This window comes from Fimicolochytrium jonesii, assembly GCF_025526975.1.
Source record: "Fimicolochytrium jonesii strain JEL569 chromosome Unknown EV422scaffold_25, whole genome shotgun sequence".
Lineage (NCBI taxonomy): Eukaryota > Fungi > Chytridiomycota > Chytridiomycetes > Spizellomycetales > Powellomycetaceae > Fimicolochytrium > Fimicolochytrium jonesii.
The window spans coordinates 229723-337945 of record NW_026515692.1 but is presented as its reverse complement, the minus strand read 5'-3'; the positions used below and the strand labels follow the sequence as shown (position 1 = coordinate 337945).

The window sequence follows — 108223 nt, the reverse complement described above, 5'->3', positions numbered from 1 at the left end:
TGCTGATAAAGCTCGGCAGACGGCGCCAATGGCGGTCGGATGGGTCCGGGTGCCGGTAGTTCATTTGACGGTGCAATCACCCGGTGTGCTGGCAACCTCTGGGCAACTAGTCTGAAAGCATCTCGGCCGTTACGCTGTTGAAATACGGCACATTGGTAGATCTAGATTTCTTGTTGCTTCATTCCCTTGAGGACTTCCTCAGAATGGGACGATATGCAAGTCATGTGGAAGGGGTCACGGAAAATGGCGGTCAGGGGTGAAACTGTCTCATTGTACATGTAGTGCAGCGGTGCTGCGGCATGCAGTTCGGCCTTCCTCGTTTGTACGGTCTTCGCCATGTTGCTTCCCTGCATCCCCCGAATAGTGAGGAGGCGTGCTGGACATTCCTTTCTGTGCGACCTGCTGTTCCGTATGATCGTTGGGCCCAACCGTAAAACTCGCCTCCACACGGAGACATTTAACAGGAGAGGTAAAGGAAGGCTCTCATAAAGCCCGGCCCACATGGCCAGGATCGTCGGCTCGGCATCTACACATCCACCCATAGCTGACCACTTCACGGTTCACATGACTTCGAATGAACGTAAAACTCTCGGGGGGTCAGCTCTCGGTCCTGTTTTTGAAAGAGGTAGGCAAAGTGAACAGAACCCCCATGGCGTACCTCGCATATCCACGACCGTTTGTCCAATGCGCCGGACGATTCCAATGTGTCGAAATTGAGCTGGATGAGCTGTTGCATCTGGCGCGCGAGACCGCGGAGAGGAAGGACGGCGAGGACGAAGATCCCGGCGACCGCGATGCTCATTCCTACGCTGATACCGGCGGCGATGGCTCGGCTGCGGCGGGTGGCGGCTGTAAATCTGGGGAAAACATTCGTGCACGTGCTGGGTTCAGTGACCGTCCCCTCGCGGAAACGCCCGATTTATGAGGGGCTGGGGAAGAAGATCATGGCTGACCTCGGTCCGCGGAACCCCAACGACCACGAGGTATGTGTCGATGGTGCTGATCGGCGTCCCGCCCATGTTGATAATCTGTGTGTGGGGTGACAATCTGGTCAACAACTTCCAGCAGCCTTTTCAGTTCGCGCTTCGTCGGAATGCTCACCCATCGCTGTCCAGCAAGGTCAAGCTCAAACTGCCGTGAGTGCGGCCGGCACCGTCCCGAATTTCTCCACCAGCTTCGCACGCAGATCGACGGTCCGCGGATCCTCGGTGGTACTCGCCCACTAGCATGCCCGTCGAGGGGTCCACGGTGCTGTTTACGAGGATGGTGCTGCTGCTGCCCAGGGTAACGAATTGGCCTGGCTTGGGTTGGATCGTTCGAGAACATTGCAACGACTGCAATCCACACTAAACTAGTAAACACTTGATCTCGATTCGTTATCCACACAGCCGAACGTCGTGTGCCACCCACCGCTGTCGGAAGTCGGTTTGGCGGATATCAAGATGTGGATCCATGAGGTGTCCACCCCGGAAACCTGCCCAAGCAAGCGAAGATCGGCGTGGTGTTGGCGCCGTCGAACTTGGCCAATGTCGTGTATCCTGTGCTTTGCGTTCCCTGTGTATTCACTACCGGAGTTCAAAGACGTCACTTGATACCCCGCTTTGCCCGTGTATATCCGTGATACGACACTCACCACCAAAAGCAACGCCGCGCGGAATCAGCTCAGGTGGGTACTATCCCATGGATTGCTGGGCCCCCCCTCGGAACGCGGCCGTCGAAGGGTTGGGGGATCGGTGAGCTCACGGGTTCTCGTGCTACATATGCAATCCGTTTAACCAACGGAACAATGACCCCTGTGCGTTTCTTGGGTAGGCGATTGGAACTGAACTCACTGTTGGGGGTCCAACACGTGCATCCGCGCCCTGGTCTGATCTACAGCACATATACAGTCGCAAAGGTGGGGTGGTATCACCACTCGCATATAATAACGCCGTTCGACGAGAAAGAGACATGTGGCTTGCTGTTGAGGTCTAGGATGGAGGCCAGATGGTAACCTTTTGTCTTGTCATAGAAAGCGGAGATCTAACAGCGAGGTGGAATCCATAGGGAAGCTGTTGGATCCTGCGAGGCGAGGACGTGGTTGGGGAAGATAAGCCTCGCATAGACCATGGTGGCGATATGGGTGTTTGGGCTCGTCATGTTGGGCGGGAGGGTGGTGCTACGACAGCAGTCGGAATGCCGATCGTTGCGACCAATCACATGCGTTAATGGGAAATCAGTAGGAACTCACTATCCCGGTTTGAATTTTGCGGCCAGACAGACGAGGGAGTCGAGCTTGAACGACTCTCGGACCATGGACAATGTGGGGATGCCGGCGGATTGGTGGAGGTTGGTCCAGTCTACGGCCCCCCTCAACAAGTGTAAGCCGAGAGAGAACGTTGGTCAACAGAGGTGTGTGATAGCATACTTCCGACAAACGCCGCTTTGATATCGGGATTGTTGGTCGTCAGACTAATGCCGGATCGACCGCTCTCACAGAGGATACGATGGAGGCATTGGTCTGCAAAATGATGAAACTCTACATCAATCGCATGCATCTTTTTTGAGATCACCCGTCACCGTGATCACCGCACCTTAGACAAGACAGTCTCCATGAATCTAGTCGACACGTACGCGGTCGAATCTCGGCTCGCATCGTTCAGAACAGATGTGTTCTTATCCAGCCCGGTCAGTCAGAACAGATGCTGGGGCTTGCATTATCCGGAAGGCGGTTGGGTGGGGGCTTACCGGTAGCAATACGCCCGTGAGTGCGAGTGCAACTAACAGTGGGGCCAACAGCGTCAACGGAGTCCGGGGAACCCAACGCCCTTAATCCTCAGGGCTGACTCCTTGGCGAGCTCCTTGATGTTGGGACCTGCATCTGCATTCTCCATGGCGTTCGAAATCAACGTAACGCGACGTGGACGGCCACTGTATGGCAGAAGGGAGGAGCGATGAGACGGGCGGCTCGTACGGGTCGCGGTTTGTACGGGGAACGATTTCTGTCGGGCGCGGATCAACTCACGAAACTGCGGAGGACGTTTCCTCCGTGAAGTTCGATGGGATCGGAGCTCGTTAACTGCCGGACGGTATGGTGTACGACCGTAGCCGGAGGCAGTGGAGCCGATGGAGGGAGGCCATGCACCCGAGCATTTGAATGAAAAAGCGCACGGCGGATGTGCCGTGTATGCGATGGCCGTGCCTTTTGCCATATCGCTTCCTCTGAATCCATTTGCAACAAAGTTGATTTAGCACAGAGCTTTTGCTTTATCGATTAGAGACACCAACTGTTAGCCCCATTGTTCTCGATTAGAGCCACCAAATGAGGAGCGATTCCCACGCTCGCCAAATGATCTGGGCATCAGCCATCGTCGCTGCAAAGACGTACGCGTCCACGACAGATTTTGACAGAGATCGGTAGTGCGGAGTTGCTTACGTAACGCAGGTGCAGCAACCTGCCAGCCTTCTGGCAAAGTGATCCTGTTGTCGGGGTGTGGTCGGCGTGATATGGAGCCCTCGGGGAAGGCGGCCGTGAGCACCCCTTCTGATAAATTATTATATCAAAGTTGACAACATCCAGCGGAATGGGGGAGATCAAACTCGGCACAGTCTGATCTATAATCCGGTCTCGATGATCTAGAATACCGTAACGGTTTCCACGGCGACCCTTGACGTACATGCCCAATCCACAGCCGTCTTACGGACATTCAGCGGTCGCCTTTGATGGGAAGATCTTCCCTGGGCCGGGTTGGATGAGGGTGCGGCTGAAGGGGGATGACAACATAGTGCTACCCTCTCATGCCAGAAAAGAAGCTTCGAAGTCCGTCAAGTGCCGAACCTAAACCGCTTCCGTGCGAATACCTCTTCCTCGGGAGCTGATCTCCTCTTCCTCGAAATCACCCCCCCGTTCGAACAAAAAAAAGAGGGTTGGCGATGCAGGTGCAAGGGTTCCTTTCACAATGCCATCGCAACACGGACGTATGTAACTTGGTATTAGAGAAGCAGGAGATCTCCTCCCAACAACCTGATGGCGAAGACATCGGATGGCTGCGGAAGCAGGCAGGTGTGCGTGTACACTCCGCCGACAAGAAGGGCGGTGAGGATGCACACAGGATCAACCTATTTCGGGATGAGTTTTTTGTGACAATGGAGAAACAATTTGTGGCGGGAGATGCGCGTCAGTTCCAGTAGAGTGTGGGTTGTTGCAAAAGCGTTGGTTGGTTGGTCGAACCGATACCCTGCTCGTCCCGCTCGCTGACGTGAAGGTAACATTTTGTGAGGGTATGCCAACCCTGTCAATGATCGGCGTACCCACTTCCCGGCGCACGGCGCTCACACGTGGGGTGGATTGAGCGACGATGATGCAATGGTGAAGCTGGAGTCTGGAGACGCGTTCGCCTTGGAATTGCCATGAATATGATCTCTGATGAATTTGCCGATTCACGGGAGGGATGAATGAGGCTTGCGCTCCACGATTATCACAATGCCCCATGAGGGAGCTCCAATGAGTCACGCTGAGCAATACACTGTGAGACAATGCGCCCCCCCCCCCTATTGTCTGATAAGGGGAAAGAACGAACACGCACAATGAATGGGGAACAAGAAGAACAAGAAGAACAAGCACAGCAAGCACAGCAAGCACAGCAAGGACAAGGGCAAGGACAACCCTCCCCAAAGAATAATAACAAACACTGGGAAAACCCCCACAGAGCAACTCACAACCAACGCAATCTCACTCGCAACCCACCAGTGCACGTCTATCTATCTACGGAAGGGGACTGTGAGAACAGACAGAGCAGCCAGCTATTTGTACTGTACAGAGAAAGGGACCTCCGGAACCGCAGGCTCGTCTCCCTTTTTTTTGCCCACCCGCCACCCACCTGCCCTCCCACGCCCCCATCACTCTTCTCCGCGGCCTTCAAATACTTATTCGTACGCCCACCCACGCCCCTCCCTCCCCTCGGACTTCTTCAACCCCTCTACCCTCGGAGTTCTTACAATACGTAGTATTCCCACGCCACCCCTACTTTACATTCAGCTCACACAATTCAAAACTTCCACGATGTCGCCTATGCGTGCACACAACCACCCCCCTCCAACCTCCGATAACTTCCGTCCAAATAACGACACCGATGCTACCACTCAAGCACTGTACTGTCCGCCGCCGCCAGTACTGGATATTATTGATTCCCATCAATTGCTGATCAGAGCTCAACGGACAGCACCGCAGGACATTCAACTGTTTCCGTCACAGCCTATTCAGTTTTTGACCGATGGCGGTGTGAGGATTTATACGAACAACGCGGCGGGATCGGGAGACCAGCAGCAGCATCAAGTTTTGCTCTCCCAACAGGTAAGCACCGCGACCGTTGGAGCGATGGATGTGGATGCGAGCCATGCGAGGCCGTGAGCGAAGCGAGCGATGCTGGCTGTCTGCGGGGGTGAGCAAAGCGAGGCACCTGCGGGGTTTCTGGTTCGTGAGCGACAGGGAGCAGTAAACCTGAGCGGCAGCGAACGATCGTCCTTATTGCATATACGCTTCGTTCAAACATCATTCAACCAATTATCCGCCCCACCTTCGCTTCGCTTTCGCTTCGCTTTCGCTCATTCGTCGCTTAGCTCACCGCGGCACTTTGAAACTTGAAGGCGGCACATCCTTGTGTTTCTTTCGTTTCAATCTCACGTCCTTTCTCTCTCTCCCAAACAGGAACCACACCCACACCGCCACACCTCCCTCTACGCTAACCAAGACTACGTCAATTTCGTCGGGCACGGTCTACCCAGTTTCACTCAATCCCACACCCACGTCCCCTCCCATGACATAAAAATGCACGGCTTATCCACCGCCGATATCCACCATCGGGAATCGATCCCCCAACACCAACAACAGCAACAACAACAGTCGTCGTTTTTAAATATGCTATACAGCGAGGCAGCGGGGCCTGGTGCGACTGGGACGAGTGCGGATTTGGTGGGGACTTTATCTGGCGTTGGGATCGCGGGATCGAATGGTGGAGGGAATGAATGGATCGTGGGTGAGGACGCCGTCATTGCGACGGAGGCGAGCTGGAATGCGTGGCAAGCCTCCAACACCACCACCAACGCCAACAACAGTCCGGGAAACTTTCACTTTGAGAATGCGTTTTATGAGACGCCACATATGCCCTTCACCCCACTACCCACCGCTGGATCGTATCATCAGCCACATTCTCACACTCAGCAACAACAGCAACAACAACAACAACATTACACACACCCCACACCATCATCCTACCACTCTTCCGATTGCGCCTCGAGTTCGAGATCGCATTCACCACCTAGCAAAATACCTGTGCGGAGTGAACCACAACCGCATCAACAACAACAGAAGCCGCGTGCCGCAACGACTCCAGTCACAAACACGCAGCAGCAAAGAACGGGTAAAGCGAACGGACGCCGAACTGCATGTGGTACGTAAAAGAAAGCGCCCCCCCAACATAAACGAGGTGAGATAACATCTACTGATATACTGGTTTACGCTTTGTATTTTTGTGATTAGATCAATGCCGCCGCCGAAAACACCGCTGCGACGGCGGCCGGCCGCAGTGTGTACCTTGTTCGATTTCGACGGCGGGGAGGTGTACTTACGATGGGGAGGTGTTACCTGGACCTGCTAATCCACAACAACAAGCACAGAAAGGGACAGGAGAAGGCCAACAGGGGAGTGTGATGGATAAAGAGAGGGAGGAGAGGGAACGGGGAGAGAGGGAGCGGGAGTTGGAGGAACGGGTGAGAACGCTGGAAAAGATGTTGGGGGATGCGCGGAGGGGGATGGGTGGGGGCGGGGGTGAAGCGAACGGAGGGAACGATGGTGGAGCGAACGAAACGAGTGCCGGTCTGGATACTGCACCACCTGCTACGAAACCGAGAAGTCAAAGCCAACCCACCCTCGGAAATCCGAACGCCATGGACACGGCCCTACCCATCAACGCACCAGGTAAAAAGTCTAGCAAGTCCCAGCATATCACTCACCCAGCCCTAATCTCCCACAACTCTCTCAATGTGATCGACAGCCCTCGCCCCCGACACCCTCCCCCTCCTCCGGATCCACTACTCCACCTTCGAAGAAGCCGACCAAGTGATCCACAACCTCCACCTCCATGCATCCTCACCCGCGTCATCATCACCACCGCCTGCAACTGAAAAACCCGACCCGACACCAAGCAAAGTCGTCGAACAGTTCTGCAGGGAGTACAAGCAGCGGTACGCGAATACGGGCCCGACGCCGGATATCTATTTTGTGGACGATATCACGCGGTTGACGGAGGAGATGAGGGTTGACGACGACGACGAGGAATCGACCGCGGCGACTGAGAGGTCGAGTCCCGGGGCCGCGGGGACGGGGGCGGGACAAGGGGAAGTGGCGGTGGTGTTGCCGGAGGATATCAACGAGCCGTATGTGAATATGGAGCTTTTGGAGTTACATTTCAAGTAAGTCCCATCCCATCGTCTCCGTGTCTCGCTACATCCTGTCCTATGCATCGTCGCCTCCCGCTTCCCATCCCTTCACCCCATCTTCAACCCGCACAAAAAATTAACCAGTCCCCCTTTTAAACAGACACGCAACCTCCCTGATCCCCTACCCCCTCCTCCACCGCTCCACCGTCCTCTCCCGTCCGTCTTCCCTCCCCCCACTAACCCTGTACGCCCTCTACGCCAACATCTGCACCCTCCACCCCTCGCCCTCCATCCGCGCCCTTCAAAACCAATTCTACACCCGCGCACGCAATCTGGTCGTGAGGAGCATGGAGAATCCGAGCGTGGGTGTGCTGCAGGGTCTGCATCTGCTGACGATCGCCACGTTGATGCGGAGGAGCATGAGGGCCGCGGGCGTCGTGGGCGGGCTGGCGGTCAGGATGGCGGGGTGGTTGGGGGTTGGGAGGGAGGAGGAGGAGGAGGAGGGGGACGAAGGAGTTGGGGCGAATATCATGGGAGCGCGGGAGGGTGGAGGCGGCGGGGATGAGGAGGGGGAAGGTGGAGGCGGATGGAACGAAAGGGAGGATGGGGATGGAGGCGAGTGGAATGGAGGGGAAGGGGTTACGGTTATGGGGCAGGGGGTGAGGAGGGGACGGAAGAAGAAGATGGGGTGGGTGGAAATCGAAACGAGGCGGAGGATTTGGTGGGCGTTGTATATTTCCGATATGTAAGTTCCCATCCCTGTCCTCCACATCCATTTTATACATTTGAAATTCCCCCCCCCCCCCCCCCCCCCCCCCCTTCGCTCACTCACATCTATATCCCCATCTTAGATTAAAATCAGCCATCCAAAACCAACCAACCTTCTTCGAACGCCCGCACCACTACAACGTGCCCCTCCCCTGCGACGACGCCCTGTGGGAGCTCTCCGACACCACCGGCCGTCTACCTCTCCGATACCTCCACCTGAAATCCGAGAGTTATTGCGCGTTGGGGACGTCCTTCATGTCCGTCTGCGCTCGTGTACGTTAAAAACAAAAAATTCATTGGATCATGTGGAGTTTTTACTAACATACTGTGAATATGTTTACAGGCGGTGGCGTATAATCGCACGGCATTGGCGCAAGGGGTGGATCTGACGCGGTTCGATCCGGTGTATGCGGGCCTGGAGGCCGAGGTGCAGCACTGGTACATGCGGTGTCCCGGGACGGTGTGGCGGGCGGAGGGGGCGCGGAGGTTTACGATGAACCCGTTCGGTGATTCGGATCCACAAGACGGCAGCAGCTCAACTCACGATTCGCCCAACGCCAACGACGATGGGGAGGAAGTGGTACCCTACCACGCAGTCGATCTGTGTCTCCAGCGACTCGCGACGCTGTGCTTGCTGCGACGGCCACGCATGGTGGCGGCGGTTGGGGAGGGGAGGGGGACGCGGGAGGCGAGGGAGTGTGTGGAGGAGGCGGTGCGGATCGCGAGGGTGTTTGTGGGGGTTACTGAGCGGTTGGTGGGTGGAGGCGGTGCACCCGACTCGGGGGTTGGGGACGCCACGCCGAGTGGGGAATCACAACCCACTTCGACGACCGCAACACAGACACGAGGACCGAGCGACGCCACGGCATCAACCGAGACCAAGCATATCCATGTCCCCCCAGTGACACTCATGACCTGCCTCGGCATCCGCGAAGCCGGGTTCATCCACATCATGGCGAGCTGCCACGCCCTCGTCTCCACCCCCTCCATCACCGCCTCCACCTCCACCTCCCCGCCGCCGTCCTCTTCACCACACAGCAAGGAAAGCCTGGCAGCCTTCGACCAAGCCCAGAATGATTTCAAGAAAGTGCTGAGGTTTTTGAACGCAGTCACCAGACGCTACCCCCCGATCCTGTGGATCACGCAGCAGCTGATGCTGGTCAATGAACGCGTCGTCGGCGGGGTAAAGATCGGCAAGGGGATGCTGGGCAACACTACGGGCCCGGAGCCGTGATCGTAGGAGGGGAGGTCAGGGAGGAGACCTAGCCCTCCTTGTATGCGAGATGAGAACCATTTTTCTGGCATTTTTGTATATATGTAATTTTTTTCTCGGGATTGGGAATGGGGATGGTGAATGGTATTTTTTTTTGGGGATTGACCGCGGTACTTTCTTTTCCTTTTTTTTTTTGAGGAGCCGGATGGATGGCGGCTTGTGGGTGAGGGACGTCTCGAGGTGGGCGGGCTTGGGAATTGGGGACGAGATGTATAAAGAATGGAGCATGTGCGATCGTCTTTTAGAAAATCCGCCGTATGCGATGTTGGGGTCCCGCCCCCCGCCGCCGCCGCTCCTCAGCGAGCGAGCGAGCGAGTGGATGTGCGGGGCATTTGAATGGATTCGGGGCGGTCGTTCGATTCGGGATGTAGATTCTCCCCCCACGACGATATAGGGTTGCCCTTATGTTTTCGTGCTCTGGAGGTTTGGGATTCCATTTTTCCGCAGGGAGGACAACTGCGGTATGCATTGCGTCGCAGGGCGGGGACGTAACGTAGTCTCCTACCCATGCGTTTCTGTCCGAAAGTGTGCAGTGTGGTTGATGTATATACAGTTGTCCGGTGGTAAGAAGGGAGGGATGTTCGTTGTGATATGGGGAACTGGAAAACGTTCTCCCTTCCCGAGCAGCGCTGCAAGGGATGAAACTGATGGGGTGTCTCTTATCGTAGGAGTGGGGTTTGCGGTACGCAGATGTGGGTGTGGGTGGGTATATATGTACATGTTCTTCTTGTAGGGTCATGTGAACAGGTCGGCGTAGAAGCTGTGGATGGGGGTGTGTGATTAGCACGGGCTTCTTTTCACCTCTGGCCTACGGTAGACTCCGCCACCGAGAGCGCAAATACGCATTGAAGGGGGCAAACTTACCGGCCCAGTGATAAGCTCGCCTTGTGCTTGTTGCACAGCCCTTCGATGTCGTGGCGGCGGATCAGTGTTCTGTCGAGAAAAAGTCGGTCAATCGCAAACATCCCGTCGAACTACTGTAGCGGTTACTCACGGCCGACGGTAATTCATCTTGAGCGCCTTGCAATGCTTATGCGCCCGTTGCGCCGTGGCGCGGACCAGCGTGCCGAGCGTGTGCCGGCTGATGATCATGCCGTCCATCAATGGTCCGATTTTCTGAAATGCCAGAAACACGGGTTGAGCAAGGTAATATCGATACAGAAAGTGTTCAGAAGGCATCCGCGTCCGACCTCGCTCACGGTCGGTCAGTCAATCCGCAACTCACCGTCAAATCCTCACTCCCGGCCTGTCCCACGCCCTGCAAGCTCGCCAACGCCGGATGCTGATGATGGTGATGCCCGCCGACCGACCCGGGCGTCGGATGCACGCCTCCCACCGGCAGGATGCGAATCCAGTACAACCCGGGGGCGTGCGGGAGCGGATGCACAAAGATGTAGATCTGCGCGAGGGAGCCGGCGCGCACGAGCCGCTGCTGGATGCGCGAGAGGCGGTAGATGTCTTCGATCCAGATGAGCGTGACGACGTCGTCGTGGGTGAGGTGGGTGAGGAAGTCGTGCGGGTGGGTGGGGTTGGATGCGTGGGATGTGGTGGGTGGTTTTGATGCCGATGATGATGAGGGTGACACCTCGGATGTAGCAGAAGTGGGGATGTTACGCATCGACATGGAGACCGAGGATGCAAGTGAGACGTGGCTCGCTGACGTCGCGTGTTCTTTCGTAAGGGTCGGGTCCAGCTCCGGTACGAGTCCAGCGGCGGCTGGGGTGCCCTTTACGACCGCCGAAGATGCAGCCGAGATGCGAGCCGGGGGATGCGAGATGGGGCGTTCGCGGGGCACGCCTAGCGGCCGCGGGACGGTTCGTTGGGGCGATGTAGAGCGGGCTTTCTGTGGAGAAGAGGTTTGAATTGAAGTATGTGATAAAGCGGGCGCGGCTGGTGATGACGAGGACTGCGATCCTGGCAACGGTTTCGCTCGTCGGATGTAGTACGGACAATGAAAGACCATCTCGACATGTTTGCTTGCAAAGTAAGGCGCAGTATCGGCGATAGACGAAGACAGTGCGCCTTTGAACCCGACGTGCGTCGCCAGATCGACAGGCCAGCCCAAGCAGTGCATGAACTCATCAAAGTCATTACTGACCGTAGCCCGATGCAAGATCTCGTCAACCGAGTCGTTACTCGATCTGCAGAACAGCACCGAAATACTCATACAATCGCGTTCGGGTAGCTTGTCCACTCGCTTCAGCTCCTCCAGCAGCGCGTCGGTCATCGTCAGCGGCCAGAGTCGCGACTGCAGGTCGGGTTTCAGGAGTCCGAACTGGGAGAGGAAGATCCGGAACGCGTTGGGGGTCTTGGTGTGGGGATCCGTGAGATCCACGGGTGCTGGCGGGATGGCGGCCGTGGTTTGCGGGAGGTGAGCACCACTTTTGTCGACGTTGTCCGCCCACTCCTGCTCCATCTGGATCTGGTTCTGCGTTACCTTCTTGATCACTTCATGTCCTTTACGATCCGTGTCGCCGTCGCCTAGTACGTCGTCCAGGGCCGGGATACTCGTCTCGTTCACGCATTTGTAGTGCACGACCGATGCACCTTTGGGGGTGTAGGGATAGGCTGCCGGGACGAAATGGCGAGACCGAGATGTTGATGTTTGCACCGTGACCCCTGTTTGTTGTTGCGGGGATACGGGAGATGCAGGCGCGTTGGAGGCATTGATGAAGGGAATAATCGACTGGTCAGGTGAGGTGATATCGCCAGCCGATGCATGGTGGACGTCGTCAGTGCTGCTGGAACTGCATGTGCCCAATTCGGCAGAGCCGTGACGAGAGTCAGACGAGATGGTGATCTTGGGAGGCTGAGGCGACCCGGGAGTCTCACTTGGTGCGTCGGTCTGCGCGGGGAGAGATGCCACGGAGGTATCCGCTGTTGTTTCGGCCGCTGAGGGTGGTTGATCCATGGTCGTGTCCGGCGTACGGTAGTCCTCCTCGACGTACCGGAGCGAACTCATCCAAGTGTACTTTCCAGTCGCGTCACGTAGGACGAGGGTCATGTACGGTGTGAGGCGTTTTGGGCCACCCAATCGCGAGACTTGTCCTGCGGAAGGCCGTGAGAGGGACGAGGTTCGACCACTTTCCGGCAGTCTGCCCGTCACCGACGCTGTCTCCTTCCGCGCCTCTGCTGGGTCGTCAAGTACCGCCCAATGTGGCGTCTCGACAATTCCAATGATGATCCGTTTCTCGTACGCATAGAACCGCATATACTTGCGATAATCCGCCAGCGTGACTTTAGGAGTGGGTAACGCAGCCACCTCCTCCGCGGTCAACGAACTCGCGTTCCCATCCTCGTCCCCGTCTTCATCACTACTCCCATCCCTTGCACCAAACTCATCCGCCCACATCTGCCTGCGCCGTCTCTTCCCCAACGCCTCCCTCACCGCTACAATCCTCCCAACCTCCCCCTCCTCATCCCACATACTACTAACCTTCGCGACGCCCGTAACCTCTCCATACGGCGGAAAATGCCCGAGATGATTCACCATATGCGCCAACGCCATCTCCGCGGCCCCTTTGATCGTCAACTCGGCCGTCAGGTTCGCAAACGTCGGTAACCCCAAACCGGCATCTTTCGTCCCCGTGCTCACTGACCCCGCCGCGCTCGGCGCCGCGGACCCGCGGAGTTTGGGGATAAGTTTCGACGCCGCGATGGTATGCCGCTGCCCTTTCTTCTTATCCCCTCCCCCCGTTTCCACGCCATACGCCGCGATCCCAATCCCAACCCCGCCGCTGGCGAGCTGGCTCAGATTGCCGACGGTCGAGCTTGCGGTCAGCGAGGAGGAGTGCTGTGGGGACAACCCGGAGTAGGTGTTGGGCGGGCTGACGGCTGCAAACTCGTCTTCGCGGTCCAGCAGCCCGATCCCGCGGCAGAGGGTCGCGATGACGGCCCGGTGGCATTCTTTGTCGTCCGTGATCCAGTCGCCCGCGGTTACCCAGCGGACGAGGCAGTCGTAGGCGGCGATGATGAGGGGTTGCGCTGCCTGTGTATATCGGGGTTTAGATTTTGAATCACAGCTTGTTGTTTGTGGGGTGGGCGGGCGCTTACCACTAAGTTATCCTCCAGCAAACTCTGGTCGACATACCGACATAAACTCAAAACCAGCTCGCGGGGACAATTCTTATTATCCCGCCAGATATACTGATAGAAATGCGACAACGTGTTGAGCGTCTGGAACGCCGTGCGGGCGACATCTGGGGGCCAGCCTCTTATCGGCTAAACGAGAAATTCCAATATCAGAAAACGATATCGCAGAAGCCACATTGCAGAACGATAGATGAAAATGAAGCGCAGACTAAATATACAAACCTTCTCCTGCACAACCCGAATAACCAAAGCCGGCAACCCCGGACAGAACGCCACATCCTCCGCGACGAAATTGTTGACGAGGTGCAGGATGTAGCGCGCGTTGGGCGGGGAGTGTTCGGTGGTGAGGGAGGCGATGAGCATTTCTGCGAGGTGGGCTTTGAGCTAACGAAAAATAAATCAGCATGGGTCTCAGAATGCCTATTGCGACGGGGGAATGAAACACACCTTTTTGAACAGCGGCACGTCCTCTCCCCCAACCTGCGGGTCCTCGCTATTCGCATACATTGCCTTAATCTACACCAAAACATCGTCAACGTCCCATCTCCCGCTCTCCATGCTCAGGTCATCTCCAAAACTCACCGTCCGCAAAAGCAACGCATCCTCCCCTCCTTTCCCCACCCCCATCCCCGCCGCGGCCCCAACATACTTATCATACCCCATCCACGCCTGGCTCAACGGGACACTCTCGAAATGATTGGGCAGTGCGATGATGCATCCGATCACCGTATATGCCGCGCGCCGGAGGATTCCGTCGTTTACTGCTGTCGCGGTTGATTTCTGTTGTTGGGGATGGGGGGCATTTTGATGGGCAGGGGTATTATGGGAGGCAGGACGGGGTAAGATACGACGTAAGGCGATGACGAAATCGGGGACGAGGATGCGGGAGCCGGAGAGGTCGCGCGCAAAGAGGGTGCCGCTGTTGAGGAGGATGGAGGTTATGGCGCGGGTGTCGTTGCGGAGACCCTAAGAACAATCCATCGTAAAAAAGAGATTGTAGATTTGAGTATGCTTCCATGCTTCCCGGGGAGGAGGGGGAAACGAGGCGAAAGGGGCAGAACGGTTGTATGCGATGTGAAAACGATTACACAACAATACCTCTTTCACTGCCGTGTAGAAGCGTTCCAGATACGTCCGCTCAAACCGCCGTCGCCGCTGCGGTTGGCAGAAGATGCGGCAAAGGATGCCGAGGGCTTCTGCCCTTCCCGCCGAGTAACTATCGCATAACCAATGACCTCTCTTTTAGCTTCCCTCACCGCGACAACGATAATCCACATGAAACGAGCAACGTACTCGGACCCCGTCTTGGTCGTCGCCTCAAACAACCACGTCCCAAACATATGCAGCAAGGTGCTGCCGTCAGGCACGCCGGGGGTGTGGCGGTCCTGTTACCGAAACCCATCAGTTATCCTTCAACACAGAGCACGAATCCCGCATGTATGTGTTGACTCACGGCAGGCTCTTCATCACCCCCAATCCGATGCCATACGTGCACGACAGCGCCAATGCCCTGCGAATGCGGTCAACACAAACAAGAATTATTCATGAGCCATCACGCTTCTCCGGTCTATGCCACGCGATAGAGCAACGTGGATTTCTCCCCTGCGCATACCTTAACAGCAACCTCGAAATTCGCCGCTAGCAGCGCATTAGGGTCTCCTATCAGATCTGCAAATGGAGCAGACTCCGGGTCAGTGGCAGAGTTCCCAATAGCTTTCCACCGTCTCTGTTTGCGAGCGTAAATGAGGCCTTACAGATCGTGCGATGCCACGCGTAATACACGAATTCGGTGTCGAGTACGAGCGTCACGTTGTAGTTCTCGTCGCTGCAAAAAGACATGGGCCCGAAAATGGAAATCAGTACCGCATTTCCGCAACCGCCAGGTAAGCCCCCTTCCCACCCCACCCCCCGCCGCCAACTGTCTCCGTGAAACCAGTACCCACACATCAATAACAACCCTCTCAGCCCCCTCATTCGTCCCATACAACAGCCCAACAACCCGTTTGGTGAGCCCGAGGATGGTCGCGTTCCATTGGTGCAGGATGGGGAGGCGGTGTGTCCATGTTGTGAAGTATTTCTGTAAACACACCATCAGCTTTTGCTTCCCTCTTCCATGGGCTGTCTGTTCTGACGCACCTTGAGACAATCCCACATGTAGACTCGTCGGACTCCAGCACGTAACCATAACTCGATGAGCACGCGGATGAGGTGCTGGCAGAGAGCATCGGCCATCCTCGGTCCATAGGTTCCCAAATCCGTCGCTTCCCTCTTCTCCCGTTCCCTCTCATTCCCCCTCCCCGTCTCGCCATGCTGATGAGATGGCTGTTGGCTCCCCACCGGCAAGCCCAACAAACAATCCGCAACCCCCAACATAACCTTCAACAGCACAATCCACGTCTCCTCCGAGAACTCTTCCCCAAGCTGTCGGGCCGCGGTGGAGATTATGGAGAGGGCCGTGTGGCAGAGGTCGACGTGAATGCTGAGCAGGTCGGTGGGGTCTGTTGCGGAGCCGAGATTGGGTGGGGGAGCCAGTGGCGCGGGGAAGCTTGGTGGGGGCGACGTTGCTGCGGCTGTTGTGGGGAGGGTGGGGGAGCGTGGTTGGAAGAGGAGGGAGAGTTGTTCGAAGATTGTCTGCCAGAGAGAAGAAAAGGGTCAGTAACAATTGGACATGCTGATATGAACTGAATGAAGCGAAGCGACGTCTGGATGGATGGTTGGATGGGTGTTGGTTGATTGAACAACACCCTGGTCGCTCCGCGCCGACAAGGATGTTGGGCTGCGGTGGGGGAACGTAGCTCGCTTCGCTCGCAAAAGATCTGACGCACTCCGGAGTTCGCTAAGGCCGTGATTAGGGGTATTTGGGCCTTTCGCGCAAGGAACTCGCTCGCGAAAGCACGCCCTGGTCGACCTCGCTACGCTCGGCCTCCCAGACCGGCTTCAAACCCTGCACCTCGCTTTGCTCGCCGCAAACAACTGCAGTCACTCGCTCCCCTCTCGCTCTCCCTCACTCCTCTCGCATGAAACGCACCTGCCAAAACCTCTGCTCAACCTCCGTCCCCGTCAATTCCCCAATCGCCACGGGAGCACCCCCGACCTCCCCATTCCCACCCCCCAGCCAACTCGCATAAACCCCCAAACACGCCCTAATAACCCCCCACTCCTCAATCGGCAACGCAAACCCCTGCCCCACAACCTCCATAGCCCACCGCACATGCGCGGCGGACGTGAGCAGCGCCGGTGGGGCCGCGACGAGCGTGGAGTTGGGCAGCAGGCAGGAGGTCACGGAGGAGATGAGGGTGAGGCGGGTCGGGAGCGGGAAGGCGGATAGGATGTTTGTGTCTGGGTGGTGTGGGAGGTCGCGTAGTTAGACCGACGACGGCGGGATCATGTGAACCAAACCCCACACGCTTACCGATGGCATGCTCGAGAAGGCCCAGCTCAGCGACCCGTTCGATGAACATCTCGTGTGGGTTTCAATTCCTCCTTTTGGTGTGTTGTCTTGCCTTTCACACTTTTCAACGTTTCGGGACAGTATACCTTCCCCTCTGCGTATGACTTGGCTAGCACCCACTCCTGAATCCGCGACTATCCCAACACGAATTCGGCGAACACGGGCCGCGAGACCAAAGCCAGCCAATATCGTCTTTTTAGTTCGTGACAAAGATGAATGTGACAGCCGGGCGGGCGTTCGCCTGTTACGCTGTGCATTTGTGTCGTGCTGCCTGTTGAGTATCTGCCCCCCCTTCCGACCCCCTGTTCGCGTTACTTAGTGCCATGTAGACGGTGACTCCGAAAGTTCGACAGCGCGTTTTAATTGATTCATGCGGCGCACGTGACTTCTTTTTCTTCTTCTCAACCTATCATACAGTATCCGCTCCTCCCAACCGACCGTCCAACTAAAGTGTATGACGGGATATGCATTGCAACATTTTCTACCATGAAAAAAAGAGCTTGGAAAACAAACAAAAACTCTCTGTTTTTCTACATGGGGGACACAACCCCCAACTACTAAAAACCTAATTACGCAAAAAAAGAAACCCCACAGAAAAAAGAAAAAAATCACTACAGTACGCCCAGCGCATTCGAGAAACAAGCAAAAACCAAAGGAGAATCAGAAAACAACCGAAAAATAAAACTACATGGGGGGTGATGGATGGAATGGGTACGCCGCTGTAGGGGGCGCATGATATGTCCATGAAGGGGGATGTCGCAAACCGGATGTGTGATGAATGAATGAACGCGGGATGAACGAATGGGTTACGAAAGTGGGTTGAGAACCAATGTTCCCAGGCGCCCGCTGGAGCGTCGGGGGTGTGAATGCGTGTGAGGGGATGCGTGGTGGCCATCAGCAGCTGATAGTTCGATTCGGGGATCCGTTCGAGCCGGGGGCTGGGCTATACCCATCATCTACCGGCCATATCCATACCCGCCCTGTCCATACCCCTGCCCCTGCTGGCTGTACCCGCCCTGTCCATACGCACCGTCCTCACTCTCCCTCGCAACCCCGTACTGCGCCCTGCCTCCGCGTTCACTCCCGCCTCGTTCGCTGCCATACCCTCCTCCCCGCTCACTGCCGCCCCTCGCGCTCTGGGATACACTCGTCGGCGACGTGTACCCGTACGCGGGTCCGGTGGTCATGTACGCGAGCTCGGACGCATTCCCGGTGTTGGAGCGCACGGGGGTGGGTGAGCGGATGGAGCGGTTGGATGGGTTCGGTGTGGGATTGTGGAACGCTGTGGTGGACTGGGAGTCGTACACATCATCGTAGTACGATACATTGGTCGCGTTGGTGGTCGTCGCGGGAGTCGTCGCGCGCGTGAGATGCTGTTGGGATCCGTTGTTGGTGTAGCGGGGGTAGTCGTTGTACCCGTCCTGGTGCGGGGAAGCCACCTGAGAAGGGGCGTAGTACTCCTGCTCATCGTTGGTGTAATCATACACGGGGTACTGCCGAGCGGCCGCGACGGCCGGGTAACTCAACCCGTCCTGCTCACGGGTAACGCCATACGTCTCTCTTGCTGCACCGCCGGATTTCGCGGACTGGTCGAGGTAGTACGCGCGCATGTCGTAGCCGTCGTTCTCGACCGCTTTGGTGTTGACGCGGGTGTTGTGGATAGTGGAGGATGTGGGGTTGTAGGAGGAGGTGGAGAAGTTGGAGGGGCGGCGGCCGGAGGTTGTTGAGGAGCGCGAGGAACGGTTGGTGAAGTGCTTGTAGATCGCGTAGGGCGTGGAGGCCATGAAGGCGGCGCGGCCGGTGCCGAAGACGAGGTAGGCGGCGAGGCCGAGGATGGCGCCTGGGTCATAATTTTAGATTCACATTCGGGAGCAAACTGAAAGGGAATATGATGTGACAGAAACTCACCAGCATAAAACGTAACCGGAATATGTCTCGGGTCCGCAGTCATAAACTTATTATTCGCCACCGCCTCCACATACTTCCAGTTCGCAATCACAACCACCACCAAGAAAACAACCACCCACACTCCAAACCTGACACACATCGCTTTACTGATCGTCGCGCTGGAGTTCGGGGACGTGCCGCCGCGGCTGCTCTTGCCAACACCTCCGCTCGTGCTCTCATTGTTCGTGCTCATCTGACTACGGTACACGATGAGTTTTCCGCCGGCGTGGAGGATCATCGCCACACACGCGAGCGTGGAGAGGCCATTGTACCACATGGGGCCGTAGATAAAGGATTTGACGGGATAGACGGGCTGGCAATAACTTCCCAAGAAGGCGAAACCGGGCTCGGGGATTATGGGCATCATGACGGTGGTGCCCGCGGGGGCGCCGGGGACGGGCACGGGCACCATCACGGGTACCGCGGAATTCATTTTCTGGATGTTGAAGTAGGCGACGACGGCGGTGGGGATGGCCGCGACGATGAGTGAGCTGGTGAGGTAGATTGGGAAACGACGGGATTCACGGTCCCGGAATTTGGTCGAGCAGACGGCGGACCAGACGTTGAAGGTGATGAAGAAGTTGAGCGCGTATCTAAGGATTCATAGGGGGGAAAACATGATGTTGGTGAGTGAATGAATGAATGTCGTCAACCCATCGACGCTAAGTGTTGATTGGCGGGAGCTGCTCGCTTCGCTCGCAAAAGATCTGACGCTCGCTGAGTCTCGCTAAGAGCCGTGGTTAGGTGTATTGCGCCTTTGGCGTAAGGAACTCGCGAAGCGTTTGCGATGTTCGCCCTCTCGGTCTCCCAGACCGAATCAACCCTGCACGTCGCTTCGCTCGTTGCAGAGAGCCATCCTCACTCGCTTGGCTCGGACTCTAGCGCAATTGGACTCGCTGGCTGTCGATTTCTCTTCGCTTCGCTCCGAACCTCAAGCATTTCCCCTCGCTATCGCCGGCCCCACTCCGCTCTCTCACTACTCACATAACACTAATCAAATAAAGGATGACCAACGCCTGCCCTGCACAAACCCCATCACTCAAGGCCTTCTTGCTCCCCGGCACATTGCCCTCCCCACCCGTCGCAATATTGCCCGCAAAAACGATCAAAGCATAGAGGATAGTGAACCCTGCCCACACGCGGAGGGTGAGGTTGCGTTTGACACGGGTGAAGATGGCGATCAGCTCCAGGGCGAGGAGGACCGAGATGCCGAAGGTTATGAGGAGGATTAGGAGGGGGGTGTCCATGTTGGGCGAGGTGTGAAATGGGGGGAGGTGTGAAGTGGGAGGTGAAGGCGATCCCGTTGTCCAGTGCCGACGCTACGTCCAAGCTATAGAACAGACACCGAAACTAGCACCGCACTTTCGGGGGAGGTGAAAGCTCGCAATGGACCAGCCGGGCGTGAAAAAAAAGGGAGGCGAGAAAATGGATTGAGGCGAGAAGCGCTCGTTTTCTGCCCGTGCAAAGCCTTTCTTGCGAGCTCCGTTCGCGGAGATATTCGAAGAGAATAGTAGTCGGCCAGCCGCTATCCTATCCTCGGGAACACCTTTGGGAGTTGTTGTAAGGTGAGGGTTGAAACTGGCTGTACGAGTCTCGAGTCGAGGTGTGTGAGCTTGGGGAAGGAGGGCAGCGGCAAGGCTGCGGGCGTTCGGCTGAGACGAGGTGAGGCTTCACTACCTTGCAATAACGAGAGAGAGCGAGAGACCTGGTCCGAGGATTTGGGGTGAAGGACAAGGATGATCGGTGGGTGCTTTTACCAATTGGACGGCCGCAAGACGTTGTTCAACACCAACGTTCAAGTTACTTGAGAGGAGTTGATGCAGCGGGCGGCGGAAGCGGGGGACAAGAACGACAGACCTTGCACCACCTGGTATGGGAATATTTTCGCAGTTGGAGCGGTAATATGATAAGAGAGGAAAGTCTTTCTCCGGTCTGCGGTAAAAATGTTGCCTGAATTTGAAGGACGGCGAAAGATGCAATATGCGGTATGCAGGGAGACGCAAAAGCTTCTCACGCTTGTGCCGCTATGGCGAAATCACGGAGTCGGGACAGAGAGAGAAGGGAGACTGCCGCCGCAAGCTGCATATCCGCAAGCTGCATACTAGTAGATACTACTGTTCCTGCTCAATCCTGATGCTTGCATTCCTTGGATAGTTGTTAAATGCCCCCCCTCATGACCCTGCACCCAGATTCAGAAGCCACCCACCCACCCCTCATGTGGCCTGCTGCCCATGCGGGTTTGGAGTTGTTCCCATGCTGGCGATGATTTAAAAGTTGGCGACGGTGATACCGGTGCGAAACAACCAGTATTCGCTGGTACGGGTACAAAAGGGCATGGAATAAGGTCGCTGACGATGATGGCCGTGGTTGGACAGAAGGACTCCGAGGACGCACGGAGAGGCGGAAAGGAAAGAGAAAAGAAATCGGACACACGGAGTCACGTGTCCACTTCGATTAAAAACGCGCTGTCGGCGAAGGAAGGAAAAGACACTCTCGTATGGAAATCATATAGGTGACAACTCCTTACTCTCACTAGAGCTGAGGGCCAGACCCCCCCCGTGCACCAAAAGTTCATGCCGATGTATACTGTAGGTCGTCGATCAGTCTCGTCGCACGTTTGGCAACGAACTTGACGTTCCGATCAGGTTGTGCATCTATACTGTCTCCTTTTTCAAGCCTACAGCTCGACCTTTGTTTCCGACGGAGAGGTATCAGCCGCACTGGTTTTTGGTGTTCAAGGGAGATTACAGTCATAATCAAGCAAAGTTTTTCCTACTGTACGGACGAAAATCCTGGAGGAATATGAACACACTGACAGGGCTGGCGCGCTGTGAATTTTCGGGAGTTCTGCCCCGGCAGGCAAGGCGCTCCTGGTAAATGCGCAAGGAATGGGATGCCGATTCAATATCGCCCATGGGTCAAGTTTCTTGGTACAGTACAACACAGCGTGGCGACGTTGAGTCTCTTCACTGTTTTAGCGGGGAGCGCATCCTCATCAAGCCTCGCCCCGTTCGTTTCGTTGGTGTCCGGTTCGGTTTTGTTCTCGGCGCCGTTCCTTCTCTAGCCCAATAGCTGAATGTCAAGTGAGGAGAAGCGATGGTTCATTCTGCTTTGCCTGCGGTCACGGAAGAGCCGAGCAAATGCATTGACAGTTTACGCGGACGGAGACGCGCTGTCGAACTTTGCAAGAGAGTTCATTGTCGGGAAGGCACATTGGGTTAAGATAGGGCCGACAGATCCACCGACTTGAGCGACATTGCAATCTGAACCGTGGTCAGACGCCGGCAGGTTTCCCCTGGTAATTGCTGATTCCCCGGCCCTTTCGCCTTTTTGCCATTCTCCAGCCGCACGTGCGCCAACAGAAGCGGCATGTCTCCGGTGCAGGGAACGGGGGATAGCTCGTCGTCCATTTAACTGTGGAGAGCAAAGTGATGCGTCCCGTCAAATTGGGGATATGCTGGAACCCCATTATCCATATGAGGATGCCACGGCATTGGCTTCTCGGGAGTAGAATTGGGGGGGGGGGGGGGCGGTCGGGCCATAGCGATAATGTCAACGGGGAAATTTCGAATCCGTAACTGACACTATTGACAGCACGCAAGTGAGTCAGGAATAGACCGGCGGCGATGTTCCCATCATTCCCCACCAGCCAAGATATGGGAATCCATGGCTTCCTCGGCCCCATTTCCATAAGTCTTATCATTCGGTTCGTCAGAACAGGATCTGCAAAGAGATGGGGAGGTGTTCTAGCTGAGTGCCGTTTGTCCCGACAACCCAGTCTTCCTCCTGCCGTTTCTCTGCGTCGTGCGATTGATACACATATTCAAACTGTTTCTCAACGGAGTAGCGCTCAGAGGCAGAGGCAGAATTTTCGGTAAGCCGCTAAGACAGTCAGGACGATGGGAAGGGATGCATGGATTTCTGTTGGCGTGGTTCTACTTCCAGTCTCCCCGTCATACAATCTGCCAAAGATCGATTGTAAGCCTCTCCACACCCACGTTGACGAACTAGTGGAGATTATGGTGTCTTGATGGTTTTACGAAGTTGACGAACACACTGCCTCTCCACTCCTCACGGCATGGTCAGATATATCATGGGGGAGGCTCCGCAAAATCATCCCCTTTCTCCAAACTCCTTGATTCGCGCCTTTTCTCCCTTTCCATTGAATCCGCACCTCACCATAATCGTTCCCATCCCTTTTCTCGTTTTCGACCGTCATACCCAGGCTTCCGTTCGGATTATCACTCATCCCATTCGCAATCCTTCGAGCCCTTCCCATCACGACAGGGAAGAGTCTCAGCTACCGGACCGAGACTCCGCAGGATTGTTCCACAACCTCCGATCCCGGACCCCATCCACCGGGCGATTGATCTACCAGGGTCTGATCTTCAGCAAGGTACGCTGTGGGGTAATGTTGGGGTGGGGTGAGCACGGATAGGCGGTAGCGGGAAGGAAGGAAGGAAGGGACATGCCCCGATCCTCTACGCGAGATGTGGCTTTCTTTCAAAGCCTTTCCATCTCTTCGCCATCCGCCGGTCGGAGATGAATGGGAGATTTTTCGAAAACCCTAATTGTTTTTTCGAAAAGGATGGGATGGGATGGGATGGGATGTGAGATGAGGCTTAGGCTGCGCAGCTCCGTTTCTCCGGAGAAGTACTCCTTCTCAGAACCATGGCCGGCGGCCCGGCACCTGAGTAGGATTGGTGAAAGTTAGGCGCAGGCCGGGTCCAAGAATTCTTCGCCTACCAGGGATGGTAGTCGGGCATTACGGACACCAGGGGTGCGCTTCTCAACCCCGCGACCGATCCTCCATCGACGGCATTTAAGTGCGGCCTATCGTGCGCAGTGCCGGCGGAGGCTCCGTGATGAAAGCGTGCGATGCGGAGACATCGATACTTGCGCTTGTTCGACAGCATCGGCTCTAACACTCGCCTTTGTTCTCGTTCACCTTCCTCTCTGCGAACAGATCTGCTGTCATCTGAAACCGGCATACATTCTGAATCTCTTCTTTCTTAGTTTCGAGGTGAGTCAAGAACCGGCGCCCGTGGGAGACATCCACCCACTCGTGTTTGCTAATCCCCATCCCACAGCAAATCGAAAATTTCAAAGAAAAACTTCGGAACAGATGGGAAAACGCAAAACGCACCCCGGCCGTGCACACGACGTATCCAATCCGCCATTACCGTCCGAAGCACAAGCATCCGCGTCTTCCCACCACACCCGGCGCAAACGCGGCAAGGCCATCAAAGCGGGCGAACAACCGTCACCGATGCCGGACCCACACGCGCAGGACTACGAGATGCCCACGTCGTCAAAACAATTTGACTTCATCAATACTAGCTCCGTTGGGGAATCTGAGACATCGTTGCCGAGCGCGGAGGATGTGCAGGCGAGTGAGACGGAGCTGGAAATGGACCGGGAAATGGACGTACCTTTGGCGCGGGACCCTCGCTGCGCTGGACATGCGAGCGGCATCGGTGTTGCCAGTGCGTATGCGGGAGTAGACGAGCAGAGCGGTGTGCACGGAATGCACCCGGATCTTGATGAAGATGAGGTACATGGTGCCAGAACGATGAGCCATGCCCCACCGGCTTCTGAGAGGATAGGTGAGGTTTTGCGACCAGGCGGGATATCGGTGCCTATGGCAATGGATGTGATGCCAACGTATCCGCGCAACCTCGCCGCTGCATCGCATTTCGATGATGATGGGTACGCACTGCTCCACACGACCGGGTGGGATTACAATGACGAGACACCAACGCCCATGTCGTCCTACCCGAGCACACTGGGCCACACGCCGTTGGCTCCCGGGATGCACTTCCCGTTCCCTCCCATGGATCCGGGTGCTGTGGTGCGGTCGCAACCACCCTTGACGTCCGGGGAACTCCATGCACTCCTCGGTGGCGACGATAGAGCACCTAGTCCTCTTACGCATGCGGGGATACGCATGGGTGAATTCGATTTCATCGAGACTAGTCAGCCGGGCGGATATACTCCTGCTGATGGCACGTTTTTGTTCACGGCGCCTGGATCTGTGAACGTACCTGTGCCCGTGCAGATGCAGTACCACACTCAAGCGGATGTGTTCGACACAATGAGGTTGCATCCGGGCTCGCCTACGAACATCAACGATTTGTCGAGCGCTGGACCGGTGTCAACCGTCCCCCCGCTTTTCACAGCACCCGTAGATCATGCCGCCACAAACGGGATCAGTAGTCCCGCCGTGCTGCCGCTTACGACACCACATCCACCTACACTTCCATTGTCACTGCCCCTGCCGCTTCCACGCGATCTGGACCAGGATGGAACGACACCCGTGCCCACACCGATTTTTGGCTCGCATGCGATGATTATGGAACGGCCCAGCGGCGTTGATCCCCTGCCACGCTTTCCTGCGCCGCATACCATACCTCCGACTGTACCACCGGTGCTGGAAGAATATGCGCCGCCAACTGTGGTAGCGCCATTTGGGGTGTCGGGTGCATCCGTCGGTAGCATCCCGATACCCTCATCAGCCACCCTACCATCAAAGACACCAATCCCGCCACCGTACGTCCCACCGTCTACAACGCATTTGATGCAGATTTCCGTGATACCTTCGCCCATCCAGCCACACACCCATCCGTACCACAATCTCTTAATGGACCCGGTTCCCCTTCCCTCATCGGCGCCTGCCCGACCATTTGAGCAGCGGAAGGGCTCGAGTGTGAATATACCGCCACGACCACCTGACGCTAGATTTGGGGGAACATTCGGCTTGCGTAATCCACCGCAGATAGTGCCCGATGCAGTGGAGACCCCCCTGGTGGTCTTCCCGGTCGATGTGCATGCTACCTCTGTCCCAGCACACGGCATGCCGATGATGCCCACGTCTTCAAGCATGCCGCCCCCAAACGTCAATCCGGACGAGATCCAGCCCTACGACGATGATCCAATCCCAAGCACATCGACATCGACAACGGCGGCGGGGTTGTTCACTGCATCGACCACACATCAGTCTCCGCCTATCCCCGCGACTCGCGGACGCGGCCGGAAACCCAAGACCCCAACCGGCACGGCAGCCCCGAAGGCCGTCTCCGACCCGATGACTCCACAGACCGCTCAGCGACGCCGCGGCCGTGGTGGCGGACACCCTGCAAACGTGTTTTCGACGCCGCATACGCAGATGTCAAACCGGTACCATACGCGCGCGGTGTCGGCGCGTGAGCTCGAGCTTGAGAAAACTGGGATGGATGATGAGGAGTTCCTTTCTCAAACGACGCCGACGCCGGCACCTGGAGCGCGGAAGCGGGGTGTATTGCCCGCAACTACGACAACACCTCCGCCGACATCGGGCATCGCACCTCTCATCGCTACTTCTGCCAACCCACCTACCAGTACGGTCTCAACCACCACAGGCCGGCGGACAACTGCCAAACGCGTGCGGGTAGCGTCTCCTTTGCATATATCCATACCCATAACGCAACCCATAACCCCAACAATACCGATGTTCAAGGCAAAAGCCCGGGGCGGTCACACAAGATCCACGGTGAGCGAGTCGCCATGGGCAGAAGAAGATGAAGATAGCGATGAAGAAGATGGGGAAGAGGAGATGAAGGCCGGTGACGATGCAGTTGGGGAGCCGAGGGAGAAAGTTGGAGGCGGGAACGCAGATGACGTGAAAGCGCCTTCAGGGTCGGATGATATGCAGAAACGACGGGCGAAGAATACAGAGGTATGTGCTGGGAATGGATTGTGCGGTTCCGTCCTTGGTGTGGTGTGGAATGCGGGCTGTGTGGGGGAGTAGCCATGGGTCCTCTTTCAGGGATGCGGATGGGTAGGACCTCTGTTCTCCCTCCGTCACATCCTCGCCTGACTCCGTATGTGCCGACTCTGCAACTCCTCCCTGCTCATGCACCACGAACATAGGCCGCCCGCCGCTCCCGTCAGAAGAAAGCGTCCAAGATCCATACGCTCGAAGCGCACGCCTACACTCTCGAACATCAGACAGCGCATCTCACGCGCCAGTCTGAATCGCAGACGACTATGTTAGCCGAGACCTTGAAGCGGGAGGCTGATCTGCGGGTGCGCGTTGCGGGGTTGGAGAGGCTGCTCGTGGAGAGCCAGAGGGTCGTGCTGGACCTTGTGAGGCGAGTTGAGGGGGTGGTTAGCGACGTGCAACAGCGTGGACATCCGGGGATGGGCATGGTGAATGCGCCTGTGCAGATAGCTGGCGGGTTGCCAATCCAACAACAGCCGCCACTGCCACTGGAGCAGAACCAGCAGATGCGACCTCTGAGACCTTTCCAGATTCCGATGCCGGCCAATCCATTGCAAGCAACCGCAATGCACGCGATGGCCCCATTGCACACAACGACGACCGTAGCGCCGCGTCGTCAATCACACCCGGGGCCTCTACGAATGCCACCGAACACATTCGCATCACATTCCCACCGTCACTCATTCGCGTTACCCGGGGCGGGGCCTGTGGGGCACCCCTACGACCATCATATGCCGATCGGGCCCCAATCACCGTTGTCGGGAGGGCTGAACCAGACCAATCGGATTGATACAGCGTCGTATATGGTGCCGCCTCGCCCGATGATGCTCAACGCGATGGGACTGGAGGTACCCTCGCCGTCGTCGGTTGCCATGGGTGGTATCACAAACTTCTTGGATGGCATGGACATGAGGAATATTGGGCGTACGTCTCGCGATGGGGGGGACACAATGATGGGGGACGAGGTCAGGATCGCATCCGGCGTCGACCCTCCTGCCCCTCCGGAGGTTGGTATGTCGATACATGACATGCGGCGGTCTTCCAGCGATGACCATGAAGAGACGCGGAATCTATGCACAGACCGTATGATGGGAGGTGGTGAATACATTGCGCCACCACACAGCGATTCCGACATCGCGGCGTCTCCTCCCGTGGACGCCGATGTAAAGATGGAGGGTCAAGGCGGTCATCAGCTTTTCGGGGACTCGACAGCATTTTTCGCGTTCCGACCGGCCTCGATCACGCCATCGTCGTCACTCTCCGTATTTTCGGACGATCACAACGTGTATGGCGACCCGCTTTTCCCCCCCACGGAGGGAATGGATATGGACGGCGATGGGTCCGTTGAGCCGGGAGATGATATGAGAGGAATGAGGACTGAAGAGACGGAAGAAGGTAGACGTGAGCTGACGGTGGTGTGGAGGGGCGACCCGTTGGGGTCTGCCTCGCCGCGAGCGGTCCTCAACGAAGGGATATCACATTCGCAGGTTCCGGATAGTACTGCCGACGATGCTGGAGATGCCACGCAGCGCACAGCAGACAATGAGGAAGCTTGGATGGACCTAAATGCGGGTGTCAGTACAATCAACATTCGCACGCAGGCCGCATCTAGCTCGTCAAATGCCGACATGTATTCAGCGCTTCCGGCCTTCCACGACAATGACACCACCGATCCGAGTCAAATGCATTCCGTCTTGGCAAAGACTGACGATGAGGACATGGGCGATGAGACGACCGGACCGAGCGCATCATCATCCGCCGCGGAGAGATACGTGCGCGAACACGAGCGTGAATCCGATCGCAGTGGTGCGGTGGATGCGCTGTATGCGCTCGCGGCAGTGGCGACGGCAGAGATGCGGGGGGAGGAGCCGCGGTAGATGGTTTGGGGGATTGCTTCTGTTAATTAGGGGCGCGAAGGAGGGATGTAGGGTGGATATGTATGATAGCACTCATGTCCTATTACAAGCGTAAAACCTGCAGTGTACTTTTAGGGTAGAGATCTGCGTTCCAGGGAATCGCATATGATTTGTCTGGGTCTTGAAAGTCCTGGATGTTTGTGAAAAGGATTCGATTAAGGGTAGACTTGACGCCCTCAGGGTGTGCATCCGTTTTGGCTGCGTCCTGACAACGGGGAGAAGAATCAATGTTCACCACCAAGCTTCGAGAACGGCTCGTAGGGCCGCGGTAAGGCATTTGCGGAGAGTCACAAGGACGATGAGTAGGAAGGTTGCCAAATTCGTTCCCTTGTCATGCAACGAAACGGGCTTGCCGTCCGAGTTGAACCTGACGCTCCAACTTTGGTCTGTGTTGCGTTCTGTGCCTGACGCCGCCAGAAGGCCGATACCGCCGAAGTTGGCGCTCAAATCGACCCGACTGCTGAAAAGGAACTTGTTCTATGCCGAGTCGATCCCATTCGCTCGGGAATTCTCCGCCGTCCTGCCCACTCATTTCGACAGCGCGTATCCCCCGTTCTCACGTCGTCGTACTGTACTGCCGCACGCTGGCTGGGGTCTTTCTTTCCACCAGCCAATGGTGGAAGGCTGGCCAATGGGAAGCGTGGCCGATGGGAAGGAACGTTAGGCTGGCGTCGGCGGCGTTGCTGGCCAATGGAAAGGCCACGTATGTAGGGTTCCCATGGGCCAATGGGAAGCCTAGAGGCGGCAACGCCGCCGACGCCAGCCCTTGCGTACAGTTAGGGTTACATGGCGAGTAACAACCCGTGCGAAATAACGGCCCTCCCCGCAAAATAACTTAAAGTTAGGGTTATATCCGCGAGTAACAAGTCCACGAATCTAGAGTCCTTTCTGGAGGCGGCAACGCCGCCGTGGCCCGCCTCGTGTATTCAATCAAGCAACAAAATCAAAATCGTACAGGAAAGGGCGGTCGTGTTATTAACGGGAGACGGTGAGATTAGCCTCCGTTACAGAGTCAAGTGTGCAAAGGCACATGTGGGTTGCTTTTGTACCGTTTGGGACACAAAGGACAATGTGATTTGACTGGTCGTTCACGTATGCTCTCCTTTTTCCATCTCATGGTTCAATTGATGTTTCCGCCTATCCCCCCTGCCTTGCTATATAATCCCCACGCCCCCTTCAAACCCACACGCCGATAATTGGATAGTCGCACCGACGAAAGTTCAAAACAGTCTTCATACAGGCGTGATTGACCCGCCTTCCGTTCCGCCGGATGTCGCAGGAAATAGGAGCTTTCCATTGTTCGGCACGACAATCTCCCCGTTGCCAGGGCCGATCGTGATTGCACCAGCTACGGTAGTGATAATTAAATTCGTCCCTGTCCCATCCTTCGCCGTACTGGGGCCGACGCTTCCGGTGTTACCAAAATGTATCCCCGACCCAGACATCCTCCTTGCCCCGCGTGGAATGAATGTATTCACATCCGTCAACAAGACGTCCCATGTCAGAGTCGTCCCTCAGGTCATCATATCGTCATCTGAATCATTGTCGTTGTCGTTTGTGATTTGTCGGTCGGGGATGTCGGCGGCTTGGGAGAGGTCGCCTTCTTTTTGGAGGCGTGCGCCTATGAATGTGAGGGTTATGCGAGTTAGGTTTTGAGACTACGAAGTGTAACATTCCCATCCACATCCGCAATGCAGACATCACGAGTTCGATCCCAAACCCCTCCCAAAAACCCAGCAACGCAACACCTACGTATCGCATTCGCCACACAAGCCTCCGTCCTCCTCTCCAACCTCTTCAATTTCGCCTCCAGATCCCTCTTCAAGTCGAAATTCGGCTTCTTGGGCGCCAGATCAGCCATCTCCAGCTCCCCGTTCTTGGCCGTGCGCTCTTTATCTAGCTCCAGGGCTTCCTTGGCGATTTGCGCGGCTGTCGCTTCGAGGGTGGCGGGGTTGGACGGTTTGGAGAGGCCGATTTTGGTTGTCGTTGTTGTTGTGGTGGTGGTGGGGTCGGATGACGGAGTTGAGTCTTCTGATGGTGGGTGCCCGTTTTCAACGTCGGGACGGTAGCGTATTGAGGGTCTACGTAAGGAGGAGTAGGAGGTTAGCACGTTTGGCGGTGGTCCTCGATTGGGTTCAAATTGGACCACCTCAGCTAGTCCTCCCGAATCCCACAACACCTCAACCGAAAGCTGCATTGCCCCAACACCTCTCCCACAAAGGCCGTGTCCGAGGCCCGTCCCCTCTGGTAACAGTCCTTCAGATCACCCTTCTATGCAACATACTTTGGTGCAGTTCCGCCGTTCTCCTTCGCGTCCTTGTTGTTGGCTCCTCCTATCTTTGCCTGCTCGCGGGCAGCCCTGAGTGCCGCGAGCCGCTCTTTCCGCTTGTTGGCTTCTGATTGTAGGTCCATGGCGTCTCGTGAGTGTGTTGTGCTGGGGCGTTGGATGCAGTTGCCACCGGTGTGAACCTCTGGAGAACCTTCCCTAATTCCCACAGTCCTCAGCAAACGCCTCAAACGCGCCTGTTTCGCTCGTTTCGCTGTTTCCCAGACGTTGAACTCGGAGGTTGCAAACGGAAGAAACCCCAAGGCAACGAAGGCCAACATATACCTACGTATACATGCATACGTACCAACCACGATGCTCGCCCGTCGTATAGTATCACCGGTCTGCAGACGGTCCCTCACTCCGCTGGTAGCCCACCCAACCGCCTCCGTCCGACCCCCATCCCGGTCCTTCCGCTCAACCACCCCGAACTCTAGACCAATCAGGCCATCCGCGACCACGCAACAACAAACACCGACCTCCGAAAACTCGCCCCTCCGAACTTACAACCTCTTTCCGTCAACCTCCGAAGCATCCGCCTCCCTCCAACTCTTCCGCTCAGTAGGCAACAAATCCTTCACGATCGGCGAAACCCGCGTGCAAGGGCCGGTGATTGTAGCGAACGGCCATATTTTCTTGTGGGATGTGCCACAGTTTGGCGTAGGGAGTCCGGAGGTGGAGGTGAATGATGAGGGAACAGGGACGGTTGCGAAGGACCTGGGAGACCCTGCGAGCCCGTTTTATGGATGGACGGAGGATTGTTTGCGGATATTTGAGGTTATGGAGAATGCACCAGGTTCGTTTACTTTGAGGGATGTTCGCACTTTCATTGGCATCATGAAAACGTTTGCGGGAAGTGCAGTCACTCACCATTGCATTTCCATGTATCACGTAGAAATCATCGTAATAGGCACCGGCGCCCAAGTTCATCCGCTACCCCCACACCTCAAACGTTACCTACACAGCCTCGGCATGCAAACTGAGGTGCTAGCGTCCCGACAAGCTGCATCGACGTACAACATCCTTGTGCAGGAAGGCAGAAGACCTGCAGCGGCGTTGCTACCTCCTGTGCCAACATCCGCAAGGACGGGACAGGTGCTGGTGAAGTTCGAGCGGGGCCCGGATAGGAGGGAGGAGTAGAATAGTTTGCAAGCCATTTTTCAAAGAGCGCACGAAGCAGAGCAAATAGTATAGTTCAAAAGTAGTTTTTTTTGAAAGCAGTATTATGATATATAGTACTGTACAAGAGAGATATACGAGTCGTCATTGTCCACAGAGTCGCCCCAGCGATCCTTCCATGGCCACCGAGTCTCACGGTCGCTTCGGTGGATTCAAACCTTCCAGAGCCTTTGAACGCGGTTGCCCAGCACGAGCACACCTTGTTTCAATTCAAGCCACGACGTCAAACACCACATTCGAGGACACGACTCGGAACGGGGGATAAGGCCGGCCTCCACTCACATACGGGGATATACGGGGATACATTGCAGCCGGGACACTCGCAGAGAGCAGGAGACAATGGAAACCATGGAGGACCTCTTGGCGAGACACCGGAAGGAACTCAAGGACTTGAATGGGAAGATAACTGCCTTAAAGAAGTCAGTTGGAGGCAACAAGCAGAAGGTACTCCCGTCCAGTGTTTTGAGAGAATAAAGAATGGGTGTCAATCGTTCATTCCAACAGAAAAAGGAAGTTCAGGTGCAAGTGGCACTACTTGAAAAGGAGTTGGACGATAGACATACAAACGAGAAAAAGGAACTCGAACAGAAGGCGGCACAGGCCGGCGTCACGACCGCTGGAGCTGACACTGCGGAAGAGGTACAGCATTCCTGTGTTGCAGAACGCTTGTGGGAGGGGCTGCTGACCGGTTCCCGCAAAAAGGTTGACGTGCCTGTAGAAGACGCAGCAGAAGACTTGAGAGGGCTATCTTTAGAGGACAACTCAGCTGGTACACCACAAGAGCGGAAGCGCAAGCCGAACAAAGCGCAATTACGAAAGGTATGACATTGGCGTCTTCTGTTGCGCTTTCATTCGAGAAAGCCATTCGACAAAGCTGTCTCACCCTCAATCCTGTAGCAACGGAAAGCAGCAGAGTTCGACGCGATGAGGCGGCAGGCGGCAGAAGAGGCGAAGAATTCCGTGAATCATAAGGAGATTGAAGAGAATGTTATTGCAAACATGTTGGGACCTATGAATTTGAGGATAAAGCAGATTCCGCCTGATGGACATTGGTACGGATTTGTGAAGGTTCGCATGGGTTCATGAGGGAAACAGGCTGCAATACTCATACCGCTCTTTTTAGCATGTACAACGCGATCGTGGATCAGCTGGGGGCGAAAGGTGCGGCGGACGGAAAGGTGCGTTCTGCTCGCGTTTCCCGGTGATGCGGCGGATCTAACTTTTCACTCGCTATTGAATCACAGACATATAAGGACCTGAGAAGGATAGCAGCGGACTTCCTACGAGGTCATCCAGATGACTTCCTCCCGTTCCTTGTGACCGACGCTGGCGATATGTTCACACCGGAGGATTACACAGCTTACTGTGATGACGTGGAGAACACGGCAGCGTGGGGTGGGCAGACTGAGGTATGAGGGATGGGTGATGGTTAATGGCTGAAGGCGCTGCTCACCCTTCCAATGTTCGCAGCTGCAAGCAATCTCACGCGCGCTGGAAAGGCCGATACATGTGGTCCAAATGGGAACCCCCGTGTTGAAGATTGGAGAGGACTTGGATGCTGATCCATTATTTGTTTCGTGAGTGCTTGGAGGATGGGCAACATGTGACGCCTTGATGGAAGTGCTGACGCAACCGCCATCCTGTGTTCACAGATATCATCGACATGCATACGGCCTGGGAGAGCATTACAATTCCCTTTTGCCGACACTCGAGGATGACCATGCTTAGTGCACATGGCCAATGACTAGGTTTCGACTACATTCCAGGCGTCAGTGTTCCGTGCGGGTGACTTAGATTCGATAGAGATTGTCTATGTATAGCAAAAGGAGGGCCAAAGACCCTCCATCGATTTGGCGGTATGCAACAAGTAGATAGTGGATTAGCGCATAGGGATGGGGTTAGAAAGCGGTATGCGCAGACATCATATGGTCAGTATAATGCAGGACGAGATGGGACTAGATCGATCGACCGCTTCTCATCTCAAAGAACCTGATGCGGACAAACATGGTGAGGTTCAGATCAGAGCGCTGTTTCGCCTGTTTCACTCCTGCTTACCTCTTCAGGTAGTTGATCTGGAAGTACACGACTCCCACGAGTGCCAGAGCTTGTACAAGCGACCAGTACAAGACGCGACTGTTCGTGCTATCCGCAGCTGTTTACAATTGATTCCGCTTTAGTCCATGTCACTCAGGATTCCCAACAAATACGTCTGACAAGGACTCACTCATCCTGTGCCTGCGTTCCCTTGATTTCAAGAAAGCGTGCTCTTCCCTAATGGCCCTGATCCCCGCGTCCAACACCCTAATCTCGCTTTGGAGGGATTCCGTTGGGTCATCTTCTTCATATCGAAACGTAGTCGAACGAGAGTCCAGAATATAATTAGACCATCCGCCGGCTCATCGTGATGCCCACTTCGCGCTCTTTCTTGTGTGGTACCCACCGAGACTCATCTTCATCTCCTTCTCCTCGATCTTCCACTTCTCATCAGGCCCGACCACCGTGAATAAGATCCGTTTGTCCGCGAACGACGACCTTTTGTTGTTGAAGCAGTAGGTGTACGTGCCATCTTCCTCAGCGTTGAAACCCCAAGTGAAGAAGCTCCCTGCGTTGTGTGATTGCAGCGGACGATTGCCGGGTGCAAAAACCTATGTGGTGAAGACTATGAACATCACAAGGGAACTTTGGCTTCAGATGCTCCTGGTGATGCCTACCACAAAGTCGACGTCCAGATTCCCACCGTCCGTTATCTCATAGGACAAGTCCACTCTATCCTTTGTTTTCAGCACCTCTTTGAAACACTGCTCCTCTCCAGCGTGTAGCAACGTCGTAAAGGTGTTGAAAGCTGCAACCTGCGTCGATAAGATGGCAACAAGGCATACCAGCGCCAGGACTAGGGTGGAAGGTGGTGGCTTCCTCATGGTGGGCAAGTGGCTCAACGTTAGGATTGGTGATGGAAGGGTAAGTCTGATGGAATTCCATTAGCCGCCGAGGCGAAGTCACAACGCGCTTTCAGCCTTTCAAGTCGCGGCCCATTGCCCCATTCTGAGCCAGATTCTGAGCATCCAGCAGACGCCTTGAGCCACCACACACGCATCATGTCCCTCCCACACAACATCCACTTCGTCCCGTCCGCCTCCAAACCCACCCGACCCGCAAAAGTCGTCCCCCCCGCCTACAATTTCGCCCAAAAGACCAGCGAACTCAGCAGTAATTCAAGTGACAATGCAGCCAACGCCAATGACGAAGACGACCGGGATACCCACAACAACGAACCCGATAACCCCATCACCAGCATCTTAGATGACACCCCGGTTGAGCCGGATGAATATGTTGACACGTGGTTGGATGAGGATAACCCGATCTATGATACGGTTATTGAGCGGACGTTGGCGAGGAGTGGGGCAAAGGATATGTATGTTTTGGGGGAGGGTTGGGTTTGCGCTGTCGGGATGCACGAGTTCTTGCGGAACTGATGGCTGATGTGGGACCGTCTATAGGCTGACTGAATACTTTCGGCAACGGTTGATTGATTGTGGGTGGCGGGATCAACTCAGAGCGTATGCTGCAGGTGTGTAGATCACGGATACGTGTCCTGTGGACGGGGGGGTAGCTAGGGGCTGGGTGCTTCCTCTATGGAATGCTAGACGCAATTCGGAAGCATGCCACAAGAATGTCTAACCGAATACACCTCATTGCAGAAATCGTGCGAAAGAAGCCATTGGACGACCCATTGGACATAGACGAGATCATACAAGAAGTCACGCCCAAAGGCAGATGTAAGCTGAATTGCCAACCAGGATTTGTTCAGCCGTCGTTTCCCATGTGGCCCTCACCTCCTGCACCTATACCCCTCCTTTCAGCATTAGTCCCCGCAACAGTCAAAGCAGACCTGATGTTAAGAATACAGCAGATCATCCAGGATTACGACCGGACGCACCCAAAGCGGCCGAGGTAGACCTTGAGCGGTTCCCGCATGCTTAGGTGAAGGCTTTGAGCCTTCGTATATATACCCCAGGGCGTTGGAGAGAATAAAAGGGGACGCCTCAACATTTGAGAGCACTTCTAAAATGCGGTCCCATGGAGAAGTTGAGATGTTTGAGGATCGAGTTCACAAGGAGCTTTTCATGATAATGTTCACTCCTGTCCAACCCTGGTACAATACCGAATGGTTTGTTGGAGCGAGCAAAAGACTTACAATGTGCTGACGTAAACCCAAGTGGGTGCTGTCAAACCGTCAAAAGACTCCTTCATCAACGGCTGAAAATGACATTATCTTTTCGTTGCAGGGTCCTTTACTACTTTCGTTGGGTGCAAAACATTGTTGCCAGAGTCTGTCTGCGGATATGCGCTTACGAAGGGTGGAAGAGTATCGGCTACGGAGGCCTTCCCGGCGACTCGCCGGTGCTGATAGCCCAGAATGGCAGCAGGTATTGCCGGGTGCTTCCAACTGACAAAATGGGGTTGCAATAAATCCTGTAACTTCCCTATCTCTTCGGACAGTTTTCCTACGTAGTACGCCAGGGTTAGCTCGTAGCGTATAAAAGTTCATCAGCAGCGGATGGGCATTTCTTCATAACGCCATCCATCATCCACATCCACTCCGGAACACCCGCAAACGAATCGACGAAAACCAAAAAGGCAGCCCAACCCAAAAAATTCCCCCAAAAATGAGCCCCCTCCGCCCGTTCCTCCGCCTCTTCGGCCCCCGCAAAACCACCACCTCCACCGACATGCTCGACGACTCCCCACCCACCACCCCGACCCTCCCCACCGCACGCACACCTCTCAACGACAAAATCAGAAACACCGCCGACCACTTCCCGCCCAGCGCCTCATCACCCGCCACGCCCTCGTCCTCCCCACCACCACCACCGCACGCCCTCAGAAAGGGCAACAGAGAGACCTCGTCATTGCTGAACATCGAGTCGCCACTGCCGCCGAGCCCGCATATCCATATGACGGATTATCAGCTGGAGGAGGCGAGGAAGCGGTATGATAAGTGGCGGACGAGGCTGGTTGTTGTGATGGTGGTGTGTGTGGTGGATGTGGGTGTGTTGGATTGGTTGTGGGTTACTTGGGCGGGGAAGATGTGAGGCGTGCGGCGGGACGGTGTGAGATCGCGATGATGCGTTACGAAGCCTACGAGGAGGGTGTGGAGAAGTAGGAGTAGCTGCTGTATACCGTAGATGGATAGTAGGCAGGCATGCAAGCACAGGTTAGGTAGGGACATACAGTATATCCTTTGGGAAACCACACCGCCAGGTGAACGGAAAGCGTACGAGTATAGATGGCAATAGCAACAGCCATAATCATTCAATTGATACGATTTCAAACACAGATGCCCATTTGTTTTCCCTCGCCCATCAAAAGAGCAAAAGCAAAAATACATAACGAGACCAAACAAAATACGAGACGGGGGTATACATGAGACCTACACGAAACTACCGAAATACGATAAAAGAATGCGCAACACCGACGGGGAAACGGGATGGTATAGATAGGGACACTGAAAGGGACGATAGCGATAACGAAAAAAAAAAAAATAGACATGCCGAAAGGAATACGAGAGCAGATAGTGACGAACAAACCAAAGTGGGGGCGAATGTTTTGTTTGCGGGGGGTTCGAAAAATGTTGATTGAGGGGTGTTGCGGTAGAATGCTTTTGACGTGGGTGGCAGTGTTTTTCCGGGTTTGGCGTTTCCCTTGCCCCTTCCTCAAACAATAACACTCCTCCTCCACTCGCCCCTCGCCCCCTCACCCTCCTCAATCCGTTCCTTCCTCCTCACAAACTCCTCATTCATCCTCTCCACGCTCACTGGCTGCAACGGGTCTTCCACTTGTCGCGCATACGCCGGTTGTGGTGCTGCTCCGTACGGTGTGGCGGTGTACGGTGAGGTGTAGGCGACGGCCGTTGGAGGGTAGGTTGAGGCGGAGAAGGATGGGTACTGCCCGGTGGGAGGACGTGCGGGGGCTTGGGAACGGCCCCAGGAGGTGCGGACGCGGATTCCGCCTGTTTAGGCAAAAAGAGGGTCAGTGTTACGTGAGGGCAACGGCCTTCAACGGGATCTCTTCCATTTCTTACCAATGGGGTACTGGTTCATCTGCGCAATGGCCATCGCCGCAGATTGATGATGCGCGTACTGCACAAACCCACATCCCTTGTTGGGCGGGATGCGCGTGTACACAATTTCTCCAAAGGGTGCAAAGTAGCTGTGATCAAGAAATCCCAAGGGTGAGACTCTCAAACTCCGTGGGCAAGGATTCCACCACCGCATTCACAGAACAAACCTTCGCAGTTCCTCATCACTAATCCCCATCGTCAACCCACCCACAAACACCGTCGTATTGGTCGGATCCACCGCCTCATACCCTCCCCCGCCTCCACCACCCGCCTGCCCTGCACCGGCATAGTACCCTGCACCAGCCGACATGGCCATCCCCGCAGCCCCCACAGACCCCGCTCGCGTTCCCACGCCCCCCATGCCCCCTGCAGCGCCAAACCCGGCACCACCAACCCCAGCACTTCCGCCACTAACGTTTGATTTCGGCGTAGCGGGCGAGATGCGCATGGCGCGGGACCCGCAGTACTGCCCCTGCATTTCTGCAAGCGCGCGCTGTTGTTCGGATTCGTCGGAGAAGCGGACGAAGCCATAGCCGCGGGTGAGGCCGGAGACGGGGTCGGTTACCACTTTTGCGGATTTGCAGGAGATGTAGCGGGCTTGGAATGTTTGCTTTGGGAAATAAATGGAATGATGTGAGAAGTGGAGCTTTGGCGAAGGGAATAACCGATCTGTGCGTCCTCTCACGATACATACCAGTAGCATGAAGTCAGTCACTTCCGGTCCCAGGTCTCCAACAAACACCGAGTATTCAGGGCCCCTGTCATCCCTTGCGCCGCTATTCATTGAATTTGGAACTACATCAGCTTCCCTCCACCTCATGTACTACAACCCCCCATTCCACATCCGCCTACCCCATGACAGCAGCACTCCCACCAGACGCCCAGTTCAGCTTAAACGTGCGACTCGTGCCGGGAATAAGCGTGCCATTGATGGTGGTCAAGTGCCGCATCGCTGCTTGGTTGCTCATAAAGTCGACGAAGCAGTAGCCTGCGTTCTGTCTAAGGAATCAGCATCGAAATAGACCGTTAGTCTCAGGGTCGCTCACACTCTCTCACTATCACCCCAAACACACCCCGTAAGTTTGTCACGAATCATCTTAACATTCACATTCTCTCCCATGGACGCCCTAAAAGAAGCCAAAAACAAAAATAAGCATACGTCCTGCTTGCCTATACTCGTATCATTCCCTTTGCATCGTATGGTACGTACCACAACTGGCGAATATAGTTTTCCTCCATCCAGCCCTCGAGATCGCCCATCCACAGGGTCGTTTTCTGAGCGTCCGGGACGGAGCCGTAGGCTAGTTGTTGTTGTTGGGCAGCGTAGGGGTCCCACATTGTTGTTGATAGTGCGTTGGTATGTGTGGGACTGTATGTACGGTGAGACGTGCTGGAGGGGCAGTGTTCAGTGCAAGTCCACGGGGGGGGGGGGGGGGGGGGGAGGGGGGGGGGGGGACAGGGAAAACGAAGGGAAAACGAAGGGAAAACGAAGGGAAAAGAGCAAAGCTTGTTGGGGTCGCCTTCATTTTCGATGGTCGGCGACGCGACTGCGGAAACACATGCAGTTAGGCATATCACGCCCATTCTGCTCTGGACGAGGAACGCAGTCCTCTAGAGTGTATGGACGAGGAGGAGGTTGCTCGCTTAGTAAGCTTCTCTACAGTATTTTTCTTCTCGAGTGTATAAATAACAGATAATCCTACGTAGCTTCCCTTTCCTTTCCTTTATCTCTTTTGAGCTATCGAGCGCTATGACAGAAAGCTACGATGGGAGGAGGGATGGTTCGATGAAGAAGAACTAGCTATCGGGAGCGCAGAGCGCACTTAGGACCTAATGTCCAGGGAAACCCGTAAACCCATAAGATATTTGTTGATCGCGCCGTGCAAGGCGAGATGTTGATAAATGAAGCGATGCGAATAGCGCGGCGAATGCGGCGTCGGGAGGAGGTGCTTAGTGCGGTGGGTAATGAGGTGGGATACTAAGCAACCTCCTCCTCGTCCATATACTCTAGAGGACTACGCTCCTCGTCCAGAGCAGATTCCGCAAGGCTTCTATCACAACCGAGTGGGTATTCCTTGTGAGACAGTAGTCAAGCGAAAGGCGAACCCGAAACTGCCCAGCGCAACAGCCGTGACCACCTGGCTTGATTGCTGATTCCTGCCATCCACGCGAAACAGCCACGCCCCGACTCTGACTCAAGCGGGAAGCTGACGTAACGCATAACCCCCCCGCGCGTCTCAAAATGCGGTGCGGGACACCCGTCAAAAGAGGGATAAAGGCAAGACTCGGGCTCTTGGCTCGACTTCACACTCCCACCGCCGTTGACTCCCATATCATTCATAACCTTATGATCGAACCCCCAGTGTTCCCTCACGATAGGTCATGAAAAACGTGAGCCAACCCTCCAACCCTTACAGTGACGAGCGTTTCTTAAGAAGGGTGCTGTTTACACCTGCCGCGCCCTCGACTTTCAGCGAAAAGGTTTCGACCACGACTGCGATACGACTTTTGACCTGCTCCGACGCACCTATCCTTTCTCGTGGACTCATTGTTCCTCCCGTCAGCAACAACGCCTTCTAGGACCTGTTCTACAGCGACCAGCTCTATCCAACACCGCGCGCATATGATTCTGCCGTCAACCAACAGAAGTTAAAAACCGGTGCAAAGTAGCCAGTGGACGTAGTAGGGGTGGTGGACGGCATAGGCCGGAAACGGGACGGCCCGACCGCAGGATGCCAGCAATCCCAGCCGGCGCAGCCAGCAGACTCCCCCCGGCCGTAACGCTCAAACTCATCCTCCCAAAAGCAACACCGATACCCCAGAAGCAATTCCCCACGCCTACACCAACGCCAATACCAATGACAACGCCCGACCTCCGCTTCAATGGAGACGGAGCCGAGCACACAGTTCCCATACTCATGGAACCCATCTTGCCCGCGCAGGAGAACGATGGGTTCACATCCTCAGCCGTCGTGGGGATCGTCTTTGCGGTGATATCGATAGCGTTGATATTGGCCGCTATGTGTTGGCGGTATAGGAACAGGCAGTGGATGCCGCGGGCGGGTGTATCGCCGAACAAAACGAAGCTGCCCCGGCCGGCGCCCGGCTCACCCGTACATGACTCGTATCAACTACCAGTGGTGCAGAGGCCTAATCCGCAGGAGGATATCGAGCGCCTCACCGATGCTTTTTTCGGCTCAACGGCGACAGCGAGATCTAAGCAGTCGACTGTTGTTGCGACACCGGAGGCGATTGATATCAGCCTGCCTACATCTTGGGCGTTGAAGACGCCGCCATCAGCGTATGAGGATCCAAGGGCGTCGTCGGTCGATCTCCCAATGGCAGATTTCCTGTTACCTCCGCGAGCAAGCATCGTTCCTGTAGGCCCTCGGGTGTACAATGAACGGAGCTCTAGCATACAGCCTAGCAGGCGGTCTCTCATACACCCCACCATCCAACCGAACATGCGGCACCACAAGCCGGTGACCGCCCAGCCACCACAGACCAAACCGAAAAGAGGACATACGAAAACCCCACGGCGTAATTCAGGGGATATTTTATTACGGCAGCTATTCGATGCGGGCATGTTTGGCCCGCCAGCGAGAATATCGGCGTCGTCGTCTAATAGTACTGGGACGGAGGCCAGTCTTAGTAGATATCTGGATGAATAGTTGTAGCTAGCTTTGCTCCTCCCAATATTACTGTATCACCGCTATTTAAGCTAAAGTTGGTAGAAGCGTAAAAGTCAAAGTTCAGGTTGTCCAGGATTTAGACCCATGGTCACGAACGTTAAACAGAGCGAGACCAGATCGAGCGAACCGATAATGAATCCCAAAATCAGATAGAATCTGGCACCCCACCCCAAGTATGCTGTACACGCACCTTGTACAGTAGCCATAGACCTACGTACGCTCCTGCGAATGTCTGCGCAGGCCTCCTTGGCAACAGGCGACCCAGCGACCATCACCGCAACAGCAACACCGAGTACAGCCAGGCCAACCCCAAAGGTGAGTTTCCTGAGGTTGAGAAAAAACCAAAACCACAAGATCACTAATTCCCACCCTCCCTTACATAGCCGCCAACAACAAAACAACAGCTTGGTGCCATCACTCGCGACTCCCGCAACGCCGAAATACACCAACAATACCTCTCAGAACTGATCCAGTTGACGGAATCCCAAACCGCTGGCTTGCATGCCGCCCTCCAATCCCACGCCGCTCTCCCCGCCACCACCGACCACAACCTCATTAACGAGCTCAAACGCGAGCACACAGAGCTATTAGCGGAACTGACCCGCCTTCGTGAGCGCGCGACACAGTCGCTGGATACCTTCACAAAGGAGGTGGTTCAGCCGCTCACGGCTTTAAAGGGAGAGGTAGAGGAGGCGACAAGGACAAAGACTTATCGGCTGACGGAGTGAATCATTCCTGGAGGGATGGGAAATATGGAGACGGCTGTTTGTGCGAAGGCGGTTGCGCAGGTGCTGAGGGTGTCAGGGTTTGGTGGGGCAGAGAAAGAGGCGTTTGATTTGTTGGTGGAGACTTATACTCTGTGTGAGTGTGAGACGATGCAATAAGGAGCGAGATGTGTCTACCACACACTCATGCAATCCATCCCCACACAGACATGCATGACCTGTTCAGTCGCACAAAAGCCTACACCGAATTTGGCTTACGTACTAGACCGACGTTGAACGATGTGCTCCTGGGGATGGCCGACATGGGCGTCTCGCTGCCCGACCTCGATGAGTATCTCGTGTACTGCGAAAGCAGGGGCAGGCAATCTGGTACGCTTGTGTGTGCAGGATGTGTCCGCTGAAACAAACGCCTGACTTTACCGTCATCTCTGACTCCCTCCCCACAAAGATATCCGCATCCCCACGCCGCCCCGTAGCGAACCCACCGAATTGATTCCCATCTCGTACGAATTGGACAACTTCACCTACATTGGAACGGTCGCATCTGCTACTACTGCTGCGCATCCACAACACCTGCCACCATTTCCCAACCCCCACACCTACATTCACAATGAGGTCAGTCTTACCGACGCCCCTCTTCCTTGTCCCTCTTGATCTCACAATAGTATTCTCTTTCACCCTCGTTGTAGCTTACGGTGGAAAGCAAAGACCCATCGCAGCTCCGCGCCCGAGCAGCCGCAGAGTCAAGACAGGTTGAGATGAATCTGACACGTTTCTTGTCAGATGCTGCAGGGAGAAGGAAGAGTGCGCATAACCTTCATTTTCCACAACCGCAACAATGTGTAACAAACGCAAAAGCACCGAAGAGTGTAACGATCACCCTTCCCGCTGAACAACAACAAAAGCTGCGGGACCAGGCTCCGGATCAGACACTTCCAGCGAACTATGAGAGCGGGTGGAGGCGCAAGAGGCGGAGGATACGGAGCGGGGAGTCGTAGAAGTAGTACGTGATGAGCGGGGTTGTAGATAGGGTGGGAAGGATCAAGATCAAACGGGAAAATGGAAGCGTGGGACGGCTGGGGGAAAGTTACGTTTTTGGGGAGACTAGGAGCTGCTGTATGAGGAATGGGTTAAGAGAATGGGCGCTGATGCATCTATGTAAATACTCGGTGTATTTACCATACAGTACGTAGTGGGAGGACCGAAGGAAGACAGGGGACACCTGACTAGCTGGAGTTCAATTTGCCTCTGGCCCCTCTTCAAATGTTCCCCCTTTCCTTGTGTAGCTGTATAGTGTTAACCGAGATACACAAAATTCATAGCATGTGCAAAACAACACTCCCACATTCCTTTCCAAATGTATCATTCCGGTCCACTCTCCGTGTTTCGTAGACATCCACCATTTCCATGCAAAAAAAGGGTATCAGCCCCCGCCACTTCCATCTCGCATCAGCCACCAAAACTTCCTACCACAACAAACCCTACCACGAAAAAAAAAAGAAAAAAACCTACACAAACTACAAAGCATCCAAACTAGAAACCACCAAAATCCCCACCATGAACACCGCATACATCGCAATACACCCCATCCCGAACGTGCGGCTCGCCGCGAAATCGTTGGTGGAGATGTACAGGAGGGAGATGCACAATCCGAGCATCAGGGCGCCTATTGGACCGTAAGAAGCGCCGGTTTAGAGGAGAAAAGTGGGGGCTTTGAAATGGATAGGGGATGTGGGGAACGCACCTCCACAAGCGTAGATAGGCACCAAAGACTGGGTGAGTTCGTACGCGACGCCTTCTTTTGCGGTTATGTAGGTTGAGGTGACGCCTATGCCTAGGACAAGGTCTGAACGGTGGGTGGGGGTGGGTGATTAGGCTAACGTTGCAGGTGATTGGTAGAGCGTGGTGGGGGACGTACTTAGCATAGGACTCCCGAAACACGCGCCGACGGCCATGGCGGGGTAGCCCATGCGTGCGATGCTTAGGTTTGTTATCAGGTCTATGTGCCGTAAAGCGTGGGGGGTCAATTTTAGTTACACGAGGAAAGGTAAAAAGTGACTGTTTTACGTTACCTCCAACACTGTTCCCGATTGCAAACAACGTCATTCCCTGGCGAACGAAAGGAGAAACCGTTACTCAGTGCCGCTGCCAGTGATTCCAGCACTTGCATATCGTAGGCTTACCATGATAGTCTCACTGATCTTCAGCACAGTCGCCATGGTGCTAAGGATCACCACCGCTTCGCTCGCAATCACTGCATCGCGACTAACATCAGCCTCCCATCCCCCTTCTCACACATTAAACAAACGACTACCCTCAAAGCATACCATAGACCCAAACAACAGAGACACAAAACCCGACAATGGCAAGCATGCGTCCATAAGCGAGCACGTTTGTGTGCCGTGTTCCGAAATGCAGCGCGAGCGCAGCGATGAGGCCGAGGGGGATGCAGAGTGTCCAAATGGGGATGGTAGTATGCGATATCGACGATGTGGCGGCTGTGTGAGAATGGAATGAATTCATCGTTTTGGTGTGGTGTTGTGTGAAAAATGACCGAGAGAAAACGACACACTTACATCCAGAAGCAACAACAACAAACATCGGCGCAAGCCCGACCTGCGCGATCGTCAACTCCCTATTCAGCTCCCTAAACGCCGGCACCCCATCTCCCTCCTCCCTCTCGCCATCTTTCGCATCTCCAGCCTCCTCGACCACAATCTCATCCAAACTATCCGCCCCCCTCCCCGCCTCCTCCTTCTTCTGTCGTCGGAGATAGAGTTCCATCTCCTCGGCATGCACGGCCGGCACGGTTGCCGAGAACGCGAAGAAGACGGGGGATAAAATGACCGATTGCACGCGGTCCAGTATTGAAAGACTTCCCCACTGCGGAATCACGGGGAAGAGCGTTTCGAGCAACGCGCGCCATTTACTCGTCGGCGGCGTCCATACAAAATCGCCCTCTTCTGACCCTGTTTCCGAAACTGCGGGGCTGTCGGTGAGGCGATCGGTGTACGTGGGCGATTCGGGGGTGGGTGTGGATGAAATCGGCCGTTTGGGTCGTGCTTCCGGCATGGATGCGACGTGTGGGGGTATACGCTGGTGGTGGTTATACCGCGTAAACGGGCTACTCGACTCCAAGCTCGCTGCAATTGCGCGGCCGCGGTTTGGCGAGATGTCAGTGCTTCGTCGCAACAATATCGGTCGTGTATCCGCTCTATGTTCCCGGCCTCCGAAACTGGTTGGGGGTGAGGAGGTGAGGGATCTGCTGAAGCGGACGGGGAGGGATTTGTTGTGGAAACTGAGGGGCAATTTTGGGGGCTTGAAGTGGGGGAGGAAGAAGTCGGTGTCGAACGGTTCGTCGCGGGGGAAGGGGGATTCCACCGGGGTGGAGTCGCCGAGGAGGGGGTCGGTTTCAAAGAAGGGCCGGTGGGAGTGGTGGGATATGGAGGAGTAGACTGAGGCTACATCTAGAGGAAGAGGGATCACGACGGTCAGCGAAATGTCGTCGTCTATCCTCCAATAGCATGCTTATACCATCGTCCACGTCCTCATCGTCCACAGCGACAGTGGCACTATCCGTCCTCCGCGCTTTATGCCGTCGATACAGGTACGCGCCAGCCACCACCACCGTCACGTAGATGAAGTAGTACGCGATCAGGTAGCATCCTTCCAGAAGGGTGATCTTCTTATCAGAGCATATTACTAGAACGAGAATCAATGCACCGATGAACGCTATCAAGTCCTGCAAAGGGGTGTTAGACTACGAGTTCAATCGGAGCGGATGCATATCTCCTCACGCAACCCACCCGAAGAAATGGCCGCCTATGCTGTCGTGATGTTGATTGAACTCGTGAGAAGCCTGCCACTTGATAACATGACACACACACAAAACGCACCGTGGCAGCTTGAACGGGTGAACGATCGCAATCGACCCCACAACGACGAAAGTGACGAACATGGCAGCTCCTAGAAGTTCGCCGATGGCTACGCCCTCTTTACCGGATGTCATGGCGGAGAAGGTAGAGACTAGGTCGGGGGATCCATTTCCTATGGTTTGACGGTGGGATTGTTAGGGGTGCGTGGGCGGTATTGAAACATCTGACGAGACGTACCGAGTGCTGCGAGTGTGACGCCGGCGACGGATTCAGACATTTGCAGCCACTGGGAGATGTTTGCCAGATTGGGACCTGTGTATGCGCCTGTCAGCCTTCTGATGCCTCCCGGCGTACTCAGATGTGCCAACTCCCATCGATCCCCGATACAAATCGAAACGTACATAGAAAGTCTCCCGCAGCCATCCCTAGCATCAAAAATGCGTAAATCATAGCCGAAAACTAGATTTAATGCCATCATTAGTTCATAGAGACCACCGCCGGCCAAATCAGCAAAACAGCCATATACCAAGATAATAATCCCCAAAACCCTATGTTCACCCAGCCGGCAATAGTACATAATGAAGTAATTGAACACTCCATCGGATGGAGTGCAGTTGGCCTCAGCGAAGGCACACTGGTTGTCGGGAATGCTTCCGATGTGCTTGCATTCCGTCTGGTTCGGGCGAGTGTTAGCTTGGAACACCATCCTTCCTTCATACAGCCCAAGCACGCTACCTGTGACTCCAGATGGTATGCTCGTCGACTGAGGAAGCGGCCGCCATTTGAACCTTTAGGACCAAACCAGGCTAGCGAGAGCGATGTAATGAGGACGGCTAGGAGGATGAGGGAGGTGAGAACCTTGGCATTCTGCATTGCTTTCCTGTGTGTTAGAGGGACGCTTGGAGGCCGCGTAAGAAGCGCCGTGAGGGAGGACATTGCGTCCGCTGTTGGACGGGAAGTCTCTTGCAAGCCCCTCAGATGGGATACAGTAACTCTGTTGGATATAGGGTATCACTCCACCGAGTCCTCTCACCCCACTCTTGCTTGAGTGACTTTTCGAGGTGTTTTTAAGGTTGGACGCAGGCGAGACGTCACACGGCGTCACAACGGCAATTGACGGTCGCTGTCAGTTTTAACAAAGAGGCGGACTGGCAGGCAGGAGTCTCACCACGAGTCTCATCTTCAGGAGTCAGTCAGCAATTCTGCTCTGGACGAGCAACGTAGTCCTCTAGGGTGTAGTATAGACGAGGAGGAGGTTGCTTAGGAACCTCCGAACGGAGTCCATTCGAGAAACCCATAAATGTAGGAAAATGCTAAAACGACCCCGGGTGTAGCCAGTTTAGAACGACGCCTTCTGATCTCGCCGGCATCCAAAACGCTGCGTGGAAGTCCCCTAACAGTGCTGACCTCACATCGCCGTCGCCAGCGAGATCCTTATACTGTATATTTTGGACAGTAGCATAGGGGAACACAGTTTTTGGGCCAAATAAGAGCAACGACCCATGTGTGGAAAGCAAACAGTCTTGGAGCCCGTTGTTGTTGAGTTTGCGCGGGGTTCGGAGTGGGTCATCACCGTGCGCTCCTTGGGGATGGCTAGAAGTGGGTAAACTCGTGCTAAATGTGAGTGACTTGGGTTAGGGTTGGTTAGAGTAGGAGACTCACCGAAGGCAAAGGGGTTAGGGTTAGGGTTAGGGTTAGGGTTGTCTTGCGCGAAAAAAAGCCCTTGTTTTTCCACCTCCGACGGCCCTTTTCGGCAGTGAAAGCTCATTCACTTTCCGACGACTTTCAGCAACCGCCGTACTGTACAACAACACCCGCAACAATGGCCACAGTCAAAGAGCTCGCCCTGCCCCTCTCCATAATAGCAGTCCTCCTATTTGGGATACTCGCCCTCGTTATTGCGAGGAGGAAACAGAGGTTCCAGGAGGATAGACAGGACTCGACAGAGTTCTTTTTGACGGCGAAAAGGAGCATTCCCACTTTTCAAATCGCTTGGAGTTTCTTTGCGGGGGCCACGGGTTCTTGGTGGGTGTTGGAGTCGGAGCGTCCGAGCGATAGCGATGAGAAGGCGAGCGCCAGCGGGCCCCAAATGGGCCCTAGGCGCAGGAATGCTTGAGGCGCAAGCCATGCGAGCCGCGAGCGAAGCGAGCGATCGTTGTTGTGGTGCAACGAGGCGGTCTCCCAGATCGAACGCCTTCTGGTTTGCGTGGGAGCGCGAGCGGGAGCGAGCGCCACCATCGCAAACGCCTTTGCGAGCAACAGCGTGCACGAGCGGAGCGAGTTCCGTGCGCCAAAGGCGCAATACCCCTGGCCACGGTACTTAGCGAGCGCCCGCGAGCGTCAGATCTTTGTGAGCGAAGCGAGCTTAGCACACGCATCAGGGTATCGTTCAACTTTCAACGTCGACCGATGGGATCTCGAACTTACTATCCCACTCTTTCGTCGCAAAACAGGGTCGTATTCTCACTGCCAGCGTACGCGGTTACTGGCTATGGCTACATCGGCATGATGTGGTACGCCTTTTTCACGGGCTTGCCATTGATTGTGATTGCATATGTGGGAGACGCCATCAGGAACAAGTACCCACACATCATGTCGTGGGGTGATTTCGCGCGCTTCCGTTACGGAGTTGTCGTCCAGATCTACATGACGTTGATCGTTTTGTTGAACATGGGCATCAGTGAGTGCCGCAAATTCGTTCAGTGAAGAATGTTCGGCGGTTGACTTTTCCGCCTCCACAGACCTGACGGCCGAATACACCGCCATCGGCTCTCTCTTCTCCAGCATCGTCGGCGTCAACAAACTGATCCCTATCCTCATCGTCGGCGCAGTGACCATGACTTACACCGCAGTCGGTGGTCTCTACGTCTCCGTCATCACTGACCAGTACCAAGGCATGTTTACTCTCCTCCTCGTAGTCATCACCGCAATCTACATGGCCGCAACAGTCCACATGCCCAACCCTTCCCCACCCATGACGGACGACCTCGCCCCCAACGAGGCAGGCTGGACCTCCATCGTCACCATGGGCGTCTCCATGACCGCGGCCACCTTCTTTTCCGACGCCGTCTGGCAACGCGTCTGGGCCTCCGTCGACACTCGCTCCCTTCGCCGCGGCGCAACAGTCGGCGCCCTCATCGCCACCTTCGTCGCCTTCTTCTTCGGCTTTGGCGGCGTCCTCGCCGAATGGCTCGGCTACTACAACGCCGCCCCGGAGGATATAAACACCTGCACCAACTGCGACCCCAACCTCGCCTTCTTCTACCTCCTCACAAAGGGCAACACATCCACAGACGTCTGGATCATCGTCCTGGTCGTCATCCTCGCCGCGGTAATGAACGAATCCGCCGTCGACGCCTTCCAGGGCGCACTCACCGACACCGTCGTCGCCCTCGCCTCCACGACGCACACCCACAAGAGATTCGGCTACGACCATTTCCCGCTCACCGCCGCCCGCCTCCTGGTCGTCGTCATCAACGTCCCCATCGTTATCGTCGCATTGCAGGGTTACAACATCAATTCGTTGTACCTCATCACCAACATGGTCACGGCCTCTGCGGTGCTCCCGATGCTCCTGGGTCTCGTGCGCCGGCTGGAACCGTACATCCACGGCCGCCAGGTCCTCTTTGCCTGCCTGTTCTCCCTGCTCTCCATCGCAACCCAGGGCGCGATCGTATCCGACGGTGATTTTGGCGCAGGGATCAGACGCAACTTTTGGGAGGTGTATGATTGGGTGGCGTTTGTGGTTGCGGTTGTGGCGAGTGTGGTTGGGTTGTTTTTGGCGGCGGCGGCTGAGGTGGGGCTTAGGAAGGTGCTTGGGCGGCCGGTGAAGGTTGTGAGACGGCCTGCGACGTTGGGGGAGGGGGATGTGAAGGGGCAGTTGCATGAGGACTTTAGTGCTGCTACTCTTTAAATGCTCTCACTTCTTTTGAGAAGAGCATCCAATCTGCTATTTGCCCGGCGTGTATTTATTTACCCCTCGCATTCGGACATTTCCATCCTGGACATACTATTCCCTCCCCTCCTTGTATCTCCATCTCCCCAGTTCGCTTAGTATTTATCCCCAGCATTGCATTAATGAGCGGACGTAACGCTAATCACACAGAACGTTTTCTCAATACACATTATGCCGAGTGGCCATCTTGTGAAACTGGGCGAATACGCGAATCATCATCCTTGTTAGCCACAATCTGAGCCACAATCAAACTGTAACATACACCAGAACTCTTTTTTGACACTTTTGATACCGTTGAGCGCACGTACAAAAAGCTGTTTCTCCTCGAGACTAAGTCAGTGTCGCGAGGCGCGCGCCAGCGCGTGTGGAACGGTCATCGACTTCAATCAGGAGGAGACGCAGCTTTTTGTCCCCTGACTGTTACATGGCAGGGGCCTCAACTCGTCCTCAATTCCCGTTCCCATTCCACCCCCGAACATAATCAACAATGTCATCAAACATCTTCACCCCCAGCAACCAGGTCCGCCTCTTCTTCAGCCCCACTCCCGTGCTGGTTTTTCCACTCCCCCCCGTCCCACTTACCCCATTCGTCTTCCATGTTAGATCCGGTTAACGAATGTATCCGTCGTCCGCCTGAAGAAGGGGGGGAAGCGGTTCGAGATTGCGTGTTATAAGAATAAAGTCACTGAGTGGCGGAATAACGTGTGAGTTTTCGGGAGGGGCGGTGGGTGGAGGGACGCAGTTGGGGTGGATGAAGCCATTAGTCGGACCTGAGTAGGGAGGGGGTGTATGCGAAATGGGTGGGACGGACCTCATTCCGATTCCGCATACTCAGTCTTTGAGCGAAAAGGATGGGGATACTGACAAAAGGGGGGCACTTTTTAGGGAAACGGATCTGGACAATGTACTGCAGACCCGGTCGGTGTTTGTGAACGTGTCTAAGGGGCAGACGGCCAAGCAGGAGGATTTGCAGGCGGCGTTCAAGACGGGGGATTTGGATAAGATCATCCTGGAGGTAATGTTGAGCAGTCGTACATGGGGTATCAATGCCCCCCAGCCACGCACGCTAAACCCCCCATACATTTCTTTTGCAGATCCTCCGCAAAGGCGAACAACAAGTCTCTGAAAAAGAGCGCACGCAATCCCTCACCAACCTCTCCCGCGACATCGCCACCACCGTCGCCGACAAATGCATCAACCCGTCCACCAACCGCCCTTACACGGTGACCATGATCGAGAAGGCCATGACCGAGATGCATTTCAGCGTCAATCCCAATCGGAGCGCAAAGCAGCAGGCGTTGGAGGTTATAAAACAGCTGCAGGAGAAGAAGGTCATCCCGATCGCTAGGGCGCAGATGCGGGTTAGGGTTGTCGTGGGTGGGAAGGAGGGGAAGAGGGTGAGGGAAAAGGTGGTCGGGTTTGTGAAGGTGGAGGATGAGGATTGGGGGGAGGATTATGAGATGGTAAGTGTCTTTTGCGAATCGTAACGACAGGTATTCCAAGACAGACCGCCAATCAATGTGATTCTTATTCCCTCCCCAAAGGTCTGTCTAATCGATCCAGGCCATTTTCGTACCATCACCGACGCCGTGGCGGGCGAGACTAAGGGACGCGGGCAGGTCGAGGTTCTGAATATCAAGGACACGGAGGATCGGGATGAGGCATTTTGAGTCATATATTGCATGCTCTCTCTGCTCTCCTACGCATTTTGGTTCTATTATATACATATTTCGGGCATTAGGGGACATGGCGGATGGCGAAGTGCAAGAAATGCCCGGTTTCGTTTTGCGAATCTTGCCATCGGAAGGGGAATACATCGCACTATTGCGTGGAAGATGTGGAGATGGAAGATGTGGGGATGGGATGCAGAGATGTCGGCGTAAGAGTTCGAAGCTTACTGAGCAGATCCGATTAACTCGTACGATCCCCCTGATTAGAATATGCACCTATCGCAACCATCGGACTACTGTATGTCATATTGTATACATAGACGATTCTGGTTTGATTCTCGATTATTTATGAAAGCTGCATTCTTTGATACGGCCTTCCTTCCTAGGAGTGAATGATGATAAGCAAATGAAACAAGGAGGAAGGGAGGGTGGTGACGCCGATCGCTTGCGAACACGCGGTGGTAGAAACTGAAAGTGATGATGGCCGTGGTCGACAGGATAGATCTACATGACGAAAACCTTCTTCTCCCCCGCAAATCCCTCACCCGCCTTCCCCACCGCCCCCAGCAACCTACTCTCCTCCTCCTTCCCCCCGCCTTTGGCAAACCCCACCTTCCCCCACCGCACCTCCCTCAACTGGCCCTTGGCAATCATGCCACACAAATCCACAGCATGCGCTCACGCAGGGAGGTGTCGCGCCGCGTGTTCCAGCGGGCCATCCAGAAGCCGTGACAGGAGAGGTTTTTGAAGATGAAGGGGGAGGTTGGGAAGGTGAGTAGGGTGCGGGACATGGCGCCATAGGTTACGAGGTGGGCATCGTGGCTTCCATCAAAAATCATGATCGGTGGGTAAGTCGGACACTTGGACCATGAATCAAACACCCATCTCTCACTGTCAATCAACAACTCTCCGATCACAACTCACCCCAGAAGCCTCACAAGGTTAGTAGCGCTGTGCCCGCCCACACAATTGAACGCCAGCTTGACGCTCCCCCCTCCGTTGTTGTAGTCCCCATCGGAAGCGGGAGGAGCGAGTGCTTTGATCTTTGCGGCCGTCTCGGGCATCCGCAGATCTTGTTCGGTGATGACCAGGTCGGCGCCCAGGGAGGTGAGGTGGGCGCGGAGGTCATCGATGTTGGGTCTAGTGAGGGGATAGTGTGAGTGATCTAGTGATTGTGAAGGGATGGGGTGGTGAACTTGCATCGAATAGATCTTTGCTCATACCTATCACGCACGACATTGACGGTTTTGAACCCCCACGCCTTCGCCAGCTGGATAACAGCCTGACCGAACCCCCGAGTTGGCGCCGTTCTGGATAACCACATTCCCCCGGCTTCAGGTCGACAAAATCTTTCAGCATTCTGTATGCTGAGACAGGGGTCAGTCTTCAGCGTGGCAAGTCGTCCTCTTTTGACAGCCCATATGGTCTTTTTCTCACCAGTGCACGGGTTGACGCTAATAGTAGCAGCTGCAATCTTCGACACGCCCTCCTTTGGCAACTTGATCAGCTCCACCTCCATAAAACGTGCATGCATTCTCCATGTTCTTACATCATATCTCAACCCTCAATAGACGGCTCACCACATCCGCAGGTCACAAAACGCAATGTACCAAATCCGCTGTCCTCAGGAATGACCCAATCGCCAACCTTCAAACCCTTAATATCGCTGCCGGCCGCGATGACTTCCGCAACCCCTTCGTTCCTGCCGATGGCGCCGAATGTGTCGTTGAAGGTTGGTTTGATGGGGTATGCGCCTGTGGGGAGATGCGATGTTATGGGAATATGTTCCAATGCGGTGATCTTCCATCCAATTCATCCACACGCATCAAGCAAGTATACTCTTGGACAGACAAACCCACCTTGGATCTGATTGATGTCCGCCGGATTGATAGGGCTCGCCAAGAAACGGACATGCACGGTTGAGGATGTGAGTGGTGGGAGCGGCACATGTACCAATCTAGGATTCACCCGTTGAACGGACAGTAAGGACAAATGAAGGATTTCCAGATCAAGCTCTTGTTCCTGCGTTGGGACTCGGGTGGTATCCCGCATCCTCCCTTCCCTTGCCTCTCCTCCAACCTGTCCCCGACACAAAACCACACACCTCAAGACATCAGTGGGGTTCCCAAACTGCTTATACATCAGTGCCGCATATGAGGTCGGAGCTACGCCTGCTCCTGCGCCAGCGTTCGTACTGTAAGCATGTGCTGAAGAGGGGATGGCGGCGGCGGGGATGGCGAGCGGGATGGCGAGGTTGGGGTGGGTGAGGTGACGCGCGAGGGCGTGGATGCGGAGCGTCGAGGGGAGGGTGCGGGCGGTGCGGGACATGGTTTACGAGTGGGTTTGCCAGTGCTTAGAAGTCCGTCTTTCTTTCAAAGGATGGAACACGCAGTCTTGCTTGTAATGGGACTGGTGGGGAGGGTAATGGGGCCTGATCATGCAACGATCGCAACGACCGGACTACTACTGTACTGTTGTATGCGCGAAATAATGACCTTCCGGGCGCGAATAAACAGCCTTCCGCGACGAAACTCAGGGGCCACCACATAAGTCCTGCCCATCTTCACGAATGCCACCATGTAGCGTCAAAAGAAGCTTGATGGAAACAATGGGCCCTTCCGAGAGGGCTGGAGATACAACCCGATCGTCTGTATGATGTATTGAGAAGTGAAGAAAACGTAGTCACTTGGTTACATGAAAATCGACGGCACTGCAAAAGCCGGCCGGCCCCCCGTCAACCATCCGTCCCCCACCCTGCTTCCCTCTCAGTGACCGACCGCTCCTCATCTTCGATCTTCATCGTATCCCCCCGCACGGTATTTGTCGGATGCGTGCCATTGCGTGTGGAGATGTGCATGGCGACTACTATAAGCTTCCGCGACGCAGATTATAGAGCTGTTGATATATCGATGGGTGGGACGGAGGGATTTGCTGTGACCGTGTACTGAAAGAGAATAGCTCATAAAGAGCATGGGCCACCCGGCGGTCATATCTACGTCCATGATTGTGATGCCGAAAGGGCGGATCAGAATCCCGTCCAGAATTCATCATCAAACAACTTTCGCATGACCCCCCAGTGTTTTTCGGCACTCTCGATTTGCAACGTCGCCAGGGGGTTGTGTTTGTCCGTGATGATCAGCCTCTCATCCAGGTTCCCCACCATTTCCTCAAACACTGGCGAGTCCGTCGCCCGACTAGCAGGGAACCTATCCACGAAATGTCTGTACATATGCGACGTATGTGGCAGCGTCGCCGTTTCCGGAATCGTGAATGTGATTGGGTGCGTAGACGCGTAGAACACCATGTTGTAAAGCGGCGACTCGGCAAGGTTCTCTAGCTTGTCTTCGGTGTAGATCTCGAGGTAGGGGAACACGTCCTTGAGGGTGCTCACGACCGATTTTGTGGCGATCGATTCCAAGGTGCCGACGAAATTGAGGGCGAGGACACCTTTGGGTTTGAGGACCCGTTTGACGCCTCTTATGGCTTCCACCGTGAAGAGCTTGCCTGGGACAACACCGCCGGTGAACACGTCGTGAATGACAAAGTCGTAGGTGTTGTCCGGTGCGTCGTCGATGAATGCTCTCCCATCCCCTATGTGCGTCGTGGCAGGTTCCGGGAGTGCAAAGTACGTTTTCGCGTATTCAACCACCAAGGGATCCAGCTCCACCAGATCTAACGACACTCGGGCATGTTCTAAGAGCGTCTTTGTGGACGCCCCTACGCCCAAACCAATCTGCAAAGCTTTGCGCGTCGTTGTCGCAGAGGCTCTGCCGCTCGTGATGTACTGCACAAAGTCTAGGAAGTAGAAGCTTCCGAATACCGAGTCAAAGTCGTATTCTGGGTAGCCACCGCCAATTAGCGAATGGTCGCATCGCATCAATCGCATGCCGCCGTGTTTGCTGTTGTCTTGAATGACGTACAGATATCCGGTAACGGACTCGTTCAGAGCGAGGAGCTCGTACTTGTTGTCCAACTTCACCGAAGCGCTGCACTGACGGGATTCCGGGAACAGGCTACCGAGGAAGACTGTTCCGGTTGACAGAACGATCAACGCCCCCATAGAAAATAGCCTATTTTTCGCTGCAGATGCCTGGGGCGTCTTGGCAAGAGCTTTGGCAGCTTTGGCAGCTTTGCCAGGCTTCTTGCCGTCATTCTTCGCGTCGGTGGTCGCAACAACGGCCGGGGACGTGCTCATCCCTGCCATCAACGCATCTACAGCGGTCTGAGACAGCCAAAAGAACGATAAAAATCTCAGAAATCCGCACGTGCTGCTGCCGCCTGTAAACTCGCCAATCTTGTCCACGATTGCATCCGCTCTCCGCAGACTGCTGATGAGGGCCGCGGACACTGCCGTCGCTTCCATGAAGGGATTAAGTGCTGGTGTAGCAAGCACTGCGACGGCCGACAAGAGGGCTATCGCCGCATACACCGGCGCCATGGTCAACAAAGGTCCCCATTCTGGGCCCCACTCTCTGCTATGCGAGAACAGTGTTCGCATCACCCCCGGCGCTGCTGTTAGGAGTAACGACACAAGCAGGGAAATCACAGTATGCGGTCGTGCTTTACTTTCAGCCGTCGCTCTGACGGACGTAAAAGCATATCCAAGAGCGGCACCCAGCACGACGGACCCCAAAGCCGCTTCGAAATGGTGCTGTTCCGAGAGGAATTGACCGTACACCGGGGCAACAAACTTTGGCCCGCCGGAGTAGAGGACGGGGATCGACAGCGCGGCTGAGAGTAGACCGAGCCGAAACGCCATCCTGGTGGTTGGTCGCTGTTGTATATATGGGATGCGAGATTGCGGTTTGCACGCAGTCCGAAGTCCAGCCACGCCTGTCGTCGACGATCGAAACCGAGAAGGCTGGCACGGGACAGACGGGCGGGCAGGGCAGTGGGCATAGATAACAGGTGAGTCATGGTGAGTCATGGACGCGGGGCTCCTCGGGCGGAGATGTGAATCGCATCCAACCGGCATCAACTGGCATCCTCCACCACCAAAGCATATACATACGTATATAAAAGGACAAACACTTCCCAACGAGGGAGGGGCCTTGTATATCCACAAGCTCATCAGCTGCATACGTCGCCGGCGCTAGTCCTCCACTCAACTTCCTTTTGACCAGCAACCAACAAAAAGTCGTCGCCATGTCTCTCTGGGGCGGTGAGTATCCGCGATAGGCGGCGAAAATTGACAGGACGGAAACTATAACTCCTCCCCCATTTCTCCAGGCCGCTTCTCGGAAAAGAATGACCCGCTTATGCACCAATTCAACCAATCCCTTGGCTTCGACCGCCGCATGTGGAAGGCCGATATCCAAGGGTCGCAGGTATACGCACAAGCCCTCCACCGCGCCGGCATCCTCACCTCCGAAGAGCAAACGCAGCTGGTGAACGGCCTTGAGGCCGTGGGAAAGGAGTGGGCAGCGGGCACGTTTGCGATACAGGAGGGAGATGAGGACATCCATACTGCGAATGAGCGTCGGTTGGGTGAGCTTGTCGGGCCCGTGGCTGGGAAGCTGCATACGGGACGGAGTCGGAACGACCAGGTCGCGACGGATATGAGGATATGGTTGCGGGATGAGGCGAATGCGCTGTTAGGGTTGCTGAAAGCGTTGATAGCGGTTGCAACGGAGCGGGCGGAGAAGGAAATTGATATTCTGATGCCGGGGTACACGCATTTGCAGGTGGGTCGGTCTGAGTCAGAACAAGGGCTGTGGACGTGTAGATCTCATGCAATGTTCAATAGAGGGCACAACCGATCCGATGGAGTCATTTCCTCCTCTCACACGCCTGGAGCTGGCACGCCGACGCCGAGCGACTAGAGCAGCTCATACATCGCATGAACGCACTGCCACTAGGAAGCGGTGCACTCGCCGGCAACCCTTTCAACGTAGATCGGGAATGGATGGCGCAACAGCTCGGTTTTCATTCTGCGACCCCCAACAGCTTGTACGGCGTCAGCGATCGTGATTTCGTGGCGGAATTCTTGTTCTGGGCTAGTCTCACGATGGTGCACCTAAGTCGGTGGGCAGAGGACTTGATTGTGTACTGCTCTGCTGAGTTTGGGTTTGTCGTGTTGGCGGATGCGTACAGGTATGTGCAAGAAGGCGCCAGGTGGCATTTGGGGCAAGTTTACTCAATGCTTTTTCGCTATTGACAGTACGGGAAGCAGTTTGATGCCGCAAAAAAAGAATCCCGACTCGTTAGAGCTCATTCGCGGAAAAGCAGGACGGGTGTTTGGAGGGGTGAGGAACCTATACTTTGGTCGTCTCAAGTCCAGCCGGCTCATGAGCGTTATCCTCATAGATGACTGGCTTTATGATGACCGTGAAAGGCCTGCCCAGCACCTACAACAAAGATCTACAGGAGGACAAGGAGCCTATGTTTGCCACTCTCGACACGCTCAGCGCATGTCTGCAGATTGCGGCGGGTACTTTGAGCACATTGAAGGTGATTGGGAAGGAGTACTGATTCACAGCTGCGTTGGTGAATTGCTGACATTGATTTGACAACCAGACAAAGCCCGAAAAGATGAAGGCAAGCTTAAGCATTGACATGCTTGCCACGGACGTGGCAGAGTACCTCGTACGAAAAGGGGTAAGCATGAGCAAATATCCCACAACCAAACTCCGATCCGCATCTAACCCGCAAATACCCTTCGAAAAACCCAAGGTACCCTTCCGCGAAACACACCACATTGCCGGCCGAGCCGTCCGCCTCGCCGAAGACCGGGGCGTAGACATGAGCGCTTTGGGCGTCGCCGACTTTAAGCAACTGCACCCCGCATTTGCGGAAGACGTGACGGACATCTGGGACTATGAAGTCAGCGTGAACCGCCGGTCTGCTAAGGGTGGGACGAGTCGTGTTACGGTGTTGGAGCAGATTGAGAGTTTGAAAGAGTGGTTGGGGAAACAGGGATGAGATTTGTGGATGGTCGAAATTTATCTTTACGGCGTACTCTTGAGTGGACCTGTGAATAGATATATCGTATGTGTTGCGGCGTATGAGATAAAATTGAGGCATTTGGCCCAGGTGGTAAGGACCTTATTCAATTACGTACAAACAGCATTTGGCCCAGGCGGTAAGGACCTTATTCAATTCCCTACGAGATCTCTATGTCTATGTATGATACATGTGAGTAAACAGACTTGGAGTCACATTTGCAGAACTACCATCCGACAACAAAAATGATCCCTTTCCAGACTCTCAAATCGTCAACATCACAGTGTTGCGACCCGCAATCGCAATAGCCCCAGACGTCTTCGGGGCAGTGGTAGAGTTCGCAAGCTTATCAGCCGGGCACGCATCCAACAGCGTCTTCACCTTCGCCACCTCTCCATCCACCGTCGGCTTCGCATACGCCGGCAACGAAGGGGTATCCACCGAAGCATCATACTGGGCCTTCGCACACGGCGTGCAAGCATCCACCGCCATCCCCTCTGCGCGGCGTCATGCTCATCCGCCGCACAGTACGTCGCCCCGTTCTTCACGCACGCCGTCTTCCGCAGGTAGTTCAGAATCGGCGAGATGTCCGCCGCACCCAGATGCTTCAACAACACCTGCGTGTCCGCGTCCGCCGCCGCCGCGCCCGTGATAGACGGGCTCAATAGCGGTTTCTGGTTCGCACAGGGTCCCGCGACGACGCTTCAATTCGAAAAGAACCTTGCTTTGGTCGCACGGCAAGGTTGACGCGCGAAGAGTCGTCGAGCGACGAGAACGGAGACATTTGGAGAACGCGTTCTCGGGCGTGTAACCACTACCTGTTGTACAAAGGGTTAGGGTTAGGGTTAGGGTTAGGCCCGTTACGAAGGAAGCATTAATTTAGACTCATGTGATTCACGACTTCTGATCATGTGACAAAGAAGCGCATTAGGGTTTCGCCTGTAACCATCTCGGCTGTGTACAGCTTTTTGCCCAGCGAATTCCCACGGACCAGATCAACGGAGGTACAGTACGAGCAGCACAGAGCAACAGGCGGTGGCGCAACGGATGTCCATGTGGGGTATATAAACCCGCGGGGGACGCCCTCCGCCGTCTCAGTTAACGTCGTCACACAATTTTTCTCAAGGCATCGTACTTAAGGTGCGCCTTATTTTCTATTTTACCTCTCAGAACAAAGCTCAGCAACATGAGCATTCTCAAACTCATTAAGCCCCGGGTCCTAGCGGCCATCAAGGCCGTCTCCACGGCCGCCGCAGAAATCCCCACAGTAGCAGATTGCGGATATACCTCGGGTGCCGGAAACCCAAAACAGGCTCTTCTCGCCGATATCCAAGTCCGTGGGATCCTTAGCGCCGCCAAACGCCTGAAGCTGGATCCTACGGACTTTGCGAAGCAGATTGTCGAGAAGCTGGACTTGCAGGGTGTTGGGAAAGCTACCGTTGATGGGCCGGGGTTCATCAACATCAAACTGGATGATGCGTGGTTGGGCGACAGGATAAACAAGCTGTTCTGGGGTGCGGATCCCAGGTTGGGCGCTGAAGAATGGACGGGACGGGTGGTTCTTGATTACTCGAGTCCTAACCTTGCGAAGGAGATGGTAAGCTGCTTGTACAAGCGTTTGACTTTCGGTCCGTTACGCACGCCCATCGCTGACTCTGGGGTCGCCCCATTCTAGCACGTCGGACATCTTCGATCCACCATCATCGGAGACGCCCTTGCCCGAGTCCTCGGATTTGTAGGAGCTGACGTGATTCGCCAAAACCACGTTGGAGATTGGGGAACACAATTCGGAATGCTGATTGCGCACGTCTACGACACGGATGATGTAAACCTCGACCAGCTGCAGGATCTTGAGGCCCTGTACGTCCAGGCCAAGATTCGATTCGACGTGGAGGAGGGATTCGCCGACCGTGCTAGGGATTACGTCGTGAAGCTACAAGCTGGAGATGCGGATATTGTGAAAAAGTGGGAGAAGATCGTCGAGGTGTCGCTGATGCACGCCCAGGTAAGGACGGCCGCGTACATCTGTTGAGAAAGCTGCGTGAGAGGTGGAAGGAACCAATTCCCTAACGACTTCTGCTTACAGAAAATCTATGACACCCTTGGAGTACTCATCAAGCGCTCCGATGCCTATGGAGAGTCGTCATACAATGCGGACCTTCCAAATGTCGTCACAGACCTCGACAAGGCCGGTATCCTTGCCGTCGATCAGGGAGCCAAGGTCGTTTACACACCCGCCTTCCAGAAGGATTTCGGCAAGGGCAAACCCGTGTTTGTTGTCCAGAAGACCGGAGACGGCTTTGGGTACGCCGCGACCGATTTGGCCGCTATGCGATACCGTGTGCGCCACCTCAAGGGCGACAGGCTATTGTATGTGATCGACAACCGTCAATCCCTCCACTGCCGCCAACTATTCGACGTTTCCCGCCGCGCCGGCTTCCTCCCCGAGAACGTGGAAGCCACGCACGTTGGCTTCGGTACCATGATGGGCGCCGACAAAAAGCCCTTCAAGACCCGTACAGGCGGCACTATCAAACTCGCCGAACTCATCGCGTCCGCTCAAGAACGCGCCTACGCCCTGGCCAAGGAAAAGAACGAGAAACGCTCCGAAGCCGACCGCTTCACCGACGCCCAGGTCCGCGACATCGCCAACAAAATCGGCATCGGCGCCATCAAGTACGCTGACCTCTCAAAACAGCGCGACCGCGACTATGTGTTCGACCTCGACGCCATGGTCCAGTTTGAGGGCAACACGGCGCCTTACCTCATGTACGCGTACACCCGATGCCGCGCCGTCGGCCGTGGCGCCACCGCAGCCACCGAAGCCTCCTCTTCCGCACCCATCGCCACCACGACCACTACAACACCACCCAAGTTAGTCCTCACCCACAACGCCGAACACGTCCTCGCAACAACCCTCCTCCAATTCCCCGACGAGATCGCAAACGTGATTGCCACCTCCTGCCCGCACCACCTGTGTGGATACCTCTACCGCGTCGCCGGCGCGTATTCGCAGTTCTACCAGGCGTGCCCGATCTTGAAGTCGGAGGGCGAGGTTCGGGCGAGCCGGTTGAGGTTGTGTGAGGCAACGGCGGAGCTGTTGAAGACGGGCTTGGGGTTGTTGGGGATAGGGGTGTTGGAGGTTATGTAGATGGCTTTCCTATCGAATCCTTCTCCGCCTCCTTCACTCCCTGACGGGATTGGATGCGGTTAACTCCCCTCGGCGTATAATGTCACATGGCGCACCACCACCCAGAACTTTTAGATTCCTTCGACCCCAAAAGTACTTCCTCATTGCAAATATAATATAAGATTGTGCATGATGTTACATACATGTTACCCCTTGATGGAGAAGACTGTTTTCACCCCATGTGTGCAACCAAATTGATTGGCAGAAGTGTTTTCAGAAGGTTCAAATGTCAACGCCTGTGTGACCGGAGACGAGACGGCCGCATCCAATAGCCCTAACCCTAACGCGCGTTGACCATCATTACTCAGACCATCACTAAGGGGGGGCGGAAATTCGCTTCTGAACAAACGCTGATGCGACTTCTTCAACATCATTTGGCGTCGGAGCTGTGGGGAGCCCGTCCGAGTGTCTGTCTGCTGTTTCCGACTTAACCGGGTCGGCCCCGTCATCTACTCCCACTCCACAATCCGCTCCCCCCCAAGCAACCGGGTCTCAGAAGAATGACAGCCGCCGTCGCTACTGCAGTAGTCGCCGCGAAAGCTCCTCTCCGGATTCTTTGCTTGCACGGATATACCCAGAATGCCGAGGTACGGAAAGGAAAGGGAACTCGGAGACTCTCACAACGCAAAACGGCCTGACCGATTTCTGTCAACCAGGTCTTTCGCAAGCGGCTAGCAGTCTTGCGGAAAGATGTAAAGGACACCGCAGAGCTAGGTGAGTCCGTGTATGATTCTCGAAGTGCTTGTGGCGTGAGCGAAGGGACCGCGAGCGTAGCGACTTTGTTGCGCCAAGGGCGCAATTCCCCTAACCACGGCTCTTAGCGACCCTCAGCAAGGGTCAGATCTTTAGCGAGCGAAGCGAGCTACGCTACTGCCCACCGGAACAACATCATTGCGAGCGAAGCGAGCAGGGTATCGTTTGTTGATGGTTGATGGGTTGATGGGTTGATGGGTTGACGGGTTGATTTGTTGACGGTTGACTAGTGATGCTTGACAGATTGATGGTTGACTTACTTCCCTTTGAATTTCAGTATTCATGTCAGCACCCCACGATGTCGCCCCAGAACACCTCCCACCCGGCTTCTCCCAAACCGAATCAGAAGGCCCCAAAGCATGGTTCCGCTTCAAAGAAACCGCCGAAATTTACGAAGGCATCGACGACTCTTTAGCCGCTATCAGTTCCATGTGGTCCTCACCTTCAGCCGATCTCAGCGCGACGAGGTTTCATGGAATCCTCGGCTTTTCGCAAGGCGCGACGATGGCGGCGATCGCGTTGCCGCAATTGGAGCCGAAGCCATTGTTCTCGATCCATGTATCGGGGTTTTTGCCGAGGGACGCGAGCTGGGCGGGGTTTCTGAAGGAACGCGCGGCGATGTTGGGTGGTGTGCCGTCCTTGCATGTGTTTGGGAGGGCGGATACGTGGGTGCCGCCCTTCAAGAGCGAGAGATTAATGCAGTTGTTTGGAACTACTGCTGACTCTGAGCCAGCCCCCGCGGCCGACGAGGCCGACAACAGCGCGCCCCTGCGTAAGGGCCCGCAGGCACTAGTCCACGACGGTGGGCATTTCGTACCCATGGGAGCAGCCCACCGCCGCCTCTACAAGAAATTCCTAGGCCGCATTTCCTCACAATTGACGAATCCCCTCGGCGCCCGCGCCTTCTCCACATCCACCACCGCACGTCAATCCGACCCCCCAACATTCCAACAGTTCGCCACAGCCCTAGCCAACGCAAAAGGCGGGCCTAACCGCTCCCCAACCCGTCGCCGTCCCTCCTCCCCACCCTCCCCACCCACCCCATACGACCCATCACTCGAACCAGAAGACCTCCCCAAATCCCTCACCGGCGTCCGCCAAACCCACCACATCCCCGGCAAATTCGAATCCGCCTTCCGGCAAGACGAAGCCGACGCGCGCCGCGCCCAAAAACAAGCCGCCCTCGATCGTCTCATCCCACCCATCCACAAAACCCCCGCGCTCAAACCCCGCGCGCCCGATAACCGCAACCTCTCCCCTTCACCAGCCGACGACGCCCCACAGCTGGGCAAACGGCAGGGAAGACTGGCGACAAAGATCCACACGGCTCTCACCGACCTGCACACCTCCGCGCTCCTCCCGCTCCACACGCACTGGTCACTCGCACGCATCACGCCGTCGGCATCGAAAAGGTCCGTGTTTGTTTACTACCACATCCTCGCCGACTCGGATGTGCCGCCGAAGGAGGTTGAGGAGACGTTGAGGATGTACCAGCCCGCGGTGCGGAAACTGGTTATGGAGAAACTTGGGGGGAATGGGAGGAGGGAGTTTCCGGCGTTGGAGTTTAGGAGGGATAGGGGGAGGGAGAGGGAAGGGGTTTTGGAGGGGGTTTTGGAGAGGATTGAGAGGGAGATGGAGGGTGAGATGGGGAGTGGGAGTGGTGGTGGCGAGAGTGAGAGTGGGAGTGGGACTGAAGACAGTGGAGCGAGTGGGGGTGGGAGTGGCAGTGAGAGTGGGAATGCGAGTGCGAGTGGGAAGAAAGGCGAGTGAGCAGGGTGGGAGTGAAGAGAGCGGACGCCGGTGATGGCGGGCGGACTCACCCGCAATTATGAGATACTTGGATGGCAAGTATGAGAAGAACCCAGGGCCCCTATCTGGCTTTCGGGTATCACAACGCTCCAGGCCGTACATACTAGTGCGGTATCTAATCCAGATTCTGGGATGATATGGCAGACACTGTAGACTGAAAAGGCGTATGCGTTCATGTACAGTATTTTGCAGCAATAGATTTAGACACTGCGCCAATACCCCTGGTCTTGGAAGCAGGAGAACGACGAAAGCCCCCGGCGAGCACGAAGGCGACAACCTTTTTCAGCTTGAGCACCGTAACCCGCCAGGCTCGGTTTCATCCCGACATATGAGGAGTTCGACACCGAACCTGAGGGTGGAGTTTGCTCGCCAGAAAACGCAGATCGTTGAAAGTGCCGTCACACCCAAAAGAATTCAAATTGCCTCCCACCCAGATTTATTCCGCAAAAAAATGCATACTGTACATATCCACATTCCATACGCACCACATACGCAAATGTACTGTACATCCGCTCCCATAATATACATATCCGCCAAACGGGGTAGTGAAAACTACCAGGGTATACCCATCCAACGTTCCAATCTTTCCCCACTTGCCCTACCCACACCATTAACACATCAAATACTTATACATCCCCCTCCCCGCTCTCCTCCTCCAAAAGTACCCATCGTCGCTTGGCATTCTCCTCGCCCTCCTCTCTCTCGTCTGCATCATCCACCCGCGAGTTTTCAGCAGACGTAGCAACAACAGCAACACCCGCCTGCTCCGTCGGCGTAACGCGTCTCCTCACTGCCGGGCTGGTGAGTGACAGGGGTGAGATGGGGTTCGTGTTGTCCGCGGATAGGCTGGTGAGACGGATGGGTAAGGGAGCTGTTGGGGGGTCGCGGTAGCCGGGTTGGGTTGGGTCTGCGCGTGAGGGGGGGATGGAGGCGGGGCGGTAGCGGTGGTGTTCGTGGTTCGGTGCGGGATTCGTGTTCGCACCGGCTGCCGTTGGGAAGGAGGCGGTTGTGGGGTCGCGGTACCGTTGTTGTGTCGGATGACTCCCGTTCGCATTCCGATGTCCACCCCCCTCGTCCACCCTCCCAAACGACGCAGTGCTCCGATCCGTATACCGCTGTTGCTGTTCAGTCCTCATCCTGTTCCCATTGCCGGGGGTATCACCACCGTTACCATCCCTTCGTTCCTCCGCCCCAGGTTTCGCAAAGAGATACGCAAACGAAGACGATGTCGGAGATGTCAGGACCGGCGGCGGGGGTGACGGTGAGGGCGCAAGGAGGGAGGAGACTGTTACCGAGGTTGGTCGTACGGGTGGTGGCATAGCCGCTGTGATCACGGTCGGTCGATAGGGTATATATGGCGGTTTCGCAAACTGCGGACTCGCAGTCGTCGCAACCGGCATAGACGCGGGCGGTAACGCAGCCACGGGCGGAGATCGTGACATGGACAACGAGGTAGGTCTTCCATCGGACTCGTGCACATCACTCGTCGGCCGGGTATCGCGAGACGCATTCGCATGCCCCTCTTCATCCCTCAACAACCGCTCCCGTTCCCTCGCCCGTCGCTCCACAACCCCCATCTTTTCCTCAGGCTCGTCGCTCACGACGCCGCTGACGCGCATCATTGCGTGGAGGGTCTGCAAGCTCTCGGTGGATAAACCCTGCGGTGGTGTCGTTCGCTGCTCTTGCGCTGTATTCGTGTTCACGCTGCTATTGTTACTCCCCGCCGAAGACCGTCTGCGGTTGTTGCTCATTCCCGGCGTGGCAGCGGGGGGACGGCTGTTCGAATTTGGTTGAGTCGTCGTAGCCGAACTACGACTCTGAGCGGGAGGCAACCCCCCAACCGCCCCTGAACTCCTCCTCCCCTGCGCTGCCGTCGCATAGGGTGAGTACACACTACTCCCGGCACTCGACAGCGCCGAGGCCGAGGATGTATGTAGTTGGGATGAGCGGCGTGATGAGGGGGGGTTACTGCTATTGCTGTGAGTGTTGCTGGTGCTGGTAATGTGTCCCGCGCCGCCGCTTGCACTGCCGCTGCTGGGCTGCTGTCCTCCTCCTGGTTGCGGGCGGTGCATGATCTGAATACGCAACGGTCTTTGATTTCCGTCCTGTGTTTGTGTTTGTTGTTGTGGCTGCGATTGTTGCGGGTGATATTGCGTCGGCATACGAGGGTACTGCTGCTGCTGCTGCTGCTGCGGGGGTATATGCTGCCTCTGCTGCGGGTGATGCGGCACCAACGCGGCCGCAAGTGACTCTCCTCCTGGCAACGGATATCCTGCCGTCGGGGCCGTTGGCCGCTGCTGCTGATATTGCAGTTGCTGCAATTGCTGCTGTTGAATCCTCTGCCGTTCCCCCCGTGGATGCACAGCCCCCGTCAACCCCGGCGATGATCCGCGCCTCGGCACGGCTATAGCTCGAACCTGCATTGCTTGGGTCGCCTGTGGGGGTAGATATGCTGTTGCGTGCAGGCCTTGCAGATGTTGGTGGGGATGTACATACAACTGCTGCGGTGTGTGCCGCTGCTGCTGCTGTGGCATCCCATATCCTTGTGGGGGCGGTAACGTCCTCCCGGCAGCAGCAATTGTACTCAGAGGCGGTGGCCGGAATTTGAGGATATGATGCGGGTGTTGTTGCTGTTGTTGTTGGGAGGAGAGCGAGGCCCTCCGCGGATGCACAGGATGTCCATACCTCGCCGCGGCATTCGCAAGTTGTTGTTGTTGATGTGGGTGCATCACCCCTTTCATCAGTTCCGGTTTCGCTGCCTGCCCTGGTCTACTCCCACTCGCCCGATTGGAATTGACGTCACCCTCGTCATCACTCAAAGTGAGATCAACCACCTCGATCCTCGACGGCGTGCTCGGTTTGGCTCGTTTGGCTGGCCTCGGCGGCGTCCTCTCATCCTCATCAGCAGTGCGCTTCCTTCCCACTCCCGTCGCCGGTGTCGCCTCGTCATCGGAATCCAATGAAACAACAGCCGACACCGATCGGGACTCTCCACGGCCGGAAGGGGTCGTTGAGTGATGCTGATGTTGATCGTCGGGAGATGGGTGGTCACCGGCCCCAGCGACGACCCAAGATCCATCAAGCCGCACATCGACGCTTTCGACATCCTGTGAGGTGTTGTCGAGGATGGATTGAAAGTGTTCGTCTACATGTAACGTTTCCGCCGATCCAAGGTATTTACTGCAATCATAAAATAAAAGAGAGAGGGGGGTTATGTCAACATGTCGGCCATTCACGTCGTTCGGATCCACCTCGGAGATCCCTCCCGCACCGAAATATGCCCCTGAATCCTCACAACCCACCTGCAAACAACACAACACCAAGTCGGCAAACTCTCCATCAACCCCAAGAAAGTCTCCAGATCAAAACACTGCGCATGCTCGCACAACGTCGACCGGGCCGCCGTCGTGATCCGTAGCATCGAGGTCGGGTCGTGGAGGGAGATGCGGTGGGTTGTTGTTAGGGTTATTATGTCGTCGTCTTCTGCATCGGTGTTCTGTTGACCGTGCGGGTGTTGGGCGTGTGCTGGGCCTGTGGAAAAACGGTGTGAGCGAACGTGAGATGAAAGAAAGAACTTATGATTTTGGACTTACGCATGCCATCCCTACTCATCCTCCTCTCCTTCACACCCTCCACGACCCTGCCCACAGGTACACGTTTAACCAACAACACCGTCAATATATATCGGGTCGGGTGGTCTCTCTGTTGCTGCTGCGGTATCACGCCTGCCTGATCGAGCATGGGAGGCACTTTCTGCGTCTTGGGCAAAACCCCCACCCTCAACTCCAACTTCCTCCTCCCGGGACCCTGGGAGAGGTTACAGAGGGGTGTGATGTCGGCGGGTTGGCCTGTCCATGGTTTGCCTTTCAAACCCGTAAACCTCTTCAAAAAATGCCGTTCATCGTCAGCTCAAGATAAAATTTACAAGAACATTAGTGATTCAGCTTACCTTAACCTCGACCCGTGAACCCATAACCCACAACTCACAGGGTACGGGCCATTCGACGCCCGTCCCTCCCGCACCTCCCGAATTCTCAGGCGCGATAAACACCATAACCCTATGCTCGTCTCCCGCCTGTCCAGACTGCGTCGACGGATCCACAATCAACTTCGGGAAGGCGCGGTGGGAGATGTCGAAGGTCAATGAATGTGTCGTCGACGTGTTCCGGCCTTCCAAAAAAAAAGGCATCACAGTAGGGTAAGCGAGACGGGAGATGGAATAAGATAGAGGGGAGATCTGGGACGTACAATCACAAACCCTGGCTTGACACAACGGGGCGACGATCTCGTAGAAGGGTGACAGTTTCCAGTGCCCAATCCCGCCTAGGCCGCCGGGGCCTGCTCCCAAATTCCCATTTCCCCCTCCAGCTGTCCCGTTTCCCCCTCCCGCACCACTGGCACCGGCGTTCTTCACAGGCCCCCGCCCACTCGCAATAAGCTCCCCCATCGTCGTCCCAGCCGGCGGCGGCCGTCCGATATTGATCTTGATCCGCGGCGACACCATTTTCGGCACCTGTGGCTGTGATACAATCCCCGCCTCACCCATAACCCCCCTCACAGCCTTCCACACACCCTCAACGACCTCTCTCCGTCTTCCTGGCCCGACACCCACGCCCGCATTCACACCCCCGACACCCAGTACGACGTCGTCCAGCAGTCTTTCGATCCGATCGACGAGTTCCGCTTTGAGGCCCGTTTTTGGGAGGGAGAGGTGTTGCAGGACCGTTTTGAGTTCGGGGACTTTGAGGCGGGGGAGGAGGGTTTGTTTCAGTGTCTGTTGGGAGGGGAGAGGGAGAGAGGCGGGCGGTTAGGGTTAGGGTTTGTGATATTCTATGAGACGGATGCAGCGGTGAGAAACGTGAAAATCGCCTTGCTGCTGATGTAACGCGTCCCCGGAATCCTGTGCCTGCTGGAATGGCCGCCGCCGCGCACATATTGGGTACATCTATTCCTGACCGGAATCCCCGCATCCCCTATGCGTTCCGATACTTCCCCCTTTCATCCTCTCGGAACCCCGGCTTGGCTTCTCCAAACCACTCTCTCCTCTATCACTTCCGCTTCATCTCCCCCTTTTCTCACATGTTTTTACATACCCGATACCGCTGAACAGTCAAGTCGTCCATCCCTCCTGCAGTTTCTTACACCCTCCAATGGCTCGCTATCGTTTTTTTTGTCTTCCCGTCTCTCTCGTCGCGTCTCTCTTCCTATCTCTGTATCAAACTCCGCGTGGGGAAGCGTAAAGCGTATGGCGTCGGTGTATGCGTGTGGGGGTGCATTTAAGGACCGGTGCCGTTGACGCTTGACGCGCTGTGGTTTTTTTATAACTGTGTTTTCGTTCGCCCGCTGCGATATTCTCGAACGACTGTTTGTTGGAAATGGTGCTGTGGTTTTCGATGTTGTTTGTTTCTGTAAACGGCCGTGTGTGTCGCCGGGTTCCGTCGATGTATTATCTGTTCAGCCCAGGTGGGTCTTCCTCGCTGCCCTTCGGTCGCTCACTCTCTCGTCAAAGGGCAGTAAGTCTGTGTGTGCGCCCGTTCGCTCGTCGTCGTCGTCGTCGTGGGAATATGCGCTGTGTGGTGTAAAACACCACGCCGGGACGATTCGGAGCACAACGCCTGGACAGGAAACGCGTGACAAACGTGTGTGTGGGTGGGGGGGGCAGCGACGGGCTGAAATAGGGCGTGTTATGCGCAACGCACTTCGCTTCGGTAACTTCGGTTGAGAAGAACGACAAGCGAACGACGACGACGACCGTGGTATGTATGGGTTGATGGATATGCGGGGCCAGTTGTTTTTGCACGCCTCAGTTTTGTTGTCGTGGCGATATTCGCTCGCGTGTTGTTGTGGAGACCCTTGGGAACCCTTGGGGAGAAGGGGTTTGGAGAGGTCTGTGGGATGTCCTGAACGAATACCCAACTAACGTCCGCACTCTCCAGAAACCTCAAGGCAAAAGGCGAGAAAGGAGAGAAAAGAATCCGGAAACGGGCGCGAGGAACGTGGTCTTGGGCTTATATACTTTTTTTTCCCACAACCCTTCACACACACCCCTTTACGATACGACGGAGACCAACAGGGAAAAGGAGGGGGAATGACATGCCCTTGCCCTCCAACCACATGCGTAAATGGCGTATAATATGAGCCGTCCGTACGCGCAGTCAGGCAGTTTCCAGGAAGGAGAGGCCCACACCGCCCGAAAGACGTGAGATTGCAGCACTCACGCGAGCGCGTGCCTGACCTTGCCCTCGCTTCCGATCTGGTCCGAAGGCAGACGGACAGCCTCTCTCAAGAGAACTCGATCGCCCCCTTCAGACCAATTCATTATTACCGAAAGCAAGCATGGATCTACTATCTACTACTACTATAGCAAATTACATTACGACGACAACGCAGAAATGCGCAAGCCATTTTGTGAGAAGAGCGGGCGAGGATGTCACGACGCACGAGGCGTGACCACAAATGATGACTGCCACGCGTTACTTTCCCCTTATACTTCTCGGGTGAGGTCGGGTGGTGTGCAGTCGACTCTCCTTCATTCGGACATGGATCTGGACTCGCCTGGAGGGGCACGCAGCTTCCCTTTCCATGGCGGCCTGCCTGATGAGCATGTGCAAAGCCATCGTGGAAGTCGCAAAGAATGCCGAGCCCTGCCTGACCTGATGAGGGTTTATTACGTCTACGTAGTCTTCATGGCCAAAGCAAAAATTCCAAAACGGTTAGAGCCCGCGGGGTTCGTCGCATTGGTCCTCCTTTCGCCCTTGAAAGCTCAACCTGACCGCCGTCGACGATGGGTTCTGGACGTGTCGTCAAAAATCAGCTCTCGTGACGACTGGGGCGTCCATCACACCCTCTTGAAAAAACTGACACCTTTTGGGCGGGGTAGGAGGGTATGGGCGGGAGAGGGGAGCTGCGCGGACATGCAAGGATACCGGCATGTCTCGTGAGCTTTGAAATTCATTTCCCACAACACCGCCGCACCGGCGGGATCGTATAATTATGCAAAACTGCCAAGCGAGGTGGTGGATGACCGCCGATCGACGTTTTTTTGTTGGAAACCCACCATGCGCCCTCCTCTCCTTCCCCTTCCCCTCCCCTTTCTGTCCTGCAGATGCATGACAGCGTGGTTGATGAGTGGGGAAGGTCACAGGGTATTCCGCCCCGTCCAGGGCGCTTTCTCCTATGCCAATGTGACATTTTTTCTTTGCCCTGCGGGGATGAGTTGGAGCGTGATTTCTTGGAGCGTGAAGCGAACGTGAGCGTGTCTCAGTGAGGGTGTCTCAGTGAGCCTCAGCTGCATGAGTTCCGTAATTGCCCGATGAGAAAAAGAAGGAGAGGGAATAAGACGCTCACGTGACTGCGCGTGAGCAGAGAGGGATTAATATGTGCTAACCCTAACTACAGAAGTCATCGATGAGTGCGACGAGCGCAATCGCTTCCACATCATCCCTGGAGAAAGACGGCGTGGGAAAAACGTCCTCATCCCCCCGCCAGATTAACACTCATCTTCACCTCCAATCTGCGTCACAACCCACCAGCAACCACTATGTCATCCCCACCAAAACACCCCTCCCCAAACAACAACTCCCCCCGTCCGCCCCGCGCCGCCGTCGCCTCTTCCTCCTCCTCCTCCACTTTCACACCCGCCCCGCCACAAACACCAACAGACGATAACCTCCCCGCTTACTCACCGCCACGAGCCCAATCACCAGCTCCCACGACAGGACCACCGATTAATACACGACCTGATGGCTCTCGGCCTGAATCTGAACCGGAGGGAGATGGGGATGGGGATGAGGGGTGGGAGGAGGATGATGGGGAAGGGAGGGAAGGCGCGTTTTGGTGTGTGAGTATTTTTGAGGGGGAGGGGTGAGTTTGGGAGGGTGATGTGATGGTGAAAAGATGGAACGGTGCGAGCAAAACATGAATGCCCAAGAACGCTTGAGGTTGGGCCACCGGAGCGAAAGCCTTTGGCGAGGGTTGGATGTTTTGCGAACGAACAGGGCTGAGACCACGCAGCTCAACATCCTTGTCGCGTGCGGAGCGACCAGGGTATCATCCAGCCCAGTCCATCCGACCAACCTTCGCATCACTCATCCATTCCTGCTTCAATCCTTAGCACCTGTGTCAGATTGAGGTTAGACCGATGATGGATTCAGGGACACCGACGTGTCCTATTTGTCATGGGGAGTTCGTTGAGGAGGTACGCAGAATCTCCTTCCTCCATTGTCAGTTGATTGACTACTGCATTGACATGCAATCTTCCCTCCCCCCTCAGATAGACGAAGACAACGACCCTCGTGGCTTCGCCGACGAACACGAGCACACACACGAGCACGACCATTCACACGAACACGCCGGACAGCCACACGTATTCCACTACACCACCGGCCTCCAGCCAGGCGCACCTTACAATCCCGACCTATCCATGATGTCCTTTATCTACCCCGGCATGACCATTGAAGAAACATTCCGGACCGGCGCGCTCGATGGGCGGCGGGCGTTTCAGCCGTTTACTGCTACCACTACTACTACGACATCTAGATCTACGACTACTACTCGGAGTACCAGCACAGCGAGGAATACAACGACGAATACCACAACGAATACAGCAGCAGGGCAGCCGGCGCCAACGGGACCGATATTCCCATTTGCGCCCTCTGTGACTATGACTGGCACCACGACTTCGAATCCTACGACCGCGAACCCAGGCCCGCGCCCCGCAACCCCCAACACGCCCCCTAACGACGTCGCGCGACTCCTACAGACCTGGCTCCAGCAGATGGTAGGCGAAGGCGCGGGCGTCAACGCCCAAGGCGAGCGATATGCCCACGATGATATTCAAGAGATCCACCCACCATTCCCCGGGTCCGGATCCATCCCCCGGTCTACAACAACAACAGCACAACCATCAACAACAGGCCACGCCCCAGCAGCAGAAGCACCCGGCGAAACTCCCGGCGCCAACGCTGCGGCTGCTGAAGGGCCTGATGTGGCGTTTGGGGAGAGGGTGAGGAGAAGGAGGGAGAGTGAACGTGAGGGTGCGGGTGCGGGTGTGGGGGGACAGACGCAGGGGTTCCCGTTCATCCCGGCGATGCCGCCAAGTGGACGGCCGGTTTTGGATCTTGCTGCGTAAGTATCACCCTTATCTTCTTGCGCTGTCCCGCATAATTCGATCTCACCCGTCCCGCAAAAAGGTTCCTAGAAGGCTTCCTCGGCCCCACCATGAATCCCGGCACCGGAACAACCGCAGGCCAACAACAACTACCGAACCCCTTCCGAGAACTCTTCAACATGGTCGGCAACCCGGGCGATTACGTGTTTGGACAGCGCGGGTTGGATGATATCGTTTCTCAGTGTACGTAAAAAATGTCACATCATCGGTTGGTCATGCCCTCGCATATCGCTGATATATGGTTTTCCCGGTGATAGTAATGGAACAAACGCAACAACGCAACGCCCCACCCCCCGCCGCACCATCCACCATCGCCTCCCTACCCAAGATAACCATCACGGAGAAAGATCTCGGTGCCAATCCGACATCCACATCAAATTCCTATAACGCGAACAGTGAGAATACGGATAAGGTATATACCCGCGACTGCCCCATCTGCCAAGACGACTTCAACGTAGGCGACGAGGCAGTGCGGTTACCTTGCAAGCATGTGTTTCATGAGGGGTGTGTGGGGAGTTGGTTGGGTGTTAATGGTACGGGAGAAATCATATATTTTGTTTCGTTTGTGTGTGTGTATCTGATTGTGATATTTCTAGGAACGTGTCCTGTGTGTCGGTACTCGTTGGTTAACCCTGCCGATAACGCTTCTACACCTACAACAACTTCTACCACCAACAACAACGCGTCGAATACAACACAGCAGCAGTCGCCACAACAACGAACAACGAATAGCACAGGGAGTGGTGGGAATACAACGACACAGACGCAGACGCAGACGGGTCGGTATGTCGCGCAGCCGCCTCCTACTACTGCCCGGGAAGGAGGGGGTGCAAGGGAAGATAGGGGAGGGGAAGGAGATTTGGATTTGGATTAGTGGGGTATTGTTCGGTTATGCGCCCAGATGAGAGGAGGGGCGGAAAAGCGGCCATGCACGGGAGAAGCGCAAAAGGGAAAGGGATCTGTCCTCCTGGATCATCGATATCGATATACCCATGAGCTATCCCACCCACGCGCACATCATTTTACGGGCTCCATTTGCGCCCGACATCATTTCTGTAGATACGTAAAAACACCCCTCGTTCGTTCTTTTGTCGTATCCACCCATGACGGAAATATAGTTGGGTGAGGGGTAAAATTGGTTGAGAGGTCGCTCCACCTGATCTCCACCTCCTTTCTCCACAACCGCGGAACCGATCTGCTACCCAAAAAAAACCCCAGCGGCACGTCAAAGCTCCACGAAAAGCGTCATCGGCACGGTGCCCGGAAAGCGTCGGCCATGAATCCTCCCAGCCCCGCCCAGCCCCGTGAAGGTCGTCGGATCAAGATTGTTTGCTGCGAATAGTATTCCAAGTAATCGATGACCCATCGAAGTTATGCTCTCTGGGGAATCGCGCCATCGGCCCTCGATGGCGTTGTGGGCGTTGAGTTTCACATCCTCCGGGCGGGGGTTGTCCGTTCTCCGCCCTACGCAACACCCGTCGGGGGGGCTTGTGGGTGGTGGAGCCGATCGGCCACGAAACGTTTCTGCTGAGAACCTTCTGCGGGGGGCCCTCGCAGAAACACGGTCGAAGGGGTCGGTCGGGGTTCGGGATCGGAGAATGTGGGGGAGGAGGGGTGGATCTGGGAGGGAAGCTGGGATGTGTATTATGTGTGTATACAGTACATACACCCCGGGGATCATTGAAGCAATCACGCCATCACACCACACGCCCGACATGACAGCCGAAGACGGAAGCGAAAGGGCGGTGGAAATCGAACGCATGGCTGGACCCCTACCTCAGGTCCTCCAGGTGTTTTGCTGCTAGTGTGGGACCCATAGTCAATATCTCACATGGCGGAAGAGGGGCGCTATGCTAGACAGGGAACGGAGGCGGACAGGGGCTAGCAGAGGGTCGTGTGTTTGTCCGAGAGGGGTGGTGGGAGCGGGAGGGGTGACGCTCCATGAAGTTCTTACGTCGATCATGTCTGGAAGGGATGGTGAATACGGTCGGGTTGGATCGATGGATAGGTGCGGAGCGACACCTATAAAACCCGCGGCCAGGGCCTCGATGTGGGGACGTTTTATCTCAGGAATGTCCGCCGCAACGGAACGGGCGAACACAGGACATTGAGACCGATGTGACCCCCGGGGTTCCCAACCACGACGGCACCTATGAGCCCGTCCCGGCCGGCTCGTCAAATCGCACCGTTACGGATCTGCTGTCGCATCGTCTGCTATGATTGGGGGGACCGTGCGCATCACAAGTCGAGCACGAGGCGTCTGTGAGGTTAGACCGCCATTCCCGCCAACCACGGTGCAAGCCCGATCGCCAACGAAAGATCTGAAGCTCTTGGAGAAACGCAAGTTCGTGAAGACAGGATCAAGATGGACATGACAATGGGCGATTCGGTTGTCTCCGATGCGTTCGAGGAAGATGTGGCATTGCGTCATACCACCAGGATACGTATGACGAGGGTGAAGACGAGGAGGGGCATGACGAGGATGAAGCCCGCCGCACGCCGCGCCGCGCAACCCATGCACCTGAAGGGCATCGACTGCAGGACAGGCAGGGAGGCGGGTATGAAGAAACTTGAGGGCGCTCAATCCTTGCGAGGCCGACGAGGCCGCAGAAACCATCATTGAGCCCATCAGGCCTCTCGTCGTTGACTCCCTTAAAAGCTCTCATCGTCGACCCCTTCAAGAACTGCAAGGGCCTCCCCCCCCGGAAACACACCCTTTTTGTCCGAAAAACATTCGATAACTATTACGTCGATCATGATTATCAATTTTCCAAAAGCGATTTACTATTAGCCATTGCACAGCACCATCCGCACCGACCTCCATTAGGGCTTGACACGCCGAATAGCTGCGGCACTGCATCGGCGGTATCGCTATGTCAAAGCACAGCGGACTCCACGCCTCGCTCCTCCTGACTTGTCTAACCGGGAATGCCATCGCAACGTTGGCGTCTTGTCACACAGGCTGGATTCGGCGGCCATGCAGGAACAGATGGGGGAGACCCCCGTGCGACAAACTTATTGGTGTCGCAAGCCTTGCCAAAAGGATGTTTGGACCGGAGTTGCGCCAGCCGTCCGAGTTTGCTGAACAGATCTTCTGTCGATGTTCTGAAACTGCCAACAAGCGAGCAATGGATATCACCTATCGATCGATCGGCGTTGTACCAGGAGACAGACATCGCCGTTTGGATAAATGACGGCCACTCATAGATACGCCCCCGGCACATATAAAGTGCCGATTTACCGGAGCTCTGTATGCAATCAAGAAGGCCCATCAACGTGGAGGCTCAAGGAGTGGAAGCAGTGGATTGTTCTCAGACAAGTCAAGAAGCGCGCCTCAATCAGTCTGAAAAATATGGGGCAATGTGCTTTGTGTCCTGCGAGCGAGGGATCTGCTCCACCGTTTCGTGCGTTTCAAGTTCGGTCTTCCACTTGCACTTCAATTTCTGTCCATGTACTTACTTCAGCTGCACAGCAACGGTAATGCATACGCTCTAAGATCGGATATAGGGGAGGCTAAGATGGTGGTTCGTCTTGACGTTTTCAGGAAACTCAAGCATTTTTGAGCGTTGCCCTGTTTCCACTTCCCTGAGCTGGCGAACTTACAGTTTTTGCACATGGGATCAAAAAGGAGAGCGACCACAATTGCTCGTTATTACTACTCCAGATATTTACCCATCGTAACCGTTCAGCGTTCCGATGGGGGGCGTCCGTAGACGCTGAAGAGTGCGTGCCGTCAAAAAGCTGTCAAAAATGCAGCCTTCTAGTTGCATTCCTCCGTTACTTCCCCGTTTCTCCATGCGTTGCTTTCCACCGCAGATTCGGGAACCCTACATGTATATAGTTTCGCAACTCAAAAGTTATAAAAGCGTTCTGCCCCAGAAAGCTCGCTCTCCCTCAAGAGTATAATCGCAAGCAAGCGCAGCGCACAGCAGTAACAAGTTAGCGGGAAGTGTTTCATTGCAACAACAGCAAGGAAGTACAGCACAGTGCAGCACAGCAGACCAAGCCCAAGCTCTTCTTAGTTGGGCGAAACTCCCACCCACCGCCACCTCTCATCCATCTCACTCCACAATCCCTGCTCTTCCATCGCATCCACCGCCACCGCCACCTCTGTTCCCTCACTTCCACCACTCTGACGAGCCCATTTACTCTTCGCACCCCAGCTCCCATCGAAACCGATGTCACAAGCAATGCAGCAACATATCGAAGATATTGATCAATTTTTGTCCAAGGACTGCAGCGCACGAGCAACGGCGATTAACCATGGGGAGGAAGCCGTATCTACATTTGAGCCCCGATATTCTATTGACTTCTTTTCGTTGTTCGCAGGTCCTCCAGGTTTACGAAGTCCGCCAGGATGCTGTTTGGGACGGGGCGGCACTGCAGATCGCACGGACGTTGGATCTCCGTCCCCAACTCGCCCCTCGGCTCCCCAAACTGCAGCAACACCTGCTCCAGACATCCCCATGACCGCCACGATCGCCGCAACACTCTCCGCCTCCCGTCCAATTTCCTAAAATCCCCCTACCCAACACGCCGCACCAACAGCACCTATTCCAGGTCGCTATGGTCGCCGTGATGAACTACATGTCATCATTGGGGTCCTCCGCCTCCTCCGCGACAACCTCCGCACCTACTCCGTGCGCATCAGCCCCGACCACCGCCGCCGCCTCCCCGGCTTCGCCCACCGTCCGCAGCTACCCCGAGGACCACTAGGAGAAGGAACCGCGAGACTGCAAGTCCGCACAACGTAGACGGCCACCGCGGACACAAACACAAAAAGAAACGTCATCGAGATTAGGTAGCAACGGCGAGGACAGCCAGATCGAGTCTGTCCCGCCTCTACCACGCTTCGCACGCACCACTCACCAAGTACCTCGTTTCAACGTAGCCCACAACTCTTTCGCCCGAAGTAACACCTATCTCTTCCGTTGGAAATGATCTGTACGTATGTAGCCCTACCCCAACCTTTTTCACCCATCTTCTTGTGGCGACTTCAATCATAACCGTGAATGGGATGCCGTGCGAAAAAAATAATGAGAACGTTCTGATGGCGTTGGACTGCTCGGAAAAACATCAATTCTGGTGGTCAGGTGGTCGTCGGTAGGAAGATGCCATTTGAAAAAATCTCACAGTTATGCTTCCCACATTTACGTCCAAAATTCCCATCTGCGATGACTGTAAGTTGCATAACTTTCGGTGCTTGCAGCCAAAGAGAGCGATGATAAATCAAATTTTTCAAATCACTCCCAAATGGCTCATTCTGGTATCATGATTAGCAGTGCATTTTTCCTTCCCATTGAGCTTTGAGACGTTTTTCGCCAGTCAATACTGTCGAAAACCTGTCAGGGAGCGCTCAGCAGGGACCGCCCTGACTTCCAAATCGACGCAGGAGTATAAAGGCGCGTTCTCTCCCTCACCCTCAACAAGTTGCTCCCACAGCACAGCGGTAGCAAACATAGTGAGAAAAACAAGGTACGGCATAATATTCCTCATTCAAGCACAGCCAGACTCCCCCCTCTGCGACCACCACAACCAATTCCCTCACATCGCAACCACCCCCACTACGTCTCCCTCCAGCAACCCGCACTTCCTTTCCGCCTTGTGCACTCCACTTATCAAACCCTCAGCGCACAACAAGAAACATTGGCAATGTCTACACGACAACAGCAACAACCGCAACAAGCCCAGCCTCCAGCGGAGGCGGCAGAAAGGGAGATGAGGAGGCGCATCGGTCGACACCGTAGAGAGAGAATGGCCTCATGGTTGCTGGAGAATGATGATGACTATAGACACGCCGTGGCTTTCGCCGTGATGTTTCTGAGAGAGTGGCCAAACCTGCACTCAATAGCCACAAGGGCAGCCTTGGATCGGGCAATCGAGACGTTCCGGCGCAATGGGGCACCCGGAGGACGGAATATTTACCGCTCTGTTGTGAGCACTCGCGAAATTAGGCTGATTCTCAGCGAAATCCTCGCGGTCTGCGAAGATGGCCGAGACATCGCCTGGGACCAGACGCAGCTGGCGACGGCACAAGCGTTAAACTTAAGCCCGCGGGTCCTGCGTGTCGTCCCCCGCGTATCCACCAACGCAACCACCGCCACTCAACCTAGCCCTCAAGCCACAGCATCCACCGTCGTTCCCGCCGCCCAACTCACCGCATCTATCGCCCCGTTCGCACCAGTCCTCTCGACCATCCCCACCGTCCCGACAGTCCCCACACCTTCAATGCTGACGTTTACGATACAGACGCCTACGACACCGCACCAAGGCCAACACTTCCAAGCCGTGATGGACGCCTTGATGAACTACACGGCAGTGCTAGCGACCGCCAATATCGCCCCCGCTACTCCGTCCGCATCTACAATCAACACCACCAACGCAACCACCACTGCCATCGCAAATAAGCGTGAGACGGGAAGCAGAGACAGCGCAGACGCACACAGCGCGGACGGGGACCGCCCAAACAAACGTCGCCGTGGTTAGTCAGCGACGGTCGGGATGAGCAGAGATGCCAGTCCAAGGATGCTACCGGTGGTGAGAAGAAGCGGATGTCGCTCGCTCCCGCTATTGTCAGAGCGAATTCCCTCCCTTCGATGCAGCTCCACGTCTCCCTTGTGGCGCAAACCATTTGTACATACGTAACCCTCCCTCCCCCCACGTTTTCTGTTAGCATGGCTATCCGTCATGTCACTTCCTAATAAGATGTTGTAGTACATCCGTTACTGTACGTGGTGGGGAGGACCGACGAAAACTGTCTCCAGCCGTCTCGAGTAAACCCGAAATCTGGTACTTGCGACCTCGCCGTGGACCGCAGGGCCTTATTGAAAGAGTCAACGGCGAACACAGTTCCAATGTCTCTCGCATCTGCTCGCGTAAATTCGCTGAAAGTACAGTAAATGTGAATCTTCCTGGTTGTTGTGGACACGAACTTTTCCCTGTCAAGCGCTGTCGAAAAACGTGAACCAGAGCCTCGGCGCCAGGTACCGCTTGATTGGATCCTGGTAACCCCAGTTCAGCACGCTGTCAAAGACAGTCACTTTCCAATAGTTCCCGACTTCTCCCCGAACCCCCGCACAAACTCATTTCTCTATTCCTTCCTTTTTGAACAGTCCAGCACATGAGCGCATTGGCACGTACACCACAACTATTAACTCCCATAAGTAAGCATTCCTTACTCCTTGTCCTTGCCCGTTGCCCGTTCCCCTCAAACTCATACGGAATAAACGCCCTCAATCTCGATCGCCATCTACAATTCCTGTGGCCTTTCTGGTTTTTGACAGCGCACTCGCCGACAACCCCTCTCACCTACATATCCAACCACCGACAAATCCATCCACCAGAAAATCCTCACACCGGCAAATGGACAGAGACGCCCAAGCGATGATGGCCGGGCTCCAGCCGAGGGACCGATCCTGGTAGCCAAACTGTCCGAACTGGACCCCCAACCAGGCGAGGCGACGAGCAGTTGCTTCAATGGCGGGCATGGACCGTCAAGCAAACGTGCTGGATCGCTTCTCCTGGAAAACACATCCCCAACAAGAATGTTTTTGGTCGTTGCGTCTGTTGTGAAACCCGGTGATGAAGAGACGCGTGTTGTTGTAACGCAAAGAGGGGTGGTCGATCGGTCACTGCGCTTGTTCATCCCTCCGAGGGACTGGTTGCTCGCGTCAGATACTGTCAGCAAGTGTCAGGTCATCACGGTCGGGTTGGAGCATTCGAGCTGCATGGCGCATTTGGGCCGATAGGGATCATTTCGTAAGCGGAATGTCGTCGGTGATGCTCGGCATGAACAAAAGAGGAAGCACCGTTGCATCCCACAAGGCTCATTTCATGGACGGTGCCGCAGGCTGGTTGGGGCGGAGTAGGTTCATAACATCATTACCTACCCGAAACTAGTGGAGGATGGCACATTTGCATGTAAATTTTGGTCCGTGGAGGAGAGGAAGGGAAAAAGAGCATGGGATGAGGTTCTGGTAGAGGCTTCCTATCTACATGTCTGTCGAAGTGCAACCGGTTCCCGAAAATGTGAGCGGGCGGGAGAGTTCCACCCTAGCCCGTGGGACGATTTCGACAGCGCGATCCCGTCAATCGCGGCCAGACTTTTGTTTCCTTGGAGAGATTTCTGACTTTGACTAGCAAAAGTTTTGGATTGCCGACAGCAGTGACCAGGCCCCAATTGAATCCAAGAAGAGGCTCACCGGACACTTGCCTGGCAAGCTATTCATAGCATGCCCGCAACCGGAAGCGCAACCACTGAAGGCTGGTGAACCGCTGTTCTATTTTTCGGGCTCAATAGACAGGCTACCCTGATTAAAGCCCAGAAACCATTTGTGGTTCGGAGAATCCACAGAGACACCTCCGCACGCCTCCCTCGTACTAACGCAGCCAGGTTGATACCGCGTGCACCTGTGCAGCCACCCGACTTGCATGTCTGAACTCGCCCCGTACTCAGTGCCAAAATCAGCAGACCGGTCCGGCTTCCGAACAGATACTGTACATTCCGCTGTCTTGAAAAGCCGAAAGTGATCATGGTCAATAGCGTCACAGCAATGGAATTGGACGGGGGACTCGGACTGAACATCGCCCATGCGAGCAAAGTCTGAGCCACCGCACAAGGAATCGCACGTCGCAAAGCATGGTAACGCCTTCCGAATTGACGACCGGTAAAACTACAACACATACGTATCCGAAGCACCCTCAGGCTGACCACACATTTGCGAGTCCATGCGTCTAGCTTGAACCTGTAGGATTTGTCAGTCGTACCTTCGCAAGTGTGTTGGCGAATGCCTTTGCAAGCAATAGGTGCAAGAAGGTCCCACACGCAGCGTGCTGCCATTCCTGCGAGTTGCCGATGCCTAACTGAAGGCCTCCGCAAAGCTTGATGCAAGAGTCGCAGCCTACCTCTCCCCAGGGTGCTTTCCTCAATGGTTCCGTTCTGCCCATGTTCACAACCCGAACGAGGTATGTCGGTCATCCAAGCTTTTTCGCCGATGATTTCCTGTGGCCCAGGTAAAAGTCCCGCAACGACAGCTGCTGGCATCTTACGATTCTCAGCGCCTCGCGGCTGCTTTCTTGCTGCATTGCTCTTGGCTTGTTGATTTAGTCTGCGCGGTTTTATCAGTGAACCGAGAGCTTGGGGGCCGCATGATTCAGTATTCCAAACTGGCAACCCCTTAGAGTCGACGCCAACCGTCTGTTTCGGCCCTTTGCCTATCAAGTGTTTTTGCGGCTCCTTCTTGTGCTGAACGAATATGTTGTGCTTCACCTTCGGTCTGAACAGAGGTGGATGCCGTTGGCAGAAACTTTGCTCCTTTTCACTTCCGAGTTCCCATTCAGTGTCATCAAATCAGACCGGGTATGATCAACTCACCCTCATCATCGTCCAAATCCATCCCAATTCCAGCATACGTCTCCCCAGACCACTCTTTTTTTTTCACACCTTCTTCTCTATCTTCTTGGCGTTTCCTCGTCAATTCATGCACTCGTTTTCTCGTTTGGCATTGAGCACTCGGTTTTGGGGGGCGGAGTGGATGGCGATTATGAATTTGGGACAGAGGGTTGTGGAAAGTGGGCCAGAGGGGTTTCAAGGAATGGAAGCTTGCTGTCGCTTTCTGCGGGGGGTGGAGTTGATATTAATAATTATTCGCTTCTGGGCAGCTCTGCTCAGCAGGCTGAGCCGGGCTGAGCTCTGGGGCAAGCTCTGGGACAGCTTCTGGGGACTCATCCATCGCGCTTTTCCTAGCAGCAGTACGTAGACAGACACGACAGACGGACCTCCGACCCCCGCACTGCCGCCCAAAGCAAGCAGCAGCGGCAGTACGGTAGTCTATAGTGGGGTGCGACGACCATAGTCAACATCTTCGATATCGCGACGAGTCCATTCGAGTTTCCTTCACTTTCCCACGGCCCTCTCTCGTCAATCATGCACTCGGAAGCCCCCATCTGCCGTCTTCCAGAGGAGGTCCTCACACTGAACGTATCCTACATCGGGTTGGAATCATATCCCATTGTCCGCCAAGTCAACAGGCGTTTCAGATTGTGCTCGAATGACAAACACACTATCGTTCGCCTCTTGGATGACCACTACGGACAGCAATATGCTCTTTCCGATGTTATCAAACACAATCTGACAACTTTCAGTGTCAAATCGACTCCATTCCTTCTTAGACAAAGGCTCGATGTTGTTCGTCTCCTTCTTGATCGCCTTCGCACAGCGGATGAGGTTGTGCGTATGCCCAGTTTGCGGTATTACATCAACAATCCTAGCCTGGAGACTTCAGACGAGGTCTTTTTTTACTCGACACTTGCGCTTTCGATTGTTGGGCAGACCCTGCTAAATGATTACGAGCTCATGAGGGAGCATGGGAGCATGGAGCTGGGGACGCCTGCCGAGACACTGCTTCAGCAATGGTACCATTACGGAAACCCCAACCTTGGTCAGGAATATTTCAAAAAATATGGGAGCCGTTGCAAGGTGGGGGTGCCCTGTCTGGTTGGCCGCGCTCCCTTTCAGCCCGCCTAAATGTCGTTCACATTGGAAGCTCAACGCAAAACTCTTCGAGTACACAAGCGCAGGCTCTTTGTTCGTAAGGGGTTCAAAGCTCTGGACGAGTGGGATAGTTACTGTCGGGAACTCTGCGATGATGGACGGGGTGGAATACAAGGTGCCTGGCTCGCTGCCGACATGATGTTAGCATTTGATGATTGGTACAGTACACCATCGCCACCTGATCGCCACCAGCGACATGGCGTCCCTCCTCGCGGCGTTAAACCGAAAGCCAGAGTTCACCACTGAACAATACTTTGACCACAAGCAACTGTCTCGAGGGTCATCGACATACCCAGGGTTGAGTTGGGAGCGCGAGCCCACGTGGATGGCCGTCCTCCAAGCACACGAGCATCTCGGCAATGGAACACCCTCAGAGCTCATGCGCGCATGGTGTGTCCGAGTCTTCAAGCCGTTTTGTGCTTGGAGGCTAACCGTCAATACAGCGGACCAAAAATGCATGTTTGGTTACACCATCGATCAACCTTTTCGACAATACATCGGTGCGCTCACTTCCGCTCTCTGCCAATATGACTTTGTTGACATGATAACCGAACGCCATCACGCACTCTCGGAATCCGATGAGCTTCGTGATATCTATGTGATTGAGGAAGGAACGGTAGTCAGGGCTGTCAATGCGGGCCTCACGGGGGACAACCTGAGCAAAATCATACACTATTATACGGAGGTGTGCGGAAAACGACTGGGGTCATCCAGTACGGGACGCTATGCGCAAGCTCCGCCTCGAAGTCTCGGATTAGTATATCGCGGCCCCGGCGGTTTAAAGGCTCGGCGGTCGGTCAAAACACGGCGCAAGTACTTTTAGAGGACGAGCCGACTGTTGGAGTTTGAGCCTAGTAGGTTTTACGTGGCACGCCCGCGCTATATGCGGCGAAGTGTCTGATACAACTTTTACAGTGTCGAGGAGGACCGAGCAACTTCCTGTGGACCTCGGAGCTGGAATACGAGGCGGAGGATGTGTTCTTCGGAATGCAATGGTCGAGGGCGTATTCTGTGGTTGTCGGCTAGTGGGCGGGAGGGCGGAGGGAGACATCGCTCATACCCTTGTGCTGTCAACCGTGAAGATCATGGTGTGATTGAGAACGCGGCGTAGTTTCAGAGATGGGGCTTGCAACCCTGATAGTTTTGAATATGTGTAATGTATGTACAGCACGGGTTTATTCTATGAACCGATTCTGCTGCACCTTAAGTACCTTCGCCAGGTGCTCCTTCTTCATCACCCCGCTCCCATCCTTCAACGCAAGCGCAAGGACAAGACGAATCAGACTGCGGATCTCCCTCCCGTTCATGTCGTAATGGACCAGCTCCTCCACATCCAACTCATGAGGCACGCCAGCGCGACCCAGGAAGATATTCCAGATTTGGCGACGAGCAGCATGATCGAGTTCAGGATACATAACCGACAAGCTGATCCGGCTCTTGAACGCCACGTCGAACGCCTCAACCCGATTCGTAGTTAGGAACAAGATCCCGCGGTGGTATTCCAGCAAGCGGAGGAAGATCCCAACAAACCCGTTACGCACAACGTCCATGTCGGTCCGCTGCTGCATGAAGATGTCCGCCTCGTCGATCAGTGTGATGGCCTGCCAGCGCGCGGCGATCTCGAGGAGGTTGCGGAGGTTTGTCTCGAGGTCTTTCAGCTCCGTACCGAGTTCTCCGACAGTGACGGAGTAGAGGGGCAGATGGAGTTTCTCGGCAACTGCTTCGCAGGTAAGTGTTTTCCCCACTCCGGGTGGTCCCGCTAGATTGAGGATCAGACCCTCGCTTTTGGTCGCGATCAAGTCGAGGTTGGACGTCGAGTCGAAGGACGTGACGAGGCTCTCGATCGTGTCCTTTGTGTCGGCTTCCAGAACAAGGCCGTCGAAGGCGTTGTCGTCGAACACGATCGCGTCGAGCTTGGCCACCTCGAGCGTCACCCACTGTTTGGCTGAGAAGGAGAAGCCGCGAAGGACCGGGGAGCAGGTGACGACGTCCTTGGGTTGAACGGCGGAGAAGGAGTGTTCGCCGGAGGCGCGTTGCGCTGACTGGAAGTTCGGGTTCATGAAATCGAAGGAGACGGCGTCGATCATCACCCGGCCGCTGGCCCGGATCCGGCGGCGGTAGCGTGAGGTGTCCCAGCCTGCGCCTTCGTAGGTGAGGTAGTGGTGGCCGTGGGCGTGCAGCAGGAACTTCTCCCCGCGGTCGCGCAGCTCCTTCCAGATAAGCGAGTCTTCCACGAGGGGTTGGAGCGAGAGGGACTTGAATGGCTTGGTACCCCCGAAAAAGGAGACCTCGACAGTTTCAAACTCTTGATGGAACTTCTTCCCGTCCGTCCCGATATACCGCAGCGTGATCGTGTACCATTTCGAGAAAATCGTGCGTTCCAGCCGGATCTTGTGCACCACAGCCCCGTGAAGCACGCCATCCGATACATACACCACTTTACTGCCGGCCGAAAACACCTTATCTAGCGCCGCAAACGATACCCGCATATCCGTCTTCAAATCTTCAATCAGCCGGATCGTCGCGGCATTCCGGCGTCGGATGTACGTTACTAACTCCCTGAGTGCTTTCCGCTCAACCCCGCTGCGCTTGTGGATCTCTTCCTCAAACGTTGTGAGTGGCCCAATGAGATCGCCAACCTCCATCATCGCCGGCTCGTCCCACAGGTATTGGTTGACATCGTCGTCGTCATCGAAGAGCTCGCGCACATAGTCTTTCAAGAAGGGGTTGGTGAAGACCACGCTATCGGCTTCGCCGCGGATGTGGTCGCCTTCGAAGTAGAAACGTTGCCCGCGCTCGAATTTGGTCTCGTCGTAGTTACGGAGGTCGTATGGGCCGGATTCTTCGATCTCCATGGAGGTGTCCGAGGAGGGGGGTGTGGGAGGGGTGCGGTCGCGCACGGTGATCTTGGTGTTGGCGGAGAGGATTTTGACTTCGATGGAGTCGCTGACCCCGAGTGTCGTAGCTTCATAGGTGAAGCGGACGGGCTTGTCGGCGTGGATCTCTTTGGTTAAGTCGGTGACGTGGATGGTCTCACCGACCGACGGGGTTTTGACCTCGGGCGAAGTGGCCCCCATTTGTTGTTCTGAGCTCGTGGTGGTTGAATCTAGTGCGGAAAGCATGGTTGATAATCGTTTTTGAAGTAGAACTCTTCGAGTGGCACAAAAGTATCTTCGAGGATGTTGCTGCTTCATGTTGTTGTCGGGTGGTGATGAGTCCACCGCCGTTCTTATATATGAGAAGACGCACACCGTCTCCCGAACGAGCGTTCATTCGTAAAACTAGCATGTGTTCGCGCATACATTACATGCTTGTCCACACGCTTTCCTTCCCCGCCTCCCAATGAAGTGCCGTCGAGTCCCATCTAAACCCTTCCCCCGCCTCAGTGACATCGACGTGATAAGTGGGGTGGGGCAGCCTTTTTTTTGTTGTGATGACATAGGATGACTTGTCCATGTAATCGTCGTACTCTCCCAGGGATGTGCAACTTCGACTGTGGCGTGGGGCTTCCTTAGCTCCTGTTCGTTTCGTTGCTGCCCCGCTATTTGCGAGTCATATTGCTCATTGTAAGGAAAATCGACAGGGCCGCCCTTTTAGAATCCACCCGCACTTATACAGATTTACATCCGGATGAGCGCTTCACAGTCCATCTCTCGCGAAAGCATCTTTTGGCACTTTTGTAAGTCTGCTTGTAGAGTTTGTGGTCGATGAGGGTCTACATGAAATCCATGCTTGTCCACCTACCCATTGCCCTCCCGCTTTCCGACAAAGGGCCACAGAGGGCCACAGAGGGTCCACTCACCGCCCCGGGGAAGAATTCTCAAGGAAAAATAGTATCGAATGACTCGTTTCTGCAAGAGTCGTACTATCATATGTAGGAGTTGAAATGTGCCGTGGACTTTCCTTCGTATTATTCTTCTCGTTTGCAGCCTCGCCAGCCGTTTTGCACAGAAGAGGAATTCGACAGCGCGTATGTGCTGTCAATTGGGTTTTTGTGCTGTCGATCCCGCCACCACCTTTCATTCTACATATGTGATCATATGATAACTAGAATTTTCTTCTATCCAAGTCCCCCCATCTGATTACGGCGGAGTGCTTCATGACAATGACCACATGCCAGGTCCCCATCGCTTTCGCCCTGTTTGACCGCTACTCATTGAGCGCTGGCCGACGCTCTGCATTTCAGTCACCTTGCAATCATTTCCGGTGCTCCATCTAGCCGCCTCAATTGATTTGCCCCAACCCAGAGCCATTGGCAAAGGGCCAAACTGGTTTCATCGCCGCGTATACGAAAAGCGAACGCGCGTGCTCCATTGCAACAGCTCAACCACCGAAATGGACTCTGACAAGTCGCTAGCAACACCAGGCTTCCCAACGGGCAATCAGAACGACTACAAACAATGCCCCCATCCTATTTGTGCAGCGGCACTCGACAACGAATGCACAGACCTGAAAGTGAACTATAATTAATGTCCGAGAGGCGTTGGAATCAATTCGCGCAAAGGTTGATATTCTGCGGGAGTGTTATCAAGATATCCTAATCCTGCATCGGCAGGATCGCACCTAAGGAGTTTCTGTGTTTGCATGCGTAACGACGAAAGCTGCCGCCAATTGCTCTCGGAAGGACTCCGGAGGTCATGGGACTTGGCAGCAAGCCGGCAGGAACACAGAGACAAACTTCTATGTCATAGACTTCCCGATTCATTAATCTAATCGTACCCGTTCCATTGCATTCCATGCCCCAGCGCTCGTCGAAGGAAAAACATGCAAGTGTGTTCATCGATCATTTCGTGACGCGTGTTGTTCTGACCTTTCCTCACCACAGGAAAAGAACGGGAGAAGGGCAGGAATTGGGCACTGGCAATGCATCTCATGTGCAAAACGCCTCCGCAAGGATAAACGAACCACCTGCCCTTATGGCCTTTGGACGAAAATCTGTCAATCTTGGTGACAGCGATAAAGGAGATCCATCTCATGGGGCAACATTGAAGGGACGGTGGAAACATACTACTGGCCAGAGCAATACTACGCTACGGCTTAGCACAACTACATGCGTAATCACACGCTGCCTGCGCTCCAACTTAGCCCGAGAGGAAAAGGAGAACTCTTCGGCATACCATGTGACTCGCCGCTTTTCAATTACACATCGAAACACAAAAGTTAACCCTAGGAACCAGGAACGTCTCTCCAGAAAAGGCTGTAGCTTCTTAGTATCGTTGGGAATATGTACATTTAGTTCTGCATATCTAGCATTAGTTGGCTACGCCTCCACAGAAGGTTCATGTGCCCATTCAGCAGACCGAATTAGGATATGGCGATACCAGCACATAAGATCATTTTTCCTCGTCTTTTCTCTGAGCGAAGGGGGATCTTCCCTCCCGAGCTTGACGTTTCTGCTCTGGGTCATTATTTTATTAGGATCATTTATTCATTTTGCTTGTTGAATCTTATCCAAGCTTTGCGAGCGAAATTATTACCGATGTCGGCGAAAAAATCGACAGCGCGACTCGGAGGGAATGGGAGGAACTGTCATGTTGTCATTTGATGTCGCGTGGAAGCACGGCAGGGCTCTTCCTGAGATATGGGAGTCCGCCCTCGCCCAAAAAAAGGCGGGCGCATCTCCAGGGTCCTACAAGAGATTTCCATCACAAGGCACTCCCACTTAGTTTCCACCTCGATCGTTAACGCAGTCTCTATCAGAAACCGTCATTTACACGTCCCCCGGCCCCTTCCTCGCAGTCTGGGGCCCGGAATCGATGAAAATCATCGATCTACTAAGCGGCGTCGGTTCTCGCGCCCGCACAAACTCTCACTCACTCGGCCCCGCTGCGATGGTTGATTCAATGAGCAAGCAGCGTGCCCTATGTCCCGAAAACGGTGCCAACGAAATGAAATGTATCATGTACTCACGAATCGCACTTCTTCCGCCTGAGGTGCGGCGATTGATCTTCAACATGCTGTCGTTTGCTACATTAATGCACTGTAGGAAAACCTGCCGAATCTTTCGAGCTGAAGCGGACGCAGTCTTATTCATCAAGTATGGGTGGAAGCCGAGCATGCGCAATGGCCCTCGCACTGCATTGGTCCTGCACTTGGGACTTTTGGAGAAATATCCCCGCAAGTCGAACGCCATGATTGCCTCCATCAAGGTACGCGGACCGCTCTATCTCATTGACACGCCGTACGTCCTCGTGCTCAATTTGACATTCTGCTTCCTCCCTCACCTCACACAGTACAACATTCTTTTTGACGGGGTAGGCAGCTCGCAAATGGTATACCACTACAGCGCATGGTGCCCATACGTTCTCCGCGGTCCGTGGCCGTCTTTCACCGGGCCCCTTAACTGGGCCATCGGCGGAGGCTGCAAACCATGCGCTCATCCAAAATGCTTCGCGGCTCTTACGGAGTACGACTGGGAAGCATCACATACCAACTGCAGCCATTGTCCGACAGGCACCGCCATAAATTCTCGGCCAGACTGCCAGCTTGCCGAGACTCAGATATCGACGGACCCTTTCTTGCCTCCACGACGCTACGTTCGCCTCGAATGGTCTGCAGATAGGGAACGTGCCGCCTACTGGTGTTTCGCGTGCTTGAGTGCCCAAGTCGCAACTGCACTTCACTGCTCCAAGAAGACATGTGCAGGCCATATTGCTTGGACTACCAGCCGTAAGAGAACCTGATCAAATGTTCTAGGTAGGGGGATGCCTTATCTGACTCCGATCTTTTATTCCCTGTCTCTACTCTCCAAGTTTACCTATACGGGTCATGCCTCGGTAAGTTTGTTCCAGCTTCTCAATCGCAGGGTGCGCTGGCAGGCCTCGATCTAATCTACTTTGCTGATAGCAATTCCCGGAAAGTTCGGGAGGGGTCGCTGGGAGTGTGACACCTGTCGAATGCGCTGGCCGACGGATAAGAGCACTCATTGCTCCTATGGTCTGCCCACCAGAATGTGCGCGAAGATTTGCACAAAGAAAACCGGATCCATCATTTAGGCGATGGCGAACATGCACATGCGGCGTATATACGCAAGAACGTTGCCCTTAGAAGCACGGCTGCCTTACTAGGGAAAAAGGAAATATGCCCTTTGCCCCTCACATCTATTAAACACTGCCCTCCCTTGAAAAGTAAGTCGAGCTTACGGAAATCAAGAAATCAACCTCATATGCAGTACAGTAATCATCAGTACTCGAACAATCTCATCTGTTATGTCTATACTGTACATACCTAAAATGGAGAGAATACCCGTCCCAATGAAATGAATACTCGTCTCAGGTCGGCGCACTGAGCACATTGTGAGCTATCTCTTCACTGGAAGCCACCGTCGCCGCCGAAGAACTATTCAGTACTGGCTCCAAACGCCCTCCGTTAAAAAGCTGTCCGAAGTGCTTCGTGGCGCTTACCGAGAAGGACTGGAAGAAACTGAACGTCAACTGCAGCTGTTGCCCGACAGTTGTTCCCATCAATTCTCGTCCACGCTGTGAACATGGCGATTTCGAAGTATCGCGTCTGAATCGGCACGCTGAAGCCGCTCTAATCGACTACGCCGATGGATAGTCCGGCCGCAAAGACGGGTCACTTCGAGTGTAACGCCTGTGGAATGCGCTGGCTATGGACTAAAACCACGGTTCCTACAAAGATGTGCAAAAAAGCTTGCGCAAACCATCCCACGAAACCTTCTTCCATGATTTGCCCGCATTTCTCAATCACCCCAATATCTAAGAAGTAGGCCACGACAGCCTTCGTGTTGATGAGACCGTACAAGTTAGCGAGGTCTGCAGATCTGTCTTTTCATCAGAGCCCTAAAGTAGACGTAGGTGCAATGCGAAGGTAGCAGCGCTGGGTAGGAGATTGAAGAGTCTCCATGGATTCTCGTTGGGGTGGGGGGTCCTCCGAGTTCGGAACTCGTCTGCACAACGACGTACTTCCCGTCTGAACGATCCGTCCGGCTTTTTCCCTGCAAGTGGCCCATTCCCGATGAAGTCCCTCATCGAAGGTTTACTTCAGCCGCTTACCGCATCGTTATTTTGTTTCATCGCTAGCTCGAAGCGTCAGGACGAGACCAGGCAACCGCAGATGCCGTCAAAAACTTCAGTCATTCGTCCCCTCATCCATCCCACGATGCAGCACAATCAAGCCGAGCAGCGAGTCATGTTCAAAGCTGCCCTCCAAGAAGCCGATGCTCAGGAAGGGGCGGTACTGAATCTTCGCCAAGAAAGCTCCGCGGAACGATCGCCGGGAAGTCGTTGTTCCAATTTCGCAAAGATCAGGAGTGCAACCTCCAGGTTGCCGCGGACAAGCTCCTCATCATTCTTCAGCAGATCATTGCCTATAATAGAGACAGTGGTGGCCCTGCCTATGAGAAGGATTCGAAAACGGCTGGCAAGAATCCGGTAACCACCAGGCCGTATCGCTGGTCTGCTGCTGGGCAAGGTGGTCATCCCCCTCGCACAACGACGCCCTAATGCACAAGGTCAGATCAAAGTCAAGCTTGGGAATCACATTGACATTACTCAAGGTGCGTTCCCATGCAACATCAACGCCAGTTGTAACACCCCCTGCCAGCCCCTTTCTTGCGGTTGTTGCCATCACCGCAGCAGTGTTCGAGCGATGTTCAAGCAGCGCAAGTGCCTGAACTGCTTTGCTATCACCAAGGACATAATATGTAGAGGCTGTTGTCGCAGATTGCAACAGCAAGGTGCAAGAGTGGAGTCGGGTTGGCGTTGTGGGAGAGGAAAGCGAGGAGGAGCCCTCTATCTTTGACATTGAAGCAAATTAACATAGGCATTTCTTTGTTTTTAAGAGAAAATAAAAAAATGTAATGAGACAGTTTTGAAGAGCGGCCTCTGGCGCACATATCCTACCACAATCACCTGGGGTGGCCGCTGCCTGTGTGTAGAGGCCGTGGGGTTGCAAGAAGAGATGTCTATGTGGAAAAGGGCATGGCAAAACGGGGAAGAGAAGCGTATGTCGGCGCTGAGTCTCGCCTGGCTTCAAGCTTCGGATGGGCCCATGCACACCTCCTACTCGTGGGGGACTAATGACTAGTGCTGGACCCGGCCCCATTCACTGTAACATAACCGTCCCTCCATGAACTGACTCCCCCGTCGAATTCTATCGCACAAAACAAACTGAACTTATGCCCTAGTCGCAAATGCCGCTCCTCACAACGCTTATCCTCGACTACGATGGCACCATCACTCAAAAGGACACCCTCCATCTCCTTAGCGCCGTGGCCTGTGCTCCGTGCACCTGCTCCTCCCCAGGAAACCGACCACCGTCCTCGCCACCGAACGAAGTATGCGCCTGCAAGCGGCAACACCAACAATGGGACGCTCTGGTCTCGCAATACCTCGACGATTACGAACGTACCGCCGCGTTAGCTACATTGCAAACGAACCCAAGCGCCAACTCCACGGCAACGATTTCAGGCTCACCCTCAGCGTTGACAGACTACCTGCAATCATTCACACCTGTCGAGTCCGCCTCCATCGCCCGCGTCGCGGCTTCACGGGTGCTTGCCGGTGCCACGCGCGCGGCGATGCGGCAGGCGGGGGCGAGTGTGGAGACGCGGGAGGGGTGGTGGGATGTCGTGGAGGTGTTCAGATCTGCGGGAAAGGATGTGGTTGTGTGTTCTGTGAATTGGTCCGACGATCTGATAAAGGGGACTGTTGATGCCGCCGCGGGGGGGAGCGAAGGTGATGTGATGGTCATTTCGAACAGTCTGGTTTTCGAGGCGGGGGACAAGGATCGCGGGGAAGTGTCGACGGGGCTGATCAGGCAGGTGTGCGTTACGGGGGTGGACAAACTGCATCGGGTCGCTGAATACATGGCAGCGAGACACTTTGATGGGCAGGACCCCACCACTGCAGACCGCACCGGTGCCACCCACCTACGTACCGCCGTCGCAATCGGCGACAGTGTCTCGGACCTCCCGCTGCTCACGCACGCTGGGCTCGGCATCCTCATCCAGCCGTCCGCGTCCGTCGCGTCCGCGTGTGAGCGGTTTGGGATTCCTGTGCGGCCTTTGACCACGTTGATGGGCGGTGCCAGGACGGGCGAGGGAGGGGATGGGGAGGACGGGTGGGAATGGGGAACGGTGCATGTTGCGGAGGACGGATGGAAGGAGATCCGCGGGGTTTTGGAGAGGATGATGGAATGAAGGGTCAGTCTAGGATAGAGATGGGAAGACGCGGGCCGTGTGGACGGCGGTCTCTGGGCTACCCGAGCTGCAGCACAACGAAGCGCTAGATAATAGAGTACGGCCATTTCCCGACGGCGGGAACCTGTGGCCCAGCTTTTAGGCAAGCACAACGCAACCTTATCAAGCGTGTCTTCCCCCGATTGCCTCGAGCAGTCTCCCAGAAAGACGGCGCGAAGGATAGGCTGTCTTGACCCCAGGAGCGGGTTCATGCATCGGAAGACGGCGTCCAGACGGGCGACATGTACCTGCACTCCTTCCGGGTGAGCGCCTTACCCCACATGCGAATAATCGCACATGGAAATCAAGTGCGGCCCGTGCACGCGTATTGTTGGGAACTGAGGCATAGTTGGGAGGGACGGTTGCGTCGGGTGGCCGTCGCCATGCACCCGTTCACGGCGTAGCGCCGGGGCGCATACCCGATATGCTTAGACACCTAGTCTAGGGATCTGGGAATGGTAGCGATCGGAGCCGACCCAGTGAGGAGCCTGACAGCTTCAGGAACGATAGGGCGAGGATAGATAGCGCATGGGTGTTTGTGCGGGAATCAATCGCTCTGCGTGGGTGTGGACACCGTGAATACACGTGTAGAATATGTTATCGTGGAACATGTACGAAGGAAAAAATCGTTGTTCCCAAGCTTGTCAACTCTACAAGGGAGGCATACAACGGAGATGACTATTTTTTCTTAGATGACAACATACATGGAATAAGTTACAACATGGACAGATGCTGTGATTTACACGACATGGACAACTACAAGTTGGATGACTCTGGGTTGGGGGGAATCGAGAGCCGGAATGAGAAGGTCTCGCAAAGCGGGGACGGGCTCGGATCCTGCAATGAGGAAACCGGCACGACGCATCGACGGTGCCATCCGCCATCCGACTCGATCCTTCCTAGCCGCTGCCGTTTCCACTTCCACTCCCCGCCGACCCCGTGACGTTTCCCAACCCCGCATGGAACTTTACACAGATATCCTGACAAGCCCCCAACTGCTCCCAATTCGAATTCTGACAAGCACCATGCGGTCCCTTCCCGCCATCCTTGGAGCCCAAGATGGGTTTACACACATATTTCTCAAACCGCTCCCAGATCTTTTCGCACTGCTTGGCACATTTTGTGACGGCTTCGTCGGTGGTTGTGCACAGGAGCCCGCAGTTCTCGAGGCGTTGAGTGGCGGCGTCGGTGCAGGAGGAGTCGGATGAGTCACAGTCGGCGAGTTGAGACTTGTGCGCGGTCGTGCAGTTGCCGTAGGTGGGTTTTTTGATGGAGGGGTCGGCGCCGATGGTGCACTTGGTGGACGTCGGGGGGGAATTGTCGTCGGTGCGGTGACCGGAGACGGTTGCGCTGCCGCTGCCTGAGGATTGGCGGCGGGTGATGCGGCGGATGGTAAGGGAGGGGGCGGAGGAGGTGGGTGGGGCGTGGAGGAGGGTGAGGAGGGCGAGGAGGAGGAGGAAGGTGTAAAGGCGGGAGAGGATGGAGATCATGGCTTTGGATGGCGCTTGAGGTCTTCGAAATAGATGGTTAGATGTTGATCTTGCCAGATGACTTTGATTGCTTGAATGTTTGGAAAACGATGGGATGCAGCACGTCCATTCCGTCCCTTTTATACCCCGCGCCGGGCTTCACTTTTTCTGAGGACGCTCACGCTGGCCCTACCCCACCCCCACCGCAAGCCCTGTTTCCTCAGCCACCAGCACGGCATTTGGGAAGCCCCATTGTCATGATCACAGGGCAGTTTGGACTGGGACCTCTCACCCTTTGCGGCCGCTCGTTTGGAGGTGTCGCATTGAAGTAAGAAGCTTAAGCTGACGTGCGGTGTGACGCGGGAGATCAGGGCGAGAGTATGAGGAGCTGACCGCCTAAGGGTCGCGTGCCGTCTTGCTTGGCAAGGTTACGCTTGAGCTTGATCCACCTCAAGTGCACAAAGGAAAGCACATCGGTATTGCCGTTTGCGTGGATGACTGGCTGGTTGGGTCCAGCGGTTGGATTGACAGGACGCGGGAGGAAGGGAGAAACGCTGTCGGTTTACGTGACGCGTTGCCCATTTGGAAAGGATGTCCGGAAGGTGTCTGGCTCTCTCTTCTCACTTTTCTCGTTCGTCTCGTGGGCCCAGTAAGAAGGCCGCGGAACCCACTTATCACTTCTTAAACCAATCTAATCTCTCTCACTCACTAGCACCGCCCTTCCGTTCGAATGGAAAGCGAGGACGCCGCTCTCGCCGTCCTCCTCAGCATCTTCGACTCGCCCACCCACTCAGAGGCCAAACTCCTTTCCGCTCTCCGCAAATGCAATGGTGACGTGCAGAACACAATCGAGGCGCTCTTGAGCGAAGACACAAAGTCTGTCGAAGAACAGCAGAAGCAGGCAAGCGGCCGCCCAGGAAGTACAGGGAAGAGCAAGAGACCTGCCAGCATCTCCCAATTCTTTGTCCCGTATGGCCGCGAACCTGCAAAGAAACCGCGGGTAGCCGACGAACTAGGAGCGCCAGCGTCACCGGATGAACTCTGCTCAGTTGAAGTCGAATCCTCAGATACCCCTGCTTCCTCCGCAGCCCCCGTCTCCCCACAGACACCAAAAGTGCCACTTCGCAACGCCTTCGATCTCCTCTCGGCTAAAAATGCAGACAACGGTCTGAAAACTGCACCCATCACGCTGAACAAGGATAATGTCGCCCAACATGTTCCTTGTGAACTTTTCCACGACGTGCTTCCCGATGGGTTAGCAAACGCCCTGCTGGTGAAACTAATGGATGAGGCTACTACTTGGAGAAATCGCCGTTTTGTCCTGTTCGATCGAGGTAGGTGAACCGAGCGATAGCGAGCATTCATGCTCGCAACCCACGCCTCCTTTTCGATGTCCGCACACTTTGACCAATCGCTGATCATCGTCACCCTCCCACAGAGGTCGAGTCACCACATCTTACGAGCTTCTACACCACACCACCACTCTCCACCGCAACAGACTCCGCCCCGTACGGTATCCCCGACACCGACTTCTACTACGGGGGCAAGAAGACAACCGACGTTCGGCATATATTCCCCGAGATGGCCGAGGCTCGCAAGATCATCGCTCAACGCGTCAATGAGAGAATGCTGGCAAGAGACAGAGGGGAAGCTCCGGGCGGTCCACGGCAGAAGATGGAGGTTCAAGGGGAGTGGGATTCCAATATCGTCGTGGCGAATTGTTATAAGGGGATCGCGGATGGTGTTGGAGCTCATACGGATCGGGTATGGTCCCATTCTCTTGTCATGGGTCTCCCGTCTACACCAATCTCACTCTTCCAAGACAGCTGACATACATCGGCCCCCGCCCAACCATTGGTTCCCTAACCCTCGGCGCCACCCGTCCCTTCCGCCTCCGCCGTCTCGCAATCCCCACATCCAGTACGTCCCAACCCACCTCCACACCCCCACCCCAAACCTACAACATCCCCCTCCCGCACAACTCCCTCCTCATCATGCATCCGCCCACCCAAGAATCTTACCGCCACTCCATCCCCAAACTCACCAACCCTCTTCACCTCATCCCACACCCCATCTCCGGCTCCACCCGCATCAACCTCACCTTCCGCGTCGCCCGCGACGAGTACAGAGCGAAGGAAGCGATACCCGTGTGCAAATGTGGAAATCCGGCGGAGTTGAGGGTGGTGTTGAAGAGGGAGAGTTCGTTGGGGAGGTATTTTTATATGTGTGCAGGGGGCGGGAATGAAGGCAAAGGGGTCAAGCCGGGAGTGAATTGTGGGCTGTTTGAGTGGCTGGATTTGGAGAGGGTTGAAAGGAGGAGGAGGAGGATGAGAGAGATTGGAGGGGAGAGGAGCGGGTGGGATGGCGTGCGCGGGGGGCCCGAGGCCCGTGGGGAGAGTGGGACCGCAATTGATGGGGACATCGGGGAGGCCTTGGACATCCACCCGGATGAGATGCCGCCGCTACAAGCGAAGCTGGATCAGGTTCAAGAACAGGGTGTCGATGATGACGACGAGTACGAGAACGAATGAGGTTGATTTGGGTTATCTGAGACGCAATTCTTCGGAGCGATACTGAGTGGGACCCAGTGTCTGGACCGATTACCTTCAGTCTAAAGATCCGGCGACGGAAGGCTCCAACATCCTCCAGTTTTCAACCCGGGCGAAGGCACACTGGCCCCTCAGCAAACTGGAAACTCATCGCCGATCCATCGCCTTGATTGTCAGAGTGCCTGGCTTCTGTATGCAAAACCCCCCGTCCGTCTTCCACCCTCATGGCAGGATCATCCTTTGTACAATAGGAATTGCCACTAGTCACACAGCGGCACGTAGGCTATATATGTAGGGCAGAACAATCATTTGGGCGGGCCAAGCGAGATACGTCGAAACTGTGATAGGATTGCAACGTGCTATTTGCAAAACGATACGTATACGTCCCAAGAGGTTCAGAACACCCGCATCAGTGAATGCATTCACGAGTACCGCCGTGATGGGCGATTTGGACTGATCATCCAAGAGCTTGGTGGTGTGTATCTGCAGGTGTACATAGGTGGTGCTCCCTGCCACGGGTCACCTAGTTGACGGAAAGTCAACGCATAAACAGGCAACGTGCTCGGCACAACTGCTGTTTTCACAGTGTACATGCCTTATCGGTAGCAGACATGCATAGGACTAACCGATTCCAGGCTGTGATATTGACGAGAGCAATGTCATACGGGTCTGCTAGGGTGGACCCCGGACATCATAAGAGATATTCATACTGTACATGCTTGAGGCATCGTAGAATCTGAGGGGAGTGATGTGGATGGCCGGGTGCCACGCGTTAAGTCACACTCAGCGTGTTCTTCAAGAGCCATGACACACGGTTTGCGGAGCTCTTGAGAGATGATGGAGCTCGTTTCCTATTCCTTGAACCAAGTACCTCTCTACTAGCACGGAATAGCAGCGAACTACACCATCCAGTCCGTCTATACTTCGATGCCGCTGCAGTATATGCGGATATCACCTTATTGAGCCCTGCAGACGCCAGTCTACATTACATCTGAGTGTAGGGAGACGTATGTGTTGTGCTCGAATCATAGAAAGCTGTTGTGTTCGAATCATAGAAAGCAGCTACAGAGGGTCCGGGTGAGCGTTTTGTCTTGGCAGACTGGCAGCACAACAGTATGCCGAAGGCTGCGTCCCCCTTCGCTGCACATCGCTCGTGACACATCCACATATCATTGTCATCCACTGTCCCCCCTCATTCCCACCCTTCTTCCCATCATGGCACCACCCTTAGGGTTAGGATTAGGGTTGGGGAGGGGGGGGGGGGAGGGGTTAGGGTTAGTGCATGCATAAGGTTTAAACCAGGTCTGAAATCGGACCTGCTCTCCGTTGGCCCGGTGGTTGAATGGCAATGAAATGATAGTGGCTCCTCATGGTTTCAATCAGCTTCAGTATGTCCTCATTGGCGTGGTGTAAGCCCCTCTCTCTTCCATGTGGTGCCGTGCAGGCCCACATGGAGAACACGGACGGAGGTGTCCGTAGTAGCGGTAGAAATGGGAATAGCGAGAGTTACCGAGAGACAGCAGTACAGTCTTCTCCATGTTCTTGATTCTTCTCTCCATATGGCACGACCAACGCAGGACCCACATTCGCCGGTAGGTGGCGGCGTAAAGTCCTTTTATGACGTCGAGGAGGACGTCGGAAGGGAGAGAACGGAAAGGGTAACAGATCTCGACGAGGACCCTTCTCTGTTTTATTTTTGTTCAGGCTCGTGACTCCACAGTCGGCAGCCACTTGTATTTCATTGACAAAGACACACAGCAGAAAACTCGAGTCAACTTAGAAACTTAGAACATAGAACTGGAAAAATGTAGCACAATGAACGACATTCATTAGGCGAACCGTGATAAGCCTTAGGATGCAGGGACGAAGAGCATCAGCAACCTCTCAGTGACTGCTGGTCTGGTGCTTGCTAATGGATCGGTGCCGAGGTCCGGCCGACATTTCTTTATTCTTCTTTATGGCGCCCGCACTGTAGAGCAGGATGCATTAGCGCGTTAGTGATGGTATGAATGGGAGTATAGCCGATGGGTTTGCAGAGTACGTACAAAGCTTTGACCATCTGGTCGTAATTACGGGAGGAGCGGATAAATGTGCAGACGGTGAGTGAAGCGCAGGAGCGGCATCTCTACACGAGCAATATCACTTTACAGCGACATTCAACGTACCGTTGAGAACACAATTTGAACTCGTCGGATCTCCGAGAACACACTGCGCTCATCCAAAACCTATAGTATGATGGTCAAAAAATGACTGACGTTGTGCTTCCCACGGGAACCCTTACATTCGACTCTTCCAATGTGCTGAAATCCAAGGTCGTAACCACCGCCATTGCCCGCGCAAGTTTGAACAGCGGTAACACCGCGAAAACGAAAACAATTGCCGATACAACGGCTAAAGCTACAGCGACCCCGATAGAAACACGAATAGCTTTCTTCCAGGCTGCGTCCGTAGCGCCGTACACCTGAATGAAAGGATGACAGTGGAGCTTGTGAGTGAACAGGAATGGATGGGAAGTGGTGTCATACTGGTCATAGTCAACTTACAACTTCTCGTGGAATGGCTAGCACGAGCACTACGAGGAGGTCGCGCCAAAAAACATTTAGCCGTCGACGATTATCATCAACCTACTAAGCACACCATGGGCAAGTTTACCATTGTCCTGATCTGGGAATGTACTGACTGATATCCGCTTTGTGAGTAGTATCTGAAGGTCATCATCGGGCCATAGGAAAGGTTGGGAGAAGTCATCAATTTCCAGTCAACGCTTCCAAAACTGCCTTCCAGGAATTGTCCAAAGCCTTACCCAAGACCCTGGATACCCGATGATCTCTACATCTTCGTATCTAGTCGGCTTGACACTGGCAACGTCGTCGAACGTCCCGAACTTACTACGCACAGTCGCCTGAAGCGCCAAGGTCAGGGCATCGGTGACGGGAAGAATAAATTTATTGTTGCTCTGAATCGCTGTGTCATTTGGAAAAGTGTTGCTGCTGGCAACATTGACCAGCGCTTGGTTGAAGAGTGTAATCACTGTAAACGGACGGGGAAAAAATTGGAATTGAATTCCGTTGAGATGTCCGCAAACTGTCATTGAGCTCAATCGGGCGAAGAAACAAATGAGGAGCAAATTCATACCGCTGTCAGGACTCGGCTTATTGGCTGCAAGCACGTCATGCCAAGTGGTATCCACCCGTATACCCGCAGAGCAGTGATAGTTCGGTAATTGACTCGTCGCGGTCGGGAAATGCGGTGTCGTCACATACGCTAGGAATGTATTGTAGTTCGAAACGTACGCTGTGGACGCCGCCCAAGGACAAAACAGGAGGAGTCAGGCTAGCGGGGCAAGATGAGCGGCAGGAGACGCGATCCTACCGTTCCAGTAGGTACGATTTCTGACGGGCAGCAAGCCTAATTGTTGATTCGTCGCCATCGAGAACTGTGCGATTGGCTGATACGCAGCGGGAGTACTTGGAATCGTATACGCTGATTGTGAAATTTGAACGCTACGTCAACCTCGACGCCGTTACTCCATACGAGCTCCGGCCAGTGAGAGAACGAACTTACCCTTTTTATCAATGAAGTATAGCGACGTGTTTGCGGTCGGGTCTGGGAACGAGATGGGTTGAAGGACATTTTCCGCAGGGTACCCAAATTCACGTGAGGGAAAGCTAGTCACTTTCCCTACTTACCATCCCAGTCGCTCTTGTATACCACGTAACCCATTCCATATGCCCTGTAGGCGGACATCTTTTGAAGAGGTTAGAAATTGCTGCATTGACGAACGGTTCCGCCGCTTTGTGGCACCCTCCGCGAACGTGCGGGAAGTTACTTACCTGCACCAATTGAGCCGTATCTGTCGTTACATTGTTCCCGTTTACGTTAGCCGGACTACGAAATCGTTTTCAGCTTGAAAAATATTTCCAGCCACTATGCGGAGAGGAACGCAGAACGACTAACCTGAAGCCTGACCTCCACACGGCCTGCGTGCAGCCTATTGTGTCCAGGCCGTATAGCAGTTCCATTCGAATAATGTCGGACACCCATGGGGCAGTGTTCAAATTGCGTGCAGCTACGTAAAGTAAAACGAATGGGGAGGTAAGAGGCCGTCATTCGAGAATTCCTTTCCAGGCGCTCAAAGTGAGCGATACATACTTCCGGCGAAGGTGCTGACGACGCTCGGCGATGCTGTGAGAACCTCCACCAAGGGGATGTATTGTTTGACTGCGAAAGAGATTTTGTCGGACACCTGACACGGATCAAAACCAGACTCTGTATAAGCTGTAGCCATGGGACGGCACTCTGCACTTTCCCGCCCTCGCTCGCATCTTCTCGAGAGCAGCAAGAAAGCCTCCAATACTTACCTGATCCATCAATGTATCCAAATAGTTGTGGCTCAGCGTGTTGACCGCTACCGTACTGCCATCGCTCAGGAACTTGAACGTCTGAGAACGAAAATATAAGCTGTAACTCTTTTACGTCGCCCAACACCAGAGAAGTGACCCTTGATGAAACAGTGCAAGCCTTGGCAAAAGCTCGAGACGCTAGCAAGGAAGCGAAGTGCTGTCATTCACCTAACTGGAATCAGCGTCGCCAACAGCGCGACGATTACAAGCATAGGCGCGAATACGGTCAGCGGAACCGCAGGCAAGTACGTGTGGGCTTCATGTCGGGTGGAGCGGACTGCAAGATCGGCGATTTTGGTTGTGTCGCCGCCACCCTCTTCCACCGCCGCCTGGCGGCGATCGTCGGTGCTAGCCATGAGGGAATATTGATTGAACGAGAATCAGCCTCGGGTTTGATAATCGTTCGATTCGGATGGTCCACTGTCTGCACTCCGAAGTTAAGATATAGCAGTCTCGGAGAGGAGGTGATACGAAATAACGCATGGAGGATTGCGGAAGTCGTACATACAGACTTGGTCAGCACAAGACGACGCTGTCAATTTTGTTTTTAGGTTTAACCTTAAGCGTCCCACCGTACCCGGCTCTGTTGCGTTGCAATAATGTTGTCATTTAGCGATGATACACAGTGCTGAGGAAGCAAAATGTCGGTTTTCGCAGCGTACTGTCAAAGCCGGGGTTTGGACCAAAAGCTCTGTCACGCAAGCAGTACCACAAGTTGGTCCACAATCCCCTCGGACAAGTGTTGCTCATCGAAAGGAAACAAAGCAATACTGTACATCCCTAAACGTGTTCGACACTGCATCAGCACTGCATGCCCCAACACGCATCCCACTGTGTTGGTGGGATGGGTAACGTTCTCGGAGTGGGGCTAGGTGCCAGTTGGCTCGTCCTACATGTGCATTCTCAACGGTGTGTGCGTTTGTGTATAGGATGCGAGCTTCTTTGGTAGGTACGTAATAGAGCATAACTTCTGCGGTTTGGACAGCTCCTCGTTCATCCATTGCTCTGCCTTCAACGCAACTCAGCAGCTAAGTCCGAGCGGTTTCCCGTCCAGCCAGTTGCTTCACGCTTCAACAGGACGGGACCGCAGTTGCAACCAACTCTTACTGACCGGCATTTCAGGACATGTCCCGAAATTCGGTTCCTAGCCTTGGCGTCAGGTGTCTGGTCCCAGAATCAGCATGTAATCCCGATCTTATATGCTACCGTCATGGTTTGACCTTCCCCACCGCACCAAGCCTTCACTGCCCATAACGGATTGGAAGTTCAGAAGGAGCCGGACAGCACAACCAATCAAAGGATGCACAACAATAACCGGGGAGCTGGAAACGGTATGGGATGTTCGCACTGATCTTGCTTTAGGGTTAGGGTTTATGGGTGATAGATTGGAGGATTTCAATATACAAGGTTTTCTATGTATGGGAAGGGTGGGGGCGAAAGTTGAGAAGGCCAAGCGGGCTAAGCGAGAAAACCTGCCAAACGAGGCGGTGCAAGTATCAGGAAGTCCGGGCGTTGCGGCGAAGGCCCAGAAAACCCGACGTGGCGGCGATGGTCGATCGTGGGGTGGAGCCGGCCGAGATGGGGGACATAACCTTGAATGATGCCACTGCCATCTCGAGGCTGTTGAAGTCGGCCCAGACGTTCGATACGGGTTGGTCGCAGTTTGCAAAGGCAATGGCGGCGATTCGGCGGGGGACTTGGAGATCCCGGTATTCGCCGGGAACCAGAGGAGGTGGAGTAAGGAAGCATAAACAGAGGTATCGCATGCCATTCGTCTATGACTGCGGTACGACAGGACGGGGTTGTCCATGTCTTCTCCGAGCGCAACTGGGGCTGGGTGCGCGTACTGGAACCTGGGCCGTAGATTCGCAACCTCGCCGAGGGCGAGTACCCATTTCCGGATTTCGTTTTTGTTTGAAAAACCACCGCGGATGAGATGCCAGGGAACGCGATGGAGCAGTAGGGGAGGAGTAAAACGAAAGCGTAGGGCATGGGATATCGGGGGGTGTATGGGCGACGTTAATACGCAAGGCTGGCGTCGACGAAAGGCCCGCGGTGGTATGATCGGGTTGACTGTCGCCCAAGGCATCCGGGGAGGCGGGAGTAAGGAGGTGAGAGCCGGTAACGAGGGTAGGGTAGGAGGGCGATGTGGCCGGGTTATGTAGATGTGCACCCACCCGCGTCCCAAGCAATAGTAACCCTAGCACATCAATGTTTTTGCTGCTCACTTGAGCCAGCGGCTTCTCATGAGCAATATAATTTGCTCCCGCCACTGGTGCAGGTGTAAAATCATTTAAAAGCTGCTCCAGCACTCGAATTCGACAGAGCAACCTTGCCTACGCTCCTGCAACCAAAGTATTGCACACAAAGTCCAAAACCTTCAAGCAAGCACTGAACTCGAGCGACTCAGCAAAGTGGAAGGACGCTATGGACGCTAAATATGAAGGGCCAATGCCATCACTGTTGAAGGGCATGGGAAGAACGAGTGCAAAAGACTCAAACAAGAGCTAGCTCAAGCCAACAATGCGAAGCAAGTCGAGCCACAGCAGGCTAGCCAGGGAACTGGATTCCTCTTCATGGCAGCTACGAAACGCACCAAAATCAGCCCAGAGTGCTGGATAATCAGTTCAGGAGCCTCCTCTCACATGAGACACGTTGAAGAATGGCTGCAGGACTGCAAGTCGCTGGAAACTGAGATCCAGGTCCCACTACACCCCCAAACACGCTCGATGATTCCGACGCGCTCCCCGAATGGCAACATCCGTCCAATAATCTTTCAATGTCCATGCCTCAAGGGGACTATCTAGTCGCGCATCATCTTGATTCTCGTTGATGAATTATTGGCACAGCAATGTCCCAACATAAACCGTCCAACATTGCTTCCGCAGAAGGCGCAATGAGAAGCGAATATGGAACCTCTTCATTGAGCCATTATGAAATACATCCGAATTGGGTAAATGCGTTTACGGCCGCCGTCCGTAATGAGTAAGCAGGGACTGATCACCCCTGGAGACTCGGTGGTGTGTATGCCCGGAGGGACACATAGGCGTTGACTCTGTCCCAAACGCTTATACAGCCCCGGAACGGCATCCTTACTTTCAAACACGTTCTCAAAGCCCTCCTTTCGCTGAAATTCCTCACGAAAGTGAATCTGTGAGATCTGTTACTCCCGTAACACCCCCTACGGCCGGCAAATCAGCTTCCAAAGTCTTCATCAACACTACGCTTAGTAAACTCGGCACCTACAACGGCGACCCCAATGTTACTAAGCTCCAAGACTTCATTGATCACATTGACGTGATTATGAAGTACCAGATGATTTTGCCTTCCGAATGCGTAGACTTCGTCGTCAACGCGCTCACTGGACCAGCTCTCCAGTGGTGGAAAAGCCTTCCTGAAAACGAGCGCTTCTCCATAATTTCATGGCACGATATTCAGGATGCCTATGGACTGCCCCCGCAACTCGGATTACGCTCCGCGATGTTAAGGCACTTCATTCCCCGGACTCACCTGCCGCAAGTTCTTCACAGACTGCGAGCTCTGAAGCCCAAGTCAATCACCCATCAAGGTTTAACCAAATTCGTCGCCCAGTTCAACCTTTTGGCTGGACAACTCCCCGGGCTCCCGGAATCCGTGCTCCGTGCCGATTTCTTTCAAGCTCTACCCAAGAATCTGAGTACCCAGATCAACTGCCCAGGAAGAATATGACGATCATCTTCGTCTTTCTCAACAAGCTGCTATCCGTATAGCCACCCAGATCAACGAGAAGACCCTGAGTATGCCTCAGTCGGGCGCATCCGCTGCCCACGTTACTTCCACTCTACCTCAGAAGAAGAACAACAAATCCAAGACTGGCGGCTCTAGAGGCAACCCCTCTACCCAATCCTCGTCTTCTGACGCAACCAAGAAGCCTCCCCGGTGCAAATACTGCCAAAGGGACGGGCACAAGTCGGAAAACTGCTTTACTTACAAAGCTGTCAAGGATATCATGGACAAGAACGCGAAAACCAAGCAGGACGCACCCGCTGCAGCCTCCATGGCTTATGCCATGCATGTTCAAGTCCAACCAGCCAACCACGACGTCTGCCTCTTCAAGGCGAACGTGGATTCCGGTTGTACGAATCATATGACCCCCTATATCGAGGATCTAGATCCATCTTCTCTTCAAGACTACCAACGCCTTATTGGACTCGCGGATTCGACTACCATTACCTCTCAAAAGAAGGGTACCGTACTTATCCAACCTACGTCCGGCGGCAACCTTCTCGCTCTTTGCGATGTTCTATTGGTTCCCAGTCTTGCCCAGCCGCTCATATCTGTTGCTAAATGCACTGATAACGGCATTACTGTCTCCTTTCACCCCACCGACGTCGTTACGTTCAACACCGACCGACATCTACTCGCGATGGGAATGCGCGAAGGCGACGCGTACTATTTAGAAGGACAGGCTACTACCTACAAGCCCAATGCACATGCACTGGTCGCTTGTATAAACCCCCAACTTCTGCATCAACGTCTTGGACAGCCTGGAAACCACATTCTCCCGGTTATGCCAAAGATAGTAGAGGATTGGCCTTCAGTGGGGGCTACGCCGGACTCTGGCGCACGCTGCGATCCATGCGCTCTCGGCAAAGCTACCCGCCTTACCTTCCCTGAATCGACATCCCCGCCACACAAACCCGGCAAGCTGATACACAGCGATTTACAAGGTCCATTTCGGATCCACGGCATTGACGGAGAGCGCTACAGTCTCGCATTCCTCGACGACGGCTCCAATTACGCTCGTACCTACTCCATCAAGGACAAGGAGGCATCCACTCCTACCGCACGGTTTATGATCTTTCATAAGTGGCTCAAGAATCAAATTGGCGTCTCCCTGAAGATCCTGCGTACGTATAGGGGAGGAGAAGACACTGGAGAGCTCACGTCGTACCTATACAACAATGGGATTACCCATGAGTCTACTGTTGCGTATTCTAGTCAACAAAACGGAAAAGCAGAGCGCTTCAAATGGACGTTGC

The 108223-nt window shown here is 54.9% G+C and overlaps 38 protein-coding genes across 38 annotated transcripts; 21 read left to right on the top strand and 17 right to left on the bottom strand.

Annotated features, from left to right (window-relative positions):
• Window positions 1–251: 251 nt before the first annotated feature.
• Window positions 252–1457, bottom strand: EV422DRAFT_208701 (uncharacterized protein). The gene is made up of 3 exons (XM_053065358.1): window positions 1102–1457; window positions 954–1028; window positions 252–857 (listed from the first exon to the last, which is right to left on the bottom strand). Exons 1-3 carry the CDS (start codon window positions 1324–1326, stop codon window positions 561–563), a joined length of 597 nt encoding a protein of 198 aa, XP_052922830.1. The 5' UTR covers window positions 1327–1457; the 3' UTR covers window positions 252–560.
• Window positions 1458–1967: 510 nt separating this feature from the next.
• EV422DRAFT_208727 (uncharacterized protein) lies at window positions 1968–2500 on the top strand. The gene has a single exon (XM_053065359.1). It carries the CDS (start codon window positions 2108–2110, stop codon window positions 2426–2428), a length of 321 nt encoding a protein of 106 aa, XP_052922829.1. The 5' UTR covers window positions 1968–2107; the 3' UTR covers window positions 2429–2500.
• A 1964-nt stretch (window positions 2501–4464) lies between these two features.
• EV422DRAFT_603666 (uncharacterized protein) lies at window positions 4465–9585 on the top strand. The gene is made up of 7 exons (XM_053073744.1): window positions 4465–5332; window positions 5687–6428; window positions 6518–6955; window positions 7032–7449; window positions 7577–8161; window positions 8268–8457; window positions 8528–9585. The coding sequence occupies exons 1-7, from the start codon at window positions 4571–4573 to the stop codon at window positions 9416–9418; spliced, it is 4026 nt and encodes a 1341-aa protein (XP_052922828.1). The 5' UTR covers window positions 4465–4570; the 3' UTR covers window positions 9419–9585.
• Window positions 9586–10192: 607 nt separating this feature from the next.
• On the bottom strand, window positions 10193–17010 carry EV422DRAFT_570333 (uncharacterized protein; the record flags this gene model as incomplete). Its single annotated transcript, XM_053072864.1, has 17 exons — window positions 10193–10217; window positions 10322–10390; window positions 10452–10573; window positions 10683–13445; window positions 13511–13678; window positions 13772–13933; window positions 13997–14065; window positions 14132–14515; window positions 14648–14765; window positions 14843–14934; window positions 15003–15059; window positions 15162–15217; window positions 15304–15374; window positions 15493–15626; window positions 15686–16180; window positions 16578–16888; window positions 16962–17010. 17 exons carry the CDS (start codon window positions 17008–17010, stop codon window positions 10193–10195), a joined length of 5145 nt encoding a protein of 1714 aa, XP_052922827.1.
• A 748-nt stretch (window positions 17011–17758) lies between these two features.
• Window positions 17759–20560, bottom strand: EV422DRAFT_208508 (uncharacterized protein). Its single transcript, XM_053065357.1, has 3 exons — window positions 19932–20560; window positions 18909–19540; window positions 17759–18840 (listed from the first exon to the last, which is right to left on the bottom strand). The coding sequence occupies exons 1-3, from the start codon at window positions 20192–20194 to the stop codon at window positions 17957–17959; spliced, it is 1779 nt and encodes a 592-aa protein (XP_052922826.1). The 5' UTR covers window positions 20195–20560; the 3' UTR covers window positions 17759–17956.
• A 3512-nt stretch (window positions 20561–24072) lies between these two features.
• On the top strand, window positions 24073–28583 carry EV422DRAFT_508677 (uncharacterized protein; the record flags this gene model as incomplete). The annotated part of the gene is made up of 2 exons (XM_053068766.1): window positions 24073–26661; window positions 26856–28583. The coding sequence occupies 2 exons, from the start codon at window positions 24073–24075 to the stop codon at window positions 28581–28583; spliced, it is 4317 nt and encodes a 1438-aa protein (XP_052922825.1).
• Window positions 28584–30136: 1553 nt separating this feature from the next.
• EV422DRAFT_508676 (mRNA splicing factor) lies at window positions 30137–31034 on the bottom strand (the record flags this gene model as incomplete). The annotated part of the gene is made up of 3 exons (XM_053068765.1): window positions 30137–30243; window positions 30375–30703; window positions 30907–31034. 3 exons carry the CDS (start codon window positions 31032–31034, stop codon window positions 30137–30139), a joined length of 564 nt encoding a protein of 187 aa, XP_052922824.1.
• Window positions 31035–31506: 472 nt separating this feature from the next.
• EV422DRAFT_485849 (DUF498-domain-containing protein) lies at window positions 31507–32043 on the top strand (the record flags this gene model as incomplete). The annotated part of the gene is made up of 3 exons (XM_053067380.1): window positions 31507–31615; window positions 31673–31744; window positions 31844–32043. Coding segments are annotated over 3 exons (381 nt in total), but the record flags the coding sequence as incomplete, so codon positions are not given.
• Window positions 32044–32475: 432 nt separating this feature from the next.
• EV422DRAFT_499646 (uncharacterized protein) lies at window positions 32476–33855 on the top strand (the record flags this gene model as incomplete). Its single annotated transcript, XM_053068098.1, has 7 exons — window positions 32476–32571; window positions 32632–32766; window positions 33025–33179; window positions 33251–33305; window positions 33372–33536; window positions 33598–33704; window positions 33780–33855. The coding sequence occupies 7 exons, from the start codon at window positions 32476–32478 to the stop codon at window positions 33853–33855; spliced, it is 789 nt and encodes a 262-aa protein (XP_052922822.1).
• A 117-nt stretch (window positions 33856–33972) lies between these two features.
• On the bottom strand, window positions 33973–35128 carry EV422DRAFT_208362 (emp24/gp25L/p24 family/GOLD-domain-containing protein). The gene is made up of 5 exons (XM_053065356.1): window positions 34839–35128; window positions 34568–34772; window positions 34352–34465; window positions 34183–34279; window positions 33973–34116 (listed from the first exon to the last, which is right to left on the bottom strand). The coding sequence occupies exons 1-5, from the start codon at window positions 35043–35045 to the stop codon at window positions 34083–34085; spliced, it is 657 nt and encodes a 218-aa protein (XP_052922821.1). The 5' UTR covers window positions 35046–35128; the 3' UTR covers window positions 33973–34082.
• Window positions 35129–35222: 94 nt separating this feature from the next.
• On the top strand, window positions 35223–36082 carry EV422DRAFT_570326 (transcription factor e(y)2-domain-containing protein; the record flags this gene model as incomplete). Its single annotated transcript, XM_053072863.1, has 4 exons — window positions 35223–35539; window positions 35625–35695; window positions 35826–35903; window positions 35988–36082. 4 exons carry the CDS (start codon window positions 35223–35225, stop codon window positions 36080–36082), a joined length of 561 nt encoding a protein of 186 aa, XP_052922820.1.
• Window positions 36083–37430: 1348 nt separating this feature from the next.
• EV422DRAFT_540188 (uncharacterized protein) lies at window positions 37431–37744 on the bottom strand. Its single transcript, XM_053071127.1, has one exon. The coding sequence runs from the start codon at window positions 37675–37677 to the stop codon at window positions 37456–37458; it is 222 nt and encodes a 73-aa protein (XP_052922819.1). The 5' UTR covers window positions 37678–37744; the 3' UTR covers window positions 37431–37455.
• Window positions 37431–39676, bottom strand: EV422DRAFT_622327 (uncharacterized protein). The gene is made up of 7 exons (XM_053074168.1): window positions 39459–39676; window positions 39322–39375; window positions 39101–39247; window positions 38943–39024; window positions 38416–38858; window positions 38210–38337; window positions 37431–38137 (listed from the first exon to the last, which is right to left on the bottom strand). The coding sequence occupies exons 1-7, from the start codon at window positions 39584–39586 to the stop codon at window positions 37842–37844; spliced, it is 1278 nt and encodes a 425-aa protein (XP_052922818.1). The 5' UTR covers window positions 39587–39676; the 3' UTR covers window positions 37431–37841.
• Window positions 39677–40573: 897 nt separating this feature from the next.
• Window positions 40574–41956, top strand: EV422DRAFT_208354 (uncharacterized protein). Its single transcript, XM_053065355.1, has 2 exons — window positions 40574–40639; window positions 40723–41956. Exon 2 carries the CDS (start codon window positions 40981–40983, stop codon window positions 41917–41919), a length of 939 nt encoding a protein of 312 aa, XP_052922817.1. The 5' UTR covers window positions 40574–40639; window positions 40723–40980; the 3' UTR covers window positions 41920–41956.
• A 634-nt stretch (window positions 41957–42590) lies between these two features.
• On the top strand, window positions 42591–43931 carry EV422DRAFT_208143 (uncharacterized protein). Its single transcript, XM_053065354.1, has 4 exons — window positions 42591–42801; window positions 42873–43034; window positions 43114–43280; window positions 43355–43931. The coding sequence occupies exons 1-4, from the start codon at window positions 42684–42686 to the stop codon at window positions 43661–43663; spliced, it is 756 nt and encodes a 251-aa protein (XP_052922816.1). The 5' UTR covers window positions 42591–42683; the 3' UTR covers window positions 43664–43931.
• Window positions 43932–44002: 71 nt separating this feature from the next.
• Window positions 44003–47906, bottom strand: EV422DRAFT_540178 (Sodium/calcium exchanger protein-domain-containing protein). Its single transcript, XM_053071126.1, has 14 exons — window positions 47276–47906; window positions 47067–47213; window positions 46942–46999; window positions 46778–46852; window positions 46562–46712; window positions 46472–46487; window positions 46200–46407; window positions 45242–46132; window positions 44993–45163; window positions 44849–44919; window positions 44738–44774; window positions 44584–44664; window positions 44410–44511; window positions 44003–44331 (listed from the first exon to the last, which is right to left on the bottom strand). The coding sequence occupies exons 1-14, from the start codon at window positions 47474–47476 to the stop codon at window positions 44183–44185; spliced, it is 2358 nt and encodes a 785-aa protein (XP_052922815.1). The 5' UTR covers window positions 47477–47906; the 3' UTR covers window positions 44003–44182.
• Window positions 47907–48257: 351 nt separating this feature from the next.
• Window positions 48258–50760, top strand: EV422DRAFT_540176 (uncharacterized protein). Its single transcript, XM_053071125.1, has 3 exons — window positions 48258–48565; window positions 48994–49220; window positions 49282–50760. Exons 1-3 carry the CDS (start codon window positions 48363–48365, stop codon window positions 50451–50453), a joined length of 1602 nt encoding a protein of 533 aa, XP_052922814.1. The 5' UTR covers window positions 48258–48362; the 3' UTR covers window positions 50454–50760.
• Window positions 50761–50795: 35 nt separating this feature from the next.
• EV422DRAFT_540169 (ribosome maturation protein SBDS-like protein) lies at window positions 50796–52343 on the top strand. Its single transcript, XM_053071124.1, has 5 exons — window positions 50796–51015; window positions 51099–51199; window positions 51381–51510; window positions 51590–51958; window positions 52040–52343. The coding sequence occupies exons 1-5, from the start codon at window positions 50983–50985 to the stop codon at window positions 52163–52165; spliced, it is 759 nt and encodes a 252-aa protein (XP_052922813.1). The 5' UTR covers window positions 50796–50982; the 3' UTR covers window positions 52166–52343.
• Window positions 52344–52626: 283 nt separating this feature from the next.
• On the bottom strand, window positions 52627–54307 carry EV422DRAFT_603614 (uncharacterized protein; the record flags this gene model as incomplete). Its single annotated transcript, XM_053073743.1, has 6 exons — window positions 52627–52987; window positions 53090–53305; window positions 53389–53571; window positions 53739–53919; window positions 54025–54122; window positions 54270–54307. 6 exons carry the CDS (start codon window positions 54305–54307, stop codon window positions 52816–52818), a joined length of 888 nt encoding a protein of 295 aa, XP_052922812.1. The 3' UTR covers window positions 52627–52815.
• A 401-nt stretch (window positions 54308–54708) lies between these two features.
• EV422DRAFT_540160 (uncharacterized protein) lies at window positions 54709–57020 on the bottom strand. Its single transcript, XM_053071123.1, has one exon. It carries the CDS (start codon window positions 56922–56924, stop codon window positions 55191–55193), a length of 1734 nt encoding a protein of 577 aa, XP_052922811.1. The 5' UTR covers window positions 56925–57020; the 3' UTR covers window positions 54709–55190.
• Window positions 57021–57310: 290 nt separating this feature from the next.
• Window positions 57311–59364, top strand: EV422DRAFT_603604 (argininosuccinate lyase; the record flags this gene model as incomplete). The annotated part of the gene is made up of 7 exons (XM_053073742.1): window positions 57311–57326; window positions 57395–57849; window positions 57912–58258; window positions 58326–58410; window positions 58472–58615; window positions 58682–58762; window positions 58838–59364. 7 exons carry the CDS (start codon window positions 57311–57313, stop codon window positions 59084–59086), a joined length of 1377 nt encoding a protein of 458 aa, XP_052922810.1. The 3' UTR covers window positions 59087–59364.
• Window positions 59365–59942: 578 nt separating this feature from the next.
• Window positions 59943–62477, top strand: EV422DRAFT_622318 (arginyl-tRNA synthetase). Its single transcript, XM_053074167.1, has 3 exons — window positions 59943–60704; window positions 60783–61112; window positions 61194–62477. The coding sequence occupies exons 1-3, from the start codon at window positions 60294–60296 to the stop codon at window positions 62256–62258; spliced, it is 1806 nt and encodes a 601-aa protein (XP_052922809.1). The 5' UTR covers window positions 59943–60293; the 3' UTR covers window positions 62259–62477.
• A 114-nt stretch (window positions 62478–62591) lies between these two features.
• On the top strand, window positions 62592–64624 carry EV422DRAFT_560233 (serine hydrolase-domain-containing protein; the record flags this gene model as incomplete). Its single annotated transcript, XM_053071943.1, has 4 exons — window positions 62592–62884; window positions 62954–63011; window positions 63328–63751; window positions 63812–64624. Coding segments are annotated over exons 1-4 (1380 nt in total), but the record flags the coding sequence as incomplete, so codon positions are not given.
• A 479-nt stretch (window positions 64625–65103) lies between these two features.
• On the bottom strand, window positions 65104–70108 carry EV422DRAFT_207590 (uncharacterized protein). Its single transcript, XM_053065353.1, has 6 exons — window positions 69953–70108; window positions 69108–69633; window positions 68809–69029; window positions 68453–68741; window positions 68162–68390; window positions 65104–68039 (listed from the first exon to the last, which is right to left on the bottom strand). The coding sequence occupies exons 1-6, from the start codon at window positions 69980–69982 to the stop codon at window positions 65486–65488; spliced, it is 3849 nt and encodes a 1282-aa protein (XP_052922807.1). The 5' UTR covers window positions 69983–70108; the 3' UTR covers window positions 65104–65485.
• A 4039-nt stretch (window positions 70109–74147) lies between these two features.
• Window positions 74148–74656, top strand: EV422DRAFT_480066 (uncharacterized protein; the record flags this gene model as incomplete). Its single annotated transcript, XM_053067292.1, has 3 exons — window positions 74148–74211; window positions 74286–74561; window positions 74625–74656. Coding segments are annotated over 3 exons (372 nt in total), but the record flags the coding sequence as incomplete, so codon positions are not given.
• Window positions 74657–75078: 422 nt separating this feature from the next.
• On the bottom strand, window positions 75079–76003 carry EV422DRAFT_207427 (uncharacterized protein). Its single transcript, XM_053065351.1, has one exon. The coding sequence runs from the start codon at window positions 75788–75790 to the stop codon at window positions 75254–75256; it is 537 nt and encodes a 178-aa protein (XP_052922805.1). The 5' UTR covers window positions 75791–76003; the 3' UTR covers window positions 75079–75253.
• A 776-nt stretch (window positions 76004–76779) lies between these two features.
• EV422DRAFT_207515 (uncharacterized protein) lies at window positions 76780–77355 on the top strand. The gene has a single exon (XM_053065352.1). The coding sequence runs from the start codon at window positions 76902–76904 to the stop codon at window positions 77220–77222; it is 321 nt and encodes a 106-aa protein (XP_052922804.1). The 5' UTR covers window positions 76780–76901; the 3' UTR covers window positions 77223–77355.
• EV422DRAFT_603600 (uncharacterized protein) lies at window positions 77356–79032 on the bottom strand (the record flags this gene model as incomplete). Its single annotated transcript, XM_053073741.1, has 4 exons — window positions 77356–77855; window positions 78031–78262; window positions 78291–78541; window positions 78898–79032. The coding sequence occupies 4 exons, from the start codon at window positions 79030–79032 to the stop codon at window positions 77697–77699; spliced, it is 777 nt and encodes a 258-aa protein (XP_052922803.1). The 3' UTR covers window positions 77356–77696.
• A 460-nt stretch (window positions 79033–79492) lies between these two features.
• Window positions 79493–81776, top strand: EV422DRAFT_580471 (uncharacterized protein; the record flags this gene model as incomplete). The annotated part of the gene is made up of 3 exons (XM_053073339.1): window positions 79493–80513; window positions 80743–80923; window positions 81312–81776. Exons 1-3 carry the CDS (start codon window positions 79681–79683, stop codon window positions 81774–81776), a joined length of 1479 nt encoding a protein of 492 aa, XP_052922802.1. The 5' UTR covers window positions 79493–79680.
• Window positions 81777–83177: 1401 nt separating this feature from the next.
• On the top strand, window positions 83178–83870 carry EV422DRAFT_207319 (uncharacterized protein). The gene has a single exon (XM_053065347.1). It carries the CDS (start codon window positions 83283–83285, stop codon window positions 83784–83786), a length of 504 nt encoding a protein of 167 aa, XP_052922801.1. The 5' UTR covers window positions 83178–83282; the 3' UTR covers window positions 83787–83870.
• EV422DRAFT_207368 (uncharacterized protein) lies at window positions 83871–85076 on the top strand. Its single transcript, XM_053065350.1, has 2 exons — window positions 83871–84505; window positions 84573–85076. Exons 1-2 carry the CDS (start codon window positions 83954–83956, stop codon window positions 84717–84719), a joined length of 699 nt encoding a protein of 232 aa, XP_052922800.1. The 5' UTR covers window positions 83871–83953; the 3' UTR covers window positions 84720–85076.
• On the top strand, window positions 84643–85674 carry EV422DRAFT_207329 (uncharacterized protein). Its single transcript, XM_053065348.1, has 2 exons — window positions 84643–85434; window positions 85496–85674. Exon 1 carries the CDS (start codon window positions 84732–84734, stop codon window positions 85401–85403), a length of 672 nt encoding a protein of 223 aa, XP_052922799.1. The 5' UTR covers window positions 84643–84731; the 3' UTR covers window positions 85404–85434; window positions 85496–85674.
• An 81-nt stretch (window positions 85675–85755) lies between these two features.
• EV422DRAFT_570309 (P-loop containing nucleoside triphosphate hydrolase protein) lies at window positions 85756–87702 on the bottom strand (the record flags this gene model as incomplete). Its single annotated transcript, XM_053072862.1, has 1 exon — window positions 85756–87702. One exon carries the CDS (start codon window positions 87700–87702, stop codon window positions 85756–85758), a length of 1947 nt encoding a protein of 648 aa, XP_052922798.1.
• A 4999-nt stretch (window positions 87703–92701) lies between these two features.
• EV422DRAFT_570308 (uncharacterized protein) lies at window positions 92702–94742 on the top strand (the record flags this gene model as incomplete). The annotated part of the gene is made up of 3 exons (XM_053072861.1): window positions 92702–92776; window positions 92851–92973; window positions 93729–94742. The coding sequence occupies 3 exons, from the start codon at window positions 92702–92704 to the stop codon at window positions 94740–94742; spliced, it is 1212 nt and encodes a 403-aa protein (XP_052922797.1).
• A 696-nt stretch (window positions 94743–95438) lies between these two features.
• Window positions 95439–96412, bottom strand: EV422DRAFT_540123 (uncharacterized protein). The gene has a single exon (XM_053071122.1). It carries the CDS (start codon window positions 96269–96271, stop codon window positions 95681–95683), a length of 591 nt encoding a protein of 196 aa, XP_052922796.1. The 5' UTR covers window positions 96272–96412; the 3' UTR covers window positions 95439–95680.
• A 486-nt stretch (window positions 96413–96898) lies between these two features.
• EV422DRAFT_540120 (uncharacterized protein) lies at window positions 96899–99233 on the top strand. Its single transcript, XM_053071121.1, has 3 exons — window positions 96899–97584; window positions 97689–98014; window positions 98077–99233. The coding sequence occupies exons 1-3, from the start codon at window positions 96981–96983 to the stop codon at window positions 98779–98781; spliced, it is 1635 nt and encodes a 544-aa protein (XP_052922795.1). The 5' UTR covers window positions 96899–96980; the 3' UTR covers window positions 98782–99233.
• Window positions 99234–100479: 1246 nt separating this feature from the next.
• On the bottom strand, window positions 100480–103692 carry EV422DRAFT_540115 (uncharacterized protein). The gene is made up of 16 exons (XM_053071120.1): window positions 103376–103692; window positions 103161–103241; window positions 102952–103045; window positions 102757–102868; window positions 102633–102687; window positions 102489–102546; window positions 102364–102405; window positions 102172–102282; window positions 101935–102093; window positions 101603–101829; window positions 101452–101503; window positions 101343–101371; window positions 101081–101260; window positions 100965–101024; window positions 100845–100858; window positions 100480–100768 (listed from the first exon to the last, which is right to left on the bottom strand). The coding sequence occupies exons 1-16, from the start codon at window positions 103556–103558 to the stop codon at window positions 100684–100686; spliced, it is 1542 nt and encodes a 513-aa protein (XP_052922794.1). The 5' UTR covers window positions 103559–103692; the 3' UTR covers window positions 100480–100683.
• A 233-nt stretch (window positions 103693–103925) lies between these two features.
• On the bottom strand, window positions 103926–105784 carry EV422DRAFT_540109 (uncharacterized protein). The gene is made up of 2 exons (XM_053071119.1): window positions 104228–105784; window positions 103926–104151 (listed from the first exon to the last, which is right to left on the bottom strand). The coding sequence occupies exon 1, from the start codon at window positions 105289–105291 to the stop codon at window positions 104398–104400; it is 894 nt and encodes a 297-aa protein (XP_052922793.1). The 5' UTR covers window positions 105292–105784; the 3' UTR covers window positions 103926–104151; window positions 104228–104397.
• Between the last annotated feature and the right edge of the window lie 2439 nt (window positions 105785–108223).

Bases quoted from the DNA above. Each gene is read 5' to 3' on its own strand.
- EV422DRAFT_208701 (XM_053065358.1), bottom strand. From the start codon at position 1,326: ATGTTCTCGAACGATCCAACCCAAGCCAGGCCAATTCGTTACCCTGGG. The intron at 1,029-1,101 runs GTGAGCATTCCG...CCCCACACACAG, and splicing joins ACCTTGCTGGACAGCGATGG to ATTATCAACATGGGCGGGAC. The intron at 858-953 runs GTCAGCCATGAT...TGTTTTCCCCAG, and splicing joins TTGGGGTTCCGCGGACCGAG to ATTTACAGCCGCCACCCGCC.
- EV422DRAFT_208727 (XM_053065359.1), top strand. From the start codon at position 2,108: ATGGTGGCGATATGGGTGTTTGGGCTCGTCATGTTGGGCGGGAGGGTG.
- EV422DRAFT_603666 (XM_053073744.1), top strand. From the start codon at position 4,571: ATGGGGAACAAGAAGAACAAGAAGAACAAGCACAGCAAGCACAGCAAG. The intron at 5,333-5,686 runs GTAAGCACCGCG...TCTCCCAAACAG, and splicing joins AAGTTTTGCTCTCCCAACAG to GAACCACACCCACACCGCCA. The intron at 6,956-7,031 runs GTAAAAAGTCTA...TGTGATCGACAG, and splicing joins CCTACCCATCAACGCACCAG to CCCTCGCCCCCGACACCCTC.
- EV422DRAFT_208508 (XM_053065357.1), bottom strand. From the start codon at position 20,194: ATGGACACCCCCCTCCTAATCCTCCTCATAACCTTCGGCATCTCGGTC. The intron at 19,541-19,931 runs GTGAGTAGTGAG...ATGAATCCTTAG, and splicing joins CTTTATTTGATTAGTGTTAT to ATACGCGCTCAACTTCTTCA. The intron at 18,841-18,908 runs GTGAGTTTCTGT...ATTATGACCCAG, and splicing joins TCCGGTTACGTTTTATGCTG to GCGCCATCCTCGGCCTCGCC.
- EV422DRAFT_208362 (XM_053065356.1), bottom strand. From the start codon at position 35,045: ATGAGGAAGCCACCACCTTCCACCCTAGTCCTGGCGCTGGTATGCCTT. The intron at 34,773-34,838 runs GTAGGCATCACC...TTCACCACATAG, and splicing joins ATCTGGACGTCGACTTTGTG to GTTTTTGCACCCGGCAATCG. The intron at 34,280-34,351 runs GTGAGTCCTTGT...AATTGTAAACAG, and splicing joins GGAACGCAGGCACAGGATGA to CTGCGGATAGCACGAACAGT.
- EV422DRAFT_540188 (XM_053071127.1), bottom strand. From the start codon at position 37,677: ATGTCTATTTTTTTTTTTTTCGTTATCGCTATCGTCCCTTTCAGTGTC.
- EV422DRAFT_622327 (XM_053074168.1), bottom strand. From the start codon at position 39,586: ATGTGGGACCCCTACGCTGCCCAACAACAACAACTAGCCTACGGCTCC. The intron at 38,859-38,942 runs GTATGTATCGTG...TATTTCCCAAAG, and splicing joins TGACTGACTTCATGCTACTG to CAAACATTCCAAGCCCGCTA. The intron at 38,138-38,209 runs GTAAGAAATGGA...TTGCCTAAACAG, and splicing joins GATGAACCAGTACCCCATTG to GCGGAATCCGCGTCCGCACC.
- EV422DRAFT_208354 (XM_053065355.1), top strand. From the start codon at position 40,981: ATGCCAGCAATCCCAGCCGGCGCAGCCAGCAGACTCCCCCCGGCCGTA.
- EV422DRAFT_208143 (XM_053065354.1), top strand. From the start codon at position 42,684: ATGGGAAATATGGAGACGGCTGTTTGTGCGAAGGCGGTTGCGCAGGTG. The intron at 43,035-43,113 runs GTACGCTTGTGT...CTCCCCACAAAG, and splicing joins AAGCAGGGGCAGGCAATCTG to ATATCCGCATCCCCACGCCG. The intron at 43,281-43,354 runs GTCAGTCTTACC...CCCTCGTTGTAG, and splicing joins ACACCTACATTCACAATGAG to CTTACGGTGGAAAGCAAAGA.
- EV422DRAFT_540178 (XM_053071126.1), bottom strand. From the start codon at position 47,476: ATGTCCTCCCTCACGGCGCTTCTTACGCGGCCTCCAAGCGTCCCTCTA. The intron at 47,000-47,066 runs GTATATGGCTGT...CATTAAATCTAG, and splicing joins TTTTGGGGATTATTATCTTG to TTTTCGGCTATGATTTACGC. The intron at 46,853-46,941 runs GTACGTTTCGAT...GCGCATACACAG, and splicing joins GGCTGCGGGAGACTTTCTAT to GTCCCAATCTGGCAAACATC.
- EV422DRAFT_540176 (XM_053071125.1), top strand. From the start codon at position 48,363: ATGGCCACAGTCAAAGAGCTCGCCCTGCCCCTCTCCATAATAGCAGTC. The intron at 48,566-48,993 runs GTGGGTGTTGGA...GTCGCAAAACAG, and splicing joins GCGGGGGCCACGGGTTCTTG to GGTCGTATTCTCACTGCCAG. The intron at 49,221-49,281 runs GTGAGTGCCGCA...CCGCCTCCACAG, and splicing joins TTTGTTGAACATGGGCATCA to ACCTGACGGCCGAATACACC.
- EV422DRAFT_540169 (XM_053071124.1), top strand. From the start codon at position 50,983: ATGTCATCAAACATCTTCACCCCCAGCAACCAG. The intron at 51,200-51,380 runs GTGAGTTTTCGG...GGCACTTTTTAG, and splicing joins ACTGAGTGGCGGAATAACGT to GGAAACGGATCTGGACAATG. The intron at 51,959-52,039 runs GTAAGTGTCTTT...CCCTCCCCAAAG, and splicing joins GGGGGGAGGATTATGAGATG to GTCTGTCTAATCGATCCAGG.
- EV422DRAFT_540160 (XM_053071123.1), bottom strand. From the start codon at position 56,924: ATGGCGTTTCGGCTCGGTCTACTCTCAGCCGCGCTGTCGATCCCCGTC.
- EV422DRAFT_622318 (XM_053074167.1), top strand. From the start codon at position 60,294: ATGAGCATTCTCAAACTCATTAAGCCCCGGGTCCTAGCGGCCATCAAG. The intron at 60,705-60,782 runs GTAAGCTGCTTG...GCCCCATTCTAG, and splicing joins CTAACCTTGCGAAGGAGATG to CACGTCGGACATCTTCGATC. The intron at 61,113-61,193 runs GTAAGGACGGCC...TTCTGCTTACAG, and splicing joins TGTCGCTGATGCACGCCCAG to AAAATCTATGACACCCTTGG.
- EV422DRAFT_207590 (XM_053065353.1), bottom strand. From the start codon at position 69,982: ATGGACGACTTGACTGTTCAGCGGTATCGG. The intron at 68,742-68,808 runs GTAAGCTGAATC...CATTTTTTGAAG, and splicing joins GTTCACGGGTCGAGGTTAAG to AGGTTTACGGGTTTGAAAGG. The intron at 68,040-68,161 runs GTGGGTTGTGAG...TTATGATTGCAG, and splicing joins TGGTGTTGTGTTGTTTGCAG to TAAATACCTTGGATCGGCGG.
- EV422DRAFT_207427 (XM_053065351.1), bottom strand. From the start codon at position 75,790: ATGCGTTCGATTTCCACCGCCCTTTCGCTTCCGTCTTCGGCTGTCATG.
- EV422DRAFT_207515 (XM_053065352.1), top strand. From the start codon at position 76,902: ATGTCAAAGCACAGCGGACTCCACGCCTCGCTCCTCCTGACTTGTCTA.
- EV422DRAFT_207319 (XM_053065347.1), top strand. From the start codon at position 83,283: ATGTTGTGCTTCACCTTCGGTCTGAACAGAGGTGGATGCCGTTGGCAG.
- EV422DRAFT_207368 (XM_053065350.1), top strand. From the start codon at position 83,954: ATGCACTCGGAAGCCCCCATCTGCCGTCTTCCAGAGGAGGTCCTCACA. The intron at 84,506-84,572 runs GTGGGGGTGCCC...TCACATTGGAAG, and splicing joins AATATGGGAGCCGTTGCAAG to CTCAACGCAAAACTCTTCGA.
- EV422DRAFT_207329 (XM_053065348.1), top strand. From the start codon at position 84,732: ATGATTGGTACAGTACACCATCGCCACCTGATCGCCACCAGCGACATG.
- EV422DRAFT_540123 (XM_053071122.1), bottom strand. From the start codon at position 96,271: ATGATCTCCATCCTCTCCCGCCTTTACACCTTCCTCCTCCTCCTCGCC.
- EV422DRAFT_540120 (XM_053071121.1), top strand. From the start codon at position 96,981: ATGGAAAGCGAGGACGCCGCTCTCGCCGTCCTCCTCAGCATCTTCGAC. The intron at 97,585-97,688 runs GTAGGTGAACCG...ACCCTCCCACAG, and splicing joins TTTTGTCCTGTTCGATCGAG to AGGTCGAGTCACCACATCTT. The intron at 98,015-98,076 runs GTATGGTCCCAT...CTTCCAAGACAG, and splicing joins TTGGAGCTCATACGGATCGG to CTGACATACATCGGCCCCCG.
- EV422DRAFT_540115 (XM_053071120.1), bottom strand. From the start codon at position 103,558: ATGGCTAGCACCGACGATCGCCGCCAGGCGGCGGTGGAAGAGGGTGGC. The intron at 102,688-102,756 runs GTTAGTCGTTCT...ACGATTTCGTAG, and splicing joins GTGTGGAGGTCAGGCTTCAG to TCCGGCTAACGTAAACGGGA. The intron at 102,547-102,632 runs GTAAGTAACTTC...CCTCTTCAAAAG, and splicing joins ATACGGCTCAATTGGTGCAG to ATGTCCGCCTACAGGGCATA.
- EV422DRAFT_540109 (XM_053071119.1), bottom strand. From the start codon at position 105,291: ATGCCTTGGGCGACAGTCAACCCGATCATACCACCGCGGGCCTTTCGT.